This window comes from Thalia democratica, chromosome 1 (assembly GCF_965202585.1).
Source record: "Thalia democratica chromosome 1, ktThaDemo2.hap1.1, whole genome shotgun sequence".
NCBI lineage: Eukaryota > Metazoa > Chordata > Thaliacea > Salpida > Salpidae > Thalia > Thalia democratica.
Genome location: NC_139165.1, coordinates 67844477 through 67988655, shown reverse-complemented (window position 1 = coordinate 67988655; position 144179 = coordinate 67844477). Strand labels below are relative to the sequence as shown.

The window sequence follows — 144179 nt, the reverse complement described above, 5'->3', positions numbered from 1 at the left end:
AAACTTGTCAAAAAATAGCCTCATACCTAGAAAAAAATCAAAACTAGCATTTCATTTGTTATCTTGAGTAGCCAGAGCATGTAGCAACCCTGATAAATTATCAAGTGCCTAACCAAGTGACTTTGTAAGGTCCAATAACTAATTGTACTGAAAATCAAAAGTGGACTTGACCTATGGTCTAAATTTATTAATGACTTTTAAATCTACAAATACAAATGAAAATTAAAATCTTCCTTTAACGGGCTAGAAGTTGTACATCCTAAACAGTTTTATAACAATATGATGTATATGAACTTAAGTTTGGGAACTATAATATCAGTACATTTTATTATCAAAAGAAAAAGTAAGTTTAGGTCTTTTAAAGAATAGTTCTTATAAATGACTTGATATTTATTAACTTTTTTAAACATTATAATAATAATAAATAACTTTTTTTGTATTGCTTTTTTATATTTGATAGTTTCTTTACTTATTTAACAAAATATATATATATAACTAAGTGACATACAAATTATTAATTACTAACTAGTTTTTACTTTTACCTACAAAAATAAGTTTGATAAAAAGTGCAACCTGACATCATAAATAATCAATTTTTATTGTTAAAATAATACTGTAAAACAACTGTTTGTCATAATAAACAATAGACCATTTGATTTTAGTTTTATCCTAGTAAAAGTTTTGCACAGTGAAAATGTTATATAGAAAGTCAGTTATTGTTTGCTTTAAGTTATTTTGATTTTTTCTAAACCATTTTCAATGTAATTTGATTTTAAAAAAAAGAAGCATATCTAGTAAATCCACAACAAAACTTCTTATCATCAAAGCAAAGTCACAGGAAAAATACTTAATAATAATTTGTGGTTAGTTTTATAAAGTAATTAATAACACATAGTTTTAGAATTATTTTTCATACTTTTATTAAAAGAAGAGTTAAGGCAATCAAAAACACAAGCTGACATTTAGCTGCATTAATAAAATATATTTGGCTTTTTTGCATCATATCCCTAAACATTTTTTTACCCTATAACTAAAAGCGCATTATAGTTTTTAGTACAGTTTATTGAACAACAAAAACAGCGCTAAAAATACTTTGTCCAATGACCTGGTGCACAAAAAACCTTTTGGTTATCAAGTCGCACACCTTTTAACATCTTGTCCAGGATGTTTATCAATATAATTATGTAAGTAGTGCCATTTAAGAAAACTCACGATTGGCTGTTGTCACTTTATACAAACCAACAGCAAACTAACTGAATAAAAAGTTAAGAACAACATAAAACATATGCAGATACAACTAACAGGGTTGCCAAAGGTATTTTCCAGGTTTTTTAATTCTTTAAGGTTTTTTTTAAGAACAAGTTTTATAGTCAATTTTTAGTATAAATTATACTCAAGGTAAAAAATTGTCTAAAGTAGTATAACAACATTGTTAAGGTACTGTAAAGCTAATTTATATGTGTTATTAAATAAATAAAACTTTGAAAAATAAAAGAAAAATTATATCTTTGTGATAGATTTTTCAATATATAGACTAATCAAAATTCCATCACACAACACATAAAAATAGTTTTAAATTTCAGGTTTTAGGGTGATTTTTGTTTAAAACTTCAGGTTTTACAGGTTTTTTTTTAATACCTAGTTTTTCTTCTTTTTATATTGCCAAAATTTGAGAATTCCAAGTATTCAGGCAACCCTTTGAACTAAGAAGAAAAAAAAGACAAATGTGAACGCTTACAACTATGGTCAATGAATTGGGTGGGAAAGACCTTACAGTAAATAAGCTGCACACCATTTGCTAGTAAACACTATTTTTAGCTAGCTCTGAAATAACATTGAAATAAACAACAAACCATAAACATAAAAAAAATCAAGTAATATATTAAAGTTTAAAAAATGGTATGCACTCTTTTTAAATTAATAGTAATAAAACATTATACCAACCACTTGCTAATGGCTGTTAAACACTAAATTTGATAAAATGTAACTCTTTACTCTAGCAATAAAACTTCTTTTATTTAAAACTAATAAAGTCTTGTGATATTAAGGACACATTTTAAAGTAAAAAGACAACTTATATATAACATATAATAAACACTTATTTATTCTTTTAACTAAAAAAGACCCAACACAATCTGGTAAATACTAAATTCAGCAAAATATAAAACAAAAATTCAAAAACACTCTATAAATCTACTCATAGTATAAATAAATAGTTCTTATATTTTTGTTCTTTAATATTTTCTAATTCTTTAGATCACTAGACCAAAACTTGTTACCATACATAAAGGAGTTTAGACCAAGTTTTCCAGGCTCTTTTTTTTTTTTGAAAGCCTACTGTTAAAGTGAAAAGTCTTACACTAATAAAAATAGAAACTTTTGGAAAATAAATTTGAACCTTCCTAAAGTACAGCTTAACTTAAAAATATGTTTCAAAACTATTAAAAAATAAAACTCATGTACATATATTTAAGATGAAATGGTGTATGAAAAAGCCTTATACTTTATATAAAAATTCTTTTTTTGTTGAAAATCAAAAGAATCAGCAGTAATTTTTTTTCTCCTAACTGCATTTGAAATTTGCAATGTAATAAAAGTTCTTATATTTCTAAAGTTTGATCTCATGACTAGAATAACTCAAATGCTGAAATACTCACTTTTTAGCTGTTTGACAAAATTAATTAATATGTGTCCTTTAAGCTCAAACTCACTTTGTAAACTTGAACTCATTTTTACTGAAATATTTGATAAGAATTAACATCAAATTCTTCCGATTTTTTTGAAGTTAGCTCTTCTTTGAAAATCATGTAAAAAAATTAAAGGCAACAAAGTATAAAATAACTAAATTTTTGTTTTAGTTTAATCTCAACAATTTTATAAAATCATTTTAAAATTATTTTCACCACAACTTTTTTTTCAAATAACTTAAGTGGACATAATTTTAGAAATAAATATTTTAGTAACTAACTATTTAATTACTTTGTAACTATGTTTCAGGTGTTAAAAAAAGAAATAAGTATAAGACTTAAAATTAGGTATACTTACAATTTCAACCCATTGTTATTCTTTATTAATATTTTTCTTTTTTTTTTTTACTATCACTGTTACCCCTAATCGCGTTAGTCGGTAAGCGGTTCTCGGATTTGATCGGGTTGGAATTGTGTGAGGGAATCGATCGCGGGTTGGAATAAAACTAGGCTGTTCCCTAAGATTTATTTTACAGATAATATGATAACTAGTAGTAAACTTGATAGTTAGTGCTTTTTTTATTACAATACCTGACTTTTAATTGTAATTTGTATGCTTTCTAGTTTTTTATTATATAGTATATTTTAAACGACAAAGCTTATTTCAAAAAAAAAAACTCAATACTTTTTGAATATTAATGTAATGTTTGTCGATAATGCTTGCTTCTTAGTAAAGAATTCCTAACCTTGCCTGTGATTCAATCTTTAAGAAAGTTAAAAAAGTAATTTGTAAATTACTTTGGTTGTATTTAGTTAAGTTACTGAAAAAAGAAATTTATAATACTTACAGTTTTTAAATTGATATACAATTGTTATATTTGGGATGAATTTTCAATTCACATTCTGAAATATTCTTTATTGTACTTTTGAAGAGCCTATGTTTTCCATTTTTTTCTAATTAGTTATTTATACAAATGTTTTTAAAAGCCTTTAAATTTAAACAAACAATTTAAATTGACAAATACTATCAACCTTAGTACCGGACTAAAGTAAAATATTAAGGTACTAAAAATTATAAACTTTTTATGATACTATTTTCAAAGTAAAATTATATTGACGTAGATTTTTTAACTTAAATACAACTATTAAAAAAGAAAAATAATTTAATTTGATACTTTCTTTTTCTAGTTCTTTTGTTGAGGCTTAAAAATTTTTGAAATATAATAAACTTGAAAAAGATACTAAAATGTTTAAAACTAAAAAAAGATACAGTTTACGTCGCAAAGTTTTGCGATATGGTTTTGTTCTCAATATGATTTATCAAGAATACATAGTCACAATGAACCGCTGTTTAAGTCATCCCAACAGATTAAATACATTAGTATTAAAGCATTTGTTTAATTATGAGTTTTAATAAAGACAAAACGAGGTCGAAAATTAGTGTATAGTTTGTTGTTGGTGATCGTACAGTGAAGTCTAAAGCTTGTTGTTTGACTGCGAAACATCTTAGTTCTAGATGAAACATTGCTACTAGTTAAAAGAAATGTTCTAATAGGATTAACTTCTAAAGTGTTTTAGTTTGAAATTACAATCATGATTTTTTTAACATTTGGATTAAGGATTGTTGTAACGTAAACAGTAATGTTAATTATTTTATAAACAATATTTCCCTACCTTTAATTCAACAATCATTTTAAGAAGTAGTTATATTTTTAAGTCAAAAAAGGGTTGCTTTTATCTTCTTTTGCGTCATAAAATTATATCAATAGCAATGATTAGGATAAATTGAAATTATCAGCTTGTTTCGGCATTAGAGATAAATATGAAAATAATCTCAAATATTAATATTAGTTTAGTTTTATACAACCCGTAACATATTAATAAGTTCCTATTTACCAAAAATTTAACTAAAATACTAATAAAAATTAAATTTTGCTGTTTAATGTTATTTTTAGTTTTCAAAAAGAGTAAATTTACCCTGCTAGTAAACACATATATTTAAACTTACTGATCATAAACGTTATAATTACTAAATGATTAAGATAGATAATTGAAACCTTTATTAGTACGACTAAAGTTTAGATAGTTAGTACGTTTTAATATAAATATAAACAAGTTATTAAAAAATGTTTCTTAGTATACTTAAGCTTAATTATTTATGCTTTAATATTAATTTTTTAGTGCCATTTTGTTAATATCTTTATGTTTGTTTCTTTATAATCTTTAAGTTTCGTTTTTTTTTGTGGTAGTTGTAAACCCTAACGATAGGCAGAAAAATGCAGTATTTTTTTGAAAATAAAATTGTAACATGATTTGATGCTCATACTTCCTTTTAAAATATTTGCTATATCTAAAAAGATTCTTATTTTTGCAACAAATTTAATATTTTACTTTAAAAATTAAAGATATATATATAATATTAAATTTTAGTTAAAAAAGGATAATTCTATGATTTATACATTGAATTAGCTAATTAGTATGGTAATTTACTATATATTTTTTGTAAACTCAATAAAAACTTAACTGGTTTTGTTAAAATTTATATTAGTGGTTACTTTTTTTTCAGTAGATCTTTGTTTATAATCTACACTAAATCAAATGTAACTACTAAAATTTTAAAATAAACTAACTTGAAAATTAAAATTATAACTTTTTTTTTGTTCATAAAAGGATGAAAACATTTTTTTAAATATTATTTTCACTTAGGTGAACTAAGATTTAATTTGAATATTGACTATGATTAAACTTAGTTGTTCGTTCAGTTAAGGAATTACATTAAACAAATGGTTTTTAAAAAAGTTTTTTTTTCTGTAAAGTTTTGTTTATTGTGACACTTTTATTGTTAACTGATTAAGATTATAAACTGAAAATTCCAATTTGAGTAGGTCTTTGATAAATTTTTTGAACTTCTATATCCTCAGAAATTGAAGACTTTTTTTACTTTTAGTGTCAATTGAAGGAGTGGCTTCTGAGTGGCTTTTATTGTTTATCAAGTCACTGCAACTTTTTTTCATTCTTTTAAAAAATATTTAAAAAATTGATTTCAACAATTGGTATGACATTTTAAGAGCAGTATGTTTTAGTTAGAAAAATATATAACTAAACACGGTATTATGGTTTTCTTTGATACTGTAATTTTTACTTCAATTTTAGCTGTTAAAACTATAAAGTTTAATTAAAATTTTCTTTTTTATTATTACAAAATTCTAAACAAAAGTTTTCTTAATAAAGTAAAAATATCAGCACAAAAAAATATTTTCAATAAAATATGACAACTCTGCAACAAAAAATAGAACATGTTTTTACAAAAGAATTTTCTTTTTAATTTAAATAATTATTTATCAATAAACTTTACATGTAAAACAGTAGTAACATTTTTTATTCTTGTTGTAGTAAATTTACTTTAATCTAGGAAGTACTAGGTTAAAAACAAACACTTGAAGATAACGATACCATTAAGCTTGAATACTTCTTATTCTAAATCAGTGACAGTTTTAAAAAAATTAAATTGAAAACTTATTTTATTACTAGATGATTTAAAGACTCATTTGATCATATTTATGGGCGTAAACATGATATTTTTTTAAATAAGAACTAGTGCTTATTTTTCTTTTTATCGTAATTAGAAAATTTACTTTAATAATTTAAGTAGTCTGAAAACTCTTTATATACTTTAAGAGATTTATATGACTTTATTATTCACAGATTAAAACTTAGACTATTTATAATTTCATTTTTAAGTATTATCTGAAATAATTTACATATTTCTTAAACTATGAACCGAACTTATTAATATAAATCAACTTTCAAAATATGTAAAAATCTTACTTGACATACCTTTTACTAATTACTTTTTTTAACTAGCCAGGGATGGCACATTATATCTCTCAATGTTGGCCTGATTTCGACATCTTTCTCCAACATGGCACTAAGTAGCCAGTGAAGATCTAGATAGTTATTAATAAAATAATTTAGAAATATATACATACATATGTATTAATATTAATCAAATTATAAACTTAAAAAAACTATTTCCTTTAAGATTAGTCTTTTTTAAAACCTTAAACATTTAATGTGCAGTTTGACAATTGTCAAAGAACATAGTTTGATTTCATTTCAGGGTTAAAAGACTACTTTATGTGGTGTTTGTTTTATTTTTTAAAGAATCTAGTAACACAACTCTAAACGTAAAGTATAAAGTTAACGACAGTGTTGAATGAAGTTTCATAAAAATTATAAAAAAAAGCACTGTCGTGGCAAAATTAGTTTTTACTTTATTTTTGTTTAACTTGATTTACTAATAACTATTAAATACCATGAGAGATACTTCTTTTTACAACAAACTCTTTATTGCAAATATCCTGACAATTTGTAAAACAGTTAGCACCGAATGTCATCGAATAAAGGAGTATACCTAGATTCCATACGGTGCTCTTATCAGGGTAAAATAGATTTTGTTCAAACACTTCTGGAGGGGATTTATTTATCGTACCTTTATTAAAAAAGTATTAGTTTTAGACATTATAAAACGCATAGAAACATAGACGGAACTTTAAAAAAGTATTCAGTGTAACCAGTAGCTACTACTACTTTTAGGTATATAGAAAACTCAATAAGGTGTTAAAACTTTCTGCTTAATTTTTTAAGAAAGCATTTACTCCTTTGTTGTTTAAAAAAAACTACAAACAAGCTTGTATTTACTATTTTAAGCTAAAATGTTAATAATTCGACAAACCTGAAGTAAGTGAAAAATTAATTTCATATTAAATAAAAACTACATGAATTAGTGAAACATTTATTTTGAAATCTGATAAATAAGTATTTTTAACTATGATAAAATAAACATTTGCTTAATACTTAGAAGTCGAAATTAAGTTAGGTTTAAATAATTAACATTGTTATACATATACATTTTTCCATTAATATAATATCTAAATCATAGGAAAATTATTAGAATAAATGATCGACAAGAACTTTTTACGTAAACCGCAAGAATATTTTTTAACCTCTGAAGTCGCGATAAGGTTCATTTAAATCCAGTGAACCAGCACCGAAATCTATCATCTTTATTGTACCTGTTTCTAAATCTACCAGCAGATTTTCATCCTTAATGTCGCGATGAATCACTCCATTGTTATGACAAAAAGAAACAGCATCCAGTACCTGAAAGTTGTGTTATTTGATTTGATTTTTTTCACTTCTAAAGTGTAGTTTGATACATCAAATAGTGATAACTGTCAGTTTTAAGTAACAACCTCTAGAAAAAAAGAAATGAATAAAGGAAAAACTAAATATTATAATAAAAATAAAAATCCAGTAATATTACTTTTCTTAAAAAACTCTTTATCTTTCCTTAAGTTTTTAATACTTTACTTACATTTCTAAAAGTTTTAGCTTCCGAAAAATTCTACCGACTAATTTTTGTATCAAAACAAAAAAAAAGACAGGTGCATAAAACCAGGCTTTACTAAATTTATAATTTGATTTTATTTACTTGGCGAAAGAACATTCTGGAGGTCTCCTCGTCAATATAATTGTTTACAGCTATATAGTCGAAAAGATCTTGGCAGACTCTCGGCCTATCTAAGACAAGAACCCAAGAGTCCGAAATTTCGAAATAATCTAATAGCTGGATTACGTTAGCGTTTGTTCCCCCATTTCTCAATTTGAGCATCAATAATATTTCTAAAGGAAGCTCCTTGTTTCCATCAATAGGTAACTCGCGGTTAAGCAATTTTTCTTCGGTTCTGTGTTTTTTAAGTTATTATTGTCAAAAAGACTTATGTATTTTAATTTCTTTTTTGCAATTTGATTGCAAACTTGTAATATGTATACAAAACTTAATTAAAAACGAAAACGAGTAAGGAAATTTTTTTACCCAAAATCACTCTTTCTTCTCTAATTGACAAAGTTTACTAAAAGTTTTAGAATTTTGAAAAAAAAAACCTTTTAACAACAACACCAAAAGAAAAGAAAACTGTAGCTTAATATCTAAAACTTTAATACACAAATCTAGTTATGATTTACTGTTATTGAATACAAAGCTAAAAGTTATTAACAGAATAAAAATCTGGAAAATAAAGTGCATTTTAGCAGACGAACTTAGTTTCTTAATTTCTACTATTATTTTGTCGTACCTTCCGGTGAACAGCGGTTTTCTTTTGGATATAATTTTGATGGCAACTGGGGCCCCGTCCATCAGTCTGTACCCCTTTTTTACAACACCAAAGCCTCCCTCCCCTATAACTTCACCGATCTTGTACTTCCTCTCCAACACAATCATGTTGTTGTGAAACAGGTTGTCTGTTAAAATTTCAAAATTTTTATACCAAACTAAAAATCATGGAGTGTTTTATGAAAAAAGCTTAATTTACTTCAGTATAGTTATAAAAATCAAAAAAAAAACATACTTTATACTATTTATTAAAAATTAAAACATTGTCTAAATTAATGGCAGAAACTTAGAGTATGTATTTTTAATCTAAATTAAACAACATCATATAGTCAAAATCTAATCTTTTTATGAAAAATTTTAAAACTGCATTAACTTAAAAAAAGTGTCTAAATAATAACCTTGACTTTTAAAATACAGTTCAACAAAAGCATTTTTAAGTAAAAACTTTTAAATCATACACTTGAATCAAAAACATTTTCGCAAAATAACTTTTAATGAAACCTACCTGATTCAGTTTTACTTATTTCTTTTTCATTGCTCTGATTAATTGCATTGCGACAGTTTTCATTTGGATTAACAGAACCATCATCACCGTATTGCAACTGTATGGGCGAATTGAGAGGATACGGGTCGTTTGTTTGCCCCAATTGATGCTGATTAACTATTGAAGTGCCCAGAGATAGATTGTATATATCTATTGGCACGTAAGGTCTGTTGATAAATTGTTCTTCTTGAACGAACTGCGACGGCATGCTGATCTGCATTGTGTTCAAAGCAACGCTGTTCAGCGTGTTGTTGAGAAATTTCCCCCCATCTTGGACAGTGTTGTCGAACATAAGAGGGCTGCTGATCGAATTGGTGGTACCATCAAGGGTAAAAACGGGATCGTTACCGTTTTTAGCCAATGTTGAGTGGTGTTCAAATTTTTGTTCAAGTATTCGTGGAGCTTGTTGTTTGTGTTCCGTGAGCAAAAATTGAGTTACTAAGTTTTCAAATGATGTACTTTCTGAAGATACTTTGAATCTTCTATTTTGCTCCAAGTCGCTCGTGTCAGTGGCGGAAATAACTTGAAGTCTTGCAGTTTGCTGCATTTCTGTTCCAAGCTGTTGCAAAGTAACTAGATTTTGCTTCTGTTTTACTAAAACTTGGCTTGCACTTTTTTGCAAATTATCTTCAGTGTTTATAGTTTCCAAAGGAAGAGTAACATTACCTACCGGAACAACTGATTCACCGGCAATGGTCTCAATATCAGTCTGCTGATCATTTGAATTTTCGTTCACAAATGTAGCTTCGTTTGACTGATTGTGTATATCTATTGGCACGTTAGATTTGTCAATTACCTGATCTGATGGAACAAATTGAGACTGCATGCTGGTCTGCGTCGAGTTTATGGCAACACTGTTTAACGTGGTATTGTAAAAGTTCATCCCATCTTGGACGAAGTGGTTCGGCATTAGAGGGTTGCTGACCGAATTAATGGTACTAACACTGGCTAAAACATGATCTTTGATCAATTTTGATACTTGTTCGAGATTTTGTGGAGCTTCTTGTTTGTGTTCCGTAAGTAATGATAGGTTCAAAGGTGAACATGGTGTTTCTGCAAAGGATGGGAAAGAAAGATTTTGCAGATATTCTATCAAAACTTGATTATCGCTTTGTAGCTTAGTATCTTCAGTGTTTAAAGTTTTCTGAATTGGAGGAACATAACCTACAGAAACAACTGACTCGCCGGCAATGCTCTCAATATCAGTCTGATGATCATAAATCGTTTCGTTCACACAAGTTTCAACAGGTATAGCTTCGTTTGACTGATTGTGTATATTTATTGGCACGTTAGGTCTGTCAATTACCTGATCTGATGGAACAAATTGAGACAGCATGCTGGTCTGCGTCGTGTTCATGGCAACACTGTTAAGCGTGGTATTTAGAAAGTGCCTCCCGTCTTTGACGAAGTGGTTCGGCATTAGAGTGCTGCTGACCGAATCAATGGTACTATCGCTGGCTAAAACATGATCTTTGGTCGGTTTTGAATTGTGCTTGGAATTTTGTGGAGCTTCTTGCTCAAGTTCCGTGAGTAATGATATGTTCAAAGGTAGACATGGTATTTCTGCAAAGGATGGGAAAGAAAGATTACGCAGATGTTCTACCAAAACTTGATTATCGCTTTGTAGCTTAGTATCTTCAGTGTTTATTGTTTCCTGATTTGGAGGAACATAACCTACAGAAATATCTGACTCACCGGCAATGCTCTCAATATCAGTCTGGTGATCAAGTTTACTATCAGTTTCCATCATCGAAGTTTCTACAGATACAGCTTCCTTTAAATTCAGTGTCGGCAATTCGCAGTCCTGTGACATAATAGCTTTTAACTGTTTTTCTGAATCCTTATTGCTAGTATCTACTTTGCAGTGCTGATTATCTAGTACAGGGCTTTGAAGTTGTAATGGAATACTAGCAGCAGAATGATGAGATTGTTGAGAAACATCTGATTGTTGCATCGTGCTTTCAATCATTTTCTGAGATAGAGCATTGACTTTACCAATAATTTTGTGCTCGACTGGTATCGAATTTAGACATTTGGCCATATCTACCTCTACTGCTGCTATAATAAAAAAAATTGTATAAACAACTTTTCGTTGCTTAATTTTACTTTGAAGATTAAGGTTTAAAATGTTTTAAAAGTGTATTCCAGTTTAATTAATTTGTCATTTGAGTATATTAAAGGAAGTAGCCGATTTCTGTGAACCTTCTATGTGGTTGTGTATTACAAAATAAAACTGTTCGATTTTCATTTAAAAAAAACTAAGTTCTGGAGCTTATTATTTTTTATAATTAAAAAAGTTAATACTTTTGTAAAAAATCTTTAGTTTAGTTATTTTAAAAATTGTAAGAAAAAAAGTTAGAAAACCACAAGTGAAGATTCAAGGAACATAATGTTTTAACTGTTTTTTTTGTTTTACAGTATGAATTACTACTAAGTCCTTAAAGAATTTCCATCTTATTTTATTTAATTTCAAATAACTTTTTATATGTGCATATCATTTAGGACAACTTTACTAAAAAAGTATTTTTATATTAAGGTAGAAAATATTGACAATATTAGTTTCAATGCAAACGGAATATTTTATAAAGTCAACCGATTTAATTACATCATGATTAATTTCACATGACCCTTGATAACTAAATAAAAAACGTTTGCTTACTTTTCGTATTGTTATAACTAGGTATTTTTCTTTATGTAAAGTTTACTAAGGAAATGTTATAAATTGAAATTTTTATATCCAAACTGTTCATTAAAATTTAAAAAATTCATTTAAACACTCTTCGAACAAAACTATTTTCAAAAACTAACCAAGTGAGGGCATGGAGCATTTTTGATCTTTAGCAATAAGTACAACATTTTCAACAGTAACAGTATCTAAATCGGAACTGTTCTTCGCCTGAAATTTGAACAATTAATTTGTTTTTTTGTATATATTCAAGCTAAGTGTGATGTACACTTTGAAACAGTAAAGATAAATGTTTCAACATAAATTTATAATACTTACTATTTTTCATGTTGCGTTTCAATACAATCCAAACTACATACTTACCTTATTTCTAACGAAAATCTTTCGTTGAACATATGTAATTTTATTGCAAAATGTAATGGAGGTTCCTTTAATTACTTTCCAAATTGATCTGGTTAACATAAGTACATAGAAAGAAGATTTTTGAATGGTTATTTGCGCAACCATACAAAATAGCATAATTATTGATAACAATTTGCCAAAAAAGTCAGCTAGCAATCTGAAATTTTAATGCTTATATTTTAAATGCTGTGCAAAATAAAACTATTCTTTGTAAGTATGTTCTAAAATTAGAAATCTATAAGTTCTACTTTGTTTTTATTCAAGAAACTTATTTTTAAAAGTACTCAAAATTATTCTTTGTTCTATTAAAACAAGTTTATTCGCTAAAAATGTATCAATTTTTTTACCTTGAGGCCAAAATAAAGAAAGCTTGACTAGTTTCTTTGACAATACTGCAAATTAACATCGCTGACTTTTTTAATATTTTGTAAAAAAGACTTTCTAGTTTTGTCATCATTAAAAAACCTGCTGCTTGCAATCTAAAATATTTATATTGATTTCGTAAATGTAATAGTTTTTTTTTGTATCAAGGTCAGTTCTTAACTCTTAATTCTGGGTAGTACAGAGTACTCTTATCGATAAAAATATTTCAAATAGACGTAGAGACTACTTTATATAAATCAAAAACTTAAGCTTACAGAAGTTAATTTTTTAAATCTTTTTCACATCTTATTTTATCATCAAATTATTTTTCATGAAGCGAGAAATATTAATCAAATATTGAGCAACTGAGTTGACAAATTAAAAAAAACGTTTTGATAAAGTAAAACATTCATTTCACTTTGTTTTAAAAGATGATAAACAAACTAATTTATAAACAATCAATAGTCTATACCTTAATACTACCATTAAAAAAGGGATTAGTGTGATGTAGTCTTCTGTTACTATTGCTTTGATCAACATGTGAATTATTACTAGCAGTCCCTTCTTAGACTTTTGGTGGGCAACTTTTACAGCAAGTTCGAACAACTTGATTTCGACTTTTTCTTTTGGTGCTTGTGGTTTGACCAGTTTCATTATGTTTATATATGAGAACGTGCGCTGGTGTTTTGGGGGTTCTTCCTCGAGTTGTTTCTCTAAGTAGCTTCTGAGAGAACCTTCAACCTTTTTTGCAATTTCTTTGGCTGATGTATAATTACCATGCTCTTTTGCTAAGTCTGAACTGAATATTCCTATCTTACAATAGTGAAAGCCTAAAAACGCTACGAACATGAACAAAATACTGTTCATGTTTGTCAGTGTACGATTTTAATGTTTAAGTTTTTATTTTTTCGAAAAAACATCGGAATGAAAATTACGTCATAAATAAATTTGATACAGTTTTAGTCGTATTTATTTTAAATATTAAATTAGTGTACTTTTTAGTCTTTTTTTTGTACAGTTTTATATTTTTTTGAAACTAAAAAAAAATATTACTTCTAAAAAATCGACAAAACTTGAATTTAATCATACCAGGAGGACAACCTGAGAAACTTAAATACCAAAACAAAAGTAATGCAATTTATGTAATAAATTATTTCTATCTATCTTTTTGAACAAGTTGAAAATTTTTATATTTCCTCTTAAAATGAAAATAAAAGCAATATAATTTTACATTTAAATAGTTTTTAAGTTTATCAACTCAGTGGCTCTGCACATTTTTTAAAGTAATGACTTTTATATGATGAACAAAAAATATGTGTACCGATAAATTAATTTAAATATAATCTAGAAATATTTATTTTTGCTTTGTATCGGTGATTAAACAATAACTCAATTCTAGTAGCCCTAAAGTTTAAAACTTTAAAACTCCCAAAATTTTAGCTTCATATCAATTGACTGTTAAAACATTATAAGAATGTGGTTTTCTTTTTATGCTCACAAAAATTTTTTTAATCAAAAATAGTAGTTTTAATAACTTAGTTATCGTTTGTTTTAACTAACTAGCATTTTGAATATCTTCTATTTTATATAAACCAAGTGCATTGTAAAGTTTATTAATAAAATAAAAAAAAACTCATTACTGACTTAATAAGTTTTTTAAAAGTAGTTATTAGTTTATTTGTGATGTAGTTTATAGTGTACTTAAGTTGTAGCTAAGTTTTAATCAAGGTTTAGCTTTATTTTGAAATAAATTTTGCTTTTCCAGGCTTACTATATACAGTAAAGTGCCATCTAGGTACGCATTTACTAGGTACCAACTACCGGTATGGTACGCATTTTTTATTTAAAAAGCGCAAAGTTCAAATTCATTTTTTAAACTTGTACTAAAAAAGTATTTCAACTTCTAAATAAACTAAAACTAGAGGAACAAGGATATAAGTTATGAACTTAAGTTATAAGTAATTGTATATATAATCCAATATTTAAAACAAACATATTACAGTTTACTTATTCAACGAAAATAACGAACAGTTAATTTTAATTTGAGTATCCAATGATTTAAACAAAAGAACAAAAAATACTTAAAAAGTCATACAAAATTTAGATAAAAGAAAACAATCAACAGTGCAAATGACATTTACATGACCCATAACTGCTACAAATGTAAAAAGCCAGTAAAAAAGCGATATTAAAAAAGTAAGAACATTGTAATTGACACTTACATAACCCATGATTGAAATATAAATGTACAAAGCGTATAAAAAAGCGATGTTAATGAAAATAAAGAATATTGTAATTGATATTTATTTAGAACTAGATGCTTTTGAAAGCACATCTGTTAGTCTAACTAGGTTGTCGTTTAGGTTTAGCAGACACTTTTTATTGCTCGCAAGTTCTTTTAAAAATTTTCTTACATTTCAAAATACTTTAAAAGTTGTTTGTACCATTTTATCTTTTATTGTGGTGATTTAATCAAAACAACTACTTAAACTGTAAAATAATAAGTGAGCAAAAGTAAAATTTTATAGCTCTAAACTAGCGTATTTGATTATACACAACATAATAAAAGCATGATCAGTGTTTTCATAAAATTTTATTTATTTAATATTAGTAAATTGTTATATGTATTATATAAACTTAAAGTATACAAGGAAGTAGTACAAGATTGATTTAAAAACTTTGTCCTTTGAATATAGTAATATATGCATAAAAGCTAACATTAAGTAGTATATTTCTACTTATTAGATAAATACTCAATATTTCTAATATACTTTCAACAAAAGTGTTTTGTTTTTACGTTGAAAGGTTTTGTTTTGGATGATTTTGCTTTAATAGTCATTTGTAAACTTTAGTAGTTTTTAATTTGTTTGTATTAGGCTTATTGTAGGTAATATAAATAAAGACAAAAAGTTCCTAGGTACGCACTGCCGGTTAGGTACGCACTTTTGCGATGTGTTCAAACTGCGTACCTAGGTGACATGTTACTGTACAGTTCTTGAAAATTCATCGTTCAACCAACAAGCTGTAATTAAATATTAAGCTAAATAGCACTAAGACAGAAACTATAAACTTTCTATGAACTAATTTAGATGTTTAGTTATTTTTTATTAATATTTACAATAAAAATACTTCTTACTTGTGATAAAAACTCTTTTTTTTTTTTTTTTTCTTAAACCTGGTATGCATTTTAGTATATATTTTCGAAATAACGAGCAACTTAAGAATTCCAACAAGTAAAAATTTAACCCACAAATAATGAAGTTATTGAAAGTACCTTGCTTATAGTAGACTAGTTTTACGTTTACATTGATACATTCTTTTAAACTTTAGGTATAAAATACCGGAAACCGCTCATTTCCAACCCGTAATCAAATCCCACCAGATCACATTCGAGAACCGTTACCTACAAAGGGTAAGCAAAGTTGATATATCAGATAACTCCAAAAGTCAAAAATTTAAACTACTATTATATTACCTTCACGTATACTTATGTTAATGTAACTGAAGTTCATGAAAATGTTATTTAAAGTTTTTAAACATGTGTTTACAACAGGGGCGACGCTAGAGTGGAACTCTGGAGCTGTAGCTCAACCTCAAGAAAATAAAAACAAAAGAAAAAGAAAGTATATTAAGACTAAGTTTAAGAGTTTAAGCTTTTGAAGACGCTGCTTTAAATGGAGACCTGCTTCAGCTGTACCATTCCAACTAAAATAAACAAATTATATTTTAAATCTAAGGAATTAAGCTTCAAAGCAGGGTTTCCCAAAGTGGGCGATATCGCCCCCCTGGGGGCGATTTTAGTAAGGGGGCGATAAATAGTAAAAGGGCGAAAGAGAGGGCGATAACTAGTAAGGGGGCGATTTTTACATTTTAGGCAGTCATAGAATTTTTACTTTCTATCTTGCTATTATACAAATTTTAGCTTGCTCTCAAATATATGACCCTGAGGTGAAACTTAAACAAAAAAGTTTTGGAAAATAATTTGATATTTAATATTACTATTTTGAAGTAAATAAAACCTTCAAAACATCTAATAGGAATTGCAATAGATAGTGCTCCATCTATGATAGGAAAGTATCGTGGATTAATGACATATTTTCAAGAGTTGAACCCTTATATATTTACTATTCATTGTGTTATACATCGCCAACATTTAGTAGCAAGCAATTTAAGCGTCCGTTTAAATGACTCATTAAACTTAGTGATCAAAGCTGTCAACAAAATAAAAAGGCATGCTTTACAAAGTTGTCTGTTTAAACAGCCCTGCAAGGACAATGGTGAGGTTTTTGATAACTTGATAATGCATACAGTAGTAGTTTTTGGCTGTTTTTAATTCAGTTATTGATTTTTTTCTGAAAACGATAAAGTATTGGCAGACAATCTTGTTGAATGAAAAATAGACGTTTCTTACATTTCAGACTTATATGGTAAGTTCAACTATCTAAACAAAACATCTAAACAAGGTAAAAACTTGAACCTTGTGAAATTCAAAAGTAAGATACCGAGTTTCAGAAACCAACTTGAACTGCATGAAAGAAACTTCAAAATTAATCAGTTTTCACAGTTTGCAAGTTTGGAAAACTTTAAACTTCAAACAAGTGAAGGTGAAGTAGAAGTATTTTCATTTCATCTGGAACAGCTTAAAGATGATATTGATAAATGGTTTACTGACGTTTTTTAAATAAACGTCCCGGATGGATTATGTATCCCTTCAAAGCAGATCTTTTTGAAGTAAACATTGACTTACAGGAAACCTTCTCTGACTTATATACTGACCTTGAACTTAAAGTAAATTTTTTCAAAGAGGATTGAAAGCTTTTGAACTCAACAAAAACTAAGACAACAATATGCAATCATTTTGGAGGAAGTTAAATTGTTGTTTATAGCTTTTCCTTCTAGCTATGTTGTTGAGAAAGCTTTCAGTTCAGTTATCGACATCTTGAGCAAATCTCTAATATATATATTTGTAAAGGAGGTGAATTGAAGCTTTATTTTACTGAATTAGAACCAGATATAGAAAAACTTGCAGGCAGTCATGAAGCTGATTCTTCACACTAGATTAGACTTCAGTAGAAGACATTATCTTATGAAAGTTTTTATTTTATTTGATTACAAAAAACATTTCTTATTTAACCTGGTTTATATTATATTTAAGTAATCTTTTTATAATAATAATTTTATTAAATTATTTGTTTTATAACAGGTTTGCTTAATGCCTAAAGAATATCAATTAAGGTAGGCTTCCTCTTGAGTTCGCACTTTTTACCCAACAAAAAGTGCAAACTTATATATTCTTAAATCTAACTTAAATAAAGTCTATTACTAACTAAGTATTAATAAAACAAAAAAAAATGTTTACAATAGCTTATATCGATCTATATTTTTATTGAATTTTATGTTTATTCATAACATTATTGCATTATAACATATTGAAATTTGCCATTAAGTAAAAAAGATGATAATGATTTTTTGAGTTCGCACTTTTTGATTTTGTTCAAAGTGCGAACTCGAGCGGAAGTCTACTGTATTTATTAAGTTATTTATGTTTTAAAGTTATTAATAGTTTGTTTTAATTTGGTTAATTTTGTAGTTTATATTTGTCGTTTTACATTACACTAAACGATTTTATAGCATAGCGACCAAAATGTTTGTTTGAAAGATATTAATTTGATAGATATTCGTTATAACTTGTTTAATCTGTATAAATAAAATTTTTGGCTTTAAAAGAGTATAGATTTGAGGTCTATATCTGAAATGACTTAAAATTTTTATTTCAAGTATTCTTAAAATCAAATTTATTTTCTAACTCGATTTATTATTGTTAAAAAATCTATATATTAAAGAATTTTTAACTAATAATACAACTTTTTTTGTTTTATCTTAATTCAAAGTATTTTGACGATTATAGTTTGTTATTTATTTCAATAGTTTAACCCAAAGTTTTAATTTTTGATTATTTTCCTCTTTAATATTACTATAGGCTGATAGCTGGAATTTATTTTTAAACAGAATTAAATAAGCCATCAAAAAGACTGCTACAGTTACAAAACAAAATTTTAACCTAAATAAAAGTTTTTCTAATTGATTACTTTCTATTCACAAAATTAGTTGTAAAACCTTTAATTTTTATTTTTTTGAATTTAAATGAAGAAAAAAAAATATTGTTAGAACTAAGGTTTAGTTTTTTAAAGGTTTTTCCAAGTCAAATAATATTTCATGGTATTCTACTACGAAACATATAGTTTAAAAAGATTAAGTTTAGTTTTTTAACTTTACAACTTATTTGCTTATAATATCTCTGAGCATTGAAATTAATAATTTTACTGCATTAACAGAAGCTATTGATGAAACCACTTTTTATGTGAGATAATCAACCAGTCGGTCAAATTTTCTCAAACTAGATCAGCATTGATGTTTTAATATTTATATCATTTTGTGTAAAATAAACTGTTCTTTCTTTTGTAGTTTTTTAATCTCTGGTATAGTAATTTTAGAAAATGACTATTTATAAAATAATTAAGTATGTTGTGCGACTTAAACTAGTTATTTAGCTTTAACCTCTACATGTCCGAAATTCGTTACATGAGAGATTATTATAATGTCGGGTTTCGGTTAGATGGGTAACGTACGGTCCAGATCCAGTCAAGTTTCAGACGCTAAGTAACTTTAAAACTACTTGTGCAAAACAAATAAAATTTAATCTTTTGATACTTAATACTTTGAAATACGCTTTCAGTTTGGTTTTCAGTTCACAACAGTACTTCCTAGATAACAATAACACTAAATCGTTTTATTGCTCAAGTGTTAAATTTTTTCATATGTTAGTTTTTTAAGTTATGCAGCTCGCAAGTACGTTTATTTAACAAGTCGACCTTAGAAAGAGTTTTTTTAGTAAATATGACTTGCGGACTAAAAATTTGCCCACAACTAACCAAAAGGTTTCATTAGTTTCAAAACAGTTCATATTTAATCAGAATAAATTACTGATTACATAACGCTTTTTAATAATTTAGTATTTCAAAACACCTTACTGGGCTTATAAAAAAATAAATATAAATTATTTTCTTAAGCCCTGTAAATTACTTTGAACACAGCCTAAAATTGCGTGCATAAGAAGTACCAGACTAAATTACATTTCGAAAACCACTTTTTTGGCTCAAAAGTTCGTACTCAAGTGAAAAAATACTTTATAAAATCATGGGGGCGATTTTTTTTCAAATTTCTAAAAGGGGTAATTTAGTAAATGACTTTTGGAAACCCTGCTTTAAAGTGATATAAAGTTTCTTATGTTAGTTTTAAAAAACAGAAAGTAAGGTAGTAATGAAGTTGCAAGAAGATGCAGCCAAAATATAACCGACTGTACTTAATTTTCCTGCTAAATTCGTTTTTTTAAGTTTTTTTTTTTGATATTCGGAACTTTCTTCAAGCTCTTAATCGCGTCAGATGTATTTTAAGTATATACAAATATTTTATACATTTTTTTTTGATAAGCTTAATGCTAAAGCTGCATGAAATTCAGCACCATTTGAATTAAAAAGGTAGTTTTCGATTGAAAAACGTACTGGTCATAGTAAATAAATTATCAAAAAGAAGCGATAAAATCGAAATGTTTAGGCGATCAGACTCGCAGGTCAGGCGAGTGGGCGAAACCAGCAAACGAAGCAACAGGACAACTAGCAGCTACATGAAAATTGAAGTATACCAGCTATAAAGTGAAGATAGAAAGTTAGCGACACGAGCTAACAGGCGCGCGCAGAGAAGCAACCAAACCAGCAGGCTACGCTAGCAATGAATCTTATGTATACGTAGGGTAGCTGTCTAAGTTGCGCGAGCGTACAAAACTGCACGAGAGGACAAAATTGCACGAAAACACAAAATTTCACGAAGATACTTTTGCGGAAGACTAATTTGCACTAGAGCACAAAACTACACAAAGATAAAATTGCACGTAGACAAAATTGCACGAAGGGTCAATTTTGCATGGGTTTTGTTTCCTGCCCAGGGACGGGTCAGAATTGCGCATAAACATTTTTGCACGAGGAGACAAAATTGCACGAGAAGACTCTTTTGCACGAAAAAAAATTATATAACAATTAACAAAAAATAAAAAGGTGGGAATTAAAAAATTAAATAAAATAATATATATATTTTTTAAGTAAAATATAACAACTCAAAATATTACAAAAAAAAATTATATGAAAAATAAAAAATCAATTAATAACAAAAATGATAATAAAATTATATAACTAAATAAAAATAAACAAATACTTATTTTTAAGTAAAAAGTAATAAATTAAACGTTAAGTAGATTAAAACAAAAAAATGAAAAATAGTCTGAATTAAAAAAATCAAATAACTAAATAATAACTTTTTTTTTAAATTAAAAAACAAATAAGATTTATAAAAATTGAAATTTAATTAATTAAATAATAAATACATTAAATAAAAGTCCAAAATAAAAGTTAATAAAAACATTCAAAATAAATGAATTAAATAAATTTAAAAGAAATAATAATAATAAAAATCAAAATGAATAAACTAAATAATTAAACAAAAAATCAATCGAAAAATTTTTATATAAATAAAATAAAAGCTAGATTATAAAATTAGATTCTAACTGTTATTAAAATATAATTACCAAAAAAAGTTTTGTTTATATTAATAATTATTTTTTTAATAAAAATTAACTAATTGTAGCTGATGTATTATTTGTTGGTTTAATTATAGTCAGAAGCTTGTATCTCCTTTTTCTTCTAAAAAAGTAAGAAGAAAATAGCTTCTGACAGTGCTTTTTCACAAGTCTGGGTTAGATAAAGATTTTAAAGTTAGCAGGATAAACTTAAGAGCTAGTTAGACAGAGCAGGATAAACTTAAGAGCTAGTTAGAATAGAACGCGTGCAAATAGTGATGCAACTAAGATAAAATTTAGACAAATAGAAAATAATGATATATAAATTTTGTTTGTATTTTTAGAATCCTTAGATTTTGTAGATATAAAAACAAATCACAGGAAATTGCCAGACCTTGCGAGATTTTCAATCAAAAGATCTCAAAATTTCAGTATTTTTCACACTATAAATCTTAAATTCACGTTAAATATTTGTAGTAAAAAGATTTTTTTTACTTTAAGACTTTGTATTTAGTATCTACTAAAGATTTACAAGCTATTAAAAATCTAAATTATTAAAACATGAGTTCAATTTGCCTTATTTTAATTCTTAAAACAAAGATACTTATGATATAAAAAATGCATGAGCACAAAAATTTTATAATAGCTACTACTTTTATTTTCTATTTAATACGTCTAATTTTCTTTAAAATGTTTTATAATTTAAAGTTCAACTGGTTGTATTTTATTATAACTAATACAACTTGATCCCACACCAATTTAAAAAAAATTTATCCTTTTGGATGTATTAAAAGTGTATTTAAAAAACTAAAACATAAATAAATGTAAGATAGTTTGAATAAATATTAAAACTTTAACTCTAAATTATAAAACAATTTAATTTTATAATTAGTTTTTAATTAAGTTTACATCAATACATGTCGATTTTTTAAAAAGGGTTATTTCTAATAAAATAAAATTCTAGTTTTATTTTTATTAAAACTCTTTTAATTTATATTAGTTTTTAAACACAATAATTTAATTTCAATAAAAAAATGCTAAATAAATTAGAAAAAAAAAATATTTAATCCTAATTAAATTAAAATGAATTACACAAATACATGCTTTTTATTATAAAATATAAAGGTTTTAATATATTTTTTATTTAGTTATTTTAAGTAAGTATTCTTTTATGCAAAATTAACCATCCGTGCAAAACTGTCACTCGTGCAAAATAGAGCTTCCGTGCAAAACAGTCTTCTTGCAATTTTGTGCCCGCGTGCAAACTAGTCTTCGTACAATTTTGTACACTCGTGCGATTTAGCCCTACGTGCAATTAATTAACCTCGTGAAATTTTGTCTTCGCGCAATTTAGACCCGTATACGATTTTAATGTAACTGAAGGTTATAAAAACTTATAAGCTATCAAGAACTTATAAAAATGTGTTTACAACAGGCACGGGTCAAATATGCACGAAGGTTCAAATATTCACGAAGACTTTTTACACGAAGATACTTTTGCACGAATGGACATTTTTGTGCGAGAAAAAAAAATAAATTAAAGGATAAAAAATAAAACTATATATAAAAAACTGAGCAAGTGTAAGCGCTTGGGGTAACAGTGATAGTAAAAAAAATATATAATAAAATAAAAAGAAGTAAAAAAACTTTGACCAAGGGTAAGGGGTAACAGTGATAATTGAAATAACTAGAAAGTTGAAAAATAAAAAAAAAGTACTAAGCAAGGGTAGGGAAAACAATTATAGCAAAAATTAAAAACTAGTTAATAAAAAATAAATAAAACACATTTAAAATAAATTTCAACCCGTGCAAAAGTGTCTCTTCGTGCATATTTGACACCTACCCTTTTTTAACATAGTTTACTAAAACTTGATAAGAACTCAAAACAATCACCTATCTAAAATTTTTCTGTATTAAAAATAAAAAGAAACATCTACAATTTTGTTAATTTTCACTGTAGTTCTCAACACTAGATTTAAACTAATTCATACTTGGAAATATTAATTAAATAAAAATTATTTTTAGGTATAAAAACATTAATTTTATTAGCTTAGATCTTAGAACAAGTTAAATTAAGTTCAAAATACTCTGCTGAACTAATATTTCTGCTTGTCGTGCTCCTTTTTGAACAGAAATTCATTTGACTACAAAGAATTACTTGGAAGCTTTCACAGAAGATATGAAAGTTAGTAACAAATTTTTCATATCCATTATATTTTTTTAGTCTAAAATAATTGCTTATTAAACTAGTTTGTTGATTTTTGTGAAACAGCTTTATTTTCAAAACTTTATTCAGTTACTTTCGCTAATTTCTTTACAATGTTTACAAAAAAAGTTTCTTTGAACAGGTGAAACCAAAACCCAATACAGACGGGTATAATTACTTTCTTAATTTTTGTTAGTATAGTTCAGTTTTTTTTTACTAAAAAAATCATTATAACTAGGCTCCCAAAGAAATAATGTAAAATATGTCAGTAACAACTGTAAACACTTTGAGCGTTTATTGAGTATAATAAAGCCAGGAAGTATAAATAAGTGAAATAACAAAAAAAATAACTGCAAGCATAGTAAATTAATGATTAGTTCAAGCTACAAAATATTGAAAAGTTGGTAAAAATTTAACATGTTAACATTTTTTGTTTTAGTTGAAAATTTGAATTATTAATTTTTATTTGTAAATAAATGATATGCTTAAAAATAATGATAAAAGTTTCAGTTTTATAACGACGGAAATTAGCTGAAATAAAGTGGTTATAAAATTAAAAAATACATATATTCAATTCAAAACGATAACTTTAAAAACCTCAAATGTACTCATAATCATTGAAAAAATACTACATATATTGAAAGTTGAGAAAAAAGTGATTGTAGAAAATAAAAACCGTAAAATTAAGTTTAAAACAAGTATACATGTAAATATCAAACAGAGATGGATCCTTCCCTGAACTTGGTGCTCCCGATGAGCGTGTTGATGAGGAAAGGCTTCCCCTCCTCTCTTGTCGTCTTCAACGCGGCTTGCAACGCTCCCAACACTTTTTCGTCTTCCGTCAACTTCACCCCATCACCGCCGTATCCCTTGGCAACCACCTCGTAATCTGCATGGAAATCGTTGTGTGGTTGTAATTTAACAAAACTATATAAACTAGGAGTGAGCTACTTACGGCCCGCGGGCGCGAGTAAAAGTAACCGGCCTAAAAAAAATTTTCAAAGTTTTCTACGGAATCCAGCACGCCAAGGTCAATATTACAAAATTTGTATAAAACCTTGCATCATAAATTTTACAAAACAATACTGTAACACTTTGACCCCGGAAACATGTTTAAAAACGTTTTTTATTTCTGAGTACTAACAAAAGTACCATTTTGTTCTAAAATTTTCTTTTGATCCAACTCCGCTGTAATACCCTTTTTTCAAATTGCTCCAACCAAAATATTTTAAGTCTAATGATTTTACATATCAGTATCATTTTGGCATGACAAAGACATTCATAGCCAAGGATAAACCAAAAATGAGGGGCTTTATAGTTTGTAAACATTATTTTAAAGAACAGTATTTAGTTAGTTATAGTTTTCATAGGTTTTAACACAACTGTTTGATATTTTCAAAGTGGAATAGTTCAAGTTTTAAGCTTGGTAATATTTTATATAGGTCTAACTGTTTTTAATAAGGTGATATAAAATTTAGGTACATAAATACAATTTTTGTTGCTTTCAGTATAAGTTTTAGATAAAGATTAACTAAAATTTGTTAATTTTAAATAATATCCATGAAGCTACTTGTTCTGTTCGAATCGACATACATTTGTAAACAAACGTTTTCGACCTTAAACATCAACGAGAATAAATTACTTTCAAACCTAATCGACTTTTTAGTACACCTGCAGTAGGGTGTTTATAAAAAATTAAATTTTTGAGTTTTCAGTTCTACAAAACAAAAACAGTGTAATGTAAACTGTATGGGATCTTAAAAACTTCCACCTCGAATTTTTAAGCTTACAAGTGTTTTACATGTGGCAGTTCCGAGCGGAACTTAAGAAGATTTGAAGAAAGTTTCACGGAGGAATTTCATGAAAAAACTTAAAACTAGCAAAAATGATTAAGAAATAAAGAAAACCAAAAATGTTTTTGTGAAGCTTTCTTCAAATTGTCTCAATTCTGCACAAAGTGTTTTTTGATCACTGCCACATATAAAAACAATTTTTAGTTATAAAATCGAGAGGAGCATTTTTGAAGTCCCCTATATAGTTTACACTGGGGTTGTTTCCAGAAAATAGAGTCATGCTTCCGTTAAAGTTTCTTCAAATCTCCTTTAAATTCCTACAACATATTTTTATGACATTTCATGAACATAAAAGTTGTAGAGCTGAAACTCAAAAATCTCATTTTTTAGAAGTACCCTAACCTACGGTCTTTACTAACATTTTTCCACCTGACATGCAACCAAGTTTTAATTTAAACAACTAAACGATTCGATCAACCACAAGTGTTTCATCGACTTCTTATATATTTTTTATTTTTTACTAGTAAAATTGTATTTCATATCAAAATTACTTATTGTATTGTTTCTTTCATATGTGCAAAAGAATGTAAGTAATAATTACTAATATATTGAAATAAAAAAAACTATAGTGTGATATTCTTATTTTAGTTAACTAATAAAATAAATACTGTTAATGTAATATTCCAGCCCAGGGTTGCCAAAACTAATAACTCCGTAAACTTGATAAATCTTGTGTGTTTTTTACGCTCTAGTAGTCTTTGATAGTTTTTATGAAATTTATAGTATTATTGTATTAATTCGGCACAGGGTTACCAGAAATATAGAGTTCTGAATACTTAATATACATTAACTTAAAATATCATGATTGAGTAATTTATGTGAATTAAATGGATTTAGATTGCTCCGGCCAGGCTAATACCAAATTTTTCCGCATCCGGCCTGCCATCTAAAAACGTTGCCCACCCCTAGTTTAAACGATAAAAGCTTATGGAAACAGTCATATGAAAACTTACCAGTAAAAGAGAGTTCAGTTCCTACTGCACTGCCGAACATTGGGACTTGTTCCCTGGCGATCTGTGTCCAAGCTGCATCGTTACCCACCAATGCGATGACTGGACACTGTTGGTATTATAATGAAAATTTACGATTGACATGATAAATAACATACAATTATTTTTGTACTTATTACTTAAGATTGCAATCTAATGATGAAAAACATGTAGTAAATTTTATTCAAGTTTAAAGCAGAATTTACATGTTATAATTTTTCAAAAAAAAAAATAAACATAAGTTATTTAAAACATATTAGTTACTTACATAAGTTGAATTCCTTTTAAATTAAAACTTGTAGAACAAACTTGTTTTATGAAATAAAAAAAATAGTTCATTATAAAACTGGTCAGCTTATAGTATTCACAATTTGATTGATTATCTGTAGTTAAACCGAAACCTTATACATATTAATATTTTGAAATATGAATATTTAAGTATAAAGTTTTATACAGGGTTGCCACTCATTTTTTCAAAATTTTTCCAGGTCTTTCAAACTTCTTCCAGGTTTTTAAATTTAAAGGTTTAAAGTATACATTTTTGGATCTATTTTTAGTGTAAAGTGAAATTTAAGGTAAGAAACTGTGTTCAATAGTATAAAAAGATTGAAAAGATACTGTAAAGCTACTTAAAATGTATTTTTTAATAAAATAATTTTTGGTGATGACAAATTTTTTTATCAATATGATAATTTTTTTGAGTCAAACCGAAATTTTACTACTGAACATGTTAAAATTCTTTAAAATTCCAGGTTTTTCCAGGTTTTTTGTTCAAAGTTCCAGGTTTTTCCATGTTTTTTTTGCCTAAATAGTCAAATTCCAGGTTTTTCCAGGATTCCAGGTAAAGTGGCAACCCTGTTTAAACTTACTTTTTAATTTTAATGTTTGAATTACAAAACTAAATATTACAAACCATAAATAATGAATCCTATTTATTCGACAAAAATATCATAGTTCGAAATATTAAATTCTCACGCTTACCAACCTTTAACTATCAAAGCTTATTTTATTAAATAGATACATAACTAAAACATCAAAAAAAGATTCAAGAAAATTTCTAAATAACTTTTAAATTTTTTTTTTTAACTAATATTTAATGAACAGTTTCTAAAATACTACAGATTTTATTTAGCTTAGAATTTTTTTTTTAATATTAAGTTTTTATAATTATCAATCAAAATTAACTATTTTTAATATACAATATCAATCAAAGTTATTTGGTTGAAAACTTTTTTAAACCAAGTTAAAACAAGATACTACAAAATGTCAAGAGAATTTAAAAGCTATGATAGTTTCAAATGAAAAAAAAAACATGTTATTTAAAAACTTTAGCTAAAGATATATTATTTGTGTTTAAATAATTTTATTTAAATTAGTATTTTACTAGAATGTTAATCTAATAGAAAAAAAACTATTAGTACTATATAAATGTAACAAAAGTATAAACCACAACTTTTGTAAACTACCAAAAGTAATTTACGATAGCACTATAAACGAACTTATTTAATCAACGAACAAACAAATTTACACATTGCTATCAAATATAAAGCACACATAAGTACAAAGTTCAACTAAATTGATTATTTATTTATAAACGTTACTTAAAAATTTGTACATTTGTGTAACTAAGTTTATAATTAAAAATAGTATTCACTTAAAATAAAAATCATTTAATACGTGTTATAGAATTACTTTTACATACGTTTTACTTGATGGTACTTTTAAAAAATGTTTAAAAAAAACTGGATACTTTTGAACACAAAAAAAATAATAAATACCAAGTGTTTATAAAATTAAAAAACTATCGGGTATTCATCAAACTTTATAGTGACATTTTGTTTCAAATAAATTTTATTGATATAAGAATAATAGAACTCATTTGTAGTACTATAGTTTTTTTTATTGAAAACTAATTAAACAAACTTAAATTTAAAATGATCTACTTAATATACACAGAGAGATAGCTGAACAAAACAAACTTTCAAATAATAAAAATATTACACTAAGAACAGTAACAACAAAAAACAAACTTTGTGCCTCGTGAAAGTGTCGAATTCAGCAACGGAGTATCCGAGCGATCCGTCCCCGTAAACAATCCAAACGTCGTGATCTGGAAACAACAGTTTAGCTCCTAACGCGAAACCCCCACCCACTCCTAGTGTGCCGAACGCGCCAGGATCCAACCATCTTTGTTTTAATGAAACTATTGTTAACTTTAACTATCAAGTTTACATTATTTCTATAAAAAAGGTATATTATTTAAGTTTACAATTAAAAAAACTTATAACTAAACATCATTAACAGAAACATTAGAAAAAATCTAAATATTGAAAACAAACAACAATTACAAACTTTAGTGGTCCCCTCGGACGTAGTATGTAAGCTGCACTTCCGACGAAATCTCCACCATCAGCAACTAGAATTGTTTTCTCTGCATCCATAATTTCTTCTGCTTGGAACAATACCTGGCAAAGTTGATAGAAATATAAACATCCAAGTTGAAAGTGGTATTTTTACGAAAAAAAAACATCAGCTTTATCTAAATGTACATTTTTCTAAACATAATTAAAAGTAATTAATTTTTATTCACCTTTAATGGATTTAAGTGCACATTAGTTGGTTGTTTTGACATTTCAACATTCTTCTCATCCTTTACTGTATCACCTTTAAAACAATTTTTAAGTTTCTATACCAAAAAACAAACAAACTATCAAAAATATTTAAGTTTTTTTTTTTTTTTGATTGTACTAAATTATTACTTTGTTTTAGTTGATTGAGCCAGCTTATGGGCTGCTGATAGGCGGTGTTCAGTTTCAATTTTTCACTGACAGCTACGATGAACGAGGCAACATCAGCTTCAACCGCCATCGTTGGCTTCCAAAACATATCGCTGTTCTTGTATAACTGCGTCTAAAATTTAATTTTGTTTAATTTTATATATTGCGTATATATTACGGTTTAAGATGAAAAGTTTAATAAGAAATACCAAGTTTAAAAGTATATTCCAACTACTAATTTTAAATATCTAGTAAATTCACGAACTAATTACTAAAACTAATAATGAATACTAACTAATATTTGTATAACTATACCTTGTTTCTATTAACGCTAATAATTTTAGCTTTTCTTGGCAATACTTTTCCGTATCCAAGTCTGAAGTCACATACATTTCCCGCAAGAATTATGAGATCAGCTTCCTAGAATAATAAAAAATCATTAAAAAATACTTTGTTACAACTACCAACAATAAACACTGATTAAAACTTTATAATTGTAAAACTTATTAGTTCAAAAGTTGTGTTAGACATTTACAAAAAAGTTTAAAACGATTTTTCAACTGAAAAGAAGACTTAAGACCGAAACATTTATAAATTAGAGTATCAAAAGTCTTAAAAATAAATATCTTAAAAAACTACAGTTTTTTTTTTTTTAATCAAAATTAAATTTTTACAAAGCTGAGTTTTAATGTCAAGTAAAAAACTAAAATTTTTTATTTTGAATTTTTCGCTAAAACATAATATTAAGTTGCAAAACTTTTAAGGTAGTTTATAAACAATTAAGACTATATTAATACAAACTTTTAGTGCAGCTCTTCTATTATGTCTTATGTGAAGAGGACTATTTCTTCCTAGTAAACCTCGAGTCATACCACCTATTCAAAGTATTAAAAAACTGAACACCTCGATTTCTCAAAAGACATTGAACATAAAAATTGAATCATTTTTTTATTTATAATAAGATTTTGTATTTAAAACTTTTAATGCTCTAAATGTAAGCCAGGTCTTCAGTCAGATTATTAACAAACTACTTTAACCAACATTTCAGTATATAAAAAAGATGTTCTATAACTTCTACACCATAACAATGTATGCAAAATTATTACTAGACATAACCTAGGAAACATGGAATGGCAATATGCTCAACACATTCACGCAGCTTGTCAGCAGGCACGGGGGGCAATACTGCCTGGCTTCCAAATACAAACACCGGTCGTTTCGCTCTAACAAGCATGTCTACACAGCTGTCTACCTGGAATTGTGAGATTAAAATAGTGGGAAATTAGTAAAATTCAGTTAAATTAGACGGTATAGAACAAAAAGTCACAATTAGAAATATTACAAATAAAATAAGCACATGTAGTTGAAAACAATTTATTTTATTTACCGTTAGTATAATTTTGAAGTTATTTTTTAAAGTTGTTTACTGATTTGAATAACACGAAAGTAAAAGATGTTAAGTAAATCATAACAAGTAAAACATAACAAGGCGTTAAGTTTTGAAGATTTATATAAGCAGAGCTAATATAAAAATCAAGACAACAGTTTTTCTAACACAAATATTTTTTTAATTTACGTCATACTTTGAAAATTTGACTCCAAAGATCTGTCCAGCGTTCATATTTTATGATTAGCGAAACGCCGTAAGTCAATAAAGTATTTGCGTACAAAATCAGTTGCTTTTAAACGAAAGTATAAAATAAATAGAGTTTAATTTATAGTTAAAAAGAAACTGTTGGTTCATACAACTATACATGTCAGATTTTATATAACAATAAGATAAGTTCAATCAACTTGCTAGTTTTTGTTTAAAAAAATTGTTTAATTTACTTTATTTGAAGACAGACTTAGCAACACTTAAGGAAGTAAAAGTTACATGATACAAAAGAAAAACAAAACTTTCACCAAAACAAATTCATTAGTTTAATTGTAAAGTAGAGCAACAAACCTGTTCTTGAGTGGCTTTAGGAACTCTTACTGGAAGTGGAGTTGAATCTCTGTGTTCAAAAGCTCCGGCAAACAAGTTGCACAAATAATTGCTCAAGTACCAGTTCACTATGTGCTGCTGTATGTTCTTCGCTGTATGAAATCAGTACTATTTTTAAAACAAACTACTTTAGTTTTCACAGAAAGCCAATAAATCTTAGTTTTTAGCCAAAGTTTTCAACAATGAATATAGTGAGATATTTAAAAATACCTTTTCCTCCACTGGCTCCTATTTCTCTTTGTACAAGTTCGTATGGGTACAATGTATCTATGGGAAACTCAACAAATACCGGACCTAAAAAATACTAACTTAGTAATATATTGTTATCTATTTAAAGGTACAATTTCAGAAAAAAATGTTTTACTTAAGAATTTAATTATTAAGATGACATCAAACTTAACAGAAATACTTGAAATTATTCACTCCCATTAACATAACCAGACATTTTCAGAAAAAGTATAGTAAAATTTATCACCCAATTTTTTAATGAGAAACTAAAATCTCATAATATTAAGATAACAGTGGTAAAGTCTTAAAAAAATTTATTAATTATTATCAAGCCTAACTATTAAAATTTTTTAAATAAACTTTTTAACAAAACTTAAAAAAAATAGTCTTTAAAAAAGTTACCCGGAGTACCGGATTGTGCTTCCATCAACGCTTGTTTCAAAATAGGCACAATGTCTCTTATTCTGGTAACAGTGGCGGTGAACTTACACAGTGGCTTGAACAACGCCATTTGATCAATATCTTGCAATGCTCCCCTACCTAGTTGTTGTAAAATGTAGGGTAATGAGAACTTTATAACTCAAGTAAATAAAACTTTTTTTATTTGGTTTAACTTTAGTTTGAAAAAAAACTAAGAGACTGATTCAAAGTTTAATTGAACTAGATGATTAAAAAATAACTTAAAAACATTACAAATAATTAAGCACGTATAGTTTTAGACATTTTATTTTTTTTTCTAAAATACAACTTTTAATTTACCTTTTAAAATGCTAGCTGCAGCGCCACCCAGAAGAAGTATTGGCGATTCAGCCATCTGAGCGTTTTTTATTGCTGTTACAGTGTTTGTCAGTCCCGGGCCAGCAGTTACTGCAGCTACTCCAACGCTCCCTGTTCGTATAGATAAGTTGAAAAATTAGTACATAAACCTTTGAAAGTTACAACAAACAGGGAATTTCAAAATCGATTTGTAGACAGAAATTTAAATCAATAATTTATTTATTGATACCAAAAAATCATACAACTATTAGCGCTACTTTTTTTTATAAAAGTAAAAACAAAGTTAAATTCAGCCGATAAAAATATAATAAAATTAATTGTTTGCAACCTATAAAACTAAGTTTAATAATTTAGGAAGAGGGCATTGCAAAACAGCTTGCCTTAAAAAGAATAATATGTTAGATTCATGAATAGCATAACTAATAAATCTATCAGAAATAACAGGTTTTGTAAATTACAAAGTTTAACTAAAATAATATATTAAACAATCAAATGTACCCACGGTTAAAATTTTAAACAGTAAGAATAGCCTTGAAGAAATAAAATACTAGCTACAAAAAAACTAAATACAACGGTAATTCAAAACTAAAGTTAAATAATTCTAAAATACAGAAATGAGCATTATTACTATTCTTGTTATATAGAAATCTTCGTTGAACTTAACGGCCTGAATAATGAGCTTAATAAGTGGATTCTTTTAGAATTTTATTTCTGAAGCTATGCATGTCTTTGTTGTATTTAGTTTTGAAGTTTCTTGCCGTGGATTCAGTATAATGCAGTTTTTTATTATTATATGTGACAGTAGCTTTGTATATGAATTTTTAGAAAGGCATTTACCTTCCACTGGGCATGAAGATTTCTTCTCAATGTTAGGCATACATGAACAACTGATTTTAATTGTGTTACTTAAGAGAATTTTATTGAAAGGTCCGTTTTTAGGGAAATGCTTGTCTACTATTTTTAGAAATTCTTTACTTATGGTGGTCTTTAATGTGGAGCTAAAAGGGGGGTTGTAAAAGATCACTTACTTTTTCTTCTTTTTCTACCAGCCGTATCATCACTTTGTTTTGTTAACTAGGACATTATTGAAGCCACTGCTTTTCAATGCCTTCTCATATAGTTCCTTGTATTTATTAAACATGGCTTTGTTTTTTGACAAAGCCTATAATCTGTCTTGTATCATATTAGATAGTTCTCTTTTGATGTTTGTGCGGATGGTTGGAGTTCATATTTATGTATTTTCTTTTGTATTGAATTTTCTGTGGGGATGATAAAGTCATTCTGTAAATCAAGTGATACATCCAGGAAGTCTATCTTGCTGCTATCTAATTTGATCTTATTTTTAAATTTTGTTCAGAAAAAAAACTGCTCTAATATACTTTCTTTATTTTTACTATGATTCTTTTTCATCATTTTTTAATTATTAAAAATCCATCATCGCGATACTAACCAAAATTTTCTTTAAACTTTGTTTTTATATATCAGAACTGCCTCGCAGAAGTTTAGTATAATCTATGTCTGAGATGGTTATTTTCGTATATTTCTTTGGAAATTAACAAATGTTAAACGAACTGATTAAAAAAGCTTGTAAAGATACTAAACACTTACTAAGCTGATTATGATAAACTAAAATTAATACATTTTACTAATATTAATTCAAAATTATTAAAATATAAACGTAATGAATACATGTTTATTGTAAACTAATTTATAATTTACTTTTTTTAATTCCAACTAAAATAAATAACCAGATAGTCTAGCTACTGAATCGGCAGCAAACACAGCAGTAGCTTCATGTCTTACATCAACAATTTTCACACCTTCCTTTTTGCTGGCTACTAAAATAGGCGATATATGACCACCACACAGTGTGAAAATAAACTTGACGTTGTGAGACTTCAACACTTGTGCTACAAGTTCTCCACCGTGATGCTTGGACTTAGTGTCCACCTTAAAAAAGGTTAGGAATTTATATTCATTTGTGTCTTAAACAAACAGTAATAAAAAAACAATTAAAAAATATTTAAAAAATAATTAATTATGCAAAACATAAATTAGATTGAAATCTATTTAAAGCAACAAAAACTACTTATTAAAACAATTTTACCTTCCTTAGTTTATCATGTACAATTGTATAAATTATTATACTAATTTGAAGCACTTCAACTCAAATTTTTTTAAATTGAATTTTGCAGTTTTATTTCAACAGAAGAACCAAATTGAATTATATAAAAAATAAAAAAGAAAATACATCAAGTTTTAAACTAAACTTTACTATATAAGCTATGATCAAATCAAAAATTTAAAGATCATGGAGTCTCTCTTTAAATTAAAGGGCATAGGGGGGGAGGGGGGTAAACACCCTTTTTTGGTTTTTGATCTTATTTTATATAGTTTTTACTAAGCTACAAAATGCTTTTTACAGATTTAAAAAATTCAAAATATTTTTTCAGATATAGCCGGTCAAAGTCGGAGGCAGCAATAGGTTTATTATGGGAGGCACAAACTAAAACGGCAAATAACTAGAAATCACTAAAAATCTATCTCCTCCTACGTTTTTTGAGATAACTACCTCAAATTTTCAGGACATGTTCCTTGATATATTTAGAAAATTCTGTCAGAAGGAATTTTAAAAAAATTAAAAAATAAACAAAAAAAACATTTATTTTTTTGTTTTTTTGTTATAAAATTTTTATTTTTTAATTTTTTTAAATTCTGTTCCAACAGAATTTTTTAAATATTGCAAGGAACATTTCCTGAAAATTTGAGGTAATTATCTCAAAAAAACGTAGGAGGAGATAGATTTTTAGTGATTTCTAGTTATTTACCGTTTTAGTTTGCGCCTCCCATAAGGAACCTATTGTTGCCTCCGACTTTGACCGGCTATATCTCAAAAATTATTTTGATTTTTTTTAATCTGTAAAAAGCATCTTCTAGCTTAGTAAAAACTATATAAAATAAGATCAAAAACCAAAAAAGGGTGTTTACCCCCCCCCCCCCCCCCCCCACTATGCCCTTAAACCATTAACTGTAAATACACTTACTCAAATGATAACAATTAAAATAATACTTGAACGACCATTATCCAAATTTTAATAGAAGTATACACTATCTTGAATAAAAAAGATTCACTATATACAAACATTTAAAGGTTTAGAACTAACTTCTGTTATCCAAATTAAGCTTTTCAAATACTAATTATACCATTGCTTACTTTGTGAAATAATTGATAAATTATGCCAAACTTTTGAAGAAATGTTGTCACAAGTAAAACTATGAATGCAATTACTGCAACAATTATGTTTTGATACAATGGTGTTAGTGATAAGTCCACCTCGTTAGCCATTGCTGCGTTAATAAAAATCTAAATAATACTTGAATTGTTTTTTTAACCAAGTATTATTATAATATTATTAAAAATGTTTCCTAATGTACTGAAAAGAAAAATATATGTTTACATTTTTAGAACAATAGCTTAAAAAATATTTAATTATAAACTTTTACGAAATATTCTATTGGGTGCAAAATTCTAGTTATCTATTGACTATTAGCTAAATCAAGTTTAGTAATTTCTTTTATTAGAAATTCTAGTTAGTCTATTTGTGTCATTGTTGACACCCCAAACAGCTCTTGTAGTGCCTGCTGCCATCCCATGATCTGCCATTTGGCGGAAAACAAATCTGCTGGCCCTCCACCTTACTTTCTTTCCGCGTTTTCTTCCAGTAAAGGCACAACCATTTTTCACTAGCTTCTCATTTGAATCAACTGGTAATGTGTGAAGCTCAACATCTGCAACCTGTTTTAAATCATTTGGCAAAAATCCATTAAACCTCAATGACTGAAGCCTTAATCTCAAGTCCCCATAATAAGTGGCCACTGCCCTTCTTCTTGCATCCTTTTGCTGCATCCACTTGGTGTGCCACAGCGTTATACTTTTGCGGTTCATGTCCCCTCTTCTTTGCCATGAATACATTGACAAATTCTCAGGCTGGTGCTTGTAGGCAACAGTTTCAAAGTCTGGAGGTTTTGGTCCCCCTTTTGGCTTGCTTGCTGAGGAAATCATGTCAAACTTCAGCTTACTTAATGGTATTTTCCTTCTTTTATTCAAATCTGTCCACACTGAAGCAGCTTGAATGTTGAAAGGTGATTGCATTAACTTCATACATGATCCAACTGTTCTACTTAACATCATATGTGCTTAAAAAATTTCTAAAAATAAAATTATCTTTAATATATTATTTATGTGTACAAAACAAACATTACTCAAAAACTAAGATTGATTAAACAAGTTTTTGGTTTAAAATAAAGCTAGCTATTTTATATATAAAAATGATGAAACATGCAGCATAAAAAGAAATATTACTTTAAAGATTGTAAAAAGCATTTTAGTTCTAATATCTATGAGTTGCTATTAAAACTTAAACTATAAGTTATCTACAATTTTAACTTGTAAAAATAACTATAAAGTATAAGAACTAAGGACATATAAAAGATAATTTACAATAAAGTAAGGTATGGATTATAAAGCTAACATATATCATATCAAATTTTCTCAAGATAAAACAACATTAAATCCTATTTTTTAGTATTGTTTTACACAACTCATATCATACTGTATAAGGAAAAAAACACTTTGAGAGAAATTGATTAGTATAAGTCAATATAAGCTTTTTACTATTGTAGGTTTATTTGAAATCATAAGACATTTCATACACAATTTTCATAAGTTGGCTGGAATTGTCAATATCAATGTTACCTTAACTTTTTTTTTTTTTACTTTAACAAAATTTTTATTAAAACAAACTCCGAAATACTTTGTAAACTTGGAAAATAATTTAAATTTAACAATTAAGACATCAGTACACCAGCTAACTATCAAAATAGACCAAGATCTAAAACTTCAAATTAACAATAATTAAAAGTTGTAAAAAAGTATACTTTTGTATATAAGGGTTTATAATATAAATTATATAAGGTTTTAATGAACTTTAGAACAAGTTGAAAAACTAACTTTGTAGTTTTGGTGAGATTTTAATCATGTGAATTTCTGAAAAGTTTCATTCCATAAAGGATTTTTTATTGTATAATATGGTAAACATTTTACCTATTAAGTTTGCTTTTGTAATATTGAAACAATCATAAAATTTATGAATTTAGAAATTTCATGAGATTATTATTATAGCACAGTAATTTTACAAACTAAAGGGTTGCCACTTTATGAGTCAAAAAAACTATCCTGAAATAGTCTTGAGCGACCTTAAACTGTTCTGAGTCATCATGAGTTTTTTCAAACTCTATAAAAAAAATACCTCATGAAAATTATAAAAAATCAAGTTTTTCAACAAAATTGGTTATTAATAACAAAACTTTGCAACTAAATAAACTAAACCTCATTCAAAAAAATAAAAAAACTGTTATGAGATTTTTGAAAAATCTTTAAACTATCCAGAGTTTTTTATAAAAAACAAAACTATGCTGAGTCAGCCTGAGCTTAAAAAATTCAAAGTATCCTGAGCTGTCCTGATGCATCCTGAGATTTTAAAAACTTCCAAATATCTTTAGTTGTCCTGAGTATTCTGAGTGTTTGACAACCCTGAAATTAACCTTAAAATTTCACAACTTGTGTTTTTCTTGTAGATAAAAAAATTAAGATGTTTTACAAACTTTTTAAAAACTGATTTAATTATAAAAAAAATTTTCTTGTGTTGACATTAGAGTATCAATAAATATACGTTTAGGGCTATTTTTATTTTGATTTTTAAAAATTTATAACTTTTTTTGTTATATATAGGAACAGGGGCAGAGCTGATATTTGAATGAAACGTGTTGCCTAATAATTTAGGGTTACATGCTAAAAATTAACTTTAAAAACTCTCAGAGTTGAAAAGTGCAAGATAGAATGTCAGTGGTTGACACATAAACTAGATATTGAAAATATGTTCAAATATGACTTAGGAATTTCTAAGCACAAATTCAAAAGAGATATATTTCCTGTTAATTTTAGCCTTATTTTACAAATATTAATAAAATACATACAGGGTTGCCAAATGTTTTTGGCAAATTTCTTGTAGGTTTAAAAAATTTCCTCCAAGTTTTACATAAGTACACATTTTTAGGTCTATTTTTAGCTTGAAGTTAAGTTTAAGCTAAGAAATTGTGTTTAATAGTATAAAAGAATAGAAAAGAAAATTTTTTGTCTATATGATGGATTTTTCAAGTCAAATTGAAGTTTTACTACTTAACATGTTAAAGTTGTTCAAAATTCCAGGTTTTTCCATTTTATTTTTCAAATTTCTCAAATTCCAGGTTTTTTAGCCTAAATTGTCAAATTCCACATTTTTCCAGACTAATTTTTTAGTAACCCTGTACACAATCATCTAACAAGATTTTTAGAAAAAAAAACTATTTTTCCCAGAGTAAATAGTCTTTATGGTCTTAATTCATTTACCTATCTTGGTCAGGGTTGCCACTCGTTTATTGAAATTTTTTTTTAGGTTTTCCAAATTTCTTCCAGGTTTTTAAAGGTACACATTTTTGGGTCTATTTTTAGTTTTAAGTTAATTTCTATTTCAGAAACTGTGTTAAATGGTATACAAATATTGAAAATATACTGTAAAGTTACTTTAAATGTGTTTTTTAATAAAAAAATTTTTGATAATGACAAAAAATCTTAAGTATATGATAGATTTTTTCTGTCAAATTAAAATTTAAAACTGAAAATGTTTAAATTATTAAAAATTCCAGGTTTTTCCAGGTAAAGTGGCAACCCTATTGGTTGAAAATTATGGAAAGAATTGCCCAGAAACTTAAAAGATCAGAGCTATTTTGGAGTATTTCAATTTGGACTGAGAGATGATTTACTTAAAAATCAATCAGAAAAATATCAAGCTTAATCTTTACATAACATTAGTTGAACTTATGTCTTTGTCATTAATGTTTGTACTTTCCTTTTTTAGGCTGATTGCTGTTTGTCTTAAAAACTGGGTGTAAGCAGAGCTAGATTGGTCTAGGTTGTTTTTTTTTTTTTTTGGTATCTAAAATATAGTAATCTTGCTTCATCCTCATTGAAAGTGTGATTAAACAAGTAGGTGTATTTTCATTATTTGTTGTACTAGATTTCAAGTGTTATACCTTTTTCAGAAATTATAGATTCTGAATTTAAGTGTATAAACTTCATATTTTTTTAGTTATACTGGTTGTTTAATTTTGTTTGTTATATTTTTTTTAGTTTTATATTTACATAAAGTTTATTTTAATCACTTCTTAAAACACTTTTCTATTATTTTATTTCAATTTTTCAGAGTATTAGTTAAGTTTTATTTTATTTTAGCTGTTAAGTAGTAGGATTGCTTTATTTTCTGTAATTTACAGGGTTGACAAATGTATTTGGCAAATTTTCTCCAGGTTTTTGAAAATTCCTCTAGGTTTTTAAAAGTACACATCTTTGAGTTTATTTTTAGTTTCAAGTTAAGTTTAAGGTAAGAAACTATGTTAAATAGTATAAAAACATTGAAAAGGTACTGTAAAGCTACTTTAAATGAGTTTTTTAATATAAAAAGTTAATGATGACAAAAACATTTTATCTGTATGATAGATTTTTTGTATCAAATTTAAGTTTTACTACATGACAAGTAAAAATTGTTAAAAATTTGAGGTTTTTTTTTTCATAACTTCTCAAATTCCAGGTTTTTTAGCCTAAATTGTCAAATTTCAAGTTTCCAGGTTTTTTGGCAACCCTGAATTTAAACAAATTCAATCAGATACTAATCCTAAATTTTACTAATTTATACTGAATTGTTTACAAATCAATAAATCACTAAAGCAAATCCTTAATAACATCAAATTTTTTCCTACCTACTAAAGCACATATACTAAAAATATATAAACACTATTTAAAAATACCTGGTGCTATTATGGTATTATGATTATACTAAATACTTTATTTATAGTGACATTACCAATTCTCCTCTTTTATTTAACTTTGAGTTATTTGTTGCATTTTTTGTGGTTGCTCTTGTAAAAAAGGACAACAAGAAAAATGTGAATGAAAATTATCATAAAAGTCAAAATCTAAGGGAGGAGATGTGTGGAGCCCATGGTCAATATTGTCAGTCTTTAAAAAAGAGTGCTAACCATTTTTGAACTTAATTAGTTTTATTTTAATGTATTTATAACTACTTTTAAGTTTTTTGATTTTTATTTTTTTATTTTTCATTATTGTTTTAAAGTTAGTTCAAAGTATTAACTACAAGAAAATGTTGTACAGCTTGATGCTTCTTTCTTTCATATACAAAAATAAGTTTATGACAGTTTAAGTTTAAAATTACTACAGTTTTTTATTTTCACTTTGATCACCATATATCTTTGGAAAACAAAATATATATTCTAGAACAGCTATATTTTAGGTAGTATAAATACTATGTGCTCTGCTTTAAAATAATTTTAACCTAGATTTTTTAATAGATAAACTGTAGAGTAAGCAAATCACTTACCTTGATGGGCAATTCACTTACCTGGATGGGACTTACATGAATTTCAATTCGAGATCATTATTATAGTTTACTTTTACACTTCTGTAATTTCAGTCAAATGTGAAGTGAAAAAATTAAAAAATGTTCCCTAAGTTGGTTCTTAAAAATTTTTATACCATTTAGTAAACAGCACAGAAAGCGCAAAAAATAATTGGTCCTAGGACCTAGAGCACGCAAAAACCTTAAAACCTTTCGGTTATTCAGTCGTACATCACTTGGATACAATTTAAAGTCTTGTCGATATAACTTCAGTAAAGAACCGGTTTTCACAAACTAGGCAATTACAGAAATTTAGGGGGCCATGAGCAGGCCACAAGGGGGTCGTCAAAAATTTAAACTTACTCTAGATGTTCTGGGGTTAATGATAACGAACAAAAAAAAATTTTTAGATATTTTTTGAGAAATCTTGTTGGAAGGGGTCATAGTTTTTTTTAATTTCTTTAAAGGGGGCCTTTTGAAAAAAGTTTGGGAAGCCCAGGTAAAGAAGAATTTTCATCTCTTATAAACATTTCGAAAAATTTGCAACTGCAGCTGACCTGTTTTAAAAAAAACTTTTAGCAAAAAAGCAAGTTTTAAAAAACATTTTTTGGAAAACTCTCTAGTACAGTGTCACAATTGTTCAAAAAATTTTACTATTTTTAAAGTTCTGTTGCTTTTTATTTTGAAAAAGTTTATAAGAAAAGTTCCAATTATAACCTAAAATAAAGTTATTAAGGTTGTCTTTGAACAACGAAAAAAAATTAATAGTTCAAAAACTTTCATAAAGTAATTTCACAAATTCTGGAAACTTATTAGTCAACCTTGAATTTCACAATTTTTGCTGTTTCACTAGTAAATAACAAAAAGAGTATTAAATGTTTACAGACTTTTCAAAAAGTGTTTTTCTCGTTAGCAGAAAAAAAACGTATTTAATATTTTTTATTTAGTAGTTTGTTTTTTCAATAAAAATTATTTATTAGCTAAAATAAAACTTAACATTTTAATTTTTCATTTTAAGAATTTGTAACCGCTAGTCTATAAAACAGTTTGATTAAGTCAAAAAGTATATTTTTGTTTTTCTAAAGGTTTCAAAAACTTAAAATGTTAAATATTTTACTATCAACTTTAGTAAAGTTTAAAACCTATACGAGACTACTTGTTTAACGCGATTTTGTCGAATTAGACATTCCTGTTTTATTTTGTTAGTCTATCACACAACAACTATAACATTAATACAATTGCAGTTTAAATAGTCATAATAAAAAACTAAACTATTATTGAAAGGTATGTTTTTGATGCATAATACACATATACAAAAAAAATATTATATTATAGTTTATTGAACGACAAAAATGACGCTCAAAATACTTTTTCCTATGACCTTGCGCACAAATAACCTTTCAGTCGAATCGTACACCATGGATACCTTTTAACGTCTTTTCTAGGAGATATATCAGCTTTTTAAATGCTAAGGTGTTTTTGGATGTTCGTTAGAAAAATCTATTCATTTAGATAGGGCAAGAAACTGAAATTTTTCAAAAATAATTGCAGAATATACGTTTTAAAGTTATCAAAGTGTGCAAAAAAAGTTAAATTAAAGGTTTTTGTTTTATACAAAACTTTCAGAACTTTTTTTTATAATACATAATTATAATCATAAAATAAACTATCATAAATTTACATTTCTAGCTTTTATGTAAGTCATTCCAAATAAACTTTTTTTTTCAACATTTTGGTTAAGTATGGATATAAAAATTAATTGAAGAATTTTTTTTAAATAAGTTATGTACAAACGAATAGTGCGTTTGAATATATTTAACACCGCTTTAAATATATTAAATGCATAGCAAATAGTTGAATTCTAATTTTATTGTACCTAGTTTACACTTTAAATAAGCTTAACAACAAGTTAAATGATTAAAACTAACTCTTTATATTGTTTAAAATTGGTTTATAAAAAAGAAATTAAATTAGTTAAATATTCTAAAACTTCAAACATTTAACTTAAAGTTGTTTTAAAATTTTAAAAGAGCAGTGTTAAAAAACAAAAGTGTTTGTTGGGGTTAGAGCAGGCAGACGACAAAAATATCATAAAATCTTATTTTACAATCTATTAATTACAATTACTATACAATAATAACCGTAAGGAAAACTCAAATGTTATATATATCAACAAAAAATCAAACCACCCAATAGTTATTAAAAAAAACTCCCAGAAATGATTGAAAATAGGATTAACAGACTCTTCAAAAGCGAATAAATATTTAAAAACTCTGTACCCACATACCAAAGTGCTTTAAATGTTTCAAATTTTAAACACATGCTAAAATACTCAGAAAGTAAAAACCCTCAAACTAAAAATAAATGAAAACCGAACAAGAAAAATCATTTACTTCAACCAACCCTTCTGCCTATTCGTTGAAACAAATTCAGGGAAAATATTCTTCTAACTCATCGATAAACATTTTAAAAATAATGAAGTACTCAACAAAATTATAAATTGCAAGATTTCATACAGCTGTATGAATAATATCAAAGTTATAATACAAAAAAAAAATTAAAAAAAAAGTAACATTTACAATAAAGAAAAAAAACTAAATCAATAACACCCCAACTTGTAATTTCCGATCTAAAAACTCCTGTCCTTTGAACAACAAATGTCTTATAAAACACGTTATTTACAAAGCCACTGCAATATCAAACAAAGGAATACATTGGGAGCACTGGTAATACATTTGAAAGCAGCTGGCACAACCATAACCACAGTTTAAACACTTACAAAGAAAACAGCACCGAACTAGCTAAACACATCTGGTTTTTAGAAAACAACAATATTAAGTATGATATTAAATAGAATATCATTCAACACATCGAGGAGGTAAGAAAAATCCACAGAATATTAGCACTTGCAGTCTAGAAAAGCTAGAACTAGCCAGAGCCAATAAAAGAAACAACTTAAACAAAAGACAGAACTGTTTGCTAAATGTCCACACTTAAAAAACTTCACTTTAAGACTTAAGCGCTTGCTAGCTAGTTTTGCATGTCATTTAATTTACTTAAATTCATTTTCATTTATAAATAAAAACTTTTTTTTGTCTTACTTAAATAACTTAATAAAACTCCAGCTTTAAATTACAAAAACTAAAAACTAGCAACAACTTAGTTCTAACCATATATTAGTTATGTCATAATGATAGAAGCAATATTATTAAAATAAAATTAATGCACTTTACAACTAGTTCGATTTAATTTCAGTCAGCTAGCAGCCTATCAAGTTATAAATTTAATTCCCTTTGTGTATGGTAATATGTAAGTAATTCAATTTATTTTTGCACTTTAAGCTGATTTTGTTTTTAAATCTAGTTCTTTCATGTTCAATACCTAAGTTAAAGTTTTCAATTTATTTAGTAATTATAGTACATACAGTTTTCACGTTTAAGGCTCAAAACTTTTTTTTATTATAGTATCTAAATTATTTACATTGTTTTTTATTTCTATGCCATTATTTTTTTTTCTGAGTTAAAAGTTTTTTACGAAGTTAAAAGTTTGATTTTTTTCCAGTTAACAGCTTATTCGGTATAAGTAGTTTGTAAAAATTAAAAACTTAAATCTTTTGTATGTTATAGTTTTAACTTTATTTAGTTTTTTGCCTTTAAGCTAATAATATATGCAAGGATTATTCCTTGGGCACAACAGGTCTCGACCAGGCGTGGTAAAATTTGAAAACCACTAATTACAGCTGTTTTTATCGCTATAGTAACTAGAAAGCTAAAGTAACAAAATATAGCTAATTTTCTTCTTTTATACTTTACATTGGATAAAATTTTATAAGCTAATCTTTATTACTTTTGTAAATATAAACTTACTTAAATTTCAAATTACAATGCACAAAAACAATTTTAACAACTTGATTGTAAAACTAAAACAGTTTATAATAATATTTTTACATACTACCTTTTTTTTTTCAAAAAAAAAAAAAAAAGTTTTTATTATATTATTTTTAGCTTAAAGTTTAAAAAATAAAACAGAGTAAAAATCTTTTAAATATAAAATAATTTTCATTTGTAACTTAATCTTTTATTCAACATTATTACTAATCAACTTTTTTTTTTGTATAAACTTTTTATAAAGTTAAATACATAAGTTTTTTAAGGTACAATAGACTTAAATGTTTTAATATCTTTATTGACTAAAAAAGTTAGAAACAACAATTTTAGAGAGCAATACTTTAATGTCTTATTTACAGTATAAAAAAATAAGTTTTGTTTTGTGCATGCTTTGTCCACAAATGAGAGTTGTAAATTATAGGCTAAATTGTTCTAAAGAAAAAACTATATAGTTTTAATTTAAGGCTACAAAATAAATCAAAGGTTTAAATAATGAAACTAGACATGTTTTAGTTTAAATTAATTTTGATATCCTCAGTATGAGAAACCCTATCTTAAGAATATAAACTAACTATTATAACTATTTCGAAAAGTTTGTTTACATTTTAGATTTAAAAATCCTACTGTCGGGATTTTTTATATAGATATATTTAATTTGCGACGCTTGTTACCATGTCTGGTCTCGACAATTAAAGTTTTAGAGACAAAGTTATTTTTTTTTATAGATCCCTTAGGGGTGAAACATTGTTGCCTTTGTGAATAAATAAATTTAAAAATTGAAGCTAATAATGTTTTTTAGAATTAAAAGTTTTACATTCATTATAAGTAAGTTTCAATTTAATGACTCAAAAGTTTCTCTGTTTATTATATTGTGTAAGTAGCTTGTTTTATTTCTTAACTTTTGAGCCACTAATGATTTTTTTAAATATAACAGTTTCACATTCAGTTTTTTTAATAAAATTCAGTTTTAGTATTTTATTCAAATTATTGATTAATTTTCTAACTAATATAAGTTTACAATTTCTAAATTACTTCTTTTGTTTTGCTTTATAGTATCTTCCATGTTTTGTTAAACTTTTATTTTTCAGATTAAAGTTGTAACTGAAGATCCCTTAAAGGGTTAAAACTAGTTTTGTAAATAAAAATCTTGAATTATTAATCTTGTATACAATACTGACTCATAATACGATAAGATATAACAAGGTTGAGCTTTCAAAAACTTTTTTTAACGAGGTTGTTTTTGTAAATCACTATTGCTAGATTTTAGCACAATATATTATAAAGGTTCTAAAAACGTATATTATATGAACAATATCTTGTCTGTCCTAGACAAGATATAAAAGGTATCCATACAGTGTGCGACTCGGTAACCAAAAGGTTCTTCGTGCACCATGTCCTAGGACCAAATACATTAAGCACTCATTTTTTTGTCGTTCAATGAACAAATATCTATCTTAAAACTAGAGTTTTAAGCATGATATACAAATAAATTAGAAACTTTATAAATCAGGACGGGTCAAATATGCACGAAGACAGCTTTGCACAGAGAGTCACTTTTGCACGAACGGTCAATTTTGCTCGAAAGTAAAAACAATAAAACAATTTACCGATTAAGGGCAAGGGGTTGCATATCAGTAATAGTTAAAAAAAAAGCAATTACTTTTTAGCTAGAGATTTAAGCATGATATGGAAATATAGTAGAAGCTTTATAAATAGGACCGGTAAAATAAGCTGGAAGACAGTTTTGCACGGAGAGTCACTTTTGCACGAAGGTCTATTTTTGACGGAGGGTTAATTTTACACGCGAGTAATCAAGATTAATTAAATTTAAAAATACTTTTGATAAAAAATTAAATTTCAAAATTAATAGTTTAAAGCGGGGTTTCCTAATCTTATTTTCAAAATACCTACCCCCTTTAACAAAATAAAAAAAAACTATGGCACCACCCTTTAACAACATTTCTCAAAAAACTACCGTTAAAAACGCCTAGGACCTTTTTTTGCTCGTCATCATCAACTCCAGAATATCTAGTTGTTTCAAATTATGGCTTCGAAGCCCCTTTTACAGCCCCTACATTTTCATAATATCTTGTAAACATTTCAAAACTACCAGCAAAAACGCCTAAGACTTTTTTTTTTGTTCCTTATCATAAACTACATGATATTTAGTGCAAGTTTTAAATTACGACCACTTCTTAAAACTTATGTAAAGGTAAAAAAAAACGTTTAAAACTTCAAGAATAAATAAATAGACAAAATTCTAATTTAAAAGGAGAAATCTGCTAATAGTTTTTTTTTACCATTTTAAGTATTAATTTTTAAATAATGAAACTAAGACAATTAGTACAGCTTATAATTTAAGCTATGTTGTATTTAGACTGAGTAAAGTTAATTAAGTTTGGTTTAGTTGACTAAAAATAGTTAATTTGTTTAACTGTTGAAAAAATATTAAACATAAAATAATTAAATTATATTTCTCAAAAAAATTAACAATTAGTAGAAAGCTGTATACATAAAAAATAAAATTATAAATATTAAAAAATGTTACAGAGGTATTAAATGTATTTTTTTATATAAGAAAATCTAACATTTACTATAAAATGAAAACTTTATTGCACTGTGACAACTTAAACAATAAAACGCGATATTTTTTTAAAATATACAATCAATTAAACAAGTTACATACTTAAAAAACAATAACAAATAATATGATGATTATTTATAATGTAAATGTAAACAAAAATACAATCGGTTTATGCTATATGTAAACTGAAAATAAAAGTAATCAGAACATTTCAACATTTGATTTGAAATTGAATAAGGTAAAAAATAAACAAAAAAGTATATTTGAAACTACAACTTTATCTTATACCCTCTCTATAACCTTAAAAGGTCTACAAACTTAATCAGTAGTTGTTTAATTGATATTTTTCAACCTCTTTTTGTTTCTATAAAAAAACTATTTTCTAAGCTTTTGAGCGATGTTGTGAGCCACGTCCACGACGACGGTGAAAACTGCCTTCGATGAATTGTCGATTATTTCCTGGAATTTGTTCACCGCCTGCTCATCCGACAACTCCAACAAAAACTTGTCTTGCACCTGTTCGTTGTTTTTGTATTAATCAGCTGTGATTGACTGGTGAAAGCAATAAAAGAGCTTCGCCAACACAGAAGTAATTATTTGTTATAACTGTCATTTTTTTATTTATCATTATAAATATTTTCATATTACTTTTAATAATATTAGCATTAGTTTCAATAAATAAAATTAAAACTAAACTAAACAATTTATGAAAACTTATCTAATTTTATTGTATTATATCTAGCTTTTAAATTACCTTGGTTCATCAAATCGAGAACAAAATGATATGTAATATCAGTATCTCATCAACAAATAATTCAATTCGTAAACGAAAATTCTTACGAATATTTAACAATTAAACTTAAATTTTTAGTTTGGAAGATAATCAACTTACAAATAATCTACACAGGGTTGCCAAGGGTTTTTTGGCCCATTTTTAGTGTAAAACTAAGCTTAAGTTAAAAATCTGTTTACAATAGTATAAAATCATTGAAAAAATACTTTAAAGTTACTTTAAATGTGTTTTTGATAAAAAAATCTAATGATAAGTTTTTAGTATTTTATCGAAATTTCTTACTTAACATGTAAAAATATTAAAAAATTCTAAATTTTTAATGACTTTAGTTCGAAATTCTAAGTAGTTCCTTTATTTTTAAATTTTCTCAAATTTCAAGTTTATTATTGTCTGAATTGACAAAATTTCCAAATTCTAGGTTTTTCCAAGATTCCAGGTTTTTTGGTAACCCTGTCTACAGCTTCAACTTTTTTTTTATTGAAAATAAAAAAACTTTATTTATACAAACTTTTTTGACAGTTTTATCGCTCTCAACAGCAATATCAGGTATTTCGCTATCAACCATTAAATCGAACAAATTAAGAATGAGGTTGGCGTGTCGGCGTAGATGGAGGAAGGCATCGTAGCAGTACTTGCGAAATTCTCCGTAACCATTACTATCTACCCCTGTATTGATTATCACTAAACTATCACAACAGAGTTTCAAAATATAATTTTAAAAGGTCTTAAACAAAACAAGTACATCATAAATTATAATTGTTTAAATTTCATTTTACAGTTCATATAATCCTACAAACATTACATTATAAAACATTTATTACATTCACATTTGTTATTTAACATACAATAACTTAGCTATTATAATAATATATAATGAAGTTAAAACATTTAAAAACTAAACCTCCCATAGTTTCAATCATATCTCTTGTTATTTTCACTGGCGGAGGTAGAGGTTTAGGGTCTCTTCCAAGCATAAAACCGAAGTCAACATGAAACAACTTTCCGTCAGAGGTCAGCATGAGGTTGTCGAGATGACGGTCACCGATTCCAAGTATGTAGGTTATCACGCAGTAACCAGCTACACTCTGAAATATTTCACTTTCAAATATAAACAGTTTTATTTAATTTAAGATATTGCAGAAAATATTCTTATTCTTCTTACGTTTGGATAACAATGATTATTTTTTAACCTAATAAATACTTAGCTTAAAATAAATAATTATTCAAACGAAAAGCATTTTAAATAGAATGATAATTTTTTTTCAGGTTTAAGCTAAACAAATCAAAATTGTTTCATACTAGTTGTGATAGTTTTTTTCTGCCTTTACCAATATTTATCGATTTATCTATTTGTTTTTTTTTTGCGAACCTTAATGTAATTGTTCATACATTCTTTTTTGATGCCCTGATCATCAGTAGAACTTGGATGTTGTTTTTTCAGATAGTTTTTGATGCTCTCATGCTTACTTGTAATTTCGGCTATCGATTGAGATTGGACGATTTGCAAAAACCTCGAAATTGCAATTATTTTAAATACTGCAAGTTAAAGATGCTTAATGGAGTAAAGCAGACAAAAATAATACATACTGAATAAATAACTAAATAAAAGCTCAATACTTAAAAATAATACTTATAGCAGAATCAAGATTTTACCAAATTAACTATGATTGCTTTAAATTTCTTTTTTGTATAACTATTTCATATAACATTTACTTTAATCAAAGTACTAAAAGATTAAGTTTTTTTTAATACATTGTAAAACAGTTTCGTAAAATAGGAATATTAACCGGCTTCCATAACCTTGAAATACAAACTAAATTTTTAATAAATAACAGCTATAAAAATTCATCGAGTTAAAAAAAACTTCTTATTAAACTAATGTAAATTAATTTCTAACGTACTTATTTATATAACTAATAAAAATACAGGTTTTTTTATGGAAACAAATGCATAGTCAAATAAATTTAAAAGATGCATAAACTTAATAATAATTAAAAATGAATAAATTTTATTTTATAAAGATGAACGAAAATAAAAACATATTCAGTAGTAAATAAAACAAAATGAAGTTTAAAGATCTAAATGTAATATATATAATTTAATAATAAATATGAGATTAAGTACTATTATAGGAAGGTTTCTGAACGTATTTATATACCATTTTCAACTTAATATCAATAGATTATTCTTTTTTTTTTATTACCCAAAGCTTTTCAAAACCATACGAGTTTCATTTTCAAGTGATAAATTTTAAATGAAAATTGAAAATTTTTTTGTTAAGTGAACAGCTTAAAAAATAACTTTAAATTATGCCGTACAAATAAATTCAAATAAATACAAAAATTCGAGATTTAGCAATTAAAACTAAAGGTATGTTTATTAATAGATTATCAATGAAAAGTGATAAGTTATAATGAATCTATTAAGGCCATAGGGGGGTAAACCATGTTTTTACAAGTTGATCTTAATTTATAGAGTTTTTTCTAAGCTTCAAGATGCTTTTTATTGTTTTAAAAAATTAAAATTATTTTTTGAGATATGACCAGTCAAAGTCGGGCCACATAATAGGTTCCCTAGAGGAAGGGAAAACTAAAACAGCGAAAAAAGACTATTTTATTTAAAATTTATCTCCTTCTACATTTTTCAAGCAATCTTCTTCAAATTTTCACAGTCTAATATTTATACAATAACAAAAAACGTTATTTTGGAATTAAAAAAAAATTTTTGTAAAAATGTAAAAATATTTTTTTTTTTGAAAAAAAAAAACACTTTTTTTTTTAATTTTTTTGATAAAAATTTTATTTTTTTAAATTACTAAAATTCTAAAGTTTTTTTTTTCCTTTTATTTTAAGGAACGTTTCCTGAAAACTTGAAGAAGATTGCTTGAAAAATGAAGGAGGAGATAGATTTTTAGTGAATTTTAAAATTTCCGAGAAAATTGACCCTGAAAAATTTGCGGTCCATACGTTTACATAGGAAAATTTTTACAAAAAACTAAATACCTAAAAAGTTAAATGATATTTTTGAATTCTATAAAAACTGGCTTGTAGTTTGTACTTAAAGCTTTCATATAAAAGCCAAAGTTAATTTTTGTAAAAAAAAATGTTAGACCCCCCCAATGGCCTTAATAAACATACCTTTAGTTTCAATTGCTAAATCTCTAATTTTTGTATTTATTTGAATTTATTTGTACGGCATAATTTAAAGTTATTTTTTAAGCTGTTCACTTAACAAAAAAATTTTCAATTTTCATTTAAAATTATCACTTGAGAATGAAACTCGTATGGTTTTGAAAAGCTTTGTGTAATAAAATATAAAAAACAAAATGAATAATCTATTGATATTAAGTTGCAAACGGTCCATAAATATGAGATTACTAAACAAACTTTAACAACATTTTGATAAAAAAATTTTTTGAACTTGAGAAAAACAATTATAACCGTTTGAGGAGTACTTAGAAACTTTTGTTTACACCAACGCTTTAAAAAGTACCACTAACCCACTTGTTTCACTTGTAGCAAGGACTTTGTAAGGAGACAACTTTAAGTCGAGGTTGACTTGTTTCAGTAAATTATCCATTAACTGAATTATTTGTAAAACCAGCTGATCCTAAAATTAAATATAAAAAAACTGTTATAAAAAACAGGTTTAAGTACTTAATATGTTTTATTAAGTGTATTTTCACAATAATTGCTTTGTTTGTTATACCTGTCTTAAATCGTCACCTTCTTTGAACATAACAGTATACATTTTGTTTGATTCAGTCGTAAAAAAATTCAGTCTTGCCGGCATCAGATTAGATTTAAACAAAGTTGCTGTTTCCGCCTCTATTCCACATACCTAGTTTGAATTTATTTCAATTAGTTTTACAAATAAACTTGATGTCGTAAGAAAAGTGATAAACTGTTTTTTGTATGTTTTGAAGAAAGTTCACATTAAAAAAAAAAAAGTTAAATTAGTTATATTAAAAATAAAAACCTCAACAGTTGGGTCTAAAGGCAAAGGAATGGGTTGAAAGTTTGAAAATGGGAATGGAGGTTCTGTTTCATCTTCAAAATTAGGATCCATTGTACCTAAAATGTTTTAAATAAAATAAAGAGTCTTCTTATAAAAAAATCAAGCTTTACTATTTCACGAAACTAATGAAAAAACAACTAACCTGATTTTTTGAGATGGTGATTCTCATCTGGTTTTAATAAATTACGAAGTTTACTTATTTTCTTCTGTCTATTTGATGTGTCTTCTTGCAGACTTACTATGAGAGCTGACAACTTGCTAACAAACCTCTCCTGACGATGCAACAACTTTCTGAAAATATAACACATCTTTTATAGTTTTGTATACTGAAATATTTATTATTTAAAATGTTTTACTTAAGTACACATTAAATTTAGTCTAAAAATTTGTACAATTAGATCTGTTTGGAAAGAAAAATATTATTTTAAATAGTTACTAATAAACGGATTTTATTAAATACATGTTTTTTTATTCTAATATCACAACAACTTTAATTTAAAAGATAATAGAAAATAAACAAAATTATTTTAAAAATAAACCTTGCGTATTTAGATTCTTTGTTGGTATTTATCATCTTTAACTTGAAGTTTTTAATTATACCTTTGTACATTTCTGCAAATTTGCCACTTGAGTTTTTACTGCCTTCTTTTGTTTCTACCAAAATGTACCTTTAAAACAACTATGTATTTACTACATTTTTAAATATAAATTATATTCAATAAATAAAAATCCCTTGCTTAGCTATTTATAATTTAACTTTAACCTAGTTTTTAAATTTACTTTTTTTTAGCTAACTAATGAATTCATCAGTTTTTAATTAGAAGACAATTTATGAGAACGTTTTGTTTATTTAAGATTTTTATTAATTAGTATTTAAAAAAAAATTGTTAATAGAGAATTTATACAAAAAAGTTCAAATAATACTTACGTTTTTGTATATATTTTTTAGATTTTTATTTTATAAATTTAGATACAAGTAATTTTGTAAAGTACGTACTATATTTTGAAATTTAGACAATTAAAAAATTAAACACACCAAAAAAAATAATTTGCAAGAGTTAAATTTTGAACCGATCTTCGAATTAAGAATGATTCTAAATCCTCGCTTTTTGTTTCATCATTAATGGTCAATAGATTTCTAGAATTTACAACAATTTAGATTTTTTTCTAAATTGAACTTTTTAATCAAACTACACTTACATTAGATTTTATAGAGATATCGTTCAAATTTTTGTCATAAACAAGCATTTCAAACTAACAGTGCGCTTGTAGTTTTTTCTAATTGTTTTTCGCTTTGATGGGGATCACTCTGTATAGATTTACTCTGTGTTAATTTCTTTGTATCTTCATCATCTACCATGCTCTTTTCTTCCTTACTAGCATCTGTATAAGTTTTTAGTATGCTTTTATATCTAAACAAGAAATGTGCTTCTAGTCTATTTTTCTACGCTTAACTTAAAAAAAATCATGTTTATACATAAACAAATTATGCTTGACTTTAGAGCAGAAAACTACTAGTGTTTGGTATAATAATTTAAAAATGTAATATTCTACGTAAATATAAAAGTAACGAAAAGTTAAATATAATCATAATTTACTACTAAAACTACCCTGCAAGTGACTTTCATACTTAAGAGCTTGTACAAGTTGGAGTAAATACAACACAAGTTCATCATCTGAACTTTTATCTAATATTTTCACCGCATATCGTCTAACTGTGATAAAACGTTTAACATTACTAATAAAACGAATGTATATAACTTTTAGATGTACTATTATTTTAACAACATCTTTAAATAATACAAGAAAAAAACAGTATATACATATACTAATTTTCAATTATTCAAGTACAAGTTGTTTAGTACTACAATTAAATAACAGTATAAACTAAAAAATATTTTAAACTTTTATGCAATTCGCTTGCTTTTTATTTCTTATTTAAACTTATCTACAACAAATTTAAAAAAAAGTTAATTGAAATTACATGAAACTCAAAACAGTATATATTAATTCTCTAAATACCGTATTGATCAGTGAAGCGAGATGATAACAGATACAAGGCGTCTGCAACTTCTACCTGCTGCCACATGTCTATCATCTTGTACGTGTTTTGCCTCTCTTCAACTGTATCAAGAGTGGTTATTCGCAGAAACTTCACCAGCGCTTTGTTGTACTTGGTTAGGTAGAACCTGTTGAATGTAATATGCTATTATAAAATTAACATTGCAAATTTCTATGTTTAGTTTTATTCTTTAGACCTATAGAAACAAACTAAATTTAATTTATCTGAAACCAAAATTAAATTTAGTAATACAAAAAGATAGCTAATTATATTAAAAAAAAAACAAGATCTATTAAATTAAGATACAAACTAAAAAACCAATAAACTTTAAATAATCATTTTAAATAAACAAATCGAACCTGTACTTATACAGCATTTCTTGTTCTTCTGCGGTCAAAACTTTCGTGTGAGGGTAATTGATCATTTTGTTGAGTTCGTCCCTGACGTGCGCATTCGGTTTCAAATCAGCGCCGAGTTTTGCGCTCCTCGACAGCTTGATGTGCTTATCTTCAACGAGATTGCGCATGTCCAGCTCGAACTCCGGAACTTGTTTTAGTGTAAGTAACTCCTGTTAATTATACTCAAAAATGATTCTGATAACTTCAAACATGAAATGTAGATAACAGTGTAAGAAGCAATTAGTCTAGGTAGGCTTTAACTAGACAAGAAGTGGGTAACAGCAATCGGCTTTGCAGAATCTCTAGTAAATTACACTTTATTTATATATATATATATTTTTTTTTTTCAAAAACTTGTCAAAAAGTATAACTGAGCTAACTTTGAACAAACATTTTGAATTATGATCTTAATTTGATTTACAGCACACGGTAGTGCTTATCAAATGACCAGTTTCTTACGAGTATCATACCAATTATGTTTTAAAATTCACGCGGCGAGCAGAAAAAAAAAAGAGTCTAGCCGAGAAAAGATTTTTTGGGTAATCTAGAATAGTCTACCACCTCTACTTCTGACAATCTAAAACATTTCTAAATATACTTATTGACAAGGTCCTTTTCTTAACTGATCATTACTTTTTGAAAGCTAAAAAAGAAACATTTTTTTAGTTAACGGCATAGGGGAGTCCTACACTTTTTTAAATTAAAATTAACATTGGATTTTATATGAAAGGTTGAAGCATATTATAAGTCAGTTTTTATAGAATATAAAAATTATAATTTGTTTTTAAGATAGAGAGTTTTTTGTAAAAAAATTCCTATACGAACAAATGGACCACAGTTTGCTCATTGTCAATTTTTCAGAAAATTAAAAATTTACTAAAAAACTATCTTGAAGCTCCCTATGCCCTAATGAACTTATATTGCAAAACAATAAGTAAAAACCTAGTAAATTAAAACTTTGACTGTTTAATTTAGAAAAATTTATCAACTTTACAACACAAAAATATTAAATGCAATTACAACATTATAAACTTGAAAAAATAAATTAAAAGACTTTGATCAAAGAATAATTATTAAAATATAATAATATTTGCGGTGATATTAATCAATTTAATAACATGAAGAACAAAAAATTATTTGAACCTAAACTTTAAACTTATTTTATTGACATAACAGTCATAAAAAATGTAAAAATTATTATGTTGTATTTTATACTGTAGTGAGGAGAATTCTATAGTAAGGAAAACTATAATAAAACTATTCAAAACAAACTTCTGGCAAAATTATTGGCTTCTCACCCTCTGGTTCAAAATATACAATTGAGTATTCAACCTCCCTATGGACAACTTTTTGAAATTCCACAGACAAATTCATGTGGTTGCGAGATTCCTTGTCTTCCTTCTTTTTCAGTTCTATCTGACTTAGTTTAGATAAGATTTTTAACAAATTAAAAAAAAATTAAAGTCTTTTCTACTTAAGAACTCAGTTAAAAAGTACTAAAAGTTAAATAATCTTACTTTTATTTAAATTTAAAAAGTTAATCTAATATTTTTTTTAGTTTCTCAACTACTTATAAGCTTTTAAACCGCATTTAGCGGTTAAAAAATCATTATTACAAATTATTTACATTATTAAAATGTAAAAAAAATACTGTCAGTATATTCAATAAACTAAATTAAAACTATGTAAAAACGTTTTATAAATAAAGACAGTACTTTTAAAATCACAATAACTGTAAGAATTGTCTCAATCAGGAGTCTGCAACCTGTTATTAGCAATTAACAAACATTACTTGAAATAGTCAATGTTAGGACGTATTTGTTAGAAAAGGTTCGCAAATCAACTTAGTTTTAAGTAAAAAAAAATTAAAAAAGTTCAATTAAATAATTAAAAAGTCAAATTAAGAGCGTATTTGATACATTTAATAAATAAAAGCCCCAATTTAGATAGTTTTGCAGAAGTTTCTTTTAACCTATAACTATTTTATAAGAAGTTTTTTTTTCTTGGCTGACTAAATCTAGCCTTAGTTTTCAGACTCCTGATCTAAATAATTATGTTTATCAATTTTAGTCTACTAAAACGTATATATAAATTTAAACTGTAATTATTCTGTTCTTAATAGCAAAATTATAACTTTAAATATATTCAAAAAAAAATTAATGTAAACTTACGCAAAAGCTAATCTATCAAGCCAGTCAACCTTTTCAATTACACCTTCTTTGTGCTTTTTCACTAACTTGTTTAGTCTAGTTATTTCTGGGTCTGCTAAGTGTTTTGGGAGTTTGAATGGAGTTTTAGTAGCAATAGAACCATCACCACACTTTTCTGGCCATACAACCAAATCTCTTCTTCCCTACAAATAATTAAAAATCTATAGTAAGGTTCATGGCTAAGCAAAATGTTGTTTTTCATAAGGAGACAAAAATATTTTATAAAAGTTAATGTTGACTATATATGACAGCTGTATAAGCTATAAATCAGTTTTTATATAATAAACAAATCAACACTTTTGTATTCATTTTTGTTAAAAGTTTCAATTTAATTGTTAGTTTTCTTGATAAATAAAAAAAATTACTTATAGTTTATCTACTTTTTTGTTTTTTGAGCTACAAACCTCAAATTTACAGTAAACATTACTAAATAATTTAAAAACAAGTTCCATAAGTTAAATCTTATAAATATTGAAAATTAACTTACATACAATAGAAAAAAAATTATTAACAAACTTTCTTTAACATAATAGCTAAAATACTAGTAATAGACTTAATGTAAGATCAAAAATCAAACTCAAAAAATGAAGAAGAATTTTACTCAAATAATATTTTTTGTCCTTTTAGTTTGGGTCTTTAATCAATAAGGAACCTATTGATCTCACCAACTTTAATCTTGTATATAATTTGTATTTTTTTAGGTTCTTGAAAGTATCAAATAACTAATATAAAACTCTAAAAAAATATCAATTTGTAAAAAAATGTGAACCCCCTACGGCTTAATCCAACTCCCAAATTTAAAAAATCTAAGCAAAATTTTATATAACTTAAAATTAGTACTTTAAGTAAACATTTAATATAGCTAACTTGTTTGAATGTAGAGTATTTCCCAAACAACGGAACAGTGGTTCCGCCAACAGGTTTTGCAGTACATGGCCCATGACACTTCCAAACTGTGATAACAGCTAAAACATTTCTTGGTAAATCACAGTACCTAAGAGGTAAGATCAGCCATTCGTTCCAAGTATGTAAAGTGTCTGTATTTGCAGTTCTCAAAAAATGTTTGTTTTTTGTTTGAACTGGAAGTGTAATAGGCTTACCATCACTGAACAACTGTTTTGGATACTTACTAAGTTTTTAAAGCACACATTTTTTTGTTTTAAAAATAAAGATTTACACAGTTTAAATATGAAACTTAATGTAGTAAAAAATTAAATGCTGAGTAACAAAGCATTGTACACTTTTTATTTATTTCAAGAACAAAAAACATAATTGGTTATACTGTTTTTTTTTCTATTTTTAATTTATTATACTTTTAAAATTATAAACTAAACTAACTGTAATAGTTGTATACAAATAGCTATCTTTCTCTTTCTTTTCTTCTTCTAGGTCATAATTAAGTGTAGGATCATTAAGTATTTCTTTGTATGATTTTTGAGGCATTTTTCCTTCTAATGAACAAACCTGAACAATTGTAGTTTTAGAATATTGTTGATTGTTTTACAATCTAAATAATTGTTAACTACCATATTACTAAAAAAAGGCTTTTTGTTCATAAACCATAAAAATTAACTAGAGAAACCAAATTTATCTTGATACACTACAATTGAATGATTTAGCTTTAGTTCATAGATAAAAAAAAGTAAGTTCAAGTACAAGAATATATAAAAAAAAATCTATAAATGAATCTGTTCTTATTTCTTAAACAAAATTGTACAAAATCTTGCTCACACTGAATAATAGAGTAACAGTTTGTAATTTGAATGACATTGACAAAAATTATAAAGTTGAAAGAATTTAAATGTAATTGTTTGTCACAACTTATAGTCAAGAGTTTACAAACTCATTAATAAAATTACAAAATAGTGCTGTACAACAGATACATAAAATAATTTGTTTAAAAATTAAAAGATTCAAATTTAAATAAAAAATTATCTTTTTTTAAGTTAGGTAGATACTATATTTTTCAAACTACTGCACCTTAATAGTGACCAATTCTTCAAGTTCACAGCTGTATAAATAATTAAATCTACATTCTTGATTTGTTCTTATAGTATCTGAGCTCATTTTAACTTCATTAAAGTTTAATAAAACCTGAAAAATAAAATTCATCTCTTAATCATCACTTTAAAAATTTAAATTTACAAAATTAAACAAATACACTAACAAATACTCTTTATAAAATTTAAGTAAGTCATTGAAACTAAGCAAATATATATTAAGGGCATAGGGGGGTCCACCTTGATTTTTACAAGTCGATTACAATATCTCAAATTAAAATTTAAACTCAAATTTTTAATTGTATAAAAACTGGCTTGTAGTTTGTTCTTTAAGCTTTAATACAAGAGCCAATATCATTTTTATCAAAAAAATGTTGGACATTTCCTATGCCCTTAACTAATGTAAAAGTAAGTTCTTTAAAATTTATATTGCAGAGTAAAATAACACTTGACTACCTTATATATTACCACCTAATTATATAATATTTTTTACTTAAAAAATATTTAGATATCAACAGAAGTTTCTCACGACTATATTTTGCCTGATGAGTTCTAATAAGGACAAAACCGGTTGTAGGTTGTCTCGGATACTGTTGTTGATGGTAGCATGTTAAAGTTAATTATTTGAACCTTAAAAATCACTTCAAAAAAGCAGAAAACTTAAACTTCAGGCAATTGGCACATCACTTCTTCTCAGTACCACCAAAGCAAGAACATGCTCTTCTTCTACTTGACTTGTAGTTGTGTTCGGCACCTTTAGAATGACCACCAACATTGTCCAGGGAATTTGAAACTTATGTTTAGTTATGTTTTAAATGAATGACAATTATCATTCCCCATTGGTTGGAATGGATATAGTATGGACTTCTTAATAATATAATTGTATTACTGTGTATGATTCTGTACTTTTTTAATAATATTCTTTCTTTAAATTATTCAAATTTAGCCAAGATAAAATTCTATTTCAATTTACTAGTGCTTAATCCTAAGTTATTTTTTTTTAACTTTTTTAAATCCCCCTTAATAAAGATTAAGGTTGTTCTTTCAGTAAGCTAGGGGGATATGGAGGTATGTAGCTCATTGTATTTTATTACACTAAGTATTATTATCTTTTATTACTTTTAACAATTTAAAACTAAAAAATTTGAAAAAATAAATAAGGACTTATTCTTGAAATGTACTTCAACTTGTTCTAAATATGATTTCTTTTTAGACATCAGTCATACCCTATTTTTTACAATGATAAACATTCTATAGGACTTTTTTTGAAAAAAAGTAGTTAGAATCATGGTAGCTATATAATTGAATTTAATATGGCATAATTGTCATGAAATGTTTAATAGGTGAAACTTATTTGAAACAAATTATGTCTTACTTAAACGGTTATTTCCCTGTTATGTTTATGTAGTGTTTTACTACTATTACATAACAGGTCTAATCAGATGCGCCTTAGATTTGCAGCCGACGTGTACTTAAAAAGTATTCACTAAAAGTCCTACGAAATACGAATTAATTTTTTCAGTATCTTTTTCCTGTTCTGAATTCATAGTTAAAAATCTCTTCAGTCTTTTGTTATTTATGAAAATTTACAATGTGTTGATTACCAGCTAGAAGTATTACAAAAAACTGGGAACCGCTCAGTTCCAACCGGATAGCTTAAAGTTCATGAAAATATTTGCATATAAGAATTAAATAGTTTGCATATTTGCTGAGTCAACAAAAATATTCTAAAGTTTTTTTTTAGATTTGTACCCGTATCCCTAAGCCATCTTAACCAAATTATAAAAAAAAAACTAAATACAAAGTTTTGATGATTAAAATTTAAAATAACTCAAAAAAAATTTTGCTGACTCATCGAAAATGACTTGCTACTTGTATGCTTATAATTTGCATTGTTTTTAAGCTACCCGTTCCACCCGCGATCATTTCCCACCCGATCAAACCCAAGAACCGCTAACTCACTGACCAAGGGTTAGGGTTAGGGTTTACATACAGTGATAGTAAAAATTGATATGAAAAATAATAATAAATTAAAGAAAAAAAGAAGTAGAAAGAGAAAAAGAAGGTAGAAGTTGTGTGCAGGTTGGATTTGATCGGGTGGGAAATGATCTCGTTTGTGAATTGTAAGTAAACCGTAAAAAATCTATAGCAACATTAGCGGTCCAAATACTTTAGATTTTTAGTAACTATCAAATACATTTTTAGAAAACAGCAAAATGATTGAGCCTGGAGTTTAAGTGACACAAAAGCTAACACAAGTTAAAAATTAATATTTATATTTTCATAAATTTAGTACAAATTGTATAAACAGAAGTTTTATTTTGAAAACTTTTCGAAGTTTTCTTATTTACATGAAATTTGTTCGTTTACCAATAATTATCAAGTTCGTTTATTCATGTAATATGCTATTTTAAGATACGCTATTTTTGCTTATTACTTCGAAAAAAGTATTCTATAAAGGTTATGAAAACTATAATGAATACAACTTTCACAATATTTTGACCAACTTAGCATAAGATTTTTTGATTTATTAAAAGTTAAAAAAGTACTTAAATCTTTTAATTTTTATATACACAAAGTTTTTATTATATACATCCTTCTTAACTATTTTCATACTACTGTAACTGCTAAGTTAATTGTTTCTTGAAAGCATTGGACAGTACTATTCACAAAGTTTTAAAAATCGAATTTCCAGCTGAACACTTGACCACCTTATTATATAATATTTATAATTTATAATATCAATTTCATGTTTTTTGTGTCTGAAGCTTTTGACAATAACTTGCGGTTTTTTTTTTGTTTCTTGTAGTTTTTTGCGGTAGTCATTCAATTTTAATTTTCACTACATATATATTGTCTTAGAATTTTATAGCTTATCAAAGTAATATGTTATTATGTTGCCTTTTACGTACTTAAATATACTATTTAAGATTTGTTAAGTTTTGGTTACATAACGAAAATGTAAACATTTTAATTTTTTTAAAGTTTAGAAAAGATTTTCTTGAATATTAAACGATTTATATTGTTAAAATACTTTGATTAAAATTTAAACAGTAAAACCCCAAGATGAGAAATATTCAAAAAAATAACATGTTTTTATAAAATATTAGAAAAACAAACCACAAAGTTTAAAAATCAAAAAAAAATTATTTTTTAACACGTTTTACAATATAAAAAATCGAAAAAAATCTCTTTTTTCATATGCTCTAGCATAATCCAAAAAACCTTAATTAAAGTTTCCTTTTTTATTTAAGCTGAATAATTAAGCTATAAAATGCTATACAAAATATTTTCAAACAACATAAACTAAGAAATAGTTATTTGTTGAAGTTTTTAAGCTAGTAATGGTTATATATTTTTCTTACTTTTTAATGATTTTCGTATGCTAAATTGCATAAAAAGAAGTCTGTATCTCATGTTAGCTACGGTAGGTATCATTCAAAATTATTACTTAACTAATAAAATTTAGAAGGTTTTAAGAAGTATTAACTTAAAATTAAACAGAAAACAAACATAGTGTATATAGTAAACATTACATTTTAACCTATACATATACAATATACATATGTATACAGTTTAATACATGTATAGCATATCTTTAGCTACACTTAAAAGGTTTCAAAAATGAAAGTTTTGGTTATTTTTTTATATTTGGCATTCTTAGATTAATATAAGATTCTAATTAGAAAATTTTAACGCCGGTAGTTCATGGATAAGCTACAAAATTAAAGAAAGAATTGAACTGCAAAGAAACTTTTGTTGGAAATTCGTTTTTCATTATTTTCAAATCATGTCTTAGAACATGTTCTATATTCAACTTTTACGACAGATCCGTAAGCAGATTAGGAAACTTTTACAAAATAGAAAAGCATGTGATCAAAACAATTCAAAAAGTTGTTACACAAATAGGTATTGAAACCAAAATAGTTTTGATATAATAGTCTGTCAGGGTATCAACCGAAAACTAGGGTGTTCTTAAAGTTTCATCAAATTAATGGAATAGACTTTAAAATAGTTAGAGCACTTCTTTCAACAAATAGGAGAGATATTAGTCCATTAAAAGAAGTAGTTATCAACAACAGTTTATTGAAAGAAAAAAAAACGCTCAAGTAGTTTGGTCCAAGGACCTGGTGTAAGAAAACACCTTTCGGTTATCGGTTAATGCACTATATGACTCCAATATAAGTGAATCTCAGAAGTCACTTTCAACTGATGCATGGCAGAAAGGATTGAAATGAACATCGAGCAACAGTATTTTGGCGTGTGTGCATTCATGGACAAGATTTTTATCGACGGCGGATGGAGGACGAAGAGTGTTTTCCCTGCTGCATAGAGTTGGACGTGAAAAGCAAAACGTTGAAGAATTTAGCCTCAATGAGCGACAGGAGGGCACATTCGCCTTGCGTCGTGTTTATCGATAAAGTGGTTGCTTCTGGCGGGTCGAACCACGAAAGCGTAAATTTAAGAGCAATTGAAAGTTACGACCACGAGACCAATACTTAATTCCGCGATTCTATTATGGTCAAAGGTAGAACGTAGCACAGCTTGGTTGCGATGGAACATTGCTTGTTTGCGAACGGAGGCTGTGATGACGGGAATGTCAGTTGCGACTTACGAGGCTTTCAACGTTCGTAGCGGCAAGTTTGTTTTCGTAAAAGAACGTTAAAATTTTTTAAATGTTTGGTCTTAGGATCCGGTGCACGTAGAACCTTTCAGATATCGAGTCGCACGGATATCTTTAAATGTCTTTTTTAGGACAGAGCAACCTGAAAGGTTCATGTTTGGCACTCAAGAGTACAAAACATTTGCAGGCGTCTTGATCAGAAGCAAAATAGCTTTTTATTCGCTTCTCATTTGTTACGATGTGGATAAAGGTTAATGCAAAAAAGTATTTATGTAAACTTATGTATTTTATAAATGTAAATGAAAAGGATTAATTTTAAGCCTAAGAAACAAAGTGAAAAAACGTATTTGAGTAATGTACAATAAAAAATTAAATAAAAAATAATCCCTAAATCATAATTAATATTAATCATAATAATTCCACTTTGGAGTGGTTTTTACTTCCCAAAAAAAAAAAATAATTATTGTGCTGGTAAATTAAATATTTTAGTTTAGTCTTGGATTTTTAACTTCTACTTAAACTTTTTATTTATATTTTAACCTAACTCTATTAAAAACAAACGAAAAGTAAGCTTAGCACTTGGTAACAGAAATGCAAAAATAAAAACTTTAATGCAATTAGAACAAAACTAGTACAACTTACTACGCAATTCCGATTCTCAAAAATTATATAACTTTTACCTTAACAATTTTTTGAATTATTATCGACTTTTATTAAATGTACTATATTATTTTTATTATATTATTATGTACACATTTGGAATTTTTTGACAACAAATTTCAGTCCTACTAAAACTTCTTATTGTTTTATTATTAAGGGTTATGACTTTACAAACAAACTATTACTTATTAATTTTATAACAAAATAGTGAAGTCAAAAAAAAACATGTCAAGTAAAAATTCAGACAATACTTAAAAAGTAAAGTAAATGAAAATAAGTTACATTGCTTACGGTTTATTTAAAGGCATTACAATTAAAAGTAGGTAAGACTTTAATTGTGCGGATGAATTTCACAGAATATTTACTTGTTTAGTAGAAATAACAAAGGAGACAAAAAATCTTAAATACTTTCAAAAATCTAAAATTAAATAAAAAAAAAAAATTATATTTTGTGGTTTTAAGAAAACAAATAAAGAGATCTCCTCAATTACTGGAGGAGAAATAATGAATTTATTTTACAAACCAAGTTTTGGTCGAAGACCTCGTCAGTGCTTAAGTTAATCTTATTTTAATAGAATAATATAAAAAAAAATACTAACTTATACAGTTGCTGCAAAAATTACTGAACACTTGTAAATAGCTTAATTTTTTTACCAATTCTTTTCGTTTATACAATAAAAATCTAAATATAGTACTATTTCTAAACAGAATAAAACTGAATTGACTTTAAGAGTATTAGAATAAGAGAAATTATTTTATAAAACAAAAAAATAAATTAATTAACTGAGCAAGACGTGTAAGTCGTCCCACAATAGAAAAATTTGAACTAGGTCGTACAGAGAAAAGTATTGAAAAATAGAGACAGATTCTAAATTGCGATCAGAATTAAATTTTAAAATTAATTGTTTTTTGCAAAAAAATAAAACTACCTAAGTTCAAATAAAAAATAAAGTCTCTGAATATTCTGTTTATAGTTTTAGTTTTAAAGTTTTTTGTAAAAACATAGCTTTTTTGATACTATTGTCATAATAAGTCTAATAATAAATACAATGTATTTATTAGTTTGGTGTGAAGTTTTGGAAATAATTCGATAAATAATAGATATCGAACCATTAAATTATTTGAAATTATCAAGTTTATTTTTGAATCATACGGAAAATAATGAATATAAAGTTGAAAATCGTGTAAGAATACATCTCTAAAGAATATATATACTCACTTACTATGAAAGTTCAATATATATTATTATTCTAGTTTGTCACTATCATAATTTGGTTAATGATATTCTATATGTGAAAATAAATATTAATAATTTATTACTTTTGAGAAAAAAATTTACTAAGTTTCTCTGCAGAGCAGATTTTCAAATTGTAGATCTGTAGTAAAATAATAATGCTAAAAATGACAAATAATTAAAAATTGGACTAGCATAAAGTTAATTTTATAGGCAAATTTATTAATTTTTCAAAAAACATAAAACTTTAATGTGAATTATTTTCCTTATCTTAAAAACTATCTAAACATTTTTTATTTTATTTTAGAGAACGCACCTTTGTCTTTAATTAAAAAAAAAAAATTTGGTTTGGAATTATTTCATGGGGTCCCTCCAAAAATAAAGGTTTTTTTTTGTTTTTTTCATCATATGGTATTAAAACCAAAAATAAATATTTTTTTATTTATTTTATTTTCTTTTTCCCTTAGTTTGCATGTTATTTAAACTCTTAAATGTTTATTTTATAAATAATGTTAATATCTTTTACCATTTGGCCCCAAATCAAAATGTAGTATATTACACTATCATTTGCCTTGGCCATTTCCTAGATAAAAAATTGATAAAAGAAAAAAAAAAGTTAATAAGAATGTGAATTACATCAAGTTTAATTAAAAATTTAATTAAATTTGTTGTAATTCACATTCTTATTAATTATTTTTTTTTGTTTGTACACATTGTTTCTATGATTAATTTATAATATAATAATGTTTAAAATGAAACCAGGGGGTAAACACTCGAAAAAATAATTATCATTGTACTTTGTGTGTGGAGAAAGACATCTTAGTCAATGGACTAGTACCAAAGACTTATTTTAACTGCTTTCAGCTTAAAGAGAATAGCTTGAATTATCTGCTTTAATTGTCCTGGACAAGAAATGTAAGTAGTTTAGTACTTGACAACTGAAATATTTTTTGTACACTTGGTCCTTGGACATAAAAGGAAAAATGAGACTGATGTTTTTCTACCATTAAATAAAAATATTTAGTTTTTTTTTGTTGTTCAGTAAACATAAACTCCATGATGTAACATATGGTCAGAATCGGCAGTAGTTAGTTATAAAAATGGTACTTATTATATTTTGCTAAAATTTATCACTTATAATTAAATTATATTAAAAAATTAAGCTAATTTTATTGTTTTTCATTAAATTTAAACAAAAGTGATCAGTTAAAGAAAAATATACTGGACTACAATGTTCAACTCAGTTTTAAAAGCTGTTATTAGGACCCCTACACCTTTTATTAAGTACTATAATTTCTTTTTTCAATTAACTATTGTTAATGTATTTTTATTTTTAAAGTTTTACTTTATACTACCAGAACTAAAACTATTAAGTTTTATTTTAGTAACTTATCAATTTTTATTACCTAATTTGTTTTTTTTCTAACTTTTAGCCTTAATAAGCACTAGATGAAGAAATTCATATGAAGTGTTGTCAATGGTCTTGCAGTACAACAATGCAAAAAGTATATAGTAATACAATATAAGTCGTAGTATCATTAAAAAAATAATTCAGTATTAATGTTGTTTATTGAACAATAACAAAAAAGCATTAGAAATATTTTGTCCATGGACCAGGTGCAAAAAGAAACCTTTTGGTTATCTAGTTGTACACCACTTGGATACCTTTTAGCGTCTTGTCCAGACATATAATGTTAACATATATTTAAAAATTTAATTTTATTGGTTTGTAAACCTCTGATTCAAAGTATACAATTGAGTATTTAACCTTCCCAATGGACAATTTTTTTAAAATTCCACAGACAAATGCATGTGGTTGCAAGATTCCTTATCTTCCTTCTTTTTCAGCTCTATCTGACTTGATTTAGATTTAATTTTTAACAGGTGTAGAATTTTTTTGAAGTGTTTTGTCTACCAAAATACTGACTTAAAAATGTAATAAAATTTAAATAATTCCACTTTTATTTAAATTTCATAAAAATTTCTAATACTTTTTAAACTTAAAGTCTTTCAACTACTTATAAACTACACTAAGCTATGATAAATTATAAACCAAATAACTTTTAGTCAATTTAAAATAAAAATTGACACTATGTAATAAACATATGTATATACAAAAATATATTTTTCTGTTTATTTATTTAATTATATAAAAACTATAATTCAAACAGCTGTTTCACACATTGAAATGTAAAATTTCATGTGATTGTCAGTAAGTTATAGTTTATTATAATAATAATATCAGAACTTTGTATAAAACCTTTAATATTTTTTTGTTTATTTACCTTTTTAGTTTTCTCCTCTTATAAGGAACTTATTGTAATCTCTGAACTAACTTTATATCAAAAAATAGTTTGTATACTAAAAAATATTAAAGGCAACATATAGCCTAGTTAAAACTCTGATTAAGTTGTAAAATAAAAATATTCATCCCCTCCCCCTTCTATGCCCTTACTTTATTACTTATTGTATTACTAAATTTTTGATATAGATTAAGAAAATATAAATAATTGAAATTAAAAAAGACATAAAAATAAGTAAGAGTTACAGTTTTCTTTCGTTTAAAACTTTTAAATATTTTATAAAATCAGGTTGACTCAGGAAAGCTTGATGTACTTCAGGCTAATTTTTTTCCTTCAAAAAGTGGCAACCCTGTTGTTTGCATATCAAAAAAGGTAGTTTTTTACACTTTAGTATAACTACAAAGTTTAAAACGAAAGAAAAACTTTAGCTCTTACTTATTTTAATGTCTTTTTTAATTTCAGTTATTTATATTTTTCTTAATTTATAACAAATCAGTATTGGAGCCCATTTGTAAGTGCTTTTGAAAAATGTAGATTTTTTATTAATAATTTTTAAATACTAACTGACAGATGATCGTTAGTGCTTGGTCAATTATTTAATTATTTTGTTGTATGCTTACTACTAAACTACGAAACTACTAAATGTTATACTGTCACCTCAGCAAAATTGAAAAAAAAAACTATATTTTAAAAGCTTACTTCTGCAGTTTTTTAGCAATATTCTTCAAACCGAAACAATTTAATCTAAGTAAATTATATGCTATATCGAAAGTAGAAATTGAAAAAGAACCTTATTTTAAAGTTTGCTTAAAATTTAAGTAATTTCAGTAATTTTTTGATAAAGTAATTTTTTCAACCTGCAAAAATTCAAAAGCCCCTAAAGTTTTTCTAAAACTTAGAAGTCCTTAGTTTCTAAAAAGTAAAACTACAGTAATGAGTGCAATTTTTAAAAAAATTTAAAATTCTTCAAGATTTAAAAGTTTAAAGTACCAATAAATTACATTTTATCTTTTAAAATTATTTTTTAATTTAAAACAGTTTTTGAGATATACAATGATTAAAAGTTTTGATACAATTGCACAAAATACAATATTTTCTCGTCAAATTCTTTGATATTTTAAAATCTACTAGAAATATATTTGCGTTTTTCTTTTTTACCCTATAAAGCTCAAATTTCTTAAAAATTTCATAGAAAAATTCTCAAGAAATGACAAGTTTTAGTTGTTTAATGTAGAAAATTAAAATTTTAAATAATCAAAACATTTATAAAGAATATTATCAGTAACATAAAACCTGTAAAAATTAAAAAAAAAGTCATAAAATGAAAAATATTAAAGGTTTTTAGTGAAATATTTTATTTTTCCTTTTTAGTTTGTGCTTTCCATAAGGAACTTGATGAATTCACTGAGTATGATCCCATATTTCTCAAAAGTTACCCTAAATTTTATAAATTGGTAACAAAAAATTTCTTAGCTTAGATAAAATTCTACAAAACAATTTTTTTTTAAATGCAACTGAACTTTATATTGCTTTAAAGGAAGTAACTATTACTTATAAGTAACTATTGAAATTCAGTTAAGGATATCAAATTAATTTTTAATATAAATTATGTTTTTAAGCTAGCTAGATATACTATTAAAATTAGGGTTGTCAAAAAAACTTGAAATCTTTAAATAACCTGGAGTTTAAAAATTTAGGTTAAAAAAAGTCTGAAAAAACCTGAAATTTGAGAAATTTTGATAAAAACCCGAAGTTTTAAACTATTTTTACATTTAAAGTAACAACATTTTGATTAATGCAAAAAATCTATCATAAGGACAACCATTTTTTTACCTTAGATTTTTTTTTTCATTAAAAAAAATTTAAATTAGCTTTACTGTACTTTTAAAATCTTTTTATAGTATTTTAAACAGTTTATTTATTCCTTAAATTTAATTTTGTATTATAAATGAACCAAATAACTTGTTTTTCAAAAATCTGGAAAAAAAAATCAGAAAACATGCAAGAAGAAAAAAAAAAACGTTTGGCAACCCTTTAAAATAGATTCAAATTTTAATGTTTCATGATAGTTTAACTTTTTTAGTTAGATAACAAAACTTATTTTAAGCTTTATTTTGTTTTATTTGTGTTACTGAATGTGTAAGGTCCTTATGATGGATATTAAAACTTTCTGAGAGTAAAATTGCAAAAAAACAAAGTTATGTGTTTATAACACAAATAGATAAAATTTATATAATTAAACATGTTGATTATGTTAAATAAGAATTTAAAATTATTTAAAATCACTTGTAGTTTTAGAGTTTTAAAAGTAGCTTATTTTATGTTTTGAAATTAGTTAGATAACTATGGCCTTAAAGCAATGTGTTAGAAATTAAAGAAAAAGTTAATTAAAATATACTCCAATCTATTATTATTATTCAATGTGAAAACTTGTATTTATATTTTTGAGTTAGACAAATAATGTATACATACTTCAGAAATAAAATTGATTAAAAAATGTCTAGCGAAGAAGAAGATTATATGTCTGCCTCATTTATAAATCCTCAAGATGATAAAATGCCCAAAAGTTCTTTTCAAAGTTGGCGTAAACGTAAACTAAACATTAAAGACAAAAAACCTTTTGATTTGAAAAAAGTTAAAAAAGATGAAAAACTTGAAAAAGTAAAAAGTTATAAACAATTACAGGAAGACACCAGAGAAACAGGATTAAAAACCCAAATATCTTCAGACAACCTTGGTTTCAAATTAATGGCAAAAATGGGTTACAAAAAAGGCCAAGGTTTAGGAAAAAACAACACAGGTAGAATAGAGCCAATATCAGTAAAATTGAAATCAAACAGAGGAGGTTTGGGTAAGGAAGCGCGTGAAAAGGAAAGAAAAGAACGCAAAATGAAAGCTCAAATAGCTGCAATGAAAGCAAGACAAAAAGCTGGTGAAATTTTACAAGAAGATTTCCGCTTTAGAATGAGAAATCAGTTTAAAAGTAAAACGTTTGCTAGAGACTTGTATAAAAGCCAAAAAGTATGTCATACATTAGATTCAAATGCAAATTGGGATGCACCTTTGCTAGACTATTATTGGCCGGAAGCTGTAATGAACCCATTGGGAGAAGACGAGGAAAAAGAAGAGTTCTATGATGGAGAAATAGAATTGAGTGATGAGGAAAAGCTAATATCTTTAACTAGTTATTTACGTGAAAAATATTTTTACTGTGTTTGGTGTGCAGTTGCTTTTAATGACTATGATGATTTAATTAGTAATTGTCCTGGTGACACAAACGAACTTCACAATGATTAGTTACTTTAAAAAAAAATATTAGTTTATTATAATAAAAGTGAGAAATAGTATTTGATAGTAAAATTATTTTTTACATGTTTAAATTATATAGTTAAATTAGATAAAAACTATTACCATTCAATATTAATTATAAATATATGCTAATTTATGTAATAAGATGCATATTTTTAATTTAAGTACATCCTTTTGTTGTGTGTATTACATGTTTTTTATTTATAACTTTTTGAGGACTGTTTATAAGAACTAATAATTTTTTTTTTTTTTAATTATTTGATACCATAGTGAGATTGTCTTTTTTAATCTAATTTGTATTTAAATATTTTAAATTACTAGTTTTTTATAGAGTAAAATAAAAAACCTAAGATATTTGGTATACATTGTATATATTTAATATTTCATATAAGTTTAGTTTAAAAAAAAAAAACTAACTTAGTATGTTTTGATTTGCTTAAGATACTTGTGAAAATCATATATATTTTTTGTAAAGCTGGACTAATTGTTTATTGACATTGTTAGGCCATTATAGTGAGGTATTTATTTATCAAGCTTTGTATTGTTTTATTTCAAATAACTATTACTGCAAATTAAAAAAAAATCGTGTATAAATAAGGTCTATCCAAAGTATTTTTATACTTTTTTCCCTCATTAAAAAATATTAAGTTAATTTGTTTATAAGTAAGTTTAAAGGTAAATAAAAGTGGTTTTTTATTATATAAACTATAATAAAATTAATTTTATGTTTGTATTGGTTTAGTTTTGTGTCTTTTTAAAGTTTTTAAAAAATACAAAATAATGTTGTTTAAAATTAAACTTTAATTTTAAATTACAGATCAGAATCACAGTATGGTGTTCTTAACACGGTTATGTTTAAAAAGACCAAAGTACCATAACTTTGTGAAGTCAACTTCTTATATAAATCCATTAAATAAAAGACCACTCAGAGCGCAGTTTCCTAACAAAAAACCCGAAGGAGCACCAATGAAAGGATTGATGGGTGTAAAATATCCAATAACCATGACTACTAACTATTTAAAAGAAGGAATTGAACTTAGGGACTCAATAAAATGTGTTACTATTCACTATAGGTAACTATTTTGTAATTAATTGTATTTAAATAGTTTTATTAATACTTACAATTTATAGTAAGAAAACTAATTAGTTCGTTTTAATATAATTCAAAGGCTGGGCGAAAGTAGACAATAAAAAAGTTAAAACATAAGTTTATTTAGTATTAAACGATATTGTCTTAACCTAATAAACAGTGTTTTAATTTCTATAGAGTACAAAAACTTCTAGGTTAAGAAAGGTTTTTATTAATCAAAGACAGTTGAAGTTCTCTTAAATTTATATAGTTTTGTATTAGTACTAATTAGTATATCTTTGTTTTATTCTGTTATTTTTTTTCATAAATATACACCATTTATAACTATACAATACTTCAGTAAATTTACTTTTATATTTAAATTTTTGTCACTTAATTTTATAAAGAGTTAATTTCCAATGATGATTTAAAGTTTTATTGTCAGTTTTTATTTTTTAACTCATTAAGATTATTATTATTATTATTATTAAAATTATTGTTGTTATTATTACTATTATCATTATTATCATTATCGTTATAACTATTATTTTATTTTGGTTTTATCATTTAGTTAATGTAAGTTTTTTTACTAATATTCAATTTCATAATCTGTATTTTTCCTAGTTAATGTAAAAATTTTTTACTATATTGCTAATAATTTTTTTTAGTTAATTAGTTAATCTTTTTAAATGAATATTTAGTGTTGAAAGTTTTAGTAGGAAATATTTCTAGTAATAAATAATCACTAAATAACAGTGAATACGAAGTGGAAAAAGAAGAAATGAACAAGTTACATCAGTCAACCAGAAAATTTGTTGAGCTGAATTTCAATCAGCTGCAGTACAAAAACCCAGACGTTCAGATTCTTGTCATCAAAAACATTTTTCCTTCTCCCTTTTTTTCATTTTTTATGGCAGACGGGCAAAAGTTTCACATTGATGCGCACGGCAAGTCCCACATAGAGTTGCTCCGTCACGTGCAAAAGGTTGCTGGCAAGCCGGCCGAACTGATTGAAATGGAGAACCAGGCCATTGAGCCTAACATGGCCAATTTCGGCAAGGGTTACCAGCGCGCTAGCATGCTTGGAATTGACGGACAGTTTCCTCATTCGGCAGATTATGTGGACATGTTTAGCATGGAGGCTAGGAAAAAGCTGCAGGGCAAATATCATGAAATCAACAAGCGCTGGACTGATTCAGAGGATGCAGAGCCTTTTTGAGTACTATAACTAGTTGTGTATTAGGAATTTATTTACAATTTAGGAACTTTGTTTTTAATTTTACGCAGTGATTTTTTTGATAAAATTGTAGTGGAATTGATTGTACTGTTTATTACATCGTACTTCGATATAAACATTTTTAAATGTAAATTCGAAAACAGAAGACTTCAATTAACTTATAAATTTGATGATAATTATAATTTATTTCAATGTTACTACGTTTAGACGTGAAGTAAATTTTTTAATAACTTTACAGGGTTAATTGTAATTAAAAGTTTTATCAATTAGTTTTCATGCTTATTTGATTGTTATTCTCAACATTGAATTTTAAGCTAAGCGAAAAGTAACTACAGTTGCCTTATACAAATTTGAATGCCAAAAAATGAAGCCTTCTGGACTTAAAGTGCCAAGTAAAGTAAATAAATTGCCAGGTAATTGCTTTCTATTTGTTAAGTGTTAAATATGTTTTTAGAATACATTTGTATTTAATATCGATATATTTGCACTTTGAAAAACCTTTTTAATTAATCTTTTCTACAGCATCTAAATCTGATGGTGATGGTTTACACAAAAATGACTTTAAAATAGGTTAGTATTAAGTATATGTGTCTTAGATTGTCCAATACTTGATTTTAAAATTTGAAAAAAAAACTATGTCAATACTAAATAATTATATTAGCTTAAAAGTATTTTGTCTAGTATTAAAAGAAAGACTATTTACAATGGTTATTTTTTGTTTACTTGACATATAATATTTTTTAAGCTAAATGTTTTAAATGATTTGATATTTCGTTTTGTCTTTATCGAGTGATAATAGTTTTTTGTAAACTTTGTAGGGGATAGAATTGTTGTAAGTGGAACAAAACCTGGAAAAATAGTTTTCTTGGGTGAAACCCAATTTCAAACGGGAATATGGGCCGGTGTAGAACTTGACAAAGCTGAAGGTAAACACGATGGCAGTGTTCAGGGTGTTCGCTATTTTCAGGTTAAGCTTTGTTGCTAATTTAAGTTCAAAGTACTTGATGTTATAATATTATAGTAATCTTTGTAGTGTGAAGCTCTACATGGACTGTTTTTGAGACCTACAAAACTTGCGAGAGAAAAAGCGACTTCTGTTAGGAAATCTTTGTCAAGTAATTTTTTTCTCCCTCCTTATTATTTCAAATATGTCTTGTTTTCATAATATTTTTGATTGTTTATCACCATAATTTTACAACTATGACTATAAAAGGTATTAGTTAGCTAACACAATAATGATAAATAACAATTCCAGCAAGCACATTTAAGCAACCGGATAAGATGCAGCTCACAGCCAAAAACTTAGCATCCCTCTCAGAGGCACCCAAGAGGAGGCCTTCTAATTCAAGGTTACCTTCACCCGCAAGTTCAATAAGAAGTATGAAGTACGGCACACCCAGTAGGAAGAGCTACTCAGTAATCAACAGCGGGTTGAAAAAAGAAGATCTCAAGCATGGAGATCGAGTCGCCACTGTTGGTGATAAATCAAAAATAGGTTAGTAAAATGTTAATTAACTTTTGTTTAGATAATTTGAAAGTTCGAATTAATTTTACCTATTTTTACAAATTAGTGTTAGAGTTTGTTATAAAAAGTTTGTATTTAGTATTTGTATGTTTTACAAGCTTTCTATACTATGCTTACACAAAAATAAAAACATCTTATAAATTTTGTGATTTTGTATATATAATTATAGATTGTTTTGATTGATTTATGATTAGTCATTGTAACTTTAAAATTTTAACGAATTATTTTTAAAATATCAAAAAAATGTTATTTTATTTATATAAGTTTTTGAAAACATTGATCTTTTACAAAAGTTGTAATATTGATCAGGTACGGTGAGATTTGTTGGTGAAACTCAATTCGCAGAAGGATTTTGGGTTGGTATTGAGTTGGATGAGGCTATTGGAAAAAATGATGGTTCTGTAAACGGCCAGAGGTAAAAATTTATAATTTTGTATAATATTATTTTTTATACTAATTACAATTTAAAACCTATAACAGGGTTGCCAAAAACCTGGAATTTGACAATTTGTGCGAAAAACCTTGAGTTTGAGAAATTAAAAAAAAAAAACTGAAAATTGAATAAAAATCACTTAAAAGCCTAGATTCTAAACTATTTTTACGTTTAAAGTAACGAGACTTTTATAAGATACAATAAATATATCATTAAAATTAAAAAATATTGTATCTTTAATTTTTTTCATAAAAAACACATTTAGAGTAGCTATACAATATCTGTTCAATGATATCAATTTATTGAAGACAATTTTTTAAACTTAAGTTTAGTGTTACTAAAAATGGACCAAAAAACTTGAAAGAAATTTACCAAAAACATTTGGCAACTCTGCTATAAGTTAATGTGGTTTTAAATAGCTGTAATCAGGGACGTAGCTAGCTCAAAAAAGTTACGAATCTGCACAAAAAAAATCAAGAATAACGTGTGATGACGTCATAAAGGGAATAGACTAGTTTTAACTACCTTTAATTTTATATGAAAGTGTGCAGTTTTGTTAAAAGTTTAAAAATAAATTTAAAGTTAAAGTATAATGAATAACTAAATACAAGGCAACTAAAACTGCTCTTGACCCCCTATAATTCGTTATGTGTTGAAACTTTTATGAACCTATAAAATCTTTCATTCAAAATAAAAATATTAATTAAGAATTTAACTTTAATAGTATTACTGATAGGCCTAAAATATATAACTTTGAAAACCTTTTCCCCACTTCAGAAAATATTTGCAAAAATTGTTTCTTTTATTGAAATAAAAATTATAAATTTTAGTAGTTGAATAAAATACAAAAAGGATATAAAATAAAAAGTTCACAACATTAGATAAAATTCAGATGTACAATTACTTTATTTTGTCAAAAATAATTCATAAAGAAAGGAAGAGTACACGTCTTTGTAAATGTTATTACTAGCTTAAAGATTAGGTAGCATAAAGATTTAAGCTGTAAAAAAAGAATAAAACATTTTCTGATTAAAAAAAAGTTTGTTAAATAAAAGCTGTAAAAAAGAATCAAGTTTTTTTTTACAAAACAAACTTGTTAAATAAAACAACTAAGTTAAATAACAACAAACCTTGAATGTTAAGCATTAATACTTTTTAGATACAATGTGAACAAATAAATAAATTCAAACATATAGATTTTTAAACATAAAATATATTAGTTTTTTTTTTTTAACTTGTTATAAATTTATTATACAACTATACACTTGTTAAAAAAAATATTACTAACTTATTCTTTTTAATCTTAGATTGAAAAAGTTATATAAAACTTATTTTAAAACTTTTTATCATTTATCAAACATAGATTAAAGAAATTAAACTGATATATGTTTTAAATTTAGTAAACCACTCTAAAATTTATAAACTTTTTTTAAAACAACAGATACAATCTATATTCTTGATCCATTTAAAGAAAATATAAAATACAAAAATCTTCATATTGTAAACAACAATGCTTGTATAAAAATAAAATTTACAGTAATATTTAAAAACAAGTTGAAACAAACTTTATATTTTACATAGTTGTCTGAAAACATCATTCAAAGAGCTTTTTCTTAAAGTACTTATCTGGAACTTATTGTAACAAACTGAACTTAAGATTGATTGACTTTGTTAATAGCTTTGAGTATCAATGGTATCATGTGGGTAGTTTTACTTTCCAATGATATTTGCATAATTTCAACTTTAGAAAACTTAACTTTTAAATTTAGTTTAAAAAATCTGTGAAACAACTAAATTTGTTAAAATCCACGCATAGTGTACCAAGTTTACAGTAGTAATACAAATAAAACTCAAAACAATTTTCAAAATGTAAAGCTAACTAGAAAATACAAATGTACTAACTTAATTTTTTGTAGTTTTGTAAAATACTTAAAAATTGTTAATATAAAGATAAAAAAAACAGAGATAATGAAAAATCTTTGAAAGTTTGCAATAAAACCAAAAACTTGAAAAATTCTTTATATAATCAAACAATATGCATAGAAAACAAACTTTTTGTAAACAAATAATAAAACAATACAAGTAAAATAGGAATTAACAACAGCTCTACCCTATGACCAACACCAATTCCAGGATTTTATTTTTGAATTTTTCTTCTTATTTTTTGAAATAAGACTAACTGTTCAAATTTATCAATGTTTTTTTTACAAAATTGGTTATAAAATATAAATTTATTAAAACTAGCTAGCAAAATCTCATTCAAATCTAGAAAAACATCTGTTATGACATTATTACAAACCTAAAATGTCCTTAGTTTTTCATAAAAAAAAAAAAACTATACTGAGTCAGCCTGACTTCAATGTAAAACTCTAAATATCCTAGAGTTATCCAGAATACTTAGAGTGTGTGGCTACAATGTACAATTTAGATCTTTGCTAAAAAATGCAATAAAAACTTTAACTAAGGTAAGCATTTATAAAATCTTTAAAACCAGTTTTAATTAAAAAATAAAGTTCTAAAATACAAAAAAAAACTATAATTTGTTCATATTAATCTTGAAAAATAAAAGCTTTAACTTAGTAAGCATTTATAAAATCTTTAAAACAAGTTTTAATTAAAACATAAAGTTCTAAAATAAAAAAAAAAGTTTATATTTTTCTTAAAAAAATGTTTATATTATTGAGTTTTTCTTCTTGTTGCAAGCTATTTGTCTTATTGTGTTATTTTTTCTGATTTAATAGATTCCAATCTTCTTGATAAAACTTTAGAAAATCATTATATTATCACTGTTTCAAAAGTTTTTCATTTTTGTATATTTGACAACCACAGGGATTTAATCTTAAAACATTCAACTCAGATGGTCAATTTGATTTAAAACAAAAGTTAATTCTTCATATCTTTTCATATATCTAGTATTGTATTTGCTCTTTTGTAAGACAAAAAAAATGTAAATTTCAAAAAATGTAAAGTTTTTTTGGACTCACCACAAACATTTCAATAGTACAAGATCCTCTCTCACACTTGTTTTTTTTTTCACATCATTTAAACCAAATAAATCTACAGCCTCGAAATGGATTTTTTTACATAGTTTGCTATGTGATAATAGATTTTTATACCAAGCTATTTGTATACAATTTAGATGTATTCAATTTGTTCAATATCCACGACACTAAAAGTGCTACAGAGTCCGTAAAAATAAAATTATTTATCATGAGTGCAAAACTAAGTATAAACGATTACTTGAAGCTAAAGAAACAAGGTCTTAAAAGCTGAATAATTGAAAGAAAAGCGAGTTTTTTCGCACAAATGTTTACGTTTCTGTAGATTTGCAGAAACTTACCAAGCTATGTGCCTGGCTGTAATGTTTATAAGCAATTGAATAGTGTGTTGAAAACTTATTTTTTACTTGAAAAAGACTATAAAAAAATAACTATGATTTTTTTTTGAATATTTTGTATAAAGTTGGTTTTAAAAAAGTTAAAGTTTAAAACTAATTTGATCTTTTTAAATTGAGAATATACATATTGAATGTTCAAGTAAATTAATTGTAGAGAAAGATGTATAATTTTCATATCACAACAAAATTAAAAAAGTTAAATTCAATAATTTTTTGAAATTTCAGTTCTAGTAAGTTAGTTTTGATTAAAGTACGATATATAATTATTTAAAACTTCCTACTGTAAAAAATAATTTCTAGTAGTACAGAAATTTATTTTGAATTAACAAACTAATAATTTTGTGGTTGAAGGAAAAACTTTTTTTTTAACAAAATTTTTCAAAATTTCATCTACTTAGGTCAAGTGTTTAATTTGTCTACTTGTAGTCCTTACTTGTAAGTTTTAAAATAATCACCAAAAATATGTAAAATTCAGAAAAAATATAAACTAAAGGCAAGTAAAAATGTTATTTTAATATTTTCATCTTTTTGAATTAAGTTGGTAATCCTGTTAAGCTAAATACTAAAAAAACTTATAGCTATAATTAAGATTATTATAAAACTATACTTTTACACTTTTTATAAAAGACCACAAAGTTTAAGTGTTCACGAGTTTAAAAACTTAAAAAACACCAAAATGAACAAGTGTGTATATGAAAGGTACTTTGAATGCGCGCCTCAACACGGCTTGTTTGCAATGGTGAGCAAGTGCACGAAGCTGGGTCCACCCGTCACCGGAACACGCGCCAAGCAAGTTGTGAGGCCTTCAGCAGCAGCAGCACGCAACAGGAACAGGAATGACGCGATGTCAGTTGCTTCAGTAACCTCGTCCGTCAGCACCAGGAAATTCGCAACAAAAGTTTGTTTTATGAAAAAAGTATTCTAGATGAATGTATATTCTTAAAACAGTATTTTTTTAAGACGTTTGAAATAAAGTTAATTGTAGTGTTGGACATTTACATTAGTATTAAAAAAACTTTCTAACATAAATATAAAAAAGACTTATACTTTTTGTTTCATTCTTTTATAATTTACTTCTAACTTGATCTTTTTTTTTTTTAAGAAATTTTCTTTCTTTCTAAGCATACTAGCGACTGTTTAGATTAAATGTAATTTCTTCCCGCACAAAGGAAGAGCAACTGAAATTAGAAGCTGAATTAGACCGTATTGAAAGATACTCGCATATGGAATTTATGCCTTGCCTTCGCCATAAGTTCAGTTCGCCTGCCAGCAATGTGGCCTTCGGTAGCTCCGTTGTAAGTGCCAGCGTCTGAAATGAGCTTCTGTTCGTCATTTATCGTTTTGCTGTGCTTCTTTTAATGTTTGCTACTACTGTGAACATTGCTACTTTGTTTGTATGTTGTATCACAATGTTTGAAGATTTTGTTTTGCTTTACCAACAAGTCTGTTTTAAACTTGCTTTGTCATTTTTGATATCATGTACCATTTAACTTTTTTAAGGTTTCTTTTTGTCAATATGTTATATATAAAAGTGAAGTTCCTAACTCTACTACAATTTTTTATGAACATCATGAAAGAATGTAAGAATTATTATAAATTTTTCCTTAAGTTTTATTTATATCCTTTTTTTTTGGTTGTACTGTTCTCCAAAAAAAAAATGTTTAGCTTCAGTGTCACACCTTTATATTTATTGGCAAGTTGTTGTTCTGGTTTCTCTTTAACATCATAAAAAAAAATATTGCTTTTCAAATGTATTGTAACAAGATTGGTTCAGTATTTTCAAATAACAAATTTAAAAAAATACATTTTTTATTTTTTTATGTTTCATAGCTACCTGATAGTACAACAAACTCAATAAAAATGTCTTCAAAAAAAGTACTTTAAAGAAAGTTTATAGTTTTGCAAAAATGTTTGCGTTTGCAGTCGTATCAACTCGTTTCGTAAATTTGATAATTAAATATACAACAAACAACCAGATGAAGAGCGAGGTGTCGTCGAGGTACAAGCAGAAGACGGCGAAGACGGGGGTGGAGGCGATGCACGAGGTGCTGGACGAGAAGCAGCAGCACATCGAGCAGCTTTTGAAGGAGAGGGACATCGAACGAGGCGAGATGATGGACCTCCATCACCAGATGGCCACCACCAAGATGGACTACGAGTCGCTGAAAAACGAAAATTCAAGGGTATTTTGCGTTTTTTTTGTACAGTGAAGTTGAATGTATTCTGTTTCTTTTAGAAGACAATAATATTTAAAAATGATAAAAAAGTCTTGAAAGCTACTAAAAGCAATTAGTTAATTTAAAAAAATCACTGTTAACAATAAAAAAATAATGTTTACAGTCAAAGTTGTATATATTTATAGAATATCATAGCTTTCAAGTTTTAATTATTTATGTTTATACTTTTCTACAGCATTCCTTGGTAAGTAGTTACATAATTTTGCAACCTTAGTAAAAACCGGTAGTACAAACAGTATTTCAGATACTCTTAGTTTAGGAAGTATGTATTAAAAAAAATATATATAATTACCTTTTCTAATCAACATATCATAGTATTGTTAAGTATAGTTTTTTATAATTTTTAAAATTGGTCTAAATTGTATTATTAAACGATGATGAAAGGAATAGATTTTTATTTATAAGTTTTAAGCTGAGTCATTAAGATTGTTCATTTTAAACTTAAATATACATTTTAGCTTAACAATAAAAAAAAAATTGTCAGCTAAGAAGCTCATTAGACGAAGAGCAAAAGAAAGTTGAAGAAATATCAAATAAACTTGAGGACATGCAGTTTCAAATGGAAGAAAGTGCAATCATTAAAGAAGAAGTTGAGGTATTGCAGCATTTCTAATATATTAATATAATTTTCAGAGATAATTGTTTTTTTGTTTTTTTTTAGTTTTGAAATTAAGAATTTTAAACAATCCAGCTTTTACCGTGCCTAGGGCTGATTTTATAGCTTAAGTTTAAATTTTTAATCTATTTTTCATTCTATTTAATTACTAATAAAAACTAATTTGCAAGTATTATTTAGTAGCTAAAAAGCGTGTATTTAAAGCTTAAATTATTTGTTTTATCAATGTTTGTTTGTTGTACGTTCAATTTTTTTGTTGCCATATTGTAAATGCATGTTTGAAAATGCTTCAAAATCAACTAATAGTCAGAAAACTCCATTCTCAAGTCAAGAACACAGGAATTAGAAGGCAAAAATAACGAAAGAACTGATGTAAGTTAATTTACCCACATATTGTTTTATTTGTTTCAAATACATGTCTGATGTTTTTTTTAAAATGTGTTGTTATGCATTGCCATACTATACTAAACTTAAAACTAGCTTATACAATCGTGCGCTAAAAATATTTTGCATATTTTTGGTCTAAAGCTGTTTACCTGCAAAATTTACTAACATTAGAATTAAAAAGAGTGTTTCAAACTTCATGTTAAAGCATGGTTTATGTTTAATAAATTTTTTATTTATTAGCTTTTATCAAAATTTCATTTACACAGTCCTCTACTGAATCCTGCTCAGAAGCTATTAAGCTCGAAGAGTCGAACATTGAAGATAAAAAAGTAATTGTATATATATATATGTATATATTTTGAATTCAGTTACTTGTTAAAGCAGCATCAAATAAATTTTGTATCTATTTTGCTTTAAATAACTTAGTTGAAACCATTTGTTGTCACTGGTTTTATTTGTACACAAAAGTGTATTTGCGATAAGTTTAAACTAAAGCTATGTGTCACGTTATTCAACATAATCAAATTATTAATTTCTGTTACGTTTGAATGTTTTCGTCGTGATTGAAAGTACATAATTTTTTTGTTTTCAGCCACTTATTGTTATAATATACGCTTAAAAGTTTTTATTTTCAACTTTAAACAGTACACATTTTTGTTTTATGTTACTTATTTATTATTTTTATTTATGTGAGTTTTATTTAAGCAGAACTTAATTTCAAACAGAAAATAAAGGATCTAGAAAGCAAATTAAGCGAAGAAACAAACATAAAACAAGAACAGCAAAGAGAACTGAACGAAGTAAAATCAAAACTCGAAGTTTTAGAGAAAGAACACGAAACTTTAAAACACGTTCGTAAAACTAATTTATCGATTTACAATAAATTTTCAAATTTAAACTGTTGTATCTTTATTGGATAGGTGTGAAATAAAGTTTTTTTTTTAACTTTTAATTGTATTTAAGAAACTTAAACTTAGGTGTAACAATAAATACTTATTTAATTATTAATTAAGTGACTAATAAATTACTACCTTTTCTCAACTTAGTAAGCTAATAAACTTTTATCTAGTAAATAATTTTAAAACAGATTTTTTACTATCGTTATGCTGTTTTTATTTCAAAAACTACTTGACTTTTTTATATCTTATAGGAGAACGAAAATGTGTCATTCGTTAAAGACGAGATCGAAAACAAGCTTAAAAGTGAAATTGACCAACTGAAATCACAAAATGCACTTTTAGTAAAGGTTAGTTAATAATTTTTTATTAAAAATTATCAAACAGTTTAATATTTAAATTTCGTTTTTGTAGGAAAAAGAGCAAGAAAATATAGTAAAGGCTGAACTTGAAACTAAACTGAAATCGAGCAATGAATCACAATCTGAAGTTAGCATTTAATATTAATTTATCCTGATTTTGAAAAAATTAAAGAAAATAATATTTTTTAGGGTTATAATAAGAGCCAAGAACTTCAGAAAAAATTGTCTGAGTACGAAGCTAAATTAAAAAGTGTTGAAGAAAGCCTTAGTGCTGTTAAAGAAGAACTTAAAACAACACAGTCTAAAAACGAAGAACTAGATAAAGTAATTATTATTGGTTTATTGGTTGATATTTTTTTTTCTTGAAAAAGTTAGTACTTGCTAAAAAACCATCTTTAAAGATTACTTATAAATTTTTTAAAACTTAACTTTAAATTGGAATACATAAACTATTAAATCAAAATTAGAATATTTACACCGACTTATTTTACATTTTAATTTATATTACGTAACTCTTTAAAACAAAGCTTTTAAACTTAAAAGAAAAATCATGTTGTACTAATGTTATAGTTTGGTAACTTTTATCTGATAAACAGCTAAACCAAAAATCCATAAACATTTCAAAATAACTAATTTATGTAAAAATTTTTAATAAAAAATTTTTACATTAAAGGAAAAACAAAAAGAAATTGAGGCGAGACTTTCTGTAGAGAAAAAGCTATCTAAACAGCTTCGACAGTCTGAGTCTAATGTAAGTTGTAGAACATTTAGTTTTGAAACTACTAAGTGGCAAATATTTAGATTTGTTCAGAAAAATTAAATTCATTAAAAGTTTAATTTAAACGTAGTCGGAATCCAAACTGCAATCAAGGGAGAGTGAGCTACAAGAAGAAATTGCCGAATTGAAAAGCAGCCACGAGCATGAGAAAAACCAACTCGACCAGCAAGTATGCGTGTTAAGTATACTTGATCAATTAATTTAAATAAGTTTCACTTCAAAAATATGAGTAAATAAATAATTTAACAAGGTGACACGCTTGAGTGAGCAGATATTATCACTGACGAAGCAGCATCAGGAGTCTCAGCAGGCTCTCCACATGATGTCACAAGAGAGCGATCTGCACACCCAAGAACTCGTGAAACAATTGTAAGATCAATTCATGAATAAAATTTTGTTTACTAAATTTGTTTACATTCCTCAAACGATATCCATTTTTAGCCTCTTTTTTTCTAGTTCTACAAAATGACTTGATTATCGTAATAAAAAATATTTTATAGAAACTTGAAATGTTATTTACAGGAGTGAGTCGCGTGAAAATGAAAGCAGTTTGCGTGAAGAAATAAGTCAAAAACAAGCGATAATAAGCGAACACGACCAGTTCAAAAATCAGATTCAACTGGTAAGAAACATGTACAAGTTGTTTGTGCTTGCCAAACTTTAGACTAATTAGTTTTAATAATTTGAATCAGTAAAAATACATCTTAAAAAATAAAATATTTAATTGTGAATGATTTAACATGATTTACTAGATGGTCTAAAATTTGAAAAGTTGAAAAATTTGTTTGGTTTTGTAATTATTGAAAAATAGATGATAATTGTATTTTTTTTTAAGAAATCAATTTTGTTTGTCTCAAATAAATGTTTGTTATAAATGTTTCTTCTGACGTTACATCAGGAGTTTAAGAAAACTCTGAGTCACCACGAAGAACTGCAAGTTGAGCACGAGGAGGCGTTGAAGAGGTGCGATCAGCTGAGCCGCCACGTGGACGACCAGAAAAAAGTGAGATATTTTGACGTTTTACGAATAAAGAGGGTCTGAGATTTTAAAAAGAGACGTAAATGATAAAAGCAGTTTATAATTAGAGTTTTAATATTTGAACTTTTAAATATCGGTTGATAAAGGTTCATGTTTTTGAACTAGTTTACCACTTTGATACTCTGCTTATTTTCTCAGAAACCCTTTATTCAAACTAAACGATGACCAGGAGCTTTTAAAATGTACCCAAGTTTTATTTAAATTATCTTTTTTTCCCTTGTAATCTTTTTAAACATTTTGCAGTACTTTATCGTTTCATTATTACTTGTTTTGGCTATTCGGGGTAAGTAAATTTAAAGGGTAGCTAGAACGTAATTAGCTAGATAGGAATAGAAAACCCAAGTGCATATATGAATAGTGTTGTTATTTTGTGTTTAGGTGTTTTATTTCTTACAATTTATGTTGGTTATTTGTAATTCTAAGATAAATATATTAAACTAGACTTTTTAATTTATTCAATTATTAATGTAAAAATTCTTTTTTTAATCAGAGGTTATTGTTATAAAAATACCAAAAAAAGTAGCTAAAAGTTAAATTCAGTTTATGAGCCATCAATAATTATATTAAATTGTTTTTTACATATAGGAGAATATTATAAATTGATAATGTTAATTGAAAAAATGTTTACTTTTTGTTTTTATTACTTTTGCACTTCGCAATATTTAATGTACCAAATTATTTATCCAATTTTCACGTTTAATTAGTGTTAGAACACTGCAAGTTGTTTTTTATAATCTGAAACCTTTTTTGAGCATGTGAATGTTCACAACTTTTATTTCAGTGCACAATATATTTAATTAAGTAACAAGTACAAATTATTTCAAAATTCTGTAATAGAATTGGTAGTTTTGAATCAATGTTAATTCTAGAAAAGTATTTAGAAGTTTGCCTACAAGTTATAGTTGTTGAATGTTTTTTTTACTCGTTTAGTTTTTAATTTTTAGTAAGTATTTTAATTTTCTTAGTTTAATTACCAATATAAAAATTATATAATTCTTAAACTTTGATATTTAATCAAAACTTACTTTTAATTTATTAAAATATTACTGTTACGTTCACTATAAAATAAATTGCATTGTATTTTTGATTAAAATTTAAAAAATGAAGTTATTGTACCAAAGGTTTGTAGTTTATTAAAACCGTTTACTCAGTTAATATCACAAGTATCACTTCAAATATTTAACACGCGGATCAACAGAAGCACTCGGATCAGCAGCGCCGACAAGCGGATGAAATAAACAAGTTAACAGAAGAAAACCGTCATTTGCGCGCTCAGCACGTCACAACGCGCAAAATGATGGGGTCGCTCGATGCCGAGTGGCAGCAACTCGTCAGCGCCACCAAGGGGTTAAAATGTTTGCCCAGGCAAAACAATTTCAACAACAACGGCAGCGGGGACCGAAATTTTTTAACTCTTTTAAACGACATAAACCTCGACTCTGATTTTTCCATTTCTGATTCTGAGGACGAGCTCAACGGCCGCGCTGAAGAATCGTTTGCATGACTCTTACATACTATTTCTTTTTTTTAAGTATGACACATATTCAAACGATATGTTAAGTATTAAATTCAGTATCTATAAGATAAAAAAAAAAATAATTTTTATTTTGGCAATTTCTGGTATTATTTAAAACACTTTTATTTAAGAAATAATTCACTCACTTTTTTTGTTAAAAAGGTTCTTTTTGCACTTTGCTATTTTAATAGAAAATAATTTTAATTGACAAAGTTATTTTTGTTTGTTTAATTTTTGCAATATTTTAAGTTAAATGCTAGGCTAAATGCTGCAATATTTATTATCACCAAAGATCTGGCCATAGACGCTTTATGAATAAGGCATTTCAAATTGAACATTATAGCACTGTTTATTTTTACAAATTATTATTTTGAGTTATGATTGATACATTTTTATCATAGACAATTTACAAATTATGCTGTATTTGTGTTTTAAAAATTCAATCAAGTGTTTGTTTTTATTTTGTGTTTTAAAACAGTTAACAATTTTAAAAATATGTTTTAACATAATTTAGACAGAATTTTGTTTTTATTTTCATATTATCACTTACCTTAGTTTCCGTTTAGCCAATAGAATTATTTTTAACGTTACTTAGTTAGTGCATAAGCGTAATAAACTTTGCAAAAAATTTAAATAAAGTAATGGTACTTATTTGAAAGCTCCTGGTTATTTATTATTTATATATAATCTTATATAAAAATATTGAATATATATTCCAACGGTAAGCTGAACTCCAAATGAAAGTTATGCTTTTATTTGGACTTACTAAAAAAAGTAAATTGAAAAAGTTTATATTTAATTCTTTAAATTATGAATTTTAAAAAGTTCACGAAATAAAGTTGAATAAATTAAGTTAAATTATTTTTTAAGATTAATACATTAAAAGAAGAGAAGACTAACCAAAGTGAATAATTCTGTGAACTTAAAAGATTAGTAATATAAATTTAAAAAGAGAAATTTTTAAAAGAAGCTGAAATTTTTGTTAAATACTTTATTGTTCTCTTGGCCATTATACTTAATTACAAATTTTAAATACAGTCTGTTAGGGTTGCCACTCGGTCAGGAAAAGTCAGGAAAAATTAAAAAAGATTACAAAAGTCAGGAAAAGTTAGGAAAAAATGGGGGGTTTTGAAAAACAGTCAGGAAAAGTCAGGAAATTTGATGAAATTTAAGAAAAAGTCAGATTTTGTCACTTTAAATTTACAAAATTCCTTGTTTTCCAAAGCCTTCAAATGGTAAAAATTAATTAAAAGTCGTTTAAAGTCAGAAAAAAATTCCAAAATTTTCCTAGAAATTTACAAAATATTAAATTTTATTTCCAATGCCTTCACCTAGTATATATTAGTAAAATATCCTTTATAAAACTGTAAAAATTTTCTATTAACATATTGAACAAGTACCCTACTTGAACAAGCAGATTTTGTAAGCTTTTTAGTATTGATGATCTGTAGCAAGGACACTTCCATAGTGAAACTGTGATATATACACAAAGGTTTATCTAGCATAATTTTAGAATCAAATTTTTTTTTGTTTAAATAATTGAGTTCTTTATAACTAAGCAGTTCGTTTAGTATTTTATGTAACAATTTAATGTGTATACTTAACCTCTTTATAATTTTTTCAAAGTTGTTTTAAATTTATAAATTAAGTGATAAGAGAGGTATATGCCAAGATTAAGTTGACTTATTATTTGTATTTTTTGTAGAGTAACTGAAGTTTCTAAAGTAAATAAGAGTATATTTATTTGTTACAAATTTTATACTAAATGATAAGAGGAAATATTTTATACAATATATATATAGTTTACTTTTTTATGTCTTTGTTTTACAGTTATTTAAGATATTCTTTTTTAATTGATTTTTAATTTAAGGAGTTTATATTAAATAGTTGGGTAGTATTTTATTAAACTGAGTGAACAGTTTATATAAGTAAAACTGATTTAGAAAAGTCAGGAAAATTTTGGTAAAAAGTTAGGAAAAGTCAGGAAATTTTTCTCAGCTTGATCAGTGGCAACCATGGTCTGTAAAAATCAAAATTAAAAACAACTGTCAAGTATTCTCAATAGATTTTCAGGTCTTTTTAAAAGTCTATTATTGCTCGTGTTTTGTCTCCTATTGAAAATTTTCCCTAGTAGTATTTAAAAAATTTTAAGCCAAACATGTCATGTCTTCTTTTTTTAAACGTTTATTTTAGATCTCACATTTCCTAATTTAAGTAAGTTTATGCAGCGTTTTCTTGTAATCCAAAAAGTCATTGAAATTTTTATCCGAAAAAATTTTCCAACTTTAAACAAGATTTTTGTTAAATTTTTAATACACCACTTTAAAAGTCGATTTAGCTTAAAAATAAATTATTTATTAATTATGAATTTGAAACAAAACTAAGCCGTTATAAAAAAATGTTTTTTTTTTGTATCCCGACTTGCATTAAATTACAAAAATTTAATGTCAAAACTAAGATATTAAAAATGTATTGAACTTTTTTTTGCAAAATGAAAAACTAAAATGCTTGTTTTAAGTACCAAAGTTTGACATTAGCTGAAGTTTTTAAGTCTGTTGAGTTTAATAAAGAAAAACACAGTTAAAGTAATAATTCTAAAAACTTTATTCTTAACTCTATTAAGTTTTTATCAACTATACGTTTTTAATAGACAGTATAAGATGATAATGAAAATATCGTTAACCATTAATTTTTTAGCAAAAACGTTTAGTCTACAGTTTTACATGTTTTATATAACTAATGTTATAATAAATAATAAATCCCTTTATCATGTTAGTCTGTTAATGGTTTTTAACTCAATGATAAGATTTTAAAGTGAAAAAAAAAGTAGCTTGGTTATTACTTAAGGCTAATCGTTTCCTGACTTAAAATTTTAAAAGTTGAAAATACTAAATTAAAAATTTTACAACTTAAGTATGTAGAATTGACTGGTGTTTAAAACTACGTGCAAGTAAAAGTTTGATGGTTCCCTCAATTTACGATTAGTGGGAGCTTATCTTGAATAATATAACTGTTTATTTATAAATAATTTTTTAAGTTTGAGTTATCATTTTTATCTTTGTTTAATTACTATTTAACTTGATTTTTTAAGCCAAATATATAAACGGCTATTAAGTAAAATTAAGCTTTTAGTGAAATGACTAGTTTACACAAACCACTGTCCAAATCGATTTTAGGTTCATAGGGCATTGATTAAATACTAAGTCATTTATTGGTTTTATGTAACATTTTTTTAGAAATATATGAGAGTTTTCAAAAATTCTACCAACGAAAAGAATTTGTTGAGTTTTTTAATATTCGTTTGTTTTTATCGGAATTTCAAAATGGAATCTATCCTTCAAAGTTGACCAAAATTGTTTCATTAAACTTATGAATTCCTAAAGAGGACAAAATATGCTTAGGAGATTCATTTTAGACTAACTTAGACTAAAACTTATTTTACCGTCTACTAAGTATAAAAAACAACGTACAAATAACTCTAAAGTACTTCAAAAACTTAAACTTTTTGTTCTAATCTAAATAATCTAGTTAAGTTTTTAAAAGGCTTAAATACTCTTTTTTTTTGTAAAATAGAAATTTAAAGTTATATTTAACTATTGAAAAAGAAAATTAAATTATATTAAAATTTTTTGAATACATATGCTATTGATAGTTTTTTTAAATACGTGAAGTTTAAGCTTAAGTTACATGATGTATAAAGCTATTTAACAATTCTTTTCAACTCTTACGATTTATGTTTTTAGATGCAGTTATAATTCTATTTTGTAAAAAAAGGACGTGTGAAATTTGTTTAAGATTAATTACTTCAGTAGTGGAATAGAATTTCTTTATAGTGTAATAGTTTTAACTCTACTTCTAAACTTTACCTGGTGTAAGCATCTCGAATTGGTTTTAATCATTTCAAATACAAACAAGACTTAATTTTATGAGTTTAAATATATGAGTAAAGCTACAAGAATAGTTTAAAATAAAAGAATGAATAAAAAATCATAAGTAGGTGTAAATACGCAAAACAAGTTAAATAGGCATTTTTGCATTATAAAAAAATCTGAATCGAAAAAATTAGCATATTTACGTTTAAAAGAAATTAATATAATTTTTAGTGTTTAGATGCGCATTAAACTATTTTTACCTCATTTTTTATTACTGGATAACAATCAATGAACATAACACGTAATGCTAATTGTTACCCACCATAAAAAAATTAAGATAGGTCAGTTTATAGATTATTAATTTTAAAGTGTTAAACCTTTTTTCCACAAAATTGATATTGAAATACTTTAACTGTTTCTTACTTAGTTGATTTCGACAAATTCAATACACTCACGTTTTCTCTAATTTTTGGGCGGCTGTAAAATATTTTTTAATTTGTAAAACGTACAAGATTAGATTAATAAAAACATACTATAAATGCAATGTTGATTAAAAAATATATACTAGTACTATTTAATAAAACACTACATACTAAAACTTTTAGAATAGTAAGTTCAAACTTGTTTTTTAATTACTTTAATGTGTAATTTTTTTGACGGTATTTCGTCAAAGTATGTTATTTTAACTCATTAAATCTAAACTTTTTGATAGTTACTATCTAATTTCATTATATTTTTATGTACATATCTCTTAAATAATTTAGTAACTTTCTTAAAAATTGAAAATGTAATTTGTTTAAAATCAAGGTATTTCTTAATAACTAAGTCGTTAAGTTTTTTTGCCTGTTTTGTTAATACAAATTATATACATATATTTTTAAATAATGTTCTAAAACAATTTCAGTACAGTTGAGTTTTCAAAACTGTTCTGTAAAGTTTATACTATTCTTATCTAGTTTAGCATTGACAGTTACATAAGTTTGGATATAACTATAAATTCTTTACAAAAGGGTTGATCATACCAATTCGATCATCAGACCACAAGCTTCGGTAGACTGAGACCGGTTTCGGCCTTACTAGGACTCTCGTTGTTTTCGGTTGTGACTGACTGATGAGTCCTAATGAGGACGAAACTGGTCTCAGTCTACCGAAGCTTGTGGTCTGATGATCGAATTGGTATGATCAACCCTTTTGTAAACTTGAGATTGTCTCACGGCATACGAGAGTCCAGGTTTCTGCTCTGCAGACTCTCGCCGATGTTTTTTTGATTATAAATTGTTTGTAAAACAACTTTTAAATTATTTTTAATCAAAGTATGTCTCATCACAACTTAGTTTTTAAATTAAGATAGTTTATTTTTCAAAAACACTCTTTTCACTATTCAAAGTTATTTTAAGTTTTTATAATAAAGATTTTGGTCTATTTAACAGGGTTGCTAAAAAACCTAGAATCCTGAAAAAATTGGAATTCGACAATTTAGGCTTAAGAAGATTTAAAAAAAAACTAAGAACTTCGAATAAAAATCACTAAAGATTTGGAATTTTAAACTATTTTTACATGTTAAGTTACGAAATTTCGATTAGATACAAAAAATTTATCATATAATAAAAAATATTGTATCATTTTAACTTTTTCTAAAAACAACACATTCAAAGTAGCTTCACAGTACCTTTTATATTTTAATAAACTTTTTATATTTTTTTACTATAAGTTTGATTTTTTACTAGAAATTTAACACAAAACTTGTTATTTAAAAACCTGGAAGAAAGTTACAGAAAACCTTTAGTAACCCTGATATTAAGATCTCGCAAAAGACTTATTATATTTTACATTTTTACTTTCACAAATACAAATCTCTACCATCATTATTTATACTTAAATCCAAAATAACGTCTGAAGCTTGTATTAATAATAACATAGTGAAAAAATGAATATATTACTGTTTTATTTTTATCTTAAAAACATTTTTTTTTGCGTTCAAATTAGCTTAAAAAGATATCACTTAAACTAATTTTGTTCAAACATTTTGTCAAATTAAATTAATTGTTTATACTCATTATATACTCATTGATTTGAAATTTTACCTTATATTTAAAGAAAATATTAAACGTTCATTATCGTTTAATGTTAGTTTTATCTATTGTATATTGGATTGTTCCTAAGATCTCTAAACCAGCGGTTTTTTTTGTCAGCTAGGAAACTTTTAAATTAAATTTTTATAAATATTTAAATCGAATAAAAGTCTTTTCCCGCTTAACTAGCAAATGTTTACGATTTTTAGATTATACTAGGTCTGTATGGATATTAGTCACAGTGTTCTTCTTGATACCGGTTAACTTGGAGCTTTTTGTCAGACTGTAAAGTTATGTAGTAAAAAAAAAATTGCATTTTTTAGCTTATAACATAAATTCAATTATTACAGTTTTCTCACAAAGACTTTAGTAAAATAATTTTTTTCAGTAAGTATACCTTTATAACACGATTCAATATTAGAGTATTTTTAGTATTTGTGTGAAATTAGTATTAATAAATACGAATTTGGACTAAAAAGTTTTTAAACGTGTTATTGAGATGAAAATAATCAAAAACTTTTACATTCAGGACTGCGATGATTTTATGAGAAAAATTGAAAATTTAGAAATTCTTCGAACGACAAACGAAAACTCAATTAAACAAGCAGAAGATGACATTGAAATTAAAAAGAAAGAAATAAGTGACCTCATGAAAGAAAATTTGAAAATTATTCAAGTTTGTATTCTATTCTGATTTTGCTTTATATTCAAGCATATGTTACTCTACAAAATGTACTTGTTAAACATAATGCGTTCATTTTTCATTTGTATTAAGATAAATTTTTATTTATAAATATTTTTATGCAACACTCACACACTAAATTTCTCAGTTTGTGACAAATAATTTTTCTTTACTGTTGTCAAGTATTCTAAAAACAAAATTTAGTTGTATGTTTTTCATTATCATGACTGCCTATTTTAGTTGCCATTCTAGCTTTTGAATTACATTTAGATTATCATGATTTAAACATGTTTAAATACTTTATCTTAATAACAAAAGGCTAATGAAGATTGGAAAGTTAAGGTTGAAAATTTAGAAGTAAGTCAAGCTAGCAGTGAAAGACAGATAAAGCAGAGTGAAGAAGAATTGATGAACCACAAAGTTTCAATCGATGATTTGAAAAGGGGGAAAAGTCAAGTTGGCCAGGTTATAAACTAAAAATGTGTTTTTATTAGTATTTATCAGTCTTAAGTAACGTGTAAAAATTTGAATTTTTTAAACTATTATTAATTATAGGTATTTAAATCTATGAGTTTAAAAATTAAAGTATTAAAAAACTTTAATAGAAATCACTTATACCCATTCAAGTTTAATTTACTCTTTTTTGGTTTAATATAAAGTTTAAAAAATGTTTAGTACTGTGCAATTAGTACTTTTGAAATGTTCACACTTATTGCACATTATTAACAGCTGCTGGAAGAGGCAAAAGACATGCTTGCTGAAGCAGAAAGTTCGCGTGATGAGTTGGCTGCGCAAATTGAACAGTTGAAAGGTGAGAGTGAGAACAAGATTAGCCAGTACAAGAAGTTGCTGCAGGATAAGGAAAAGGAGGTCGATGATTATATGAGTGAAAATGCCGGCAAAGAATCGGACCTCGAAGTTGTTTATAAGCAGGTTTGTGTGATTTTGAACTTATTGTGTAAAATTAAGTGCTAAAGTTAGTTGCAAGATTTTAAACCTAAGTGTTATAATGTTGAATATTTAGAAGAGCTACTCTAAAGGCAGCAGTTTAGGAGAAGGTAAAGTTTAACCTAAGGTCACCTATATTTAAAAAAAAAAGGTTTTTCATATCTTTTAATTGCCAATTTAGCCTTTTCAAGTTATACATAAACTTTAAAAAATATTTTTAGAACTCAGGAATAAAGTACTTTTGCACTATTTCATTATAAAGTTGTTTTTATGTAAAAAGTTGTATTTTTTACATCGTCTAAATTTAGTTGGAATTTCAAAAACAGTTTTTGTAAGCAAATACTTTTACTAGTAATACAAAGGTAGTAAAAATAAGTAAGTTTTTTTTATATCACTGGAGTCAAGGGTTTTGAATTTTGTGAAATTAGTAACTTTTTTAAATAATTTTAATTTTTTTAATATAAGGTATAAAAGATAAAGTTTAAAGTATTATTTACCTGTGCTTTAGTTACTGTAATTTTTTTTTACACTGTTTTGTTTCCTTATCCTTGAATCCATTTATGATCTTTCTTGACGTCTTTCTGGACTTTCTACTTTTTTTCTTTCATTGATCTTCATTTGATCTCTGCATTGTTTCTTTTCGTTCTATCTGATATGTTTCACTCATTATTTCTTACTCTATTCTCCGATGTTTTTTATGGTTTCATCTAAACCTTATGAGACAAATTTCACGATCAGAAACGTGAGTTGCAAGATATGGTGGATGAGCTGAGAGGTGAAAACGAAAATTTGAGCTCTGAATGCCGCAGTGTGAAAGCGAAAAATACAAGCATGGACAAGGCAATATACAACAAAAACGAACAAATTGATAAGCTAAACGCTAAAATAGAAGAGAAAAATAATGAATTTGAAAATGTTGGTGTCCTTGACTTATATAAATAAATATTTTTATAACTGAAACTGTATGTTTTACTTTAAACTTATAACTAAATAAATTTATAGTAGAAGTCATTACTACCAATACTATTTTACATAGCTAAGAATTAAACATAAATTAAAAACAATAATGAAGTTTTTTTACTAAAAGAAAGTTAAGAGTTTTTGATAATTAGTTCTAATGTAATTTTTAAATAATTATTAATTTATAGTTAGGTTTGTTGTTTATTAAAGCTAAAACAAAATTGTAATTTTAGAAAATCTCAGACATTACTAACAAAATGGAAAAGTTACAACATACTTTAAAAGAAAACGAGTTAAAAATTGCTGAAGATGGAAAGAAATTTGAAATACTTCAAAATAACCTGGCTGCTAACGAAAAGTTTATATATTTTAATAAATTAAAGCTATGTTTTACTTATGAAGATAAATTGGTAAATGTTAAACACTTGACCTGATATAATTTTTGATAAGTTTAATTGTTTTTTATTTTTTTTCGTAAAATTAGGATTAAAAAAAAACTCATTTAACAATTAAGTTTATTTTTTATTTAATTAGTTTTCAATAATTATACTGATGATGCTTATTTTTTGTAATTTTTATCTCATAATATATTGACATATCACCGTAGATCAGGGTTTCCCAAAGTGGGCCAAGTGGTCCCTAGGGGGCCATGACAGATACTCAGGTGGCTACGAGCAGCAAAGGGGGAAGAGGGGGGGGGGCATGAGGCCATAACTTGAAACTTACACTAGATATTCTTGAGTTGCAGATGAAGAGCAAATTAAAAAAAAGGTCTTATGTGTATTTTATGGTAGTTTAGAAACTTACACTAGATATTCTTGAGTTGCAGATGAAGAGCAAAAAAAAGGTCTTATGTGTATCGTAGTTTATGAGTAATCTTGTTGAAGGGGACCATTGCTTTTTCAAATTATTTAAAGGGGGCCATTTGCAAAAAAGTTTGGGAAACCCTGCCGTAGATGAACAAAAGAATTAATTAAAATAGATAACAAAGCAAGATTTTATTTCTACTAGTTTGTATATGTATATATTAAATACGTGTAATTTGACGTTTAGAACTCGAAAGTCATTAGAAGAAAACCTTTCTGCTAAATCTACTGAGTTAGAAAAAGCAAAGGAAGAAAAATTAAAACAACTTGAAGAAAAAGAAAAAGAGCTTCTAAAAAGCAAAAGTGACTTACAATTGGTGAGTAAATGCTATTTAATGCTATTTTTACTTTTTTAATCAAAGTTTTAAATTTTCATTTTGTTTAGGCTTCCAATGACCACGTTACTAGTACTAAAGTTTTAGAGGAAAAGTTATTGGGTAAAACTGATGAAATAACGAAAAAAGAAGCAAAAATAAAAAATGTCCTTTCAGAACTGTCAAACAGTCAAAAGTTAGTTTGAAAGAGTTCTTATCTTATTAACAGTAAATTGCAAAAACCTTAAGTTCTTTGTTTTTCAATAAAGTATAGATTATTTTGAGTCAATATTCAAAATTTGTTTTAGAAATTCTCAAGATCTACAAACTAGTCTAGAAAAACAAAAAGCCGAATTAGAAAAAAATAAAAAAGAAAATGACCAAAAACTGAAGGAAAAGACTCGAGAAATAGATATGTGCAAAGCCTTTATTAAAAAAGTTAGTTGGTTGTTATAAATTTATGTTTTTTTCTAAAGAAATATTTTTTGTTAATGATTTGCCAAAAACTGTTGCATATAAATGAGTAACTTGTTATTGAAAATGTTTTTAGTTAAGTATGTTTTAAAAAACACAGTAAGTTTTTATGGCTAGTAAAAGGTTAATAAAAAAAAATTCAATAATTAATAAAATATTTCCTAGGAATCTGAGCAGTTTTCTAAACAAATAAAAGAGTTGAAGGAGAATTTAAAACAAAAGGCAGAACTTCTTACTGAAGAACAAAATAAAAACAAGGAAACAGAAGAAAAGTTTTTGAAAACATGCAAGTAAGACAATCAGTCGAAGTACATTTCCCATGTTATAAGTTGTCACAGGGTGTAAACTAATCTATTTAAAGCTCGATTTTCTCTGATTCTACAGATATCCTTATTATCTGCGTTATTTACTTCAGATCACTCTTAAACGTAAAAAGCAGTTTAAAGTGTTAACTTTGGTAGATGAAATGAGTTTGAAAAAATTAGAATTTTAGCTTTATCCAAGTTAAGTTTATAGAAGACTTAAATAAGAACTTTTTTTAAGTTGTTATCCCACTACCTTTTATTTTCATGTGAATATTAAAAAAAAAAATTAAGAAAAATATATTTTAAAAGATCTAATTGACTAAACTATAAATCTTAATTTTATTACTTGATATTTTATAGACTAAATAAGGGTATAAGCGTTAACGTAATTATTAATAAAATTACAATTTCTTCTATATTAAAGTTGAAAGTATAAACTATAAGTCAGTTTTTTTAGATACAAAAATAGGATCAACTTTTGAGAAAAAGTCGTTTTTGTAAAAAAATTCTGAAGCAAATGCATGGACTGCAATTTTTTCTTAGTCAATGTTCATGGAAATTTGAAAATTTAAATCTATTTTTTTAAGCTTTTAAAGTTATTAAGTTTTCAGGAAACTTAGTTTTCTTTCTAGTTTAAAAAGCATTTTACATTTTTTTTGACATTAATCTTTCTACAGAAGTTTTCAAAATATGGTTAGAACAATAAATTTATTCATTAATTAATATAAATATTTTGCAAAAACTTTTTATTTTGTTGTGGTTTAAAATTTGCTAAATTAAATATGCATATGTCTATAAAATTATATTTTTGCAGAAAAATGTTTCTAGATAAACAATACAAATAAAAAAAATAACTTTTTACAACTGGTTCTTATCATTTTGTAAAATTTCTAAAATTCTTCGTTTTTCTTATCAGGACTGTTGAAAATTTAGAAGGAGAAATTAAAAAACAAATTAGTGAAATCACAAAGATGAACAAAGAAAATGCAAATACTCTAAAGGAGAAAGATCAAAAAATTGATAATTTTAGCTCTGAACTTAAAAAGGTTCCATATTGTTTTTTATAATGCTAAACAAAAACTTTTTTTTTCAAATATTACTCTGTGTTAATTTAGAAAAGTGAAGATTTTAAGGCGAAGATACAAGTAGCAGAAAACCGTATAAAACAAAAAGATTGTGAATTGAAAGAAAAACAACAGAAAATTACTGAATTTGAAGAGAATTACTCAAAAAGTCAAAAGTAAATTTTTAATTTATATGCTTTAAACGAATTGAATACTATATTCTAAACAATGAATACTTTTAAGGTCTGTGGAAGAACTAAAGAAACAAGTAGAATGTAAAGAATGCGAAATTAATCAGCTAAATGGAAAGTTTGAGAAGGAAATAAAAGAAAATAAAATTGTTATTTCGCAACTTGAAGGTAGTGAAAAGTCTCTTACAGATCAAGTTGCTAAGAAAGAAAAGCAGCTTAAAGAAATTACTAATGTAAGAGTTTTTGATAGTTTTTTCATACTTTAAACAAATTTATGCTAATTAAAACAATAATTATTTTAAGTAATTAATTACACTTTTGGTAATTATATTTTTTTAAAGTTTGGTGAATAGACTAGTACTAAAATATATATAAATATTTTTTTAATTGCTAGTTTCTATTTTCAATAATTTTTATCTTAAAAACAGTGTTTAAAATATATTACAGGTACGTGATTCTTTAAAAGAAAGTTTAAAAATTTCTGAAGAGGATGGTGAAAAGAAAAACAAGCAAATTGCTGAAATCAAAGAAAAGCACAGCAAGTCTGTGGAAGAGATCGAGAAACTGAAGAAAGACAACAAAAAAGAAAAATCAGAGCTCGAAACGAAGCAGGCTGAGGTCGAAGCCAAATATGCGGCAGTCGTCAAAGAGAGAGACGACTTGCAAATTTCCGGCTCGGCTGAGGTCAACAAGCTGGCAGCTGACCTGAGACAAGCAAGAACCGACAGAGACGTCAACAAGACTCAAGTTGACAAGCTCACGGCGGACGTTGAAAGTAAAAGTTCAAGTTTGAAATCGACGGAAGACGAGCTTAAACAAGTCAAATCTGACCTCGAAAAAGTCACGCAGGAAGCTAAAAAGCAGAAGGAGACTCTCGAATCAAACTTGGGCAGTATGAACAAACAAAAGTCCAGCCTTGAAAGAAATTTTTCTGAAATTAAAAACGAAAATGAAGGTCTCACAGTTGCTCTAGAAGCATCAAAAGTGTCTCTAGCAGAAGAGAATAGATTGAAAAAGAAGTTAGAGAAGGAGTTAGCTGAGCTTTCAAAAAACAAAGAAAATATCGAGTTAGTTTAATTTTCTTATTTTCCAAAGTTTTTGTTTAACCAAGTTTTGAAAAGTTTATTTCTCAAGCATAAAATAACTTAATGTCTAAAATAATTAATTATAAAATTCTTGCAGGAAGCAAAAAGAAGATATTGAAAACCAACTCAAACAAAGCAAATCTGAAAACTTTACTCAAAGTAAAAAGTTTGAAGAAACTTTGTCAGCTATGACTAACTTACAAAGTGAAATAGGTCAGTTGAAACTGAAAAATACAGCCCTTGAAAACAGTAACAAAAAAGAAAAAGAATCCAATCAAAAGTTATCTAAAGAATTAGGAGTTGCTAATGCTAGTATTGAGTATATGAAAACAGAAAGCGAGCTTAAAGACAAAAACATTGTCAAAATTAATGAAAAGTAAGTAAAAAATGTAAAAGTTATTATACTTTTTTATTTTTATTAAAAAATAATCGTTCACAGGTTATGTCAAGACAGCAAATCACGCGAAGAGTCTGAGAAAAACTCTAAATCGCAAATAGAAAAATTGAAAACCCAAATTAAAGAGCTTCAAAACAGTTATGATGCTTTGACTGGCGAAAAGGAAAACCTTGAGGAGTGTCAGACGAAGATGCAAGCGAGGAACCAGCAGTTGAATGAGAAGTTGTCACAAGTGTCTGTGGAGCACGAGCAAGTGAGCAAGAAATCACAAGGTGTCACTCACGAGCTGCAAATGTTGCAGGATCAAATGAATTCCAAAGTTGTTACATGTTTATTTACTTACGCTTATTTTGTTTAAAGTTATTATATATATATATGTGTGTTTTTTTTTGTTTTGTTTATTACAGTTTAGAAAATAAAAAACTTCTTCGTTTAATCTTTTAAAGTATCTCAGAATTATGGCTTGAAGAAAATTCAAATATTCTTTTTAATTTTTTATTATTTTTGTTTACTTTGGACTGATGTTTAAAAGTAATTTCAAGTAAAAATTTTGATAAAGTAAAATTAGGTTTAATTCTGGTTCGATGCTTAAGTTACTTTAAAAACGACGTAATATCAAAAAATAACCAAATAAGATAGAACAAAAGTGTTTGAGTTGGGATTTTTTGTCTTTTACTATTAAATTTTAAGTTTATTTAATTTAAAAAAAATGGAAAAAATATAATTATATAAATTTATTTAAGAAAACGGAATATGAAATGAAAATGAAAAATATGAATATGCAATTTGAAAAAGAAAAAAGAGAAAAGAAAGAATTAGAAAAGAGACTCGAAAACTCAAGTGAAGAAAATGAAGATTTAAAAACTGTAAAACATTATATTTATAAACTCATTTTAAGTTCTAAACGAGATTTTTTTAAACATTACTGCTTTTTTAAATAATTTTTTAAATTAGTTCAAGTAAACTATTATTTAACAGAAAATAACCAACCTTCAAAAAGAAACCGAAATTTTAAAAAACAAACACAACAAAGAAATTAAATGTTGTGAAGAGCAAGCTACACAAAAAGTAATTTGTAGATTTTTTATTATTGTAATATTATTTATTATTAAGTAATTTGTAGATTTTTTATTATTGTAATATCTTTTTAAATGAAAACAACTTTTATCAAATAGGCTTCAGAGCACAAAGCATCTATCAGGAGTTTGAAATCATTACAAGAAAAAGAGCAAAAAGAAAAAGAAAATTTATCGAAAAAAGTACAAAGTTTAAATAAAGAAGTCAAAAACTATACAGAGGTATAAACAAAAACATATTAACAAATTTTACTACAATTATAAATTTCTGGCTGTTGTAAATTATAATAAAGGTTTTATAATGATAGTTTTTTTAAAATAAAACAGAAACTTAATAAGTCTCAAGAAGCAATCACCAAGCTTAAAAAATCTTCAGAGGAATCCACCAAAGTTTGTGAAATTATTTGATAAATTTTTTTTCTACCTAAATAAACTACAGAAAGTTTTATGACTATGCATTTTAGTTTAGTTTCTTTCTAACTATAGCAATATAGTTGTAAAAACAAATTCTGCATTTAAACTATCATGTAACTAACTATATCATCGTATTCTTTAATTGTTTATATGAAAATTGTTCTATTTATTTTTAAATAAAATACAAACATGAATAATTATAAATTAATGAAATTTAAGTTCATCATTTACTATAATTAAAAAAGACTCTCTCTCTTTTTTATCCAACCACGTTTATATGTAACTAGTAGCTGTTATACTTGAAAAAATTGTATATCAATTTATTTTTATTTATTAAAACATAGTTAGCAATTACTATACTTAAAAATAGTCAATTTTACAGACTTGTGATGAGTTAAACAAGAAAGTTTCTTCACGAGAAGCTGAAGTTAAAAAGTTAACAGGACAAAATAAAGCTTTACAAGAGACTAACAAACAGGTTTTACAATAACATTTTATTTAATTACAAATTAGTAAGTTTTAATTTGTACTCATTTTTTTAAATAATATTGTAACTTGTTTTAGTTACACAATTAAAAGTTCTCGATTTGATTATCTTATAGGAGATTTTTATCTAATATTTATTTTAACAGTTTATAACTAACAAAACAATGTTTCACTCCTATAATTGCATATAAAATAAATGTTAGATCAATTTTTTTTTAAATCTAACTTTAACACAAGTTTTGACCAATGAATTCAGAAAGTTGTTCAATGAATTGATTAATAACATGTAACTGTAGCTGAAGTTGGTAAACACATAAGTTATGTTTTTGGTATTAAAACGGTTTATTAAGATCAATTTTTTTTTTTTTTTTTTAAATTAGTGGTGTAAAAAAGTCTGTTTAGTTGGCTGCTAAAAAAATCATTTAGAAACCTTAAATATATTTTGATGGTCGTAAAAAAAATGCAATTAAACCTATTATGAACTATTGAATGAATAAAGTTTCAACAAATATAGGATAATATACAGGCCTACTTTGTGAACATTTTTATTTTTTTCAAGTTTTCTCTTGCTGTAAAAAGTATGCACATTTAATGATAACTGTAGTAAATAATTGAGTATAGTTTACATTTTTAGAAAAAAGTTGTAATGTTACAAAATTAATTAAGTAATCAATAAAATTAGCAGGACTTAAAGTTTACAATATTTTTTGTTTACCGTTATCAACAATCTGAGATAAAAATAAAATAATGGTAAAATATGTTATTTCTCCTCTAGAAGTTGAGATCTTTTTATTTGTTTTCAAAAATCAAAACATATAATAGTGAAAGAGCTTGTATTTGAGTTTGTTGCTTTTAGGATATATTAACTTGTAAAAGTTTTGGTGAACATAAAATTTTAGTTTTTTCTAATAGAAAATGTTGACTGACTAAGTTTGTTTACAATAGAGTAGAGTTCTGTAAAATTTTTATATTTGTTGAAATATCTTAAAATGAAGTCTTTGAACAATTAGAAAAAAATTATGCTTGCGCTAAATGTTTGAATATTTTTTAATATGCCAAATAAGTCTTGTGATAGTATTTTATAAGAATTATACTCTGTAGAATTGATTTTCTGTAAGTATTAATATCCTTTTTTTAGCTCACTACAAACAAAGAACAACTTCATTCAAAAATAACAAAACTTGAAAAAAGGTAAGTCTACTGTATTTCTTATTATGTACTAGGTAGTAGGCTTGTAGAGAGTTAATCAGAGCTGTATACTATATTATATAAATATAATTAGTGCTTTTCATTACTTTATTTGATAAAATAAAGAGACTAAATGATAGTTCTTAAAAGGAATTTAAATCTAAACAAACGTTATCAACTTCGTTAATATCCTAAATTAAAGTAAAATTTTTCTGTTAACAAGTCCAGCTCAATTGTTGATAAATTATTATAAGTTTTTATTATAGTTAAGTAAGTCAGTAATGTTGTATTTTTGTTATCAATAAAATATTTTTTTTTTGAAATGTATATAATTGTATTTAATTTTATTCCAAAGTTTAATTGAATTACTTTATATGTATTTTTTATTTATTAAGGTTAATTTTCTATTCCAAAACGATTTAGTTTTTTTTTTTTAATAAGCTAGTTGTTTTATTAGCAATGTTTAGGTAGAGTATTATTACACAAACGATGTGTAATTTATTATGTTATAAATTTATATTTGTTTTAATAAAAAATATACAGGTCTGAAGAAAACGAAGAAAGGTAAATATGCTAATGGGTTGTCAATTTTGTGCATGTTGTTTGTATTTACAGCATGATTTATGTTTTAATTTATGATTTATGTTGTTTCTTTAATTTTAAGTTTTTGTGTTGCAAGTTTGTATATTTTTTCAATTTAAAACTATTTGAGCTTCTTTTTATAATGGTCTTTTTAAAATTCAGTTATTTAAACAAATATAAAGAACAACTTAATTTAATTCAAACTAACTTTTTAATGATTGTCGAAACTATCTTCATTGTTAAACTTCTTCTAAATAATTTATCTACGACTTTTTTGCATGTTTTATCAACTTAATGAGTAAAAAAGTGTTTTATCTACAGTACAGTAATAATACTATTCATAAGTCCTGCTTAGTTAGTTAAAAAAGAGCTTATCAAAATAATAAATATGTTGAGTGACTTGACCTGACTTAATTTTCATTACAAAATAATATTTTTATTAATTGCTACTTTGTAAGTAGTAAACCTTTTTCATAATTTAAATGAAAGTTCATATATAACCTCTTAAGTTTTAAAAGTAGTTTTACCTCAACTTTTACTTTTTCAATCATTTATTTCGAATTAATACACGTTTGAAATATCATATATGTATATATATATTTATTTATACATATATATATAGAATCATTAAAAAAATCAAAACAAGGCAAATAAAAGTATTATTAGGTTTTTATTCGTATTTACAAAATTTTATGTTGATCATAGCAAGATTTTGATAAAAAATTTCGTCTTCCAAATGCCGTTTTTACGTAGTTAAATAAATAAATAAAAAATTTCTTAATTATTACTAAACATCTTTGATATTTAACTTTTTCAGAGAAAAATTTTTCAAAAAAGAGTATGAAGAAGAACGTACGAGATTGCAGAATTCGGTTGATTCAACGACCAACATGGTGGAAGAAAGAAATACCGAAATTACTAAACTAGAAAATCAAGTAATAATTTACACATCTTTCTTATTTGTATACTTATGGTTTATTTAAAAACAACGAGTGGAGTTCTTAACTCGAGTTCAAAGGTATAAATACATATCATGTATTGCAATGTCTATTTTAAAATATGTTGGAATTATGTGAGTAATATTTTGTTTATATTTTTTACATTTAACAAACTAGTAATTTTTAAAGACAAGCACATTTTACAGATCGAGGACATAAAAAGTGAGATAGTGCTGTCAGCAACATACAAGGAAAATTTCAACCGAACGCACGATGAAAATGAGCAGTTGAAGAATAAAATAAAAATTCTGGAAACCAAACTTGAGTTTGCAGATGTTGCCGGCAGTTAGTTTGGCTTTACCGTAGTTTATAATAATAAAAAATTCCGTAAGGATGATAAAAGACAGCTTTATTCTGTTTTATTATAAACATTTACTTTACAATTCTCGCTTAATTCTTTCAAGTTGATTTTTGCTGATCTTTCTTCAAAATGATAATTAAAACTTCAACCAGCAACGACCGGTGATGGATTTGGAGGAGACTCCAGTTTCTTAAACAACGTCATCGTCAACCAACAACTAAAAATAAAGTCTCTCGAACTCAGAATAGAAGAACTGGAGAAAATGCTTGTAGATGGTCCTGGTAGCGACAGTGATTATGACCCTGGTATCGGTAAGTTTTTGTAAATTTAATAATAGTTTCAATTAGTAACTACTATCCGATTTGTTATTTTATAAGTGTTTAGATTTTTTTTATAACTTCTGTAATTATATGTCTTGACTATGAAATGTTGCTCAATTTACTGATTAAAAAGCTTTTTGAAATATTACTAAAAGTGCGATTTACATATTCTATTTGTTACCGACACTTGCTAATAAATAGTATGGTTAATCCGCACTTTTATTATTATTTTACTTTAAATTAGAAAAAAAGCAATAAAAGCGTTTTAAATACTCACTTCTTTTTTGATTTTACATTTTTAGTAATGAAATTATTGGTTAAAGATTTAACAAAAGTTATTCAAATAATAAATGTTTGTTTTCTACTAATTTCATTAATAATAACACATTAGACGAACGTGAACGGGAAGAATTTGCGACGAGAGTTCGTCTCTACTGCGACATTTGCGAGATCTTCGACTCACACGACACTGAAGACTGCCCCCTCCAAGATCAAAACGACCACGAGAGGTCGCTGCACAAAGCCACTAACAACTTTGTTCGAGGCGAAGAACGACCTTTTTGTGATGAATGCGAAGGTTGGTTGAGTTCATTACTTTTTGATGGTAGAGTCTTCTTAAACTTGCTGTTATTTAATTTTAAGCATGGTTTCCCAATTTTATTTAAGACCTCTTTGTTTAAAAAAAAAAAAAAACAATACCGCTCTCCTCAAGATTTCTTTAAAAATACCTTTAAATACGCCTAAAACCTTTTTTTTTGCTTTCATCATGAAAAGCCCACTTTGGGAAACCCTGATTTAAAGTAAAAGTTTCCTACCAGAAAAGCTGTATGATACAAGTTTGAAAAATAGCTTTTTTAAGTATTTCAATTAATAAAGAAATTCGAAATTATGAAAGAGTTGCCAAAAATTTAAATGCTTTTTCACAGCTAACATTTGCTATAGATTTCTACTTAAAAAGCTATTAAGATCTGTTGAAAAATTAAGTATTTACAAAGTTTCAAAAAGCTGTCTTGGGAAATAAAACTATTTCTTAGTGAAACTTTTACTTACAATAAACTTAACTAATTATTATTGTTAGTTAAATAACACAAAGAAATTAAAATTTTATATGAGGAGTTAGTCTACTAAATATTTACTACTTATATAAGCTTATATAGAGCTTGAATTATTTTTGAAAGCATTTTCATTAGATTTTTTTTGGTTTAGGCTGACAAAAAATATATTTTTTAACCTTTCAAATTATCTGTCAAAATGCCATAAAAAACGTTTTATATTCAAGTTAGATCTTAGATTTATTAATGAATTTTTTTGTTAAAATTGTCAAGATAAATTAAAAACAACGACTTTAATTTCTACTTACTCTATAGAAATTACCATTGATTATGTATCAAGACTCATGTATATTCTTAAGTTGTGTAGGGTTTCCTTTTGTAAGTAGTTATAGAAAAATCGCTTAATTTCTTGTTTTATACAATATAAAAAAGTAAAATACCCAAACTTGCAATAATTTTTTTTACCGGCTTTATGAGCAACACGTACAAACCTCAATTTTGTAAAACATTTTTTTTCGTATCTAAATATTTTAAGAGTATTATACATGAAAGTCGTTTAGCACATCTTGCTGTAAAACTAATCATCTCAACTAACTCTTCAAAAAAAAAAAGTATTTTCTATGTATTTCTTTTTTTTTCATTATTTTCTGCCGAGAAAATATTAAATCAAGTGTGGATCTTTAATGATACCATTTTTAACCTATTTATTTATTTTTTCTATATTATATATTATTTAGCTTGTATAACTTTTCGTTTTTTTAAACATCTTATGAGTTAAAGGGAGTTTTGAATCTATATTAAAGGGGTATTCTTTACAAATTTATCTGGAAATAACTTGTTAGTGAATCCACATTATGAAAAGGTAAGAAATAAGTTTAACAATTTGACTTTTTAAAACGTTGGGAAAAGAACAAAATAATCAATCAGGGTTGTTATGTTATAAAGTTATTTGAAACTCTGAAAACAACCTTTTAAAACCAGAAAAACATTTTTTTACATTCTACTTTTTGATTAAGTTTCTGTTTGTAACTTAACTTAACGGGTAGGTGTCAAATTTGCACGAGCATACAAAATTGCACGAGCAGAAAAAATTGCACAAAGATAAAACTGCAAGAAGGGTCACATTTTCACGGAAGGTCAATTTTGCACGGGTTGAAATTTTTTAAGTAGTTTTTATTTCTTATTTAATTTTTTTGTAACGTTGTATTAGAATTCAAATTCATAAAAGTACAAAATACTTAATAAATCTAAGCACGCTAAATTCAAAATATATGACGTAATAAAAAATAAGTTTTGTTGTTTTTTAAAGATATTTTAATGTCTAGAGTAACTTGGTGTAAACTGCAGAGAAAAAACTGTTTGAATTTTTCTTGAAAATTTGATATTCTCCACTTACTGTTGATTTTCCTTATTTGCAACTTTACATTTTTAATTTGTTTAATAACAAAATTTATCAATTTCATAGTTGTTTATAATTTATTAGTGATTTTTATTATTATTTTAGTGATAGTTAAAGTTTTCTGTATTTGTATATTATTACTGATATTTGTTATTGATATTAATTTTATTTTCATATTGATTTTTATATTAATATTCATACTGTTGTAATTGATGTTTTTTATTGGATATGATAAGAGACGCATAAGTAAACGTAGTAAAGAAAAGGGTACTAGCCAGAGCCTTGCGACTATTAGAGTCGCAATGAGGCAGTACCTGTTCCGCCGGTGCTACCAGGCCCTCCAAACGGACATTTTTATTTATTATTTTTTACTATTTCTGTTACCACAAACCCTTACCCTCGGTCGTTAACTTATTTTTCGTTTTATTTTTTTACTAATTCATTTTTATTTTTACATAAGTTTTTTTTTTTATTATCACAATACCCCTTACCCTCGGTCGGTAGCTTTTTTTTCTTATATTTTTGATAGATTATTTTTTCTTGTTTTTTTCTAACAGTAATTTTTATTACATTTGTTTTATTTTTACTATCACTGTTTCTCCTTGTTTTTTTTATTAATTTATCTTTTATTTTATGTGTTTTTTTTAATTTTTTTTTTTCTGTTTTTTTTTACTCTCGTTTAAAAATGACCCTCCGTGCAAAACTGTCACTCGTGCAAGATTGACTCTGCGTGCAAAATTGACCCTTCGTGCAAATTTGTCTTTGTGCAATTTTGACCCGTTCCAAAACTTACAGAACCAAACGTGTTGTTTATTTTAGTTTATAATATACATACTTCTATGAAATTACATTTTATTACGATAGTAAGATAAAATATTTAGTGTGACAAAGAGCAGTTTATGTCTTTCTAAACTATTGTATCAAGCAAACTGCAAAGTTTTTATGCAAACAGAAAAATGAAAATATAACTTCAAAAGAAACTGCAAAAATAAACACAAATATGTATGTATAACTTGAATTAAGTAATACATTAAGTCTTTATTATATCGAATTTTATCTAACTTTTAAATTTTAGTTATTTAGAATATAAATTATTATGACACAAAATAAACTTTTTTTTTTCAGTGTTTGGACATTCGACAGATGACTGCCCGGAATCGGAAATGTATTAACATATTTTTCTAACAATTATTTTAACTAGGTGCATTATACAAATCTAGGTTTATATTTTTACACGAAGTTTTATTTTGTGTTTTAACTATTTTAAAGAATCTATTCAGTGCCTCATTTCCAAAAAGTTGCTAATTGTTTATGTGTTCATATACGCAATATATAATTTTATTTTTGTTATTTATAACTTTAAAAAGTAAGAAGTCTTTTTCGGCTAATAGATTTATTTCCAAAAATTTGTTATATATTCTAAATTAGGTAAAGTTACTTTTCCAGTTAGTTGAGTTACTACTAAAAAGGACTGATAAGTTAACTTTAATTTTAAGCTTAAAACCTAAATTAAAACACTAAATTAGATTTAAACATTAAAACCATGACTTAAAAGCTTTAAGTGAACATTTTAAATTTAATACTTTACATTCAGACTCTCATTAAATTACACGTTCTTAAATTGCATTTAGTTCTCTAGCATTATACTTAAAAAAGGACATATACTTAGTTGAAACATAATACATTTGAAAAAAGATAAATTAAAAAATGTTATGAGTAGTAACAATCAGTCCAAGTCAAAGGTCTACTGGCATTTAGTGGTCGTGCGGTTTATTTAAACGCTAATTGCGATAGCATGAAAACATCTCGGCCTTTTCAACAATGGCCAAAAACATTACTACTAAGCAAGGGCGTGGGGTGGAGCATTGGAGTAGTGCTCCACCTAAAAAACATTAAAAAACTCATTATATTTTGATATAACTATTAGATTTATTAATTTTTAGATAAACTTTTGTTTATAAACGGTATGTTGTAATTGAATATATTTTTCTTATTAATTTAGTTTTATAGAATATCAAATTAAGGTCTTTTTTGAATACTCGTAAATTTTTTGCAATCCTAACAAAAATACCATGCGTCACTACTGCTACTAAGACAATAGCTTTTAAAATTTTATTAAGATCATCAAAATAAAAAAAGTTGTTTTAAAACCGTAAATTTGTAACGCATAGTTGAATAAATAAACCTTATATAAAATATGAGAAAAAAAGTCTATTAAAATTTGTAGATGGAAAAAACAAGGTTTTAATTTTGACCATCGACTGGCTGTAAATATCTTCGAATTGATAATCCTATTGTTTTTTTTTAAGTTTTTTTATTTATTGAATTATAATCTGAAGATTATTTACTATAAAGAGAATGTAAGATATTGCGCCAAACTTTTAAATTAATAAGTAAAATAATTTTGTCACCGTAAGTAAGTTAAAAAATTCTTATTCTAAAAAGTATTCATTCAGTTTAGTTTGGCGCTTCTGTTATACCACTAACACATCTTAGAAAACATATATTTTACATATTGTAGTGAGTATTTTATTTGATTGTTTTGGGTTCAATTTTATTTTGTTAGCCTTATTAGTTATTAAATTCATTAACTGAACAAGCAACCATATAGGTACTAAATAATTAGTATGAAGTTTAAAGAACCCTGGTTATCTTACCGTGTTAAATAGTTGTAGTTGATATCAAGCGTAAAAATTGTATATTATTAGCAACATAAAATGCTAATTTAATAGAAAAAATATTCGCAAGATATGTTTAAAACAATTTCTTAGTTAATTCCTAAATAATTTTTTCAACCTGTCTATTAGCTTTAAATCAAATAAAAAAACATTTACAATAGATTTTTAAATCAATTTCATATTCATTAACTAAATAATAATTCGTGTTTGTAAAGTTTTTCATAGACTTAAATAAACAATAAAGAATTTTATTAGCTACATTTCAAACTAATTAAGTAGTAACCTAAGTTGTTTTATAAGGCATAAACTAGAGTTGTAAGGTCTATCTACAGTGGAATAAATTATGGAACCTTTGTCGCAATATAAGTAGTCAGTTGTAGTATTGATGTTAGTTTAAAAGTAGTTTTAAGCGAGTTATTAAGCAACCAGCTGTGACACAAACTAAGTCTACTGGACTCATAGCGAGTATAGTTTATATTCAGTCCGGTAGCAGCCTTACGGTACTGGAGGGAAGTAAGAAAAATAAGTTTTATAATTTTTCCCCAAACCAGTATCCTGCAGTGTGGGCTTTCTGAATAATTTTCATAGTTTTTTATGTTTATCACAGGGGCGTTTTTGACTGATTTCCTATAGGACCCCTGGAAGGGTCTGGAATAAACGTACTAAAATGCAGTTGAATATAGTTTTCTTTTAAAACATTTTACAATAACTTATATCTTTATGTTAAATTTTTAAATCAAGCAAAGTTTAGTTCACATTTTTTAAATAATTAATCAAAAATTATGTAGTTTTTTGAATAAAGAAATTTACAACCTACAAAAAAAACTTTATAATTTAGAAACTTGCACAATTTGAAAAAAGAAACTTTTCATTTAAAATCATCTAATAAAAAGTGTTGTAAAAAACATTTCTGAATAATTTTACAACTCAAAGAGTTTCATTCTAACTTTGGAAACTTTTGACTAAATCACATAATGTTTTTACAAAAATAAAAAAACTGTAGTTTTTAAGTTTATTTTTTTCATCAAATTGTAAAAAAAAAATTATGTATCATCTTAGTTTTCAAAAATGTAATTTGTTTTTGGTTAAAATTTGATATTATCTAAATTATCTTAACTGGAACTGTTTGACTAAGTAATTTATATACATATAATTGAAAACAACTTTCTATTATTAAGAAAAGTTAACTACTAATTTTGAATAGTAACTTGATTTTAGTTTTATATGTATGAAGATTTCGTTATCCATGTTGGCTTCACAATGTCAGGTAAATTTTTCCAATTGTAAATAAAAATAGGACTCATGCTTATATTTATATTATTTTACTAAAAACTAAAGAACTGGATTTCTTATTTACTGTAATTTTTATAATGTTTAAAGTTTTATATTTTAGACAGTTTGCTTAAGTATGTTATAAAAGCTACTACATAAAATACTCTATTATTTAACAAATAAGTTGTGCAACCCAACTGAAAAAGTCTTGGCACGCCCCTGGTACATCAACTAAGAAGAAACTTTATTCACCCACATAGTTTTAGCAATAAAAAGATTAGAAAATGTAGTTTATTTTGTTAACATTTTAAACATTGTAATAGTTCTTTTTTACGCTTTGTGATGCTTAAAAACATATACTTTTAATATGGGGAGTATTTATATTACTTTAAGGCATTAAACACTTGATAAATGTTTAATACTACTTTTAGTAACGACTAGATTTAATTAACCATAAGATTGAAACTTAAGTATGTATTAAGTATATTTATATAAGTTAAAAGTTTAAGACTTGACCATATAACACTAGTAAGTAAACTATTTGCAAGCTTTTTTTAAAAACTTAAAAATTAGTCTACTGCAAATTCATCTTTTATGATGGCGAAATTTTGGCGTAGCTCATTTTATGTAAACGAAAAAGTCCTTTTTATTTTTATTTAGTTTTATTTTTATGTGCTAACTAATTTGGTTGTATAGAAAAAGATAGTTGTTATATAGAACAAACAAATAAGTTTTTCCACAAAACGTTTTTAAACTATTTAATTTTGAACTTTCTTTAACAAATGACTTTTTATCTTATCTCCTTCTTATTTCTAGAAAAAAAAGATTTTAAAAGCTTAGTTTATACTACTAGTACCTGTCACTAAACTAAACTACTAATTGTAATACTTTATATATTTAAACTGTAAAATAATAGCAAGCAAAAACTAACTTTTAATAACTTATTAAAACAATAATCTTAAAAAACGTTTAGATTCGATTTCTTTTAAAAAGTTACAAAATCTACACTATTTGTTTTGCTTTTTTTTCATGGATAACTTTAAATATGATTTTATAGTGGGAAAACAGCACAAAAGTATATCGAGCTTTGTTTTAAAATGCTTAAGGAAAATACAAAATATAGTTTTAATGTACGTAGCATATAAAACGTTATAGAACACAACTAAATCCAAATGATTAGAAAATAACAACATTACAATTACAAAACTTACTACATGATTAATGTGAATATTAAAATTTTTCTATTGCTGTAAAAATACAATTAACACACTAAATTTGATAACAAAACAAAAGTTTTACATACTTATAAAATTTATTTTCAACTGCGATATAAAAATCTCTAAAGACACTCAAACTGAGGGATCTCGCAGATACCATGCATGTATTTGCCATCGGCACCGACATTAGCGTAAACAGTGCAGCCTGCATCGTTCAACCCACCACGAGTGGTCCAGATGTGAAGACAGTCCTCTCCTCCGTAGCAGTTATCCGGCTTACCGTCTGCCCATCTGTAAAGTGATCTGTTGTTCACTTCAAACTTTGTACCGTTAAGCATTCTGAAATTATTATGGCGGCCTAGATCATTTGCGCCTATCCAAAAGTTCTTTCCACTTTCTCTTGCGATAAGATTCGAAACTTCACTGTTAAAATAGCTGTTATAAAAAAATTCGAAAATGTTTTTTTTAGTAACTTATTGCTTTTGTATGTTTTATTAGTGTTTTTACAGATCTTGTAAACGATTGTTCTTAACCTTGTAAAACTTTGTACAATTAAAAAAAAAATTTCTAACTTTTAAAAGGAGACTTACAATGTTTTTTACCCCAATTTTTTGTTTTAAATTTAGAAACTGTACTTAGAAATAGTATGTTAATTTCAAATTTAGATGTAAAAATAGTAATTTGTATATTTTTTCAAACGTTTAAACCATGCATTACCCTGTCTTTATCTCTTTGTCGTTTTCTTTAAAATTATTAAGTTTTAATAAGAAAACAAACTCATGATACTGAGAACCCTCTTCACCAAAGTTATGGTACAACAAATCCCCTCCCATATCAAAACACTGTTCCCGACATTCCCAATAATTTCCACTATTTGTTGTTACTTTGAACTTGTATGTAACTGTGAATTATACCAGTTTAATAATATCGGGTCTTTTAAAAACAGACCGCTAAGCTTAATTAAAAAGATTTTTTTCATTCAAAAAAGTTATAGTAAACGTTATAAAAGTAGAATTCTAAAAACAAATTAGATCCATTTTTAAAACACTCAAACTTAAGTTTGCTCTCTATTTAAATCAACTCGTTACTAACTACTTTTTTAGAGTTTTCTATCTTTTGTAATTTATGTTTTTTTTACTTGTTTCACTTATTTTACCAAACTTTATCCATTAGTTAACAGTAAAATGTAACTACATACCATAAAGTTTATTTACATGGATTCTGGTTTTTTGTTGTTTGTTAATCGAAAAGTTAAATAACAAAACCATATATTTTAAATCTACCAATATTACTGTTTAGATAAACGAAAAACGTTTAAAGCAAAAACGTTTAAGTATACTAACTAAATTTATCAGCGAATTTTTCTCTCATATCTTCAACCTCTTCACAAGTAAATCCTATTTCAACTTTGTTTTGTTGCCCAGCTGAAGAGCTTTTAAAAACTGTACATAAGAGAATTATTGTGCAAATAAACTTCATATTCTTTCGAAGAATAACTATTTAGTACATAGAACCTTTAATAATTTTAAATAGCGTTGACTTACAAATACTTTATTTATACAGTTTTTACTCTATAAGATACCTTAGGTTACAGTTAAATTATTCTTGTTCTAATAAAACTTTATCAGAATTATACCATTGAACCCATGTTGAAAACTCTAATTGTCACACTTGCAATTAAAAGTATACAATAGTTTAGATTTATAATTATTCGTAACATTTTTCAACAGTTTTTGATTATACTTTAGGTTTTAATAAATTTTGAGCTTTTTCCTTTTTTTTTTAGTTTTGTTTATGAGCCATAAGATACTTTTTATATACAGTTTTCATGCTAATTATGTCTACTTTTATATGATCGTTATGTTTATTCCTTTTTTTTTGATAACTTTTAAGAGTGAGTTGACTTTGAGAATTATACAAGCTGCCAGTTACCTTATATTACGAAAGCAAATTTATTTTAGCCCATATCTTATTCTTTAAATTAAGGTCAAGTTTAGCTAACAAAATTGCTTCTTATTTGTTAGCATAACTTAATGAACTGTTGATTTTTCTTACTATGTTTTTGTTGTTCTTAAATATTTTGTTGTAAAATAACATAACTTTGTTTGTTATGAAAAAATTAACTTAACTAAACAGTTGATAATGTTGTGTAAACATTATTTATTTACAAAGAAGTGTGTGACATTTTTTTAGTGGAAAATATGTTTAAGCCACTAGTTTCTACTTAATTCTTTGTTAACTTTAAAGAACTGACAATAACTTAAATTGAAATAGCACATATGAGTTTTATTTTAACAAAGTACATTTTGTAATAATAAAAAACTTTAGAATATAGAAGATACACGTATTTCCATAAACAGTTATGTTCAATATTATCTTACATGCAAAACTCACAAACGAACTGAAAAATTACATTCTTTGAAGTCGATTTAAAAACTTAATCTACTTAACGCTAATTATTGACAATAAGGAAACTAGATATAGTTTTTTTTATATGTTTTTTGATATGTTTATAGTTCAAAACAAAAACAACGTTTATTTTTTGCATATAGAATACTTTTTTTTGTTTTAAATTTTTGATTTGATCTTTTTTTAATTGTAACACAATATTTAAAATAAATCTAAAAGAAATTATTTATACCTTGTAAATATTTTTCAAATTGTAATTTAGTTAAACTACAGAACTATTCTTTGAAAGTTTTTGAATTGATAAACCGATTAATTTTCAAAACACTAAAAACAAGGTGAAATACAAATTTATAATAAAACTTATCAGAATCTTCATACACCACACATTAAAAAAACTCAGTTAGAGTACAAATTTTTAAGGTATTTTTTAAGAGTAGTTTACAATTAATAACAGATTATCTGAAAAATCATTTTGCTTTTTAGGAGAATTTATCGTTTAAATACTTTAGTCAAAGTTGATTTCTTCTTAATACAGTTACTATAAAAATATTTTAGACAATTTTTTTCTTTAAAACAAATTTTAACTTAATTCTTAATAACGTATTTTTGTATGGGACTTTTTTTTTCAGAAATTAAAAAACTGCATATCATAAAAAAAAATCTAGTAAAGCAAAAAAATAGTCTAAACTCGAATTTTATGCAAAAATAATGAACAGATATTTTTTTATAAATATTCAGCACAATTACTTATTTATTGTACACGATAAAGAAATAAACGCTAAAAATTTTGGTCAAGTGACTTAATGTATAGAAAAAATTTTCGGTTTTCGAGCTAAACACTAATTTTTTACTATCACTATTTTGAGCTTTTAAATAAAATTTGAAAATATAAGTTAAAAAACTAAAAATTTTAAACTTCATAAAAACGCAGATATGAGAAAAAGAAATAAACAAATAATAAAGGATAAAAAAAACTAAATAAAGCGTTTGACTAAATATGGTAATAAATGGTATTTAAGTAGTATGATAAACTTTTGCTAAGAATAAATAATTCTAGCCTAATTAGTTATTGTGAGTTGTAAAGCTAATTAAAGACATTAAATTGTATCCATGGAGTATGACTCATAAACTGACTGATTTTTTCGTAACATATAAAATTATTTTTCATACGACAAACTACTTTTACTTTATTCTTTTTTTTTAACTCCTGAGATCAAACATGCTTTTTTTTTCTTACATTTATGTTGACACCTATATTTTTCTAACACTTATTTTTTTACTGAGTGAAACACAGAGCATGCATCTTGTTTTGTTAATATTTAACTTTAGTTTCTATTTAATAAGCCAGTATGAAAGTAGAAATTATAAAAAAAAATTATAGTTGACATAATTTTAAAAAAAGTTTAAGTTTATATTACATTTAATTTTTAAACTATTTAACAGGAGCATCGCGTGGGGTCGAGCATTGAAGCAGACGATCTACCTAAAAAAGTTAAAAAATGTATTTTACTGTTATAAAACTGTTAATTTCATTATATTTCAACAAACTTTGTTTACAAACGATTTGTTTTAGTTGTAGTATTTATATCTTATTAAACTAGTTTTAAAAAGTATACAATTCAGGAGTTTTTTAACCCCTGTAAACTTTCTTAATCACCTAACAAAAATACACGTCGCCACTCGCCACTGTTATAGATCGATATAACTAGTTAAATATTTTTTCAAACTCCAACTTTATTTTGAATTTTACATTAGAACTTTCAGTCATTTAGGGTTAATTTATTAAAAACTTTTTTTAGTATAAACGTAAGTTTAATTCATAAATACTTTAACGCATTTATATTCTTTAAACATTAAAGTTCTTTACAATACTCGATAACCGAAAGGTTCCTTTGCATGGGCGTGTATAGAATTTTTTCAAAGGGGGTTCACAATTTTTTTGTTCTTAATTTGCGGCTTAAGTACGCATTTTTTAGAATGCACTGCAAGTTAAGTACGCAATATTTAGCTCTAAAAACTCTGTGTTTAAAATTTTTTTTTCTGCTTAAAAAAAAACATATAAGTAGTAATAGAAAAATATAATATTTTTTTATTTATTATACTGTATTAAATTTAGATAATTTAAAACTAAAAGAACCAGAAAAAATTTATGAACTTACAAATTGTATATAAAAATTCTTAAATGCTATTTAAAACAAAAATATTACACACATAACTAACTTATTCTGGAAAATATTAACTTTTTATCAGGAAACAATGTTATAAAATAAATAAAACTACAATAAATTTTTATAAAGATAATTTCAAATTTGGATTAAATGTTAGTATAGATTGAAATTTTTCTTTTAAATTTTTCTTTTAAATTTTAAACTCTTTACATTTATAGATCTGTTTATAATAAAAATATATTTTTTCAAGTAATTTAATCTATATAAATTGAAATTTAACTAAAAAAATGTTTATACTTATACAATTAAATAAAATGTCTTTATGAAACATTATTCTAGTTTCAATTATTTTATAATATTGTTTTCTGTTATAAAAGTTAATTTTTAATAGAGTAAGTTAGTTATGTCTGTAATATTTTTATTTTAAATAACAGATTTGAATTAATATATATAAAATTTGTAAGTTAATAACATTTAGATAAAATTTTAAGAAAATTTCAACTTTGATTTAAATGTTAGTATAGATGGAGTTCTTACAAATTTTTCTTTTAAATTTTAAACTATTTACATTTATATATCTATTTATAATATAAATTTTTTTTTTCAAGTAATTTTATCAATGAAAATTGAAGTTACACTAAAAAATCGTTTAGACTCATAGAATTAAATCAAAATATCTTTTTTTTTTTAATGTTTGCCTGATGGTGCAGGGGTTCTAATAATGGTTTTGAAATCTCTTTGAGTTTAAAATTTCAAAAAATCAAGAATCAACTTTGTGGCCAACAGATATATAAAAATAAAACAACTTAAATAAAAATATTGAAATACCATTAAATGATAAAAGAATAAGTTGCCAGGTGGTGTTGTTGTCTAAAGATGATTTTGAAAACTCTCTGAATTGAACTTTTCAGAGTTTAAACACAGTTTGTTTACACATAAACAAATAATACAAGTGCTTAAGTACAAACACAACATTATTATATAACAACATAACACAAAAGCTTCACACAAATTTATTATATACAATAAACTAAGTAAAATAAAACTTTAGTAATTATAATGGACAATTTTTAAGTAAAGTTGTACTTACTAGTTCAAAAACAATACTTAATCAAAAGTTACTTACTCTAAGTAAAAATTTATAATGGGAACTAAAAGCATCTTAGTAAAAAGTTTCCTAGAAAAAAATGCTACTTTAAAACTTTTACCTATATGACGTCACAATTTTAAATTAAATTTTATTTAAAATCTAATTCAGCTGGGCAAAAACGAGCATTTTTTGTTAGACAACTTTTTAATCTTTCAGTGTTATAAATTCAACATTCATTATTCAAAATTTATCAAATAATCAAAACAAAGTCAGTAAACAACGTTTTTAATGATATTCTAAGAATCTTATTTTCTCTTTTCTTTTTTTTTTCAGGGGGTTCACAGGAAACAGGAAACCAGTCAAAACACGCCCCTGTTCCTTTGTTCACCAAATCCTTAGACTAAACATTTTGAGCGCTTTTTTTATGCTTCAATAAGCAACATATACTACTGCTAAAATGTTATCTGATATTTTATACCTCTTAAAAACTTAAGATTTACTAAGTGTTCGTTTTTTTTTACTTAGCTTGCCAGATGAGGAAATATTCATAACATAATTCTTTTATTTTTAGTTTGAAGTCATATATGATACATTAAACTGTATTCAAGTAATGTATGACTCAATAACCTAAAATTTTTTTCGTACACTAGGTCCTAGGATCAAATATTTTTAGTCCTTTTTTTGTCATTCAAAAAACAAAAAATAATAATTAACAATTTGCATACCCCTAAATTTTATTGATAAAGCTAAAAATTAGTAGTTAAGTTTAGTGTTAAGTTTAGCATTAATACAGTAGAGAGTGGTAGAGTATACTAAAAGCTTAAAATGAAAAATATTTATGACAGTAATAATCTTATTAAATAGCACTTTCCGTAAATAAGCAAAACCCGTCTTGAGTACGCTTGTTTTATCTAAAAACGTTGTTTAAAAATTGAAAACTTGTTTTTTATATTTTTTACTTAAACATTCTTTTAGTAAGAAATAAAAATTTAAAATCCATTTTATTTAAGTATTTCCCTAATTAATAAAATGTTCAATGTAAACATAAAATAAAAAAACAACAAAAAAAAGGATTCTGCATTTCTAAAAAAACTTAACTTAGATAAAAATAATAATAAATTAAACAATTTTAAAAACACTTACTTATGATAGCTTTAATATTTTAGAAGAAAAAAGCTTATTTTGCATCAGCATTTTATAAATAAATTATGTATCTAAAAATAGTATAAAAATCAATACATAAACCTTTAAAAAAATTGACAAACAGTGAAAGTTACTTTGAAAGAGATGCTTTAAAAAAAATGCCTGTAATAGTAGTTTGACTTGAGGTCTGGCAGATAATTTTTGTTGTTGATAAGGTTTAGAAAATATTTCAACAAATATTAAAAGCTAAATCTAACGTTTAATAACTCTTACCAAGAGCAGTTTTAATTTCTAAAAAACACATTTTTCCTTCCAAAACCTTTTCTAATTACAGATTTTTATAAATAACGTGCCAATTTTTATTTTTATTTTTGCAGGCCGCACTGAATAGAAAAAAGTTTTCCGCTTGCGGACCGCATTCATTTAAAACAATTTTAGTAGCCAATAAAAAAAAACTATTTTAAATAAAACGTGGTACAATACGCAATAATAAAGTATTATTAATTAACAATAACAAAATTAAAAGCCTTACTGTACGTTTTTACAGCCAAAAAAGGTTTAAAAAAATATATTTTTAAGTAAAAAGTAAATCACGGGCCATAAACTTTTTTCTTTGCCAACAACATTTTCCGCAGTTTGCGTTCCCTGACTTGTGTACACTTCATTAATAAAATTACCAGATAAACTGTGATTTGCATCTAGTGAAGTGTCTTCTTATTGCAATCTTGAGTTCTTAAAAAAAGGACTTGCTCTATCTGAAATTTTGTCTTGGAGATACTATTACTGTCTTTATCCATGGTGGTAACAAATTTATTTATGTCATCTAAAATAGGTTTAATGTTGAAATATAGTCATGTTTTCTCTGTAAACAAAAAAAAGAAGACTTATATGCATAAAAATGTCTAATGTGTTCATATGTTTAATGTTCAAATGTATTTTTAATACGAGCTTCTGGGTATAACCAATGTTTTTTTTATTAAAAAATCACTTTGATAACAATTATTTAACTAAAAACTATATCGAGACTTAAGAGTTTTTAATAAAGAGAAGTTACTTGTATCTTTCATTAGTGAAAAACTAGTTTTATGTATGCTGTTTTTTGGTTTTAATTTTGCTACATTAAAAAAAAATATACAATTGTTTATTATTTGCCTGAAAATTTGAACTTTTTGCAACAGTTTCTTTAGAGTATATTCTCTATTTTAGATATTATATATTTAATAATAACTTATTTTTGAAAAACTGAATTATAGTAGTGTTTTTTTTAATTTTGCTCGTTAGTCAGAGATGTTGTTCTAAAATTTTGCAACTGTGCACAGTAAAATAAAAAAATTACAAATTATAATTTAAAAAATGTTAAGTATTAGTGTCTTAGTATATAAATAACGTGTTTAGAACTCTTAACTTATATTATAGTTGACTACTTTTATTACAAAAAAAAAACTAGAATATTTTTTGAAATAATTTTCATCTTACTAAATTTTCTATGCACACCGTGGTCGGTCTTTTTATGGGTACTAATTTGTGGGTAAAATCTGCCCTTAATTTGATGTGACGTCATTAAAGTTATGGGTACTATTAAGGTGTTGCTAAAATAGCATTTTTATACTTTTGGTTTGTAAACAAACAACAAAACGTGGCTAGGCGTCTAATCTTAACAACAATTTCATAAAAAAAAACGTAATGATGGTAAAAATTATAAAGAGATTTTTTTGCGATTTAAGGAAACTTCTGTTAGTTCACCTTTTTATCATTAAATTTATTTTTCATTAATAATGGTAGACTACATGACTTAATTTTAATTAGGTATCTAAACATACTATTTAAGTTTGATGTTTTTTTTTATAAATCAATAATCTTCTTTCTGTAATTAGTAAAAGTATTATATATATTATTTTTAAAAAAATTTAAAAAGTTATCAAAAATTTGCAATGCAGATAAATTGATTTTAAAAACAATGAAGTTAAAATAGTATTTAGTTAAACAAAAAAGTATATACCGTTGCTTAAAATCTAATAAGTTCCGGATTAGTTTCCTTTTTACTTGTTTAATATCCAATTATATACCATCCTAAATTTTGCGTAATAAATTGTAAATTTCCATAATTAACTTTGTTAGTTAAATCAAACTTAGAAAAAATTATATTATTGAACTTCCATTCTATAGCATAATTAAAGTTTTTCAAGTTTTATCAAAGTATTTTAAAAACAAAAGTTAAATTTGAAAATACTTGGAAGTTATTAGGTAAATGTACTACGAAAAAAACTAACAAATAATTATTTCAAAACTTATACGAAAGTAAATTATTTTCGAAACTTTACCTTAATCTTGTATTGGTAATTATGTTTTATTTCTTTTGATAAGCATAGTCTATTTTAATGGAAATTTTTCCAGTAGTCGAAAAATATTGATATGGAAACTAATTTATGAGAAAAACAAATAGTTTTGATCACTGGAAGTGTCAAAAATTTGGTCCAAGGACCTGGTTTACGGAAAAACCTTTCGGTTATCGAATCATACACCAGAATACAGTTAATTTCATGTCCAGGATAATGACTTCTATTTGAAAAGATATTATTAATAATTAAAAATCTTGCTTAAATTGTTTAAACGAGTTGAAAATAGATAATTGTTTTGGAAGTAGAGTTTATAACTATTTGTTTAAACAAAAAATTTTGCTCAAATTCCTAGAATGTGAACAGCTTATTTAAATAATTGTACTAGCGAAAGTTAAATACTTTATCAACTACCACGTTTCGGAGTCAAATAAAATTTACGACCTTGTTAAGTATAATAAAATTGTTAAATTACTTCCCTTTAAAAAATGTTTACGACGTTAGTTTTTCAAAGCGTAATTTATTTTGAAACTAAATCAAAGTTTTGTTTCTTTTATTCTTCGTCTGTTTTGTTAACAATAAAGTAAACGTAAGGAGAGTTTAGTGTTTGTTTTTTGTATTCATTGCATAATATAAAAGAGGTAGTTTATTAGTAAAAATACAATGTTTGTAGTTACCCGGTCAAAATTACAATAAAAGCTTGCCCAACATGGCCGGATAAGTGAGGAAGCATTGTACTACACGCTTTTTGTATAGGTTCTTACACATTATAAAAACTTTTAACATAATTTCATTTTAATAAACCAACCTTAGTAGATAATTTAATAATTATTTTTTCAGTTAAGAAAGAAAATAATTCACAAAGAACATTTAAAACTACAGTATACGTAAAAAAATAATAAGGACAAGTTTATAAGATCAATTAGATATGATAATAGGTTGAAAACGAGACACAAGTTAATGTAATGTTTTGATAGTACAGCGATTAAGTTGCCTTTAACTTTTGAAAAAGTCTTCACAAAAACCTGTAAATATTATCAACTTTTTTACACATAAAAAAAAACATCATATTAATGTATGCAAATATAAAACGACTACAAATAGCACTATTGAAAGATTTAAAAGAAAAATAATAGAATTTAAACATAGACCCATAGTATAAAACAAGCGTTCTTTTTAGAAATAAAATGGAACTCAAGCTATATTGTTATTATTATTAAAATATTGCTACTTTAAGTTATATTTTAAAACTAGCTGGTTAATATCTAAGTAAAAATGTATATAAAATTTGTAAAATTTTAGACAAAGTTGATAGTTTAAAATCAATTACAATTAGTGCCTGGCACTATATAACTTGTAAGCTTTAGTTTCCATAGTTTTTGACAATAAAACGATTACACTCCAATTCTAGTATAACTCTCAAAAAAAATATGTAAACTTATCTTATGAATTTGTTTAAATAACTTTCTGTACAGAGGAACATAGAAACAATTATTACTGTAACTAAATTATTTATTGGACTGGTAGGATTGTATTTTTTTATTGTTGTGCACGTACTCAATATACTCTTAGTAGCAATCTATTTTTTATAAGAATTAAGAACACAAAACACACTACTCTTTTGTATAAATTTATTTAAAGAAGAACTGTGAATAATGAAGATTTTTTAGAACCGGTTTAGCAAATAAGTTACCTAGCTAGAATAGAAAAAAAAAGTTTACTTTTTATTACTTTTAAAGACTTTAATTTTTAATTGTTGAAATTTTACTTCTAATTGCACTTCATTTATATATTTTAATTAACTACTTAAAAAATACTTATGTGTAGTCTTCATTAAAATCTGTAACAAAACTTCTTGAGCAATTAAATTTACTTTAAACTTTTGATGTTATGAAATGTGATAATGTACTACAAATTTATAAAACTAAGTATAAAGGAGTTTAAAAGTAAGGAAGTAAGGTATTTTACAGATATTAGTAATAGCAAAGACAAAAAACTCTTATGAAAATAGCAACTTGAGTAACATTTATTAACATTCATTGTTAAATTAAAAGCAGTGATTATCAAGACTTAACATAAGAAATATGTATTAAAAACTAGATGATTATAAATTTCCTATTATTATTACTTAAACTTATAGTTTACCCATTTAAAATAAAAACAATCAGTAAAACTAAACTAAAAAAACTCTAACTTTTTTGCTAAAAATATCAAGTCAAATTTCATCAATGAAAACAAAAATTCATAGAAAAATTACTTCACCATATGGTTTTTGTCATCAAATACTTACTTTTGCATCTTTAGGCCAGCAAGAAATGCATGCAAAACATTCATATCGAAATCTGGATCAACTTCGAGCACCATTTCAATGTTATCATTCATTGAATTACCTGATGAGGAAGCCTGACTGTTGTTGCTAGTTATGGAATCAAAATATGACCTCTTCTGCGGTTTCTTTTTCTCCTGGTAAGTTTTGTCACGTCTAGGGTTAACACTGATGTTGCAATTTAACCTATCCTCCGCTAGGATGTCTCCTACACTGTTCAACAACTCGAAAACAAGTGTGAGATCCTTATTTCTCGTCAAACAACTTGATCTGCATTCAAACTTGGCAACTATGTCAAACTCTTCCCATAAATAGTCAGGCAAAAAAGCTTGTGCTGAATATGATGGACTGTGAACATATTTAATGACTATTCCTTCAGAAGCTTTGCCCTTGGAAAAGGTAACTACATGGTTACCGTCTGTAGTTCCTGGGTCATAATGAGTGCTACATCTTTTCAACACTTTGTTGTAATTGGGGTCATAAAACTTCAGAGTAGCTTGCACAACACTCCCAAGTGGAGGCTTTTCACTTAGTTTTAGTTTAAACTTAATTTCCTTGTTGAACTCAAAGAAGTATTTTTTAGCCCATTTAGAAAAGATTGCATGAGAATTTTTTGAGCTGCCTTGCAAATCACCTAGCTGAACAGAAAGTTTGCACATAATGTTTATATAAACAAATCTACAACGTAGTTTTTCTTTACAAAAATATACAACTGGAGTATAAAAAACTAGTAAATTAAGCTTAATATATTTTGTTGCTGATGTAACTATTAAAAATACTTTAAAGTTTTTAAACTATAACAACAACAAGCAGAAACTATACTTTAAAATTAACTTAACTTAAGTATTAAAAAATCAATGCCTACTTAAATTTGTTTAAAGTGACTTTAACTTAAGAAAGTTTAACTTGAAAAAGATTAAAAACATAATCAAGTGTAGAATTGGAAAAAAAATTGATGAACTTCTAATAATTTTTTTTTAATTTAAATTACAGTATCTAAATGCAGGAATGGTAAATGTGTTTAAAAATTTAATTCAGGTTAAAACTAAATGGCGTATCTTATGTGCTTGATGACAAAATATTCTAATTAAATTAATTTTTCTTTTAAGCTGCAATGTATTAAAATGTTTAACAAAGTAGCTGTAAATGTTTTCTTCAAAAAACTAGTACTAATGAACCTTTCTTGATGTACTACTCAAACATCATAAAAACCCTTTATAACTTTTTATTTTAAAATAAAACAAAACAAATAATTTAATTTAAACACTCTTTTTCTAAACCCATAAGATAAGCTCTCCTGAATCGTTTTGAAATGAAACTAATCAATTAAAAAAACTGTAAACAGAAATGGATGACTACAGGATTTAGCTAAAAAACAATCAAACTGAGTGGCTACTAGTTTTAAGAAGTTTCTTCCAGACCTTTTTATTTTTTCAGATTTTTAAAAGTACAAGTTTTCTTTTCTGTTTTAAGTAGAAAATTTTATTTACGCTTCAAAAATTATTTTAAAATATAAGACATAAGTTACTGAAAAATGCTGAAATCTTACTTCAAAGTTTTTTGAAATCAATTAAATTATGATGTTGTAATTGACTCTTAATTGAACAATAAAAAAAATTAACTTTAGCTAGATTTTATTTTGCAAATTATTAAAAAATACAGTGTTTCACTCCTATAGAAATCTATAAGGTTTCACTTGAATAAAATTTCAGGGTTCGTGCGTGAAATTTTTTTCATTTAGCCTGACTGAGACCAATTTAGCCTGACATTTTTTCAAAGTAAGAAAAATCCCCTTTAGAAGCTATTTTAGGTATTGAGGGTCTTGATTTAAGTACTATTGTAGTCTCCGACTTCAACCAGCTTTATCTCAAAAATATTTTGAGCTTTAAAAATCTGCAAAAAGCAACTCATAGCTTAGTTACAACTCAACAAAATAAAACTAAATTGTTAAAAGGGTGATTGACCCCCCTCTCCCTATGCCCTTAATATAAGAAATTTAAAAAAAGTTTTATATCTTTGTTGTTATATCTATTTTTCTAGTGTAAAAATTAAATATATATTACTAAACACATTTGTTAAATTTAATTAAGCACTAAGTAAAAACATTATAACCAGAAGATTTATAATAAAACCAAGTGCATTGTCGTGTTTTATTAATATTTAAAATGGAACGCTTACACGAGTATTAAAATAAGTTATAAATGTTTATTATAGTATTTTGACTAATACTTAAAATTGATACATAATTTTAAATTCTAAACTCTAAATAAATACAGTGATTGTTAATGTCGTATCAGATTTGAAAAGCTTACACTTGAATTAAAAAAAAACCTTTAATATTTTGTTCTTGTAAAGAAAAATGAATTCTACTTAAAATTTGTACTCTCACAAAACTTAGTACTTCTATCTTAAAGCTAAGTTTTAGTGTTGTGAATATCTCTAATTTACTTTAAAAAACCAGTAAAATATATGAAAAAACTGCTAAGAGTTTTAATCTAAAAAGTATTTGGTATAAAACCTTTAAATTAGAAATTAAAACAGTTCAACCAACTAAGCTCTGAAAAACATAGATGATTTAAAAAAATTCAAACAAACAGCTAAATTGTTGAACTAAACTGTAATGTTTAAACTGTATTTTTTTATTAATTGTCATAATTATGACGCATATAATCTACTCAAAATAAAATAACAAAGAATCATAAAAAAATTTTAGAGATTCAACAAAATTTCTTGAGCATTATTTTTACAAATACTGACTGATTTTGTCTTTAATAACTAAATTTTTATTTAGAAATAAATTCACATCTCAATTTGATCTTAAAAAGATTTCTCAATTTTTTTAATCAAAAATTTTCAAGCATTTGAACTGAGAAAAACTGAGATTCTCAAACTTTTAAATAAAAAACTGATTTAGCCTGACGTTTTTCAACTTTTTTCAAAAAAACTGATTTAGCCTGACTTAGCCTGATTAAGCCTGACGCGCACAAACCCTAAAATTTATATAACAACTGGAGATCTCTTATAGATTTCTACAGGAGTGAAACATTGTATTGTAATAGTCATAAATTTTTCTGTATATAATTATCATATGATCAAAGTTTCATAAATTTAAAGGTAAAACATTTTGAAACTCTAGGTTTTTTCAATTAACTTTGTATAAAACTCCTTAGTTCATATAATTTTTGCCTAAACTTTTATTTTCATTTAAGGATTTCAGACTAAATAGCCGTCTTGATTGAATCTCATCTATAAAAATTTAAGTTAAAAAATAAACTGCTTCTGATAAATGTGTAACAACTAGATGTTAATTACATTTATCAAAAAAAAGCATTCTAGAGTAAAAACATCAGATATGTTGTTAGCAGCTTATATTTTGCTACAAAGTTTAGACAATGTTAACACAATCTGTACTATCATTTAATGGAGAGAAAAATATTCCTAAGTCTAACAAAGTATTGGTTATAATCCAATTTAAATGCAAAAATAAAGATTGGTTTAATTGGTATAATATAAAAATTAATGAAGAAAGTTCAATATAAAACATAATAAAAAGTATGAAATATACTTTGTTTCAGTTAGTAATAAACAAAAGATTTATCTATTCAAACCAATTATAGTACTAGATGTTAGTCTACTGCAAACCACTTTGCTAATATTTTAAAAACTAAGGTTTAGAAATTTTTTTAACACCAAAAACTTAAGCAAAATTCCTGATTTGATTAAGCTTGAAAATGTTTGATTTTTATTAAGAGTTAAAACTATGAAGGCAAAATGAATTAACTGTACTGTTTATTTATTTGTTTTATACAAGTATGTACTTTTGTTTTTGTAACTGCAACATTAATGTTTACTATTTTTTCATAATTTCTGTGTACTTTAATTTTATCATTTTAAGTGAATATTTATTTGTTTGGTTAACATTTAGTTAATTATTTTTTTATTTAATTTTAACTTTATTTTGAGTAATATATAACATTTTTTGTTTATTTGCTATGTAAACTACTGATGAAGATAGCATGATTTTTTTTGAACTGAATGTTCTTTATCTATTGTTTCATATTTCATTACCAAAAGCAATCTTAAGACTTTTTTCTCATCATATTACAATAGCGTATGACCTGATGGCATAGGATCTTAATGAGGCTTTGAAGACTCTGATTTATACCTTGTGGTGCACTAATCCTCATGTTTTTTTTTTAATCAATAGTTATATAGTAAAATAATAACTGAACACCTACATTTATGCACTCAATTTTCACAATCTTAAAAGTATAAACCAATTTTTAAAATAGCAGTAGTAGAACTTTTACATGTATGTATTTGTTTATTTATGAACAACTTTTCAAAACAATAAATACTTGAAGATGTATAATTCTTGCAATTGGGGCAGTAATCAAACTGGGTGGAATCAATACTGTTTTTTTTTTTGTGATCATTTCAAACTAACTTTAAACTCGCGTTTTTGAATTTAATATTCATTATAACTTTAATACCAGGTCCTAATTACAGAAATAGGGTGAACGACTATTCTAATTAGGACATTTCTTAATTTTTTTAACTGCCACAAATATAAATTTAATTTACTTATTGATATCTATAAGCCTTTTTTTTCAAAATTAATTTTTTTTTTTTGAGATATAGTTTAATAAGTTATATTATATATGAAAATTTTCAATATCTCAAAACAAATTTTTTTTAATGGCTTGTAGACATTGATAAAACCTACACACCTATTTTTTATTTTTTTAAATATGTTCATATTTTAAGATATGGTCTCTCAAATACTTTCTTTACGAGTTTGAATTATCATGTATCACATATATACTATAACAAATAAATTTTAGTTAAACTTATGTATAGCTAAAACTATTACAATAAATGTAAAACATTTTTAATTTTTTCACGTTTACAGTGAAACAAATTCAAAATTTAGATACTACTCTATACTAAAACAATTGAAATAACAAAAATTATACTTATTATATATTTTCTGTTATTTCTTTAGTTTTCTCTCTAAATGTTAAAAAATTGGTTTACATAAAATTAAATTACAAATTAAGAATTATATTTGGTTTAATGCAAGGTTTCCCAAACTTTTTTTCAAATGGCCCTCTTTAAAAATTTTAAAAAGCTATGGCCCCCTTCAACATGATTAGTTGAAAAACTACCATTAAAAGCACTTAAGACCTTTTTTTTTTATCAACAATTACAGAACATCTAGTAAGTTTCTAGTTATGACCTCATGGCCCCCCTGTGGCTCCTTTACTGCACATGCCCCCCTTCCCCTTTAGCCCCTTTGCTGCTCATGGCCCACTGAGTATCTGTCATGGCCCCCTAAGGGGCCACTTGGCCTACTTTTGGAAACCCTGGTTTAATGAGTAAAAGTTTAAGAAATTATAACTTTAAAAATAAAAAACAAAAAGTAATACTTCTTATAATGTTTTATCTTAATTCTTTAGTTGTTTTTTATACTTATCTAAACATTTAAAAAACGGTAATTGCGATGAGTTAGTTTTAGAATAAAACTTGAACCAGATTTAAAACTAGCAAAGAATAAACATCTCTAAATCTATAAAAAATAAATAATTTCTTAAGTAAAGTATCTTTTATATAGTTAAAAAGGATCTGTTTAAAAATTTAAATGTTACGTACAGTAAATTTACAATATGTATTTTTTTTTGTAGAGTTTAAAATGAAAAAAAACAGATAAAAACATTTTTAATATACTAAAACTTTAAAACTTGATTATAAAAAGTTTTACAACCTTTTTAATGAGGTTTTGAGAAATTAAACTATATAATTTAGTAAACTATTCACACATGAATGATAAAAATGACTAAAACTTGAAAAAAAAACTTTTATATAACTTTTGACTTTAAGGAGACTTTTTAACTAAAATAGAAACAAAAACAACTGTGAAAATATCTTAAGTGAAGTTTCAATACAATTAAATCTGTAAATTGAACTAAAGTTTTATAATCAGATGTCTTAATGGATTAAAGTATTGTAATTTAATAGTTTCCAAAGTATTAGTCTTTTAATTGAAATAAAAACTAGAAAACTCTTTTTATAAGCATTTTGGTAACATAATATTTAGTAACAGAAGCAATATGGAAACTTAATAAAATACCCTTAAAAGAACTCTTTTAGTAAAATAATGACAAAAGTTATAAATTAGTAGTTTTAGTATTAAAACTAACAAAAAAAAAACATTTTCTTAGTTATAACAAAGATAAAAACACCGTATAACAACCTAATTATAACCCACTTTTTTATATGTGACAAAAAAAGTTTTAATACGGAAATTGATCAGATTCATTTAATATAATTGACTTTGCATAAATATAGTAAACATATAATTTACAGTTTCTTAATTTAAAACAAACTTTTTTTTTCTTTCAAAACAAATTATTTCAACAAATTTTCGTCAGTGTGTTACAATTGTAACAAAATATAGAAAACTCATTACTTATATAACTTTATAAGTACATCAGATATTAGACAATAAAGCAAAAAATAAAACAAAACAGTAATTAAAATGAAATAATCTGAACAAGGATGATTATTTTTCTAAAATATTAAAAATAATAAGTTATGAGACGATTGTGCAAGAGCTGGGTTAAAAGGCACAAATAAAGAATCAGAAAAATTTTCCGGAAGGGGTTTATCAACAGAAGTAAAAAAATCAAGAGGTTTTGAAGAACTTTTTAGTGATGTAATTGTTTTTTGGATTTTATTTGATTCACAAAACTTAATAAACTTTGAAAGCTCATATAAGTTAGTGAGAGATTTTTAAAATTGAAAAAAACAGTCATCATTAACACCTTTCACTTGAGTTTCATTCTGAAAAAACTGAGATTTTCTTTTTTGCTGATGTCTGTGACAACAAGAGTTACAATTAATAAATACTATATAACTAGTTCAAATTTAATACAAAAACAGGCTTTTCAGTTAAATATTTTATAACTAAAATTAATTTTGATCTTAAAATAAAAATAAAGGTATAGCTAAATATAAAACTACTAACCATTTTGTTATGCTTATTAGTTATTCTATTAAACAAATTGCTACAAAAAATTATTGCAAACTTTATATTTTAATATATACTTTATGATTTTAAAAAAATATCTAAACAACCAAATATTATCAACTTATTTTCTATAACTGTTAAACGAAACTTTAAGCTATATAGATTCCAAAAATATATCTACATTTTAAGACAAAATTAAACATCCCTATGCCATCCATACAGGAACGGGTCTAAATTGAACGAAGACAAAAATGCACGAGGTTTCTAAATTACACGAAGGGAAAATTGCACAAGAACAAAATTGCGCGAGTGCACAAAATTGCACGAAGCAAAATTTTCACAAAGCCAAAATTTCAAGAGGGCACAAAATTGCACGAGGGAAAAAAATTTCACGAAGACAATTTTACACCAAGGGTCGATTTTGCACGAGTTACGTTTTTGCACGTGAATAAAAAAGTAAAGAAAAAATAAAATGTAAAATAAACTGAAAAAAAACTATAAAATTAATTTTAAAAAAGTAAAAAAGCTACCAACCGAGAGTAAGGGTTAAGGGGTAACAGTGGTAGTAAAAAAATAATAAATAATAAAAAAAAAAATTAAAAAAAAAGTTAATAAAAAAAAAACCTAACCCGTGCAAAATTGTCTTCGTGCAAAATCGTCTGCTCGTGCAAAAGTATCTTCGCGCAAAATTGACCCTTCGTGCAAAAGTATCTTCATGCAATTTTATAATTGTCAAACTTTTTCCCCTCGTGCAAAAGTATTTTCGTGCAATTTTGTGAACTCGTGCAACTTTGTACACTCGCGCAATTTAGACAGCTACCCCTTCCATACATACCATCTTATATAATAGAAATTATTCAATCAACAAACGACAGTAAACTTAACGTAATGCAAACTTTGTAAAAGAAAATTTAAAAGAAAAGTTTTATAAATTAACTAACAAGTATATTACCAGAAAAATATTATTTACTACATAATAAATTATTTTAACAGGTCTTTAGAATTTTTTAATAACATGTTATTTTTGATATACTCATTATTCATAACATTTCAGTTTGAACTGTACTTATACTATATATATTATCATTTGAAGTATAGGTTACCTTAGTTGTTGTATTTATATCAATTGAATATCAAAACAGAAGAAAAACTTGTTTGTTTGAAAAAATAAAAGCAGCTTAATGAAAAAAACCGAGTTTTGAATCCAAACCAACTGACCATTCTATATAAGGATGTCGAATTTTTCAATATTTTAAATTCAAACTCTTAAGTTTAAAGTAGATCGAACAAAATCAAATTTTCTTAAATTAATATTTTAGTACTTATTTAAAAAGGAGATAAAATAAATAGTTTTTAGTAATGTATATGAGTCAAAGACTAATATTTAAATTTATTTAATAACCAACAAAAACATAATTATTTGTTGTTTTTTAATACGTTACAAAATTATGTTATACTTTTGTTGTTATATATAATGACCATTTATTTCAATAGATGTAAATTCGAAATAAACTTGAACATTTAAAAAAAACCTGCATACGAAATAAGCTTTTGTAGTTTTAGAACTATAATGTAAGCGTTATTAATTTTTTTACATCTTTAACGTTAAAAAATTAAATAAGCAGTTTTTAAAGCAGTTTATTGTAGTTTTTAAAACTTACTTAAATTTCACATTTAAGTAAAGTGTATTATTAGTTTTTAATAAAATTTAAAACATATAGTTTATTTAAACTTAAATATCTTCTTACAAAATATCCAAAAAATCAAAATTACTCCTAGCTCTTTATTTTTACATTAGCTTTTTTAATAACAAAAAAGTAACACCTACAAAAAAGAAATACTTAAGTATACGACGTTAAGCTTAATTATTATACAAAAGTTAACAAAGGTAAAACTTTGTTTTTTTAAAGTAAAATAAGGGTGTATAATTTTTATTTTTATTTAAACAACTTTTGTGTAATTGCAATCTAAATTGAAGTAAAATGAAATACTTTATATTTAAAATAACTTGTTTCAATTTCACAATATTTTTTTTTGTTAAAACAATTTAGACTAGTAACCAAAAAGATAACATTTAATTCAAATATTAAATGTATTGATCAAAACAAAATTTCAAAATGTGATTTTGTTCTATTTTGTTCAAGGTTTTATTTATTAGCTACAATTCTGATTTAATATATAATAGAAATAAGTCTTTTGTAAAAAAAACACTACTGGTGTTGGATTATTAATAAACGTATGATAAAAAATAACCGTTTTTTTATTCTTTTTTTTAATTTACTTAATGTAGTTGGCAATAAATAATTAATTGTAATTGACTTTTTGTTTTTTAGAAGTCTTAATTTAAACAAAAAATAATAATTCATCTGAAACTTAAACGGGTTTCGATAGTTTGGTTTTACTTGTTTAAATCTTATAAGTAGCAATTACTAATACACATTAGTGCAAGGTTAGTAAAATAAGTTTAAATTGTAAAACAAATATTGAAGTTTTAACTTAAAACCAAGTTTATACAATGATAATTAAGTATGTTTAAGGTCAATCTGAACTTTTTTTACTAAAAAAGCAGTTAAATAGTTAAATTACAAAAAGTTTATATGAGAATATTAGTTTCATATGTTTTAGGATTATACCGATAATTACTACACCAAAGAAATTAAAACCTGCTAAGTGTAAAAATTGGTTTTGGTTACAACTATCCAGTCTAGATTTTAGCAAATAATATTACATTTTAATTAGGTTTTGATCAGCGATTCTTAACTTGGGGGCATATTTCTTTGTTTTAGGGGGTCAATTTTCTTTGTTACGAGTTATTTAAATTGATGCCTCTTAAATGTCTTTTTAATTTACAAGTTTAACTTTTTAATCTTTACGATTTTTTAAGCTCTAAGTTCAAAAATCTAGTTTTTTACCTCAAAATTAAAAACTTTTTTGTATATGTAGGTAAATTTGGTAATATATTTCCAAAAATGGTAAAGATTAAACAAAATTTTAAGAACTGCTGATTTGTACTATAACTAAAATCTCATTTAATAATTTAATTTGTATAGGTACATTTACAAATACTTTGGTATAGTTGCTTTAAAAATTTTAATTTACTATATTTTCAACTAAATTAAGTTTAAAAAGTAATGAATATCTTAACTAGTTTTTCTTCTTATAAAAATATTATTCTAGTAAACAACGTCAATAGTATTTCTTTGCTGGTTTTTTATGTGGTTATGAATGGATCTATAGGTACATAATGTTTGTTTTGAGTTATGTACAATTTCAAATAAGTAAACAGGCCTAAGTTATAAACAAAAAAATATTCTTCTTTTTAAATACACTTTTTTATGTTTAGTTATTTTGAGTAAATTTTCGTATAGTGTGTTTTTTTATGTGTTATTCTCCTTCTTATATGTTCTACTTTTATAAAAATACAAATCTTAAATGATACATTTTTTTTTCTGTTTTATAACACAAAACAGACAAAGTAAACAGTTAGTGTAAAGCTCGATAACCAAAAGGTCTTCTTATACACCAGGTTCTTAGACAACCAACTTTTGAGCATTAATTTTTATTGCGTTCAATAAACTTTTTTAAAAACTAGTTAAGGTATGCTTTAAAATAAAAAGTTAAGTTTAACTTGTATTACAACTATATTATTTTGAGTTTATTAAATACTCACAAATCAAAAGTAAATAGCTTTGTTACTTAAAACTATTTAATTTAAAGAAATTTGTTGTAATATGCAAAAAAATCATTTATACCAGTGCGTTTTTAAAAGCTACTTAAAATACTTTACTTAGAAAAACTTAAAAATAAGCAAAATCACTAAAAATATTTCATTCAAAATTAATATGCATAATTTTTGATCATAGGTATTCACAATAACCATATTTGAAAATAAAAAATGTCATTTTATCATTATTTTGCTAATAAAAAATAGCGAAAATAAGCAAAAAACAGCTAAAGACCAATGAGAAAACTTTAATGTATGAATGCTTAACTAATAGTTAAAAAAAAGTAAAAAGCTTGTAAGTGTCATTCCACAAAAAACTAAAAAATAAAGCAAAAATATTTGCTTATACAAATTAATTATTTTAAAACAATATTTTATATAATAAAGAAGTTTGACAAACTTAAGTACCTACCTAAATTTTATTATTTTTTAGAGATTTATAACTATTTTTTTGTTTCCAATTAATTAAATATTGTTTGAAGAGACAAGGGTATTAATAAACGTTAAAAATTTAAGAACTTTCTGAGTTAAGATAAACCCTTCTTTAAATTTTTTTGAGAATAACTTGTTTTTTTATTAATACTTTTTATTTCTTATTAGTGATAAGAAATTCAATGAAGTTTAAAATAAAAATTTAACTTAAACTTTTACCTTGAATACTCATAAAACAATAAATCATTTTAAGTTAAAAAGTTTATTCTTTTTTTTTTGCACAATACCTAATGATAAAACGATATTGAATTATGATAGCACACAAAATAATTTATAACTAAAAAGTAGCAGCACAAAAAATTGATGTTACAATTTTCGAAGTTCGATTAAAGCTTTTTCGTTTTAAAACTGAATTTTTGTTCAAAAATAGTTATATAATGAAGGATGAATTTAAAGTTTTCTCAAACAAGTTATCATGATTGCCAACTTGGGTATTAGTCAACTTAAAACATATGATTTGTAATTTGAAAAAATAAAACATTTAAAATTGCAATGATAAATGCAACAAACACAAAGGTATTAAAAAATTAACATAAAACAAAGAAAACTTCAAAAATAAAAAAATTAGTATTCAAATGCTTTTTTGATGATAACTAAACGTTATAAAGGTCTACAAGATTATAAACTTCTCTTATAGACGTTGTTTATTTTGGGTAGTAATAAATTATTGAAAGCCGATGAAGTTTTCCTGTGTTAAACTTTGTGAAAAACAACTTGAAGTCTGTTATTAGCACTTTAATGTAAAACCATTTACATTCTACCTCTAAAAAAGTTTTAACGTCTTCAGCAACTGCTGCTAGTTTTCAAGTTTTGCAGATGAGGGAGCAAGTCGGGATGCTTGCTCAGTTCCTTCATTATTCGAGCTTCACTCGGTTTTTTCAGATGCTTCAAAAACAAAGATTGAACTGTGTTTCTGACTGCAGAGTCTTCTTGAATCAAACTTCAAATAGAAAAGATAAAGTTTTAGCGAACTACTTATGAATTAAATGTGATTTGATCTCAATACTTGAATGTTTTTAACCAAAAAAAAGCATACTTATAGCTAGAATTTGAATAAAATATACAACTAGAAAAACTTCTTTATATTATACTATGGGCCAACACAAAAACACAAAATATGAACCAACTTTTCCCATTTCGCAATGAAGTTGTCGATGATGAGCGCCACAAACAGGTTGATGCACACAACAGCGCACAGCAGCCACCACACCACGAAGTACAGCTGACTGGCGCTTCCTACCTCGCGCTTGTATGCCAACAGGAACACTCCCCAGTTGTTGACCACCATGATGTCCCACAGCGTTACCTGGCAACATTTATGAATCTTCACTTAAAAAGTAGAAATCATACTAACTAAAAGAAATAATCTAAAAAAGTATTATTGTACTATTTTTTTCAAATAGTATAGTATTACTATTAAAATCAAATGTAAAATATAAATATAGTAAAACATAGTTATACTAGTAAAATAATTTTATTTAAATATCTGAATTTGGTTATGATATGTACTGTATAAAATTTACCAGAGAAGCAGCCATATCATCAAAGTTGTTGGCCCAGTATCCAAGCTGTTCATACGACCCACATTCGTATTGCACCACGTCTTCCGGCACTTGTGAACCTGATCGTTTGTACTTTAAGAGCTTAAGTTAAAACTTTTGTTTGAGTATTTGTACACATTTGCATGTGTCTAACTAAACCATGGTTTACCAAAATGAGCGATTTTGCTATCTGGGAGCAGTAGCTGGCAGGAAAGTTAAAATTTAAATGGGTGATTATTAATTAGCAAAGGGGTGATAAGAGGGCGACTATTTTTTTAAACTACTGCGAATTGGGTGGTTATGAAAATGAATTTTGGAAAACCTGTTCTAAGCCCTTAAACATTTATTGCTTTTACAGAATCTAACAAATCAAAAATTTTGGACCTACTAAAAATCAAACTCACAATTGAAAATAAAATAAAAATTACAACGTTTTTTAACAAACCTCTTGAAGCGAAAAATATAAGTAGGCTCTTCGTGTTACATACAAAACAGCTTTAATATTTAAGTAAAAAACAAAAATACTCAACTTTGACTGAATGTAAGACAAGCTTACTCACTATTTTCTATTTTACTTAAAATATATTTTCTTTTATAAACAGTTACAAACAATGAACTATTATTTTTTGTGATAACAAACCGAGGGTTGCGTTCGCGTTGGTCGGCGGACGAATGGCGTTTCTGAAGCACCACATGCCGACAACTGCGAACAAGTAGTAGATTATTATGATGATTCCCGCGAACGATTTCAGACTCTTGATGATGTCCAGAAGGACACTGGTTACTAGCGCCATCGGACGGAAATTGGGAATGATCCGCAGGAGGCGCAAGAGCACCAGCATGTTCACTATTCGGGCGCAGTCCCACAGAGATATTGCAGGTGTCGCCTGGCTGGTATTTATTACATACTATTAATTATATATATAGTAAAGATTTTGAACTTGTTTTGAAGCTGATGAGTGCATAAGTACGAAACTCGAGTCCTTCAAGTTTTACATCTTGAAATAAACCATTTTATTTATAAACCCCTTAAGGTGGGCTCAGTGTGAAAGATTTGATTTATCAAGTTAAATAACTTAAAATAAAATGTAAAAAGAAATAATTAAATGAACAAATTTTAACTTAGACCACTTAAAAGTTTATTAAAATATTTTATTTAAAAATATAAAATTAATTAAAAAAACGTACAGATGTTTCACTCAACTTTTTGTCACAACCATCAGCTATGATATTGAAATTTAAAGCCAACACTCAAGTATACAGTAGTTGAACAAATAAATGTAATTTCAAGTTTTGTCCAGGGCGTAAACATTTGTTAAAAGTTATTATTAGATGTTAGCTTAAACAAGTAATTAAAAATATTCAATACTTACAAGGTTGCAAAAGGTTTTTAGAAAATTTTTTCAAGATTTTCAAATTTCTTCCAGAATTTTTAATGAACATGTTTTTTGCTCTTTTTTAAGTATAAAATTAAACTAGGTAAAAAACTGTTTTAAATAGTATAACAACATTGAAAATATACTTAATGCTACTTTAAATGTGTTTTAATAAATAATAATAATGATACAAAAATAACTTTGTCTATATAATATGTTTTTTGTATCTAATAGAGTTTTCGTTACTTTACCTGTAAAAATAGTTTTAAATTCAAGGTTTTTTACAGATTTATTTTGCCTATACTGTCAAAATCCAGGTTTTTTCCAAGATTCCAGGTTTTTTGGTAACCCTGAGTATGTACTTACTCAATAATTCATATAAAATAATAAAAAAAATCTTAAATATTAAAAGTTTTAACTATGTATAGAACATTTAACTAAATAAAAAATAGTTACTAGTGTTAACTTGTGATTAATAAATATCAAACTTTATAAACAAAAAATTAAGTTTTATGCAGGGTTCGTGCGCGAAATTCCTTTTCATTTAGCCTGACAGAGACCAATTTAGCCTGACATTTTTTCAAAGTAGAAAAAATCACCTTTAGAAGGTATTTTGGGTATTGGGGGGGGGTCTCAATTAGCAAATTAACACAATAAAAGTATTCACAAAACTACTTTTAAAGAAAATAAAAATATAAATGAATTATTTTTCAACATCTATCAATTGCTTACCCAGCAACTTTAATATTTTTAACTGGTCATTGTAATTTCTGCTTCAATGAATTCAATTTTATTAAATTTTGGGTCTTAGTTACATCCACCTATTATCACCCATATACAGGGTTCGTGTCAATTAGTACTTGAATTCGTCAATTATAAGTTACATGACTGGACCAGAAGCTTTTATTAAAACAGAAATGTGTTTAAGTCTGTAAAAGAAAAACAAAATGTAATTAAACACATCTCTCAAAAACTTTATGTTATCATTAAAGCATCTTAAGGCCATAGGGGGGGGTAGAAGCCATTTTTTGACCAAAAATAACATATAGACTTATATTATAGTAAATTTCATAATCTTTCAGATGCTTTTTTTAGATTTTAAAAATATTAATTAACTTTTTTTTTATGACCGGTTATATAAAGGGTTGTCTTTATAAAGTGTATATAAAGGGTAACTTTAAAGCCGATTTTCTCGAGTTTTTAAAAACAGGCTTTAAAATCTTTCTTCTCCTTCATTTTTCAAGCAATCTTCTTCAAATTTTCAGGAAATGTTCCTTACATTATGAGAAAAAAACGTTATTTGTGAATTTCAAAAATTAAAAAAAAAAAAAATTTATGACAAAAATATAAAAAAAAGTGATTTTTTATCAAAAAAAAATTTATTTTTCATAAAAAAGGTATTTTTACTTAACATTTTTTAAAGTCACAAATAACGTTTTTTTGTTATTGTATAAAGAATAGACTGTGAAAGTTTGAAGAAGATTGCTTAAAAAATGAAGGAGGAGATAGATTTGAATGCATTAGTCTTTTTTCGCCATTTTAGTTTTTCCTTCCCCATAAGGAACCTGTTATGCGGCCCGACTTTGGCCGGTCATATCTCAAAAACTAATTCGAATTTTTAAAAACGGTAAAAAGCAACTTGAAGCTTAGTAAAAACTCTATAAAATAAGATCAACTTGTAAAAAACATGGCCTACCCCCCCTATGGCCCTTTTTAAAATAAGTAATTAAACTAATCATGATATTACATAAGTTATTTCAAAGAATCCTTTTAAACGAATACATAAAGATAAGTATTAAACACATGATCTGGACTCTAAAACTTATCTTTTCATTAACAACATAATTTTGAAAACAATAAGTTTATCATATACCTGTTTTTAAAATACATGCTTTTATCACTTAATTTGAACTTTTTAAATAAAAAAACTAAATTTTAAAATAAGCTTCATTTTGCTAAGTAAAATTATCTAAGCGTTATAATAAACTGAAACATTTAAAAAGAGTAATATAAAAGTTACTATCAACTCATTAACTTGCAAAATATGATTCTACTACTTATGAAACTTATATCTTTAAGCTAAGTTTTAGTCTTGTGAATATCTCTAATAACTTTGAATGAACAGAAAATAAAATATATGAACAAACTGCTTACAGTATTAATCTAAAAAGTATTTGGTATAAAGCCTTTATATTAGAAATTAAAACAGTTTAACCAACTAAGCTCTGAAAAACAAAGCTCATGTAAACAAATTCAGACACACAACTAAGTTGTTGAACTAAACTGTAATGTTTAAACTGTACTTTTTTATGAATTTTTATAATTATGACGTATATAATCTACTAAAAACAAAATAATGAAGAAACTTAAAATTAATTAAGAGATTCAACAAAAGGTTTTAAGCACTTATTTTTACAAATACTGACTGATTTTGTCTTTAATAACTAAATTTTTATTTAGAAATAAATTCACATCTCAATTTATTCTTAATTAAAAAAATTTCATGCATTTGAACTGACAAAAACTGAGATTCTCAAATTTTTAAAGATAAAAACTGATTTAGCCTGACGTTTTTCAACTTTTTTCAAAAAAACTGATTTAGCCTGACTTAGCCTGACGCGCACGAACCCTGTTTATGTGCATACTTTGAGAAATGTTTATATCTATATATACTGTAATACACGTTTGTTTATAAAATAAAACAAATTAGCAAAGAAAGTACTTATTTAATTATAAAACAAATAAAATATTTTTTTTACATCTCACAGATTATCAATACAAACAACTATGTTCTTCAAACTTTACCACTAAACAAACATATTTTCATTAGTTACTTCAGATGACATCAGTTAATTTTAAGCTAATAAAATAATTGTACACATTTTAAACATTCAAAACTATTTTACATATGTATTTGACGACTAGTGAAAATGTTAACTAACACAGTGAAACCGTACATTACAAGTTGTGCCAACTCAATAGCGAATAAGGCAAGTGAAATGATACCTTCATACAAACATTGCCAATCAACAAAATACTGCTTGCCTTTTGCTATCAATTTAAATGTTTGCTCTAACACGTAGTAAACTGAAATGATAAATATTTAAACTGCAAATGTTTCTGGAGGTATATTTAATAACATTTTAAATTGAAGAAATGTTATAATACATAAAAAATAAGTTCAAAAGCAACCTTACCTACAAAAACATAGTTGATTATGTTTAACCGACTGAAAACTTCGTGGAAATCCTCTTGATAATGGATTCCAATTTCAACAGTCAGCAAAATAGCATTAAGAAGAACAACAAAGTTACCAACCACGTCGAACCATCTCTCTCTAGTCATGTTTTGTACAAAGCGCAAAACTTTATTGTGATACTGAGGTGCTGAAATAAAAAGCGCTGAATTAGCAATGTTTTATTTCGCATATACTTAGCTTAAAAAACCAATGAAGTACTAAAGTTCTAAATGTATTTTTACACTTTCACCAATTGCATTATTATTTACTATAAATAGATATTCAAAAAATGACTTAAGTATACACTAGACGCAAATTATTTTTATAAAACTTATAGTAACTACAGCGTACCATACAACAAAGATACAAGTTCAGGCGGTTTTTGACAATCCATGTCTATGAAAACGGTAAAAAACTGGTCCTCATCAAAACTACCATTAAAATTACCAGCTTCACTGAGCTGGCTGATCTGGTTTTTCAAGTAGCTTTTTTGCTCATGTGTGAAATTTACAGTTGACACCATTTCTTCAACGGATGACAGCGGTACATTACTGTTTTAAATAGGAGTTACAATAAACTATTTTTATATCTTTAAAAGTCTACAACTTTTATTCGGTATATTGCTGTTTTATAGAATTTTTTTCAAGCAATCACATTAAACTATATTTATGACTTGTATCAAAAGTCTATAACTTTAAGTTTTAATTTTTTCTTGTTCCTTTAAATTTTCTGATAAAAACTCAGACGATAATTTCTTAAACAACAGATTAATTTTTTGGGTTATAACTTAAAAATAATTCAATATTCTAAATAGTCCAGCTAAAAAGTTAACAGCATTGTTTTAAGAAAAGTTGTTTTAGTACATTCACCAATTAATTGCAATAACAGGTTTGATTGAGCAATGCTTTCAAAATATAACTAATTTATCTTCAAAAAAAAAAACTTACAAGATTAATTAACCTTTTTTTTAAATTATATTTTGTTGAGGTTTTTTAAGTTTACTCGTATTTTTTGTTTGATTAATTAGTCTTGTGACTATTTATTTTATTTTAAAAGGAAATTAGTTAAATTTTGAAAGCATTGCTCAATTAAACCTGATATATGATAAAAGTTTTCTTAAATACAAATAATTGGTATCTTAATTTTGTAAACGTCTTTCATTACACACAGTTTTAGCATAACTTTCATTTGTAAATGTTAATTTATAAACAGTAGTTCAACTGAAAAATTACAAATAACTCGTATTATTAAAAAACATATAATACTTATTTGATTTATTTTTTGTAAAAATCAAACTTACTTAGACCTTGAACTTGTGCTTACACCTTCCCCGCGGTCTAAACTTAGCACTTGCTGATTTGTTCGTTTATGACGTAAGAGTGAGCAAAATGCTGCGCTTATTGCAAAACATCGTCGCGAATAACTCGACTGTTTTAAAAATTTATAATTAAAACTTAAATTTTTTTAGATCTATTTAAACACTCGTCGGTTGTTACAAGTAATATAAAGATAGTAGACTTAAACTCTAAAATATAGTTCTAAATCAATACAGTTATGTAGATTTATTCAAAATAGTAAATATTTAAGAAAGATAAAGAGTACTAGTATAATTATATTAACAGACTAAAAACTAATCTACAACTAACTTTGATAATATAAAAGTAAAAACAAACCTGCATGGAGTCTTTGAAATAACCTTGAAATTGGTTATAGATAATTGCAGTGAGTAAATTAAATATCAAGTAAGTTCCTACCAATGAAAAGGCGATGAAGTACAAAGAATATAACCTTTTCAAAATAAAAAATAAATGATTAAAAATCATTATGCACTATATTATTAACTATTCATTATTATGCATGAAAATGTCTACGTATAAAAAGTAATTTTCAATATAAACCAGACTATTTTGTACTTAACAAAAAAAAAAATTTAACTAAAGGTATTAAGATTTTTAAAAATATCCAATAAAAATACTTTTATATAAAATTGTTTAAGTTAGTGAACACTTTGAAAAACTCTGACTGATTTCCAAATTTTTTTCGCCAATAGAATATAGATTTTAAAATGTCATAAATTACATACTAAAGAAAACTTTTTAATAATAGTTGTTTTTTGTTAAAATTCTTTGCAAAAATTTCTTGTATTTTATTTTGGTTGTAAATACCTGTATTTTTATAAAACTAAGGCATATACTCTATGTATTCTAAAGCATTTATAAATTATTACTAAATAGTTTACTAAATAGTTTAAAACAAAACTTTGTGACAGAACAAATCCGAAAAAAATATGCACCTATTGAACATTTTAAAAAGTGTACAGTACATTTGGATTGGAAGTAAATATTGTTAATTTTTTATGATATACAAAAGTTTTAACATTCAACGTTTTTTAGCTTTATTAGCAATAAAAAAGAAATGTTTACTAAATAGTTTAAAACAAAACTTTGTGACAGAACAAATCCGAAAAAAATATGCACCTATTGAACATTTTAAAAAGTGTACAGTACATTTGGATTGGAAGCAAATATTGTTAATTTTTTATGATATACAAAAGTTTTAACATTCAACGTTTTTTAGCTTTATTAGCAATAAAAAAGAAATTTAAAGGAATGAAAATTATTCCCAACAAAATAAAAAGAGTAGTTCAAACAAGCCTAAATTGGTCTAAAACTATGTAAAATTATCATAGAAACGAGCCAACTATGCT

General features: G+C 25.7%; 7 protein-coding genes and 1 long non-coding RNA gene across 13 annotated transcripts in view; 4 read left to right on the top strand and 4 right to left on the bottom strand.

Annotated features, from left to right (window-relative positions):
- Positions 1–24014: 24014 nt before the first annotated feature.
- On the bottom strand, positions 24015–35733 carry LOC145849110 (2-hydroxyacyl-CoA lyase 2-like). Its single transcript, XM_082954191.1, has 15 exons — positions 35518–35733; positions 34052–34253; positions 32286–32414; positions 31929–32066; positions 31509–31592; positions 31260–31390; positions 30428–30563; positions 30113–30186; positions 29627–29731; positions 29294–29444; positions 29125–29198; positions 28887–28999; positions 28565–28721; positions 26499–26604; positions 24015–24581 (listed from the first exon to the last, which is right to left on the bottom strand). Exons 1-15 carry the CDS (start codon positions 35647–35649, stop codon positions 24406–24408), a joined length of 1908 nt encoding a protein of 635 aa, XP_082810317.1. The 5' UTR covers positions 35650–35733; the 3' UTR covers positions 24015–24405.
- A 4-nt stretch (positions 35734–35737) lies between these two features.
- On the bottom strand, positions 35738–36508 carry LOC145849111 (small ribosomal subunit protein uS14m-like). The gene has a single exon (XM_082954192.1). The coding sequence runs from the start codon at positions 36493–36495 to the stop codon at positions 35866–35868; it is 630 nt and encodes a 209-aa protein (XP_082810318.1). The 5' UTR covers positions 36496–36508; the 3' UTR covers positions 35738–35865.
- A 10817-nt stretch (positions 36509–47325) lies between these two features.
- On the bottom strand, positions 47326–58854 carry LOC145832138 (phosphatidylinositol 3-kinase catalytic subunit type 3-like). Its single transcript, XM_082939515.1, has 19 exons — positions 58745–58854; positions 58103–58228; positions 57632–57877; positions 56726–56907; positions 55827–55974; positions 54516–54724; positions 54117–54283; positions 53705–53809; positions 53354–53477; positions 53131–53232; positions 52634–52762; positions 52237–52385; positions 52056–52150; positions 51786–51917; positions 51577–51686; positions 49447–49588; positions 48979–49162; positions 48586–48743; positions 47326–47800 (listed from the first exon to the last, which is right to left on the bottom strand). The coding sequence occupies exons 1-19, from the start codon at positions 58829–58831 to the stop codon at positions 47660–47662; spliced, it is 2736 nt and encodes a 911-aa protein (XP_082795641.1). The 5' UTR covers positions 58832–58854; the 3' UTR covers positions 47326–47659.
- A 6742-nt stretch (positions 58855–65596) lies between these two features.
- Positions 65597–73438, top strand: LOC145849102 (small ribosomal subunit protein mS25-like). The gene is made up of 3 exons (XM_082954182.1): positions 65597–65666; positions 71712–71967; positions 72720–73438. Exons 2-3 carry the CDS (start codon positions 71726–71728, stop codon positions 73180–73182), a joined length of 705 nt encoding a protein of 234 aa, XP_082810308.1. The 5' UTR covers positions 65597–65666; positions 71712–71725; the 3' UTR covers positions 73183–73438.
- Positions 70061–71257, top strand: LOC145844281 (G patch domain-containing protein 11-like). Its single transcript, XM_082951667.1, has 2 exons — positions 70061–70163; positions 70271–71257. The coding sequence occupies exons 1-2, from the start codon at positions 70134–70136 to the stop codon at positions 70880–70882; spliced, it is 642 nt and encodes a 213-aa protein (XP_082807793.1). The 5' UTR covers positions 70061–70133; the 3' UTR covers positions 70883–71257.
- Positions 73439–73442: 4 nt separating the features above from the next.
- LOC145849097 (uncharacterized) lies at positions 73443–109039 on the top strand. Of its 6 annotated transcripts, XM_082954176.1 has the most exons (48): positions 73443–73613; positions 73723–73770; positions 74019–74167; positions 74234–74315; positions 74456–74695; positions 75035–75140; positions 79255–79453; positions 79725–79850; positions 80532–80738; positions 81277–81387; positions 81715–81780; positions 82062–82124; positions 82521–82646; positions 82946–83041; positions 83106–83180; positions 83243–83377; positions 83727–83804; positions 83902–84000; positions 84082–84200; positions 84354–84453; positions 84730–84834; positions 92860–93006; positions 93331–93477; positions 93742–93945; positions 94699–94875; positions 95154–95278; positions 95974–96103; positions 96172–96296; positions 96409–96538; positions 96740–96864; positions 97796–97925; positions 97995–98119; positions 98187–98367; positions 98582–99201; positions 99317–99595; positions 99659–99935; positions 100360–100482; positions 100595–100684; positions 100792–100914; positions 101020–101082; positions 101489–101584; positions 102731–102783; positions 103324–103344; positions 104180–104297; positions 104507–104645; positions 104814–104972; positions 105373–105558; positions 108558–109039. In XM_082954176.1, the coding sequence occupies exons 1-48, from the start codon at positions 73565–73567 to the stop codon at positions 108602–108604; spliced, it is 6519 nt and encodes a 2172-aa protein (XP_082810302.1). In that variant the 5' UTR covers positions 73443–73564; the 3' UTR covers positions 108605–109039. The 6 variants fall into 6 exon arrangements, with proteins under 6 accessions (XP_082810302.1, XP_082810304.1, XP_082810307.1 ...); XM_082954178.1 differs by lacking the exon at positions 81715–81780; XM_082954181.1 differs by lacking the exon at positions 94699–94875.
- LOC145849103 (uncharacterized) lies at positions 85144–86983 on the top strand. The gene is made up of 2 exons (XR_014372319.1): positions 85144–85153; positions 86069–86983. It is a non-coding gene; the product is annotated as an uncharacterized LOC145849103 (long non-coding RNA).
- Positions 109040–135653: 26614 nt separating the features above from the next.
- LOC145849710 (two pore channel protein 2-like) overlaps positions 135654–144179 on the bottom strand; it is a 15200-nt gene continuing 6674 nt past the window's right edge. Inside the window, exons 5-13 of the mRNA XM_082954744.1 lie at positions 143146–143260; positions 142773–142900; positions 141824–142023; positions 141432–141620; positions 141177–141321; positions 137499–137749; positions 136841–136938; positions 136445–136623; positions 135654–136257 (exon numbers count right to left, since the gene is read on the bottom strand). Coding sequence (XP_082810870.1) covers positions 136101–136257; positions 136445–136623; positions 136841–136938; positions 137499–137749; positions 141177–141321; positions 141432–141620; positions 141824–142023; positions 142773–142900; positions 143146–143260 — 1462 coding nt within the window. The 3' untranslated portion in view covers positions 135654–136100. The remainder of the gene's footprint in view (positions 136258–136444; positions 136624–136840; positions 136939–137498; positions 137750–141176; positions 141322–141431; positions 141621–141823; positions 142024–142772; positions 142901–143145; positions 143261–144179) is intronic.

Coding starts and splice junctions, on each gene's coding strand:
- LOC145849110 (XM_082954191.1), bottom strand. CDS start 35,649: ATGGCTAACGAGGTGGACTTATCACTAACACCATTGTATCAAAACATA. Junction 30,564..31,259: donor CTAAAGCCACTCAAGAACAG/GTTTGTTGCTCT, acceptor TCACAATTCCAG/GTAGACAGCTGTGTAGACAT. Junction 26,605..28,564: donor ACACTTTCACGAGGCACAAA/GTTTGTTTTTTG, acceptor TAATACCAACAG/TGTCCAGTCATCGCATTGGT.
- LOC145849111 (XM_082954192.1), bottom strand. CDS start 36,495: ATGATGTTAAGTAGAACAGTTGGATCATGTATGAAGTTAATGCAATCA.
- LOC145832138 (XM_082939515.1), bottom strand. CDS start 58,831: ATGAGCTCAGATACTATAAGAACAAATCAAGAATGTAGATTTAATTAT. Junction 52,763..53,130: donor CTTGCAAATTATTTTTTTTG/GTGTGTTTAATT, acceptor GTTGTTTTAAAG/GTACATTTTGGTAGAAACAA. Junction 49,163..49,446: donor GTATGAACAATTACATTAAG/GTTCGCAAAAAA, acceptor GAAATATTTCAG/AGTGTAGCTGGTTACTGCGT.
- LOC145844281 (XM_082951667.1), top strand. CDS start 70,134: ATGATAAAATGCCCAAAAGTTCTTTTCAAA. Junction 70,164..70,270: donor GCCCAAAAGTTCTTTTCAAA/GTTGGCGTAAAC, acceptor AAACAATTACAG/GAAGACACCAGAGAAACAGG.
- LOC145849102 (XM_082954182.1), top strand. CDS start 71,726: ATGGTGTTCTTAACACGGTTATGTTTAAAAAGACCAAAGTACCATAAC. Junction 71,968..72,719: donor TGTGTTACTATTCACTATAG/GTAACTATTTTG, acceptor ACTAAATAACAG/TGAATACGAAGTGGAAAAAG.
- LOC145849097 (XM_082954176.1), top strand. CDS start 73,565: ATGAAGCCTTCTGGACTTAAAGTGCCAAGTAAAGTAAATAAATTGCCA. Junction 84,454..84,729: donor TCAAAAATCAGATTCAACTG/GTAAGAAACATG, acceptor ACGTTACATCAG/GAGTTTAAGAAAACTCTGAG. Junction 100,915..101,019: donor AAGTCAAAAACTATACAGAG/GTATAAACAAAA, acceptor AAAATAAAACAG/AAACTTAATAAGTCTCAAGA.